The sequence below is a fragment of the Nerophis ophidion genome, linkage group LG07, assembly GCF_033978795.1.
Source record: "Nerophis ophidion isolate RoL-2023_Sa linkage group LG07, RoL_Noph_v1.0, whole genome shotgun sequence".
Classification (NCBI taxonomy): Eukaryota; Metazoa; Chordata; class Actinopteri; order Syngnathiformes; family Syngnathidae; genus Nerophis; species Nerophis ophidion.
Genome location: NC_084617.1, coordinates 58,101,374 through 58,245,552, shown reverse-complemented (window position 1 = coordinate 58,245,552; position 144,179 = coordinate 58,101,374). Strand labels below are relative to the sequence as shown.

Here is a 144,179-nt window from a genome sequence, read left to right as displayed (position 1 = left end):
CAAATAGGGCCCTGGGGGGCGGTAGATAACGGCCAGGCACAGAGGCAGAGGTGTGGCAGACTTCATATAAAGCACCTCAAACGATTTATATTTATTATTTAAGTTAGGACTAAAGTTAACGTTTTCGTTGTATATTAGTGCGACACCCCCTCCCCTTTTGAGGTGACGGGCAATATGCGCATTCGTATAGTTAGGAGGGGATGCCTCATTTATCGCAAAAAAGTCGTCTGGTTTAAGCCAGGTTTCGCTAAGACCGATGACGTTAAGGTTGTTGTCTCTAATGACCTCATTGACTAATAACGTTTTGGGAGACAAAGATCTGATGTTTAGAAAGCCCATATTATAGGTGGTGGGCTGTTTTAGCCCAGACCTGAGCAAATTAAGTTCGGGGGCCACATGCGGCCCGTTAAGCTTTTCAATCTGGCCCGCCGGACATTCCCAAATATTTTTTTTTAGATCTTTAAGATGGAAATGGGGCGGCATGGCGTAGTGGGTAGAGCGGCCGTGCCAGAAACCTGAGGGTTGCAGGTTCGCTTCCCACCTATTGACATCCAAATCGCTGCCGTTGTGTCCTTGGGCAGGACACTTCACCCTTGCCCCCGGTGCCGCTCACACTGGTGAATGAATGAATGAATGATTGGTGGTGGTCGGAGGGGCCGTAGGCGCAAACTGGCAGCCACGCTTCCGTCAGTCTACCCCAAGGCAGCTGTGGCTACAGATGTAGCTTACCACCACCAGGTGTGAATGAATGATGGGTTCCCACTTCTCTGTGAGCGCTTTGAGTATCTAACAATAGAAAAGCGCGATATAAATCTAATCCATTATTATTATTATTATTATGAAACTGTATCTGTCATTAAGATGTGAAGTGATGTTTTTTAATGACCGTAAGTTTTCAACTGTACAAAGTATTTCAATGGTTGGAATCTTTGCTTTTGAATGATATACCAGTTACTATAGTCATCTAATTAGTTACTATAGTCATCTAATTAGTTACTATGGTAATCTAATTAGTTACTATTGTAACGCAGGTGTCAAATACATTTGCGGAGACTATTAGGCTCTTGCCTTTCTACTTACTCTTTGCGCACTTCCTAGTCACGTGACCGCCACAGTACAATCAGCTGTAGGTATATACCGGTGGCCAAAGATTAACTAGAGCAAGAGCATACCAGTCACTTTCGGCTACCGGTATATACCTACAGCTGATTGGACTGTGGCGGTCACGTGACTAGGAAGTGCGCAATAGTAAATAGAAAGGCAAGAGCCTAACAGTCTCCGCAAATGTGTTTGACACCTGCGTTACACTATGGTCATCTAATTAGTTACTATGGTAATCTACGTCACAGCAGCTCAGACGAGCCACCAAGCAGTGTTGGTGGGAAGCGTTTCCACAGACATGGAAGGAGATTTTCACAACAAATTTCCAAAGCTTAGTGATATATCGCAGTGGTTCTCAACCTTTTTTCAGTGATGTACCTCCTGTGAACATTTTTTTTAATTCAAGTACCCCCTAATCAGAGCAAAGCATTTATGGTGAAAAAAAGAGATAAAGAAGTAAAATACAGCACTGTGTCATCAGTTTCTGATTTATTAAATTGTATAACAGTACAAAAATATTGCTCATTTTGAGTGGTCTTTTTTTAACTATTTGGAAAAAATGATATAAAAATAACTTGTTGAAAAATAAACAAGTGATTCAATTATGAATAAAGATTTCCACACATAGAAGTAATCATCAACTTAAAGTGCCCTCTTTGGGGATTGTAATAGAGATCCATCTGGATTCATGAACTTAATTCTAAACATTTCTTCACAAACAAAAGAAATCTTTAACATCAACATTTATGGAACATGTCCACCAAAAAATCAAGCTGTTAACACTGAATATTGCAATGTTCTATTTCTTTTCACAGTTGATGAACTTACATTCATATTTTGTTGAAGTATTATTCAATAAATATATTTATAAAGGATTTTTGAATTGTTGCTATTTTTAGAATATTTAAAAAAAATCTCACATACCCCTTGGCATACGTTCAAGTACCCCTAGGGGTACGCGTACCCCCATTTGAGAACCACTGATATATCAGATATATCAGATTGTAGGTGGGTTTATTTTGTACCCTTCGCGTTCATATTTCACTGTTTGTTGCATTTTTGTTGTGTTTCACTTGTTTGTAAAATATGTTTATTGAAAGGGGTTGTGACGTTCATATTTTGTCAATATTCTGTGTTTTATCGTTCATAGAAGAATGTAAAAATCCATTATGTTTTTAGAGGCGGTCTGTCACACCGTTTTTAGCATTCAATCAGAAATTATTGTGAGGTTTTGTATTAGTGTTCCTAAAAATAGATATACTGACCCCCAGACACATTTATTTCTCTAAATGTGGCCCTCAAGTCAAAATAATTGCCTAGGCCTGATTTAGCCATTACACGTGGCAAGTTGAGTCACAGGAGCCCTTTATATCTTTGAAAAGTCATGTTTTTGGGCAGCTTGTCAGAAACTCATTCTGATCATTTAATTTAATAGGAGACATCCAAAAAGAAATGAATGTGTTTTCGTTTCTCCTTACTTCAGGGTCATCATCTCACCCACTCTCCCCTCCATCACATATTTCTAGTTTCTCTGTTATGTGTACAGGAGGAGGAGACGACACAGACAGGAAGGGTGTTATTTAACTCTATTTTAAATATATATATATATATATATATATATATATATATATATATATATATATATATATATATATATATATATAAATATACATATATATATATATATATATATATATATATATATATATATATATATATATATATATACATATATATATATATATATACAGGTATATATAAAATATATATAAATAACAAATAATAATATTAATACACAAGATAATGGGGTGTGACTAAATCCAAGAGTGTATTGTGTTGGAAATAATGAGTGTTACCAGGAGTGTTGAGTAATGTGAGGAAGTCCAAGGGGGGACAAGGCAAGCTCGACGATCCATGAGCAGGCAGGAAGTTGGGGAGTATAGTGAGGCGTCGAAGGTCTGTGTCCAGGCACGAGAGCAAGATCCAAAAGGTGCAGCCAGAGAACCAGAGAGGAAAACAGGGGAGACGAGACACACAGCTTGTCACGCGGGAACAGAAGTTTGCTGCTGGAACGACACGACACAGGACAACGCATGGAGCATGATACGAGTAGGCTTACTGTACAAAACAGGTAGCTACGTTCTGGCCCGGAACGCAGGTCTGCACTGGCTAAAGAAGCCCAGGAATCTCATCAATGACAGGTGTGTTTATTGCTGATAAATTGCAGCCGGTGGCTGCAGCAGGAGATGAGCACGCATTGGCATATGCTCTGTGGAGGTCAATTAAGAAATGCCGTTGTTGAACTCTTTTTTATTTATATATATAACCCAAATATATATAAATAACATACAGTATAATAATATTAATACACAAGAGAATGGAGTGTGACTAAATCCCAAAATGTATGGTGTGCGACTATGTGTAGGAATTAATGAGTGTTACCGGGAGTGATGACCGAGAAGTGAGGAAGTCCAAGGGGGGACAAGACAAGCTCGAAGGTCCATGAGCAGGCAGGAAGTCGGGGGCTATAGTGAGGCGTCGAAAGTCCGTGTTCAGACGGGAGATCGAGATCCAAAAGGGGCAGCCAGAGAACCAGAGAGGAAAATGGGGAGACGATACACACTACTCGTCACGTGGAAACAGAGGTTTGCTGCTGGAATGACACGACACAGGACAACGCATAGAGCATGTACAAAACAGGTGGCTATGTTCTGGCCCGGAACAGAGGTCTGCACTGGCTTAAGGAGCCCAGGAAGCTCATCAATGACATGTGTGTAGATTGCTGATTAATTGCAGCCAGCGGCTGCAGTAGGAGATAAGCACGCATGGGTGTGTCCCGAGGTGTGATCTGTGGAGCTCATTGAGGAATGCGCTGCGGCGTGCGCTTGCGCCGTCACATTTTCACCCAAAAATATAGTGTTTCTTGCCACCTTATGTTGTATATTTGTACATGGGATTTTTAGTTAATGGTTTAATCTATTATTACACCTAGAAATGTCATTAATTTTACCCTGCCAACCTTTTACCTTGTTTGTCCTTCTCTACTTTTATCGACTAGGATTATTTTAGCTAATCTGTTTCCGTCGAATTATCTCCTTACCAAGCATGCACAGACATTGATACATGTTTATACATAATTGTCCTTTAAAACTGACTTTGAAACAACTTTGTGAAATAGTAGAATTTGTAAAATGATACAACGTTATAAATGATAAATGATAAATTGGTTGTACTTGTATAGCCCTTTTCTACCTTCAAGGTACTCAAAGCGCTTTGACACTAATTCCACATTTACCCATTCACACACACATTCACACACTGATGGAGGGAGCTGCCATGCAAGGCGCTAACCAGGACCCATCAGGAGCAAGGGTGAAGTGTCTTGCTCAGGACACAACGGACGTGACGATGTTGGTACTAAGTGGGGATTGAACCAGGGACCCTCGGGTTGCGCACAGCCACTCTCCCACTGCCCCACGGCGTCCCAAACGTTGAGGCTCCTTCCCCCCCAGCGAAGTGACCTTCCACGTCCCAAGAGCTAGCTTATGTAGCCGAGGATCGGACCGCCAAGTGCCCTGCCTTTGGCTTCCGCCCAACTCACCCACGTTGCCTCTTCGGGCTGTGCTCGCCATCGTGCCCCACCACCGGGCCTGGCTCCAGAGTTGGGCCTCGGTGACCCGCATCCGGGGAAGGGAAATCTGGGTCCTTTGTTTGTATTTTTCATAGAGGTCTTCAAGCTGCTCTTTGTCTGATCCCTCACCTAGGAACAGTTTGTCTTGGGAGACCCTACCCGAGGGCATAAAACCCCCCGGACAACATAGCTCCTAGGATCATTGGGACATTCAAACTCCTCTACCACGATAAGGTGGCAGATCAGAGAGGAGAAAGAAAATATCCTAATAAGACCCCTTTAAATCATTCCACCTGAAGAAAAGAATGCTTCAAAACATACAAATAATTGCATGAATTAGTATGACATTTAAGCCCACCATAAAACCATTTGAACACATCTGCAATTTTCAGTTCGACGTTCTTAGAATAAACTGAACCTAACAGTTTATGTTAGCCTATACTAGCTCACCTGCACTGGCTTACTGTGCACTTAAAGGGGAACATTATCACCAGACCTATGTAAGCGTCAATATATACCTTGATGGTGCAGAAAAAAGACCATATATTTTTTTTACCGATTTCCGAACTCTAAATGGGTGAAGTTTGGCGAATTAAACGCCTTTCTGTTTATCGCTCTTTTTGAGATGACGTCAGAACGTGACGTCTCCGAGGTAATACATCTGGCATTTTCATTTTCAACACATTACAAACACCGGGTCTCAGCTCTGCTCTTTTCCGTTTTTTCGACAATTTTTTTAGAAATTTGGAGACATCATGCCTCGTCGGTGTGTTGTCGGGGGGTGTAACAACACTAACAGGGAGGGATTAAAGTTGCACCACCGGCCCGAAAATGCCAAAGTGTCTGCCGCCAGACCCCCATTGAATGTGCCAAAGTGTCTCCACATTTTACCGGCGATGACAGACATGACACAGAGATGTATGGATAACCTGCGGATGCATTTTCAACGATAAAGTCAACTAAATCACAAAGGTGAGTTTTGTTGATGTTGACTTATGTGCTAATCAGACATATTTGGTTGCGGCGTGACTGCCAGCTAATCGATGCTAACATGCTACGCTTATCGACGCTAACATGCTATTTACCGGCGGTGCTAAAGCAGACATGGCACAGAGATGTATGGATAACCTGCAGATGCATTTGCAACTATAAAGTCAACGAATTCACAAAGGTGAGTTTTGTTGATGTTGACTGCCAACTAATTGATGCTAACATGCTATTTAAGCAGACATGGCAAAGAGATGTATGGATAACCTGCATATGCATTTGCAACTATATTACATTTCCTTCCACCCACATTAATGCGAAAAAAAATACTTACCAATCGAAGGATTTAAGTTGCTCCAGTGTCACGAGATGCGAAAGTCCTGATCGTTTGGTCCGCACATTTTACCAGCGATGCTAACGCAGCTATCCGGCCATGCTATGGCTATGAATAGCATCAATAGCTATTCGCTCAATAGCTCCAGTTTCTTCTTCAATACTATCATACTCCAACCATCCGTTTCAATACATGCGTAATCTGTTGAATCGCTTAAACCGCTGAATTTCGAGTCTGAATCCGAGCTAATGTCGCTATATCTTGCTGTGGTATTCGCCGTTGTTTGTTTACATTGGCAGCACTGTGTGACGTCACAGGGAAATGGATAGCAAGATATAGCAAGATGGCGGCGCCCGGACGGGCTGCGACACTGCGGAGCTCTTGCTAAAGATGGAACATTTGGCGGAAATGCCGAACAGTTCTGCAGACTTCATGGCTGGCTCGCATCGTGGTCACTCCGTGATCACGTACGACCGCCAGACACTTCTGGATATGGACATATCGGGCCGTTTTGGACTGATAGACGCGTGCGTGCTAAACGTGCTAACTAGCAAGGGAATAATTCGGCGGCTACATCCAGCGGCCTGTGAAGCAGGGGAGTCTAGTAGCAGCGGGGGCCGTCTACGGAGCAGACGCCAGCGGTGTGATCGGAAACGCGGATGCCGAGCGGGGCTTAAAACAAAGCAGAAGGCTAATCCCCACAGAACACCACTTCCCTCCATCCTGCAGCCGGATTTAAATAAAGGATGCGAGACTACTGGTCTGGGTAAGGAGTCAGTTAAATTAGAACCAGTTTTTTCTGCTTTGAGTGTTTCAGAGTTGGACATGTGTTTTACTGAGGTGCTTAACTATGATGCGTGCAGTTTATCAAAGCAACAAACAAACAATCGGAAAATCCCCGTTACTGAGGTGGCTAACCATGATGCGTGCAGTTTATCAAAGCAACAATCAAACAATCGGAAAATTCCCGTCGTATCAATTCCTAGATATGGTCGTAATTATACTGAATGCACTGGGCATAATAAACACAACATTATTAATATTGCTACTACGGATAATTTGAGCAAAAATTCCCTAAAACAGCCGACTACCTATAATATAGGTTTTTTAAACATAAGATCATTGTCTCCCAAAACGTTGTTAGTTAATGATATTATCAGAGACAACAACCTTAACGTCATCGGTCTCAGTGAAACCTGGCTTAAACCAAACGACTTTTTTGCGCTAAATGAGGCATGTCCTCCTAACTTTACACATGCGCATATTGCCCGTCCGCTTAAAAGGGGTGGGGGGGTCGCACTAATATACAACGAAAACTTTAACCTTAGTCCTAACATAAATAATAAATATAAATCGTTTGAGGTGCTTACTATGAAGTCTGTCACACCGCTCCCTCTACACCTGGCTGTTATCTACCGCCCCCCAGGGCCCTATTCGGACTTTATCAATGAATTCTCAGAGTTCGTTGCTGATCTAGTGACACACGCCGATAATATAATCATAATGCGGGACTTTAATATCCATATGAATACCCCATCGGACCCACCGTGCGTAGCGCTCCAGACTATAATTGATAGCTGTGGTCTCACACAAATAATAAATGAACCCACGCATCGCAACGGTAATACGATAGACCTAGTGCTGGTCAGGGGTATCACCGTTTCCAAAGTTACAATACTCCTGTATACTAAAGTATTGTCCGATCATTACCTTATAAAATTCGAGGTTCAGACGCATTTTCGTCAAACTAATAATAATAATAACTGCTATAGCAGCCGCATCATTAATACGGCCACAACGACAACTCTTGCTGACCTACTGCCCTCGGTAATGGCACCATTCCCAAAGTATGTGGGCTCTATTGATAACCTCACTAACAACTTTAACGATGCCCTGCGCGAAACCATTGATAACATAGCACCGCTGAAGTTAAAAAAGGCTCCAAAAAAGCGCACCCCATGGTTTACAGAAGGAACTAGAGCTCAGAAATTATTATGCAGAAAGCTGGAACGCAAATGGCGCACGACTAAACTTGAGGTGCACCATCAAGCATGGAGTGATGGTTTAATAACTTATAAACGCATGCTTACCTTAGCTAAAGCTAAATATTACTCAAATCTCATCCACCATAATAAAAACGATCCTAAATTTTTTTTAGTACGGTAGCATCGCTAACCCAACAAGGGACTCCTTCCAGTAGCTCCACCCACTCAGCTGATGACTTTATGCAACTCTTTAGTAAGAAAATTGAAGTCATTAGAAAGGAGATTAAAGACAATGCATCCCAGCTACAACGGGGTTCTATTACCACTGACACGATTGTATATACGGCGGATACTGCCCTCCAAAATAGTTTCTCTCGTTTTGAGGAAATAACATTAGAGGAATTGTTACAACGTGTAAATGGAATAAAACAAACAACATGTTTACTTGACCCTCTTCCTGGGAAACTGATCAAGGAGCTCTTTGTTTTATTAGGTCCATCAGTGCTAAATATTATAAACTTATCACTTTCCTCGGGCACTGTTCCCTTAGCATTCAAAAAAGCGGTGATTCATCCTCTTCTTAAAAGACCTAACCTCGATCCTGACCTCATGGTAAACTACCGACCGGTGTCTCACCTTCCCTTTATTTCAAAAATCCTCGAAAAAATTGTTGCGGAGCAGTTAAATGAACACTTAGCGTCTAACAATCTATGTGAAACCTTTCAATCCGGTTTCAGGGCAAATCACTCCACGGAGACAGCCCTCGCAAAAATGACTAATGATCTATTGCTAACGATGGATTCTGATGCGTCATCTTTGTTGCTGCTCCTCGATATTAGCGCTGCTTTCGATACTGTCGATCATAATATTTTATTAGAATGTATCAAAACACGAATTGGTATGTCAGACTTAGCCCTGTCTTGGTTTAACTCTTATCTTACTGATAGGATGCAGTGTATCTCCCATAACAATGTGACCTCGGACTACGTTAAGGTAACGTGTGGAGTTCCCCAGGGTTCGGTCCTTGGCCCTGCACTCTTCAGCATCTACATGCTGCCGCTAGGTGACATCATACGCAAATACGGTGTTAGCTTTCAGTGTTATGCTGATGACAACCAACTCTACATGCCCCTAAAGATGACCAACATGCCGGATTGTAGTCAGTTGGAGGCGTGTCTTAATGAAATTAAACAATGGATGTCCGCTAACTTTTTGCAACTCAACGCCAAAAAAACGGAAATGCTGATTATCGGTCCTGCTAGACACCGAACTCTATTTAATAATACAACTCTAACATTTGACAACCAAACAATTAAACAAGGCGACACGGTAAAGAATCTGGGTATTATCTTTGACCGAACTCTCTCCTTTGAGGCACACATTAAAAGCGTTACTAAAACGGCCTTCTTTCATCTCCGCAATATCGCTAAAATTCGCTCCATTCTGTCCACTAAAGACGCTGAGATCATTATCCATGCGTTTGTTACGTCTCGTCTCGTTTACTGTAACGTATTATTTTCGGGTCTCCCCATGTCTAGCATTAAAAGATTACAGTTGGTACAAAATGCGGCTGCTAGACTTTTGACAAGAACAAGAAAGTTTGATCACATTACGCCTGTACTGGCTCACCTGCACTGGCTTCCTGTGCACTTAAGATGTGACTTTTAGGTTTTACTACTTACGTATAAAATACTACACGGTCTAGCTCCATCCTATCTTGCCGATTGTATTGTACCATATGTCCCGGCAAGAAATCTGCGTTCAAAGGACTCCGGCTTATTAGTGTTTCCCAAAGCCCAAAAAAAGTCTGCGGGCTGTAGAGCTTTTTCTTTTCGGGCTCCAGTACTCTGGAATGCCCTCCCGGTAACAGTTCGAGATGCCACCTCAGTAGAAGCATTGAAATCTCACCTTAAAACTCATTTGTATACTCTAGCCTTTAAATAGACTCCCTTTTTAGACCAGTTGATCTGCCGTTTCTTTTCTTTTTCTTCTATGTCCCACTCTCCTTTGTGGAGGGAGTCCGGTCCGATCCGGTGGCCATGTACTGCTCGCCTGTGTATCGGCTGGGGACATCTCTGGGCTGCTGATCCGCCTCCGCTTGGGATGGTTTCCTGCTGGCTCCGCTGTGAACGGGACTCTCGCTGCTGTGTTGGATCCGCTTTGGACTGGACTCTCGCGACTGTGTTGGATCCATTATGGATTGAACTTTCACACTATTATGTTAGACCCTCTCGACATCCATTGCTTTCCTCCTCTCCAAGGTTCTCATAGTCATCATTGTCACCGACGTCCCACTGGGTCATTATTGTCACCGATGTCCCACTGGGTGTGAGTTTTCCTTGCCCTTATGTGGGCGTACCGAGGATGTCGTAGTGGTTTGTGCAGCCCTTTGAGACACTAGTGATTTAGGGCTATATAAGTAAACATTGATTGATTGATTGATTGATAGTAGCATCGCAAGTAGCAAAAATCAAGCACTTTAAAGCTTTTTTTAGGGATATTCGGGGACCGGTAAAATAAAAAAATAAAACTTTAAAAAATACAACAAGTCACTGGGAACTGATTTTTATTGTTTTTAACCCTTTTGAAATTGTGATAATGTTCCCCTTTAAGATGTGACTTTAAGGTTTTACTACTTACGTATAAAATACTACACGGTCTAGCTCCAGCCTATCTTGCCGATTGTATTGTACCATATGCCCCGGCAAGAAATCTGTGTTCAAAGGACTCCTCCGACTTATTAGTGATTCCTAAAGCCCCAAAAAAGTCTGCGGGCTATAGAGTGTTTTCCGTTCGGGCCCCAGTACTCTGGAATGCCCTCCCGGTAACAGTTCGAGATGCCATCTCAGTAGAAGCACTTAAGTCTCACCTTAAAACTCATTTGTATAATCTAGCCTTTAAATAGACCCCCTTTTTTAGACCAGTTGATCTGCCGTTTCTTTTCTTTTTCTCCTCTGTCCTACTCTCCCTTGTGGAGGGGGTCCGGTTCGATGACCATGGATGAAGTACTGGCGCACCCAGGATGGACCGCTAGTCCAGAGTTGGAACCCAGGATGGTCCGCTCACCTGTGTGTCGGCTGGACCGCTCGCCTGTGTGTCGGCTGGGGACATCTCTGCGCTGCTGATCCGCCTCCGCTTGGGGTGGTTTCCTGTTGGCTCCGCTGTGGACGGGACTCTCTCTGCTGTGTTGGATCCGCTTTGGACTGGACTTTCACAGTATCATGTTAGACCCGCTCGACATCCATTGCTTTCGGTCCCCTAGAGGGGGGGGTTGCCCACATATGCGGTCCTCTCCAAGGTTTCTCATAGTCATCATTGTCACCGACGTCCCACTGGGTGTGAGTTTTCCTTGCCCTTATTTGGCCCTACCGAGGATGTCGTACTTGTTTGTGTTGTGGTTTGTGCAGCCCTTTGAGACACTAGTGATTTAGGGCTATATAAATAATAATTGATTGATGTTGTCGAGAAGATTTAGTGGTTCCTTAATATTGCACATTTTGGCTCAGTACAAAATGTACTCTATCATGCCGTATTACAAAGCTAAATTGTTGCAGTGCTTTCAGAGAGCAGATAAGGTGCATTGAAACACGACGTCCCAACCAAGCAAACAATAATAGCAGCAAGTATGAGCTGCGCTGCGTGCACTAAAGGGCGCTCCAGCTTCCAGCGTCTAATGGCTCAGTCTTTGAATAACTGTGGATTTCATTGTTCTTAGTATTGAGCCGAGGTCACTGAATTCAGGTAAACCAACATTTTGCTTCCAGTTAATTTCCTTTTTCAGCTTTTTTCTCAGAACTAATCAACAAGGGCAGAGAATGAATGAGAAGTACATAAAAGCATCATGTTCTGTATCGTTACAGCATGAATTAATGATGTGTGACTGTTGATCATGACTTTGCCTTATCAAAATAATGTATTCACATTTATTATATATATATATATATATATATATATATATATATATATATATATATATATATATAATGTATATTATTGATATGTTAATATATGATGTATATCATATATAATATATGCATATATGTGTGTATATATATGTCTTGATTGGATTATCCAGAGAATAGTGCTCGATACCGTGGTAGAGCGCAATATGTAGGTGTGGGAAAAAATCACAAGACTACTTCATCTCTACAGATCTGTTTCATGAGGGGTTTCCTCAATCATCAGGAGATTTTGTGTGTATATATATATATATATATGTGTGTATATATATATATATATATATATATATATACACACAAACTTACATATATATGTATGTATGTGTATATATGTATGTATATATATGTATATATGTGTAAAGATGAGTGTGTACATATAAATAAAGAGTGTATACATATATATATATATATATATATATATATATATATATATATATATATGGGCTTCACGGTGGCAGAGGGGTTAGTGCGTCTGCCTCACAATACAAAGTTCCTGCAGTCCTGGGTTCAAATCCAGGCTCGGGATCTTTCTGTGTGGAGTTTGCATGTTCTCCCCGTGAATGCGTGGGTTCCCTCCGGGTAATCCGGCTTCCTACCACTTCCAAAGACATGCACCTGGGGATAGGTTGATTGGCAACACTAAATTGGCCCTAGTGTGTGAATGTGAGTGTGAATGTTGTCTGTCTATCTGTGTTGGCCCTGCGATGAGGTGGCGACTTGTCCAGGGTGTACCCTGCCTTCCGCCCGATTGTAGCTGATTTAGGCGCCAGCGCCCCCCACGACCCCGAAAGGGAATAAGCGGTAGAAAATGGATGGATTGATATATATATATAGATATATATATATATATATCTATATATATATATATATATATATATATATATATATATATGTATGTATATAAAAAAATATCTCCTTCTCACCCCGGTGGGGTGGTATATGTGTCATCTTTAAGCTAGGGTCCTCTACCGGAGGCCTGGGTGTTTGAGGGTTCTGCGCAGTATCTTGGCTGTTCCGAGGACTGCGCTCTTCTGGACTGAGGCTTCAGCTGTTGTTCCTGGGATCGGTTGGAGCCGCTCAACCAGTTTTGGGGTTACTGCTCCGAGCGCCCCTACTACCACGGGGACTACACTAGCCTTGACCTTCCACATGCGTTCCAGATGCTCTTTCAACCTTGGGTACTTCTCAAGTTTGTTGCGTTCCATCGTTCTGATGTTGGTGTCAGTTGGGATTGCCACATCTATAACCACCACCCTTTTCTGCTCTTTGTCCACCACCACTATGTCTGGTATTTATATATATATATATATATATATATAAATATGTATATATATATAAATATGTATATATATATATATATATATATATATATATATATATATATATATATATACAAACCCCGTTTCCATATGAGTTGGGAAATTGTGTTAGATGTAAATATAAACGGAATACAATGATTTGCAAATCATTTTCAACCCATATTCAAATGAATGCACTACAAAGACAAGATATTTGATGTTCAAACTCATAAGCTTTATTTTGTTTGTGCAAATAATAATTAACTTAGAATTTCACGGCTGCAACATGTGCCAAAGTAGTTGGGAAAGGGCATGTTCACCACAGTGTTACATCACCTTTTCTTTTAACAACACTCAAAAAGCGTTTGGGAACTGAGGAAACTAATTGTTGAAGCTTTGAAAGTGGAATTCTTTCCCATTCTTGTTTTATGTAGAGCATTATTCGTTCAACAGTCCGGGGTCTCCGCCGTCGTATTTTACGCTTCATAATGCACCACGCATTTTCGATGGGAGACAGGTCTGGACTGCAGGCGGGCCAGGAAAGTACCTGCACTCTTTTACTATGAAACCACTCTGTTGTAACACGTGGCTTGGCATTGTCTTGTTGAAATAAGCAAGGGCGTCCATGATAACGTTGCTTAAATGACAACAAATGTTGCTCCAAAACCTGTATGTACCTTTCAGCATTAATGGTGCCTTCAGAGATGTGTAAGTTACCCATGCCTTGGGCACTAATACACCCCCATACCATCACAGATGCTGGCTTTTGAACTTTGCGCCTACAACAATCCGGATGGTTATTTTCCTCTTTGTTCCGTTTATGTGCAGTGATTTCTCCAGATTCGCTGAACCTTTTGATGATTTTATGGACCGTAGATGGTAAAATCCCGAAATTCCTTGCAATAGCTCGTTGAGGAATGTTGTTCTAAAACTATTCGACAATTTGCTTACAAATCCTTGTTTGTGAATTACTTAGCATTTTATGGAAAATGTTTTTATACCCAATCATGGCACCCACCTGTTCCCAATTATCCTGCACACCTGTGGGATGTTCCAAAAGAGTGTTTGATGAGCATTTCTCAACTTTATCAGTATTTATTGCCACCTTTCCCAACTTCTTTGTCACGTGTTGCTGGCATCAAATTCTAAAGTTAATAATTATTTGCAAAAAAATTATATATATAAATTTGAACATCAAATATATTGCCTTTGTGGCATATTCAACTGAAAATGGGTTGAAAATGTTATGCAAATCATAGTATTCAGTTTATATTTATCTAACACAATTTCCCAACTCATACGGAAATGGGGTTTGTATATATATATATATATATATATATATATATATATATATATATATATATATATATATATATATATATTTGTGTGTGTATATATTTGTATATCTATCTATCTATCTATCTATCTATCTATCTATCTATCTATCTATCTATCTATCTATCTATCCATCTATCTATCTATCTATCTATCTATCTATCTATCTATCTATCTATCTATCTATCTATCTATCTATCTATCTATCTATCTATCTATCTATCCATCTATCTATCTATCTATCTATATACAGTATATGTATGTATATGTATATATATTGTACAGGCCAAAAGTTTAGACACACTTTCTCATCCACAACACAACACAACTGATGGTCCCAACCCCATTGATGAAGCAAGAAATTCCACTAATCAACCCTGATAGGGCACATCTATGAAGTGAAAACCATTTCAGGTGACTACCTTTTGAAGCTCATCGAGAGAATACCAAGAGTGTGCAAAACAGAAACCAGAGCGAAGGGTGGCTATTTTGAATAAATTATAATATAAAACATGTTTCTCAGTTATTTCATGTTTTTTGTTAAGCACATAACTCCACGTGTTCATTCATAGTTTTGATGCCTTTGGTGACAATCTACAATGTAAATAATAAAGAAAATGCATTGAATGAGAAGGCGTGTCCGAAGTTCTGGCCTGTACTGTTTATTGATATATATATACTATATATTTCTGGGTATTGTGGCCAAACAGCTCAATTTTTGTTTTATCTGACCACCAAACTTATCTTTGTCCATGTAATGTCAAAAGTGGCTAAATCTGGCTAGGATTAAGGTTTTAGAATGGCCTTCCCAAAGTCCTGACTAAAACGTTTGGACAATGCTGAAGAAAAAAGTCCATGTCAGAAAACCAACACACTTAGCTGAACTGCACCAATTTTGTCAAGAGGACTGGTCAATAATTCAACCAGAAGCTTGTGGATGGTTACCAAAAGTGCCTCGTATGAACGACACAGGAGGTCCTTCATACCGACAGCCATCAGACTATATAATGCATATGTTCCTTCTTGACTGCACTTAAAGGGGAACATTATCACCAGACCTATGTAAGCGTCAATATATACCTTGATGGTGCAGAAAAAAGACGATCTATTTTTTTAACCGATTTCCGAACTCTAAATGGGTGAATTTTGGCGAATTAAACGCCTTTCTGTTTATCGCTCTTTTGGCGATGACGTCAGACTGTGACGTCACCAAGGTAATACAGCCGCCATTTTCATTTTCAACACATTGCAAACACCAGGGCTCAGCTCTGTTATTTTCCGTTTTTTCGACTATTTTTTGGAACCTTGGAGACATCATGCCTCGTCGGTGTGTTGTCGGAGGGTGTAACAACACTAACAGGGAGGGATTCAAGTTGGACCACTGTCCCGAAGATGCAAAAATGGCAAGAAATCTGCCACCAGACCCCCATTGAATGTGCCGGAGTGTCTGCACATTTTACCGGCGATGACAGACATGGCACAGAGATGTATGGATAACCTGCAGATGCATTTGCAACGATAAAGTCAACGAAATCACAAAGGTGAGTTTTGTTGATGTTGTTGACTTATGTGCTAATCAGACATATTTGGTTGCGGCGTGACTGCCAGCTAATCGATGCTAACATGCTACGCTAATCGATGCTAACATGCTATTTACCGGCGATGCTAAAGCAGACATGGCACAGAGATGTATGGAAAACCTGCAAATGCATTTGCAACTATAAAGTCAACAAAATCACAAAGGTGAGTTTTGTTGATGTTGACTGCCAGCTAATCGATGCTAACATGCTACGCTAATCGATGCTAACAAGCTATTTACCGGCGGTGCTAAAGCAGGCATGGCACAGAGATGTATGGATAACCTGCACATGCATTTGCAACTATATTACGTTTCCTTCCACCCACATTTAATGCGAAAAAAACACTTACCAATCGACAGATTTAAATTGCTCCCGTGTCACAAGATGCGAAAGTCCTGATCGTTTGGTCCGCACATTTTAGTGGCAATGCTAACACAGCTATTCGGCCATGCTATGGCTATGAATAGCGTCAATAGCTTTTCGCTCAATAGCTTCAGTTTCTTTTTCAATACTTTCATACTCCAACCATTCGTTTCAAAACATGCGTAATCTGTTGTATCGATTAAGCCGCTGAAATCCGAGCTAATGTCGCTATATCTTGCTGTGCTATTCGCCATTGTTTGTTCACATTGGCAGCACTGTGTGACGTCACAGGAAAATGGATAGTGTCTTCGCAGAGAGCGAAAAAAAGGCACTTTAAAGCTTTTTTTAGGGCTATTCCGGGACCGGTAAAATTTTGAGAAAAACTTTTGAAATAGTGATAATGTTCCCCTTTAAATGTAGAATATATGTAGAATATATTTATATTATTCATACATTAGATATTTTATATATATAATATATGTCATATATTATTTATTATTATTATTGTCTATTGTGAGCGAACTGTGGTGCTGAATTCCCCCAGGGATCAATAAAGTACTTTCTATTCTATTTTATTCTATTCTATTCTACTCTATTCTATTATTGCAGTGAAACTTGCCAAGGGACATGTAATATATATATATATATATATAAATATACATATTTATATATAAAAATATATGTATGTGTGTGTCATGGTCAAAAGTTTACATAAACTTGTAAAGAACATTTACTTGGTAATATACGGTGTATATATATATATATATATATATATATATATATATATATATATATATATATATATATATATATATATGGACAGAATACAGAAGGTGCATTTTTGCTCCCTTTCCCGTTCCAATAGTCTTTCTGTTTGCCAGTAGGAAATGGAAAGACTATTGGAACGTTTTTCTTTGTTGTTGTTTGTTTTAATGATGAAAATGAAAGAAGGGAAACATCCGCTATGGCTCTCATCAGAATTAACTCCCCTGAAAGCATCATGTGTTGGTCCTAGATGAGGTAAATTTGCATTTACTGGTGCAGCTGATGAATGGCGGCTGCGCAGAATCAGAAAAAGCAGGGTTGAAGTATTTGCCTTCCTAGCGCTCATATATGAACACATCATTATGGATGTATGTTTGATCTATGAAAGAATTGGAATTGCTCTTGAAGAAAGGCAACAACCTCAGCAAACAAACAAATATCCACAAAGGGCTAATACATACTTCATGTAGCTGATAGCATTGAAGTAGCTTATAATATATATATATATATATATATATATATATATATATATATATATATATATATATATATATATATGTATATATATGGATATATATATAATTTATATATATATATATATATATTATAATATATATATATATATAAAATATATAATATTTATTATCATATATAATATACATATATTATATATATACATATATTATATATATGTATATATATATATATACCCATACATATATATATATATATATATACACATACATACTTATATGTGTATATATATATGTATATATATAATAATAAATATTATATATTTATATATACATATATATACACATACATACATATATATGTATATATATATATATATGTATATATGTATACACATACATATATATACACATACATACATATATGTATATATGTATATATATATATATATATATATATATATATATATATATATATATATATATATATATATATATATATATATATATATATATATATATATATATAAATTGTTCCACATAGTAGCTCAGTTACAAAAGATGGAAAGGACAATTCAGGTATAAAATAGACTATAAGCAATACAAAATATAACATATATACATAATATTTACATAATACATGTACAGTATGGGATTTACACTGATATATTATATTATATGTTTATATCATATATACAATACAGGACGATTGTCATGTACAATACTACAGTATATGTAACAGCTGCAGCATAAAATAGAGAGTAGATCCAGCAGAAAATAGACATTTTAAACAAAGAGAAGTAGCTAACATAGAAGCTGTCAGGTAATAGACATCATCTATTGCTACATGGCAAGTGATTATACACCTGGATGGAGTGCGGAATCAAGGAGTTCTTGAATCGAACACTGTGGGAACGAAGCTGAAGGAGCCTGTAGGAGTATGAACTCCGCTGTCCTTCAATTGTCTGGTGGAGTGGGTGGGCAGGATTGTCTAAGATGGCCAGCAGTTTGTCCAGTGTCCTCCTGTCCCTCACTGACACAAACGCCTCCAACTGCGTGCCAATAGTTAGGCCTGCTTTTCGGATCAGTTTGTCAATCCGGTTTAAGTCCCTATTGCTGGTGCTGCTGCCCCAACAAACCACTGCAAAGTACAGGGCACTGGCCACAAAAGACTGATAAAATATCTCCAACAGCTTGCTGCACGCATTAAAGGGGAACATTTTAACAGTTTCTGAAGAGTTAAAACGAATAAAAATCAGTTCCCAGTGGCTTTTTTTATTTTTTGAAGTTTTTCTCAAAATTTTACCCATCACGCAATATCCTGAAAAACGGCTTCAAAGTGCCCGATTTACACCATCGCTATATCCACCCGTCTATTGTCCTGTGACGTCACTGCGTGAAGCCACCAGAAACAAACATGGCGGATAGTAGAGAAAGGTATAGCATAGTAGCTCGGATTCAGACTTGGATTTCAGCGCCGCAAGCGATTCAACCGATTACGCATGTATTGAAACGAATGGTTGGATTGTGGAGGCAGGTACTGAAAACAAAATTAAAGAAGAAACAGAAGCTTTTGAGCCATATCACGACAGACAGCGGCACGGGAGGAAGCGCGGACGAATTTGGCGATCGCCTTCTAACCAACAATTCGTATGTGTTTGTTTGGCATTAAATGTGGGTGGAGGGAAAGGCTGGATGCAAATATAGCTACAAATGAGGCATAATGATGCGATATGTACATACAGCTAGTCTAAATAGCCTGTTAGCATCGATTAGCTCGCAGTCATGCCGTGACCAAATATGTCTGATAACACACTCCACATAAGTCAATAACATCAACAAAACTCACCTTTGTGATTTCTTTGACTTTATTATTGGAAATGCATCTGCTTTGGGTGTCGCAGGATATCCACACATTCTTGCCATCTCTGTGCCATCTCTGTCGTAGAATAGCTGTCGTCGGTACAGTGTGCAGAACAAACGAGGGACTTTCGCATCTTTTGACCACTGTTGCAACTTGAATCCGTCTCATCGTGTTGTTACACCCTCCGACAACACACCGACAAGCATGATGTCTCCAAAGTACCGGAAAACAGTCGAAAAAACGTAAAATAACAGAGCTGATTTGACTTGGTGTGTGTAATGTGTTTGAGAAAATGGTGGGTCGCTTCATGCTGTGACGTCAAGGGTGAGAGGTCATTGCTCCGACAGGCGTTTAAATCGCCAAATTCACCCTTTTAGAGTTCGGAAATCAGTTAAAAAAACATATGTTTTTTTTGTGCAACATCATAGTATATATTGACGCTTACATAGGTCTGGTGATAATGTTGCCCTTTAAAGGACCTAAGCTTCCTCAGGAAAACGAGTCCTTGTCAGGCTTACCACTGACAGTTTGTTTGTGTTTTAGTTTTTCCTCAGTGTGTATTTAGTATTTTCTGTTTTTAGTTCCTGTCAGCGCTCTTATTTTGTCTGTTTCCTGTTTTTTTCGATGTGCGCTGTTTCCCCTCAGGTGCGGCTGATTGACACCTGGCCAAACCTGGTGTCAATCAGCCCACTCCTATTTGTACCTGCTTTGTCTTCCAGTCAGTGCTGGATTATTGTATAGTCTTGTCGATGTCGCTCTTGTCGCTCCTGTCGTGTCGTGTCTTGTATTTGCAGCATAGTGGTAAGCAATATCCGTTAGATGTTTGTAGCTTACTGTTCTTTGTTCCCAGCTTCCAGTTTGTTTTGTTCTACACGTTATGATTTCTGTTTTTCTGCTCGCTACCCGCTAGCTTCCACGCTAGACCCTTTTTGTTTTTGCTAGCTTCCATGTTAAGCTCCTTTTATTTTCTAGCTCCCATGCTAGCTCCCATAGTTTTTTTATCCACCTCGTGCGCGGTTTTTGTTAGTACCCTTTTGGTTGTTCTGATTATAATATTTTAATTAAATCATGTTTTCCCATTCAATGCCTGCCACCTTCTCTGGATCTTGGGGTTCATCACAAACAAACTCTGACACTCCTCTTGCCCTTGTAAATAGCCTTTGCAGTTGTCCTTCTAGTCCAGTCTGCTGTTCAAGTGGACTCCCAGGTACTTTTACTGCCCCACTACTGCCACCTCCCGGACCTCAATCTTGATGGGCTCCACCGGGGTCATTCTCTTCGTGAAGTCGATGACCAGCTCTTTGGTCTTGTCCACATTAAGGAGCAGATGGTTTGCCTGAGACCACTCCACAAAGTCATCGTTCAGTGTCCTATACTCCAATTCCTGTCCCTCTCTGACACACCCGACCACAGCAGAGTCCACAGAGTATTTCTGCAGGTGGCAGGACCTGGAACTATACTGGAAGTCTGAGGTGTACAGGGTGAACAGGAGACAGAACGGTCCCCTGTGGAGCACCTACAACACTGACCACAATATCTGACAGGGAGCTCCCCAGTCACACAAACTGGGGAATGTCAGACAAGTAATCAGTGATCCAGGAGACAATGGATGAACTGACACCCATCCTGAGCAACTTGTTACTCATCAGAATCGGCTGAATGGTGTTAAAAGCACTGGAGAAATCAAAGAACATTTTCCTCACAGTGCCCTTCCCACCATCCAGGTGAAAGTGAGCACAATGCAACAGGTAGATAACAGTATCATCCACTCCTACATGGGGCTGATACGCAAACTAAGGGATGCTGGGAAGGAGCCACCAAGGGGCTCAGCTGATCCAGCACAAGTCTCTCGAGGACCTTCATGACATGGGACATCAGGGCAACAGGTCTGAAGTCATTCAGGCCCGATGGGATGGGCTTCTTGGGCACCGGCACTATATAGGATGTTTTCCATAGCGCTGGTATCCGTTCTAACTTCAGACTCAGGTTGAATATGAAGTGCAGGATCTCAGTTAGCTGACTTGGCTGGGTTGACTCTCTCCAGCTGTCGTCTCACATGTCCAGGTGTCAGACACACCGGGATGGCTTTCTCAGTGGGGGGATAACAAACAGCGGTGGCAGGCAACAGTGAAGGAGTTTGTAGATTGATGTTCAGGGGAGGTGTGAGGACAGGAGTAGTGGGGGGAGGGCCAGTAAGGGGTGCATTGCTAAATGTAGTGAAAAACAAATTCAGCCCATTGGCTCTATCTACAGTACATCCCCATCCAGCAGTTTGGCTTTGTGGTTTAGCCTGTGATGGTTTTTATGCCCTTCCACACATCACAAGTGTTATTCTGTTGGAGTTTGGCCTCTAGCTTCCTTCTGTATGCATATTTTCCCACTTGAAGCTGGACTTTAAGCTGCCACTGTATCCTCCTCAATTCATCCCGAACACCAGATCTGAAGGCTAGCTTATTTTTATTCAGCATCACCTTTAGCTGGTTGTTGATCCAGGGTTTGTTATTTGGGCAACAATGGACAGTTTTTGTAGGGCTGATGGAGTTCTCACAGAAATGTATGTAGTTTGTGAGGCAGTCTGTGATGCTGTCAATGTCTGTCTCGTGAGGCTTACAGAGCACGTCTCAGCCTGTGGTCTCAAAACAGTCCTGCAGGGCGAGGCATGCTTCCTGGTTCCGCCGCTGCACTAATGTTGTCGAGTCAGACTGCCTCCTCACAGCGGGAACATATTGAGGTGTTAAAAGCACCAGATTGTGATCAGACCGTACCAGGGTGGGCAGGGCAGTGGCACTGTATGCTTCTTTTGATTTAGCATGCAATAGGTACAGAGTGTTATTGTCCTGTGTTGCACAGTGCACATATTGATGGAAAGTGGGTAAAATTGAGTCCTAAGAAAAATTATTAAAGTCACCCGAAATTAGAATGAGTCATTGGGATGTTTGGTCTGTAGCTTAGTGTTAGAATAATTATGTATATATTATCATCATAACTTTATGCTAAAGGGCTGTTGATATAAATTATTGTCAAATTGTGCTGAAGTGGTATTTTTGTATCAATGCAAGCTGGCAATCCAAAAGATTGCCAGTTGTTTTTATCAGTGTTGTGTCTAGACTCGGCCTGCTGACGGCCAAGGCCGAACACTGCCGTGACGCAGACAGAGCAGAGACAAGGTGATATGACCTGGGTCACCTAATTTTTATTTATTCTATAACCATATATTGTGTCTAACTGGAGTTCTCGATATTACCCTTTTCCCTCAGCGACAGCTTCAGTGATGTAACAGGGCTTTCCAAATAAATAGAGGAGGTGCGTAGTTTGGATCTGTAACTAGACTACAGCCCAAAACATGTGTCTCCTCATGAGTCAAATTTGTCTCTACATGATTCCTTGCTTCTTGTCTGATTATAAGATGTCATCCGTGTTTGAACCTGACACTTAGCAACAGCGGCTTGAATGATGTCTCAAGCATCAGCCTCATCTGCAGAAGGAGGGACGTACACTCCGATGAAGATTACAGAAGTAAACTCCCTTGGAAAATAATGTGGTCGAATTCCAACAGCCAGAAATTCAAAGTCCGGCATGCAAACACACTCTTTAACAGTAATATGTCCAGGATTACACCACCTCTCATTCACAAAAATGGCAATCCCACCGCCTTTTTTGTTACCGCTCAGGAGTGTGTCTCTATCCGCCCGCGAGGTTGTGAAGCCGGGTAGAGACGCATTGTGGTCCGGAAAGTCGGCGTGCAGCCAAGTCTCCGTAAAGCACATGATACTGCACACGGCGTACTCTTTTTGAGTTCGTCCGAGCCGGAACAATTCGTCCATTTTATTCGCCAAAGACTGCACGTTCCCCATGAGGACAGAGGGAATTGCAGGCTTAAATTTCCTTCTCCGCTCCCTCATCTTCATGCCGACGCGGCCTCCCCTGCAGTTTTTCTGTGGTTCCAAGGGAAGGTCCAGCCGCGATCCCCATAGCGCTGGCAAGGAGAGCGCAAACAGCTCCATGCGTGTGTGAAAAAAAGGCTTGCTGCTCAACTGATCAAAGCCAAACACAAAACGGCCTGAAAAAAATTAGAAAAGTAACGAAAACACACAAAAGCGCCCAAGAATCATAATTAGTGGTTTATGGAAAAGATAAGTGATAATATATATATATATATATATATATATATATATATATATATATATATATATATATATATATATATATATATATATATATATATATATATATACACACATACACACACGTATATTGAATGTATATATGCATATATATATATATATATATCTATATATATATATATACTGTACATATAGATATACATGTATATTGAATGTATATATATATATATATATATATATATATATATATATATAAATATATATATGGTTAGTCTTGGCTCAGGGAGGAGGACGTCGTTGCTATGCAGAGTCCCGCCGGTGCCTTGATGGAGTGAGAGATGAAGAGAGCGAGGCCACAGGCTCACAGATGCTGCAGGGGCGAGTACCTGTAAAGGTGAGCCAGTTGCAATACCCTTATCGTCCATCCATCCATCCATCCATCCATCCATCCTGTTTACCTGTATCTCACCTTTTTTGTAAGGGGCGCTGAAAGCTGGCAGACCCGTCAGCGATCCTGTTCTGTCTCCCTGTAACGTTTGTCTGATCTTGAATGGGATTGTGCTGAAAATTTTAATTTTCCTGAAGGAACTCTCCTGACGGAATAAATAAAGTACTATCTAATCTAATCCATCCATCCATCCATCCATTTCCTACCGCTTATTCCCTTTGGGGATGCGGGGGGCGCTGGTGCCTATCTCAGCTACAATCAGGCAGAAGGCTTCATACACCCTGGACAAGTTGTCACCTCATCGCAGAGCCAACACATATAGACAGACAACATTCACACTCACATTCACACACTAGGGCCAATTTAGTGTTGCCAATCAACCTATCCCCAGGTGCATGTCTTTGGAAGTGGGAGGAAGCTGGAGTACCCGCAGGGAACCCACGCATTCATGGGGAGAACATGCAAACTCCACACAGAAAGATCCCGATCCCCGGGATTGAACCCTGACTACTCGACCTTCGTATTGTGAGGCAGACGCACTAACCCCTCTGCCACCGTGAAGCCCTAACCTTATCATATAAATGCTAAATGGGTTATACTTGTATAGCGCTTTTCTACCTTCAAGGTACTCAAAGCGCTTTGACACTACTTCCACATTCACCCATTCACACACACATTCACAGACTGATGGCAGGAGCTGCCATGCAAGGCCCTAACCACGATCCATCAGGAGCAAGGGTGAAGTGTCTTGCTCAAGGACACAACGGACGTGACTTGGTTGGTAGGAGGTGGGGATCGAACCAGGAACCCTCAGGTTGCTGGCATGGCCACTCTACCAACCGCGCCACGCCGTTGGTAGAGTATATAATACGCTGATAGGCAGAAGTTTTTATTTACACGATGAGTCGGATGTGTTTTGACCTCCACGGCGGAGGCTTCGCCGAACCTCTGAGGCTGACTCACCGAACCCCAAGGGTTCGATCAAACCCAGGTTTAGAACCACTGCCCTAGTGTTTGAATGTGAGTGTGAATGTTGTCTGTCTATCTGTATTGGCCCTGTGATGAGGTGGCAACTTGCCCAGGGTATACGCCGCCTTCCGCTCGAGTGCAGCTGAGATAGGTTCCAGCACCCCCGGCAACCCCAAAAAGGGACAAACGGTAGAAAATGGATGGATGGATGGATGGACTGGTGCCAACAATGAAACTTTAATGGCAAACTCATAGGAGGAGTATTGGCCTCGGTTTACAAAAAAACACCTGCTAGTCAAAAACGAATGGAACCATTTTAGAGTTGTACCCGCAACGCCCGCACAAGACTCAAGGCGAGTTAAAAGAATGCTGGGGTCCACATCTAAAAGCACAATAACTGCAGATTGACATGAGTCCACAGCTAAAAGCAGATAATTAAAAACTCTTAAAAGGGCAGATTCTGTGCTATGTTGGGATTTAAATCCAAACTAAAATGTCTTGCCAATATCATTTGAGTTATGATAAGAAAAAAGTTGGTCATAAACAACCTTATCTAGACCTTGGATAAAAACGGAAATTGTTTAAAATCTAATAAAATATTGGGGTCAAGGTTATTGTTATTGATTAGTGGCTGGACCCCAGTATGTTTCCAGGAGGTTGGGAAACATCCAGACCTCAGGGAGGAATTTATTGGATGGACAATATAAGACCTAATAGAGTTGTGAAGTGAAGTGAATTATATTTATATGGCGCTTTTCTCAAGTGACTCAAAGCACTTTACATTGTGAAACCCAATATCTAAGTTACATTTAAACCAGTGTGGGTGGCACTGGGAGCAGGTGGGTAAAGTGTCTTGCCCAAGGACACAATCGCAGAGACTAGGATGGTGGAAGCGGGGATCAAACCTGCAACCCTCAAGTTGCTGGCACGGCCGCTCTACCAACCGAGCTATACTGCCCCAGTATTAAAAACATGTTCAAACAGCCGATATGGCATAATGTCCAGTGGACATGCAGAAGGTTTTATCTGTTGAACTCAAAACCCTGGCTCTAAACCAATGGCGTAGCCAGACAGATTTCACTGGGGCACGTGCCCCAGTGTTGATCTGCAATGCCCCAGTAAAAATTTCACCAATAAAAAAAACCTCTTCAGAATTTTAAGTTTACATAACATAGACAACAGCGCACATACTACTTAGTATGGTAATTGATTGCTACTGTATTCACTTCACGTAACAATGAGCACATGGCTAATTAATATGGTAATTTATTCACGTGTGGATCGAGACTTAAGTTGAGAGAGAGAGAGAGAGAGAGAGAGAGGGAGAGAGAGAGAGAGAGAGAGGGGGGATGCGAATCACTGCTGAGGTAGGTAACGTTAGCCAACAACAATTTGTTAATCATATTATTTGGATTTTTATTTGACTCAAACTGTAACTCCTAGATGGATGTCAGAAAGTTATTCGCCCACAGCAGGGAAGACGCAGCGAGGAATGAGAGATGTAAGTGAAGTCCTAGCTAGTTAGGCAACATCATTGTCTTAAGTTCATGCTAAGTTAGCTAACCTTATTCCTTGTATCAAGACAACCATTCATTTGCTGTACGAGCTGTCGGGGGAATTTCCAATGAACATGAAACATAATGTTGGTTATTGTCTGCTGGTTCTGCATCAATGATGATTTGGAGTAAGCATGTGTGAGTTGAGTGCGTCTCAAATGGTTTATCTTCAGGAAGAATAACATTTTTCCATATCATCAAGTCGTGAGCCAAATTTTTAAATCATTCAAGTTTATTTCACAGAAAAATAGCACAGTAGACTTGTCTTGTTAATCGGTGTGACTTTGACTAAAATAATCTTGTTTTGTCACCAGAAAAATGGCTACAGCTAAAGCATCTGGTTTTGTTTCCAGAAAAAATAGTAACATTTTCGTATTGGTTTTCAAAAAGATGGCTGAAAATATCGGGTTTTGTTGCCCCATTTAGATTTTTTAAAAATATATTTCCATGTCTGTCCTGAGTCCTCCTCCAACTTGTTAGTCGGTTTGCCTTTTGCTAAAATACTCACTAATAGTCACTAGAAAAATGGCTAAAAATATCTGGTTTTGTTGCCACAATTAGATTTTTTTCTCCCTTAAGTTTTTTTTTTTCATGCACACATCTGACTGCGACTCACTGAAAATGACACACAATCCACTTTTATGTCACGACCCAGCAGTTGGGAACCACTGGTCAACTGTAAAACAGTTACTGTAATATTTCCATGTCTGTCCAGAGTGATTGACCACTTTGCAAAAATTAAAACGAGACGTTACAGTTTACTTCTCAGAAAATGATTCCCTGAACAGACACACAACAGTTGTTCATTTATTCTACTACTGTGGCTTTATTGTTTTGTGTATATTTTATAGTTTTGTGTATCTGAAATAGGATTAGCCCCATTGCCATAAATGGAAATTAAATAATATAAAATAACCCAGAGATGTAGGGGATCTTTATTTTTTGTTTTACTTTTGTAGATGTTAAATTTGCGGATAATTACTGCAATATATATTTCAAAAAGATTCATTGCTCTTCCTTTTTGCTTTTACCAGTAGCAGTTTAGAAGTCTGGAGTAAAAAAGTGCACACGTAGGTCAAATGCATTAGTTAATTTCAGGTGGTTAATCAAAGATCCATACAACATAATCTGATATGATTTCATAGTTTAAAGCACTATTTATGTATTTTTTTAAGATAAATAAGTGCTAGAAATGTTTTTGCTTGCGCGCTTTGCACACTCACATGAATGAATTATTTGTGCCCCAGGTGTGCCCCAGTACAGTATTAGGTCTAGTGACGCCGCTGCTCAAAACACTCAAAGGCAAGGCAGTAAGGCATGTTTCCACGGAGACTACAGCAGCAGGAAGGAACATTCTAATCATTGCTATTTTCTCTGTGAAAAATGTCAACAATTATTCAAGGAGAGTACAAGACGGCACCACACTTTTGGTGTTCAGTGGATTGACAAGCGAGTTCAGTGTTAAATAGTGCCTTTGGTTTGTAGCTATTGTTAGGTTCTTGAGAGATCATGACATATCAATATTAGGACTTAAAAAATAAACAAAAAATTGTAACACGACAATTTTTCAACCAGGTTTTGTGGATTTTATTTGAAAAGTGTTGGTTTACAGCTGGTGTATCAAATGTTAGTGTTATGTACGGGAGGAGTAGACGGCACAGACAACAAGGGCGTGGGATTTAGCTCTATGATTTATTGTATATATTGCCAATATATATAATAACAAACAATAATATGAATAAACTAAGGACATGGAGTGTGACCAAAATCCAAGTGTGTGTGTGTGTGTGTGTGTGTGTGTGTGAGAGACTATGTGTGGAGATTAGCTGTTGTGTGTTACCGGAAGTGTTGAGCGAGAGTCGGGGAAATATAACGAGGCGTCAACAGGTCCGTGTCCAAGCCGGGCGGAGGGTCGAGGATCGAGGGGGGGCAGTTCGGAATCCAGAGGGGAACAACAAGGAAGACGAGACACGCAGCTCGTCACATGGAACAGACTGCAGACTGCAGGAAGGACGACAAGGAAGCCACAAAACCAATTAAACACGACGGTGGAGAACACAGTGAGAGAAAGCAAGGTTGCATAGACCTTGGTGATCGCTTACGGTACTCCAACAGATGATTATGTTCTGGCCCAGAACGCAGGTCTGCATTGGCTTCAGAAGCCCAGGAAGCTCATCACTGACAGGTGCGCTGAGTGCTGAAAAATTGCAGCGGCTTGCTGCCGCCGGAGATGAGCAGCCGTGGGCGTGTCCCAAGGTGCGCATTGATGAGTGCGCATTGGCATGCGCTCGAGCCGTGACAGTTAGCTTGATATCAGTAACGTTATAATACACAGAAAGGGAATCATAGCAAGATAATGTGTAAAATATTTGCAGTTCTAAAAAATTGTATTAAAAGACATATTTTGACAAGTTACATGGCAAGCTGAGATAATAATTGGACTTTATTAAAGCACAGTCACTAAAGTAGTTGAGTGTGTCGTCATCAAACAATAAGCCACTGAACTTTATTCGCTAAAAACAGATCATCAACCTTTTTGGAAAAGAAATAATCTTATTAACAGGACAAGTGACAGATGTTTGAAGGCCATTGTATGAAGTCTATAAAAATGTATTTCCCACTTACTGTAATTGTATTAACTTTTTACTCTCTTTTGCAGCGTTGTTTAAATATTACAAATTATGTTAATAGGCTGAACTTTGAAATTGTTTGAAGGTGTTTCAGATGTTATTTCTGCTCATTTTATTAATTTTAATCACCATGTAATGGTATGCAGAACACTAGTGCCAGGAACCCATACAATAGTTTGTGCAACTAAATAAATATTACCAGGTTCTCGATAATATTTCAATCTAAGAGGGCGTAAAACAAATGCCTGGCCCCTAGAAGGGTATGACAGAAAATAATTAGAACCATTGTAGTAACAGAACTGAGTGAAAAGCCAGATACCAACTAAAGTGTGAATATGAACACATTTGGGTGTATTTTGAAGAGGGTTGCATACAGTATTTTCCGGATTATACGTGCGCACCGATATATAACCCACACACACTGAAATTTGGAAGACAAAAATCATTATCCATACATTAGCCGCACCGTGCTATAAGCCGCAAATATAAACATTGTGAAATTAGTTATTTACACAGAAAGATTTTGTAAATATTTATTTACATAGCGTAATTGTTTACAAATGTTGCTTGTAACATGGCAGTAAAATGGCTGATCGAACAAAACAGAAGTCATTGTCATGGACCCACCAGCGGCGACAACAAGTTCTCCAATCAGCGAAACAGACTCAGTAACTCCACGTTGCCGTTTTTGGTGAGTTTACTGAGGAATTTGTGAAACTGAAAAAATACAAAGAGAATGCCATTGTATGCTAATATTATCGACAAAGACACTTTGTAAGTGTTTTACCATTATTGCTAATGCTAATGACGCTAGCTCGATTACATTACGATAGCACGTACAAATACGCATGAAAACACTCTTGCAGACATCAGATATGGGATGTATGAATTGTTTTAGTTATATTGTAAAACTTACAAATGTTGCTTGGAGTGGTGAATGAAAAATCCATATGAGTAGAACCGCTGTTGACGGCTAGAAAAAAGGAAGCCCATTTGTACTTCAAAATTCAAAGCACTAAAAGGAAAGAAATATTGTATACGTTCACCCTGCAGCCCCTGCAATGAGCAAATTCATCTGAAAGATTGTGCCATAGTACAAACAATAACATAATATTTTAATGTCTCTGCTTGTTAAAAGTTAAGAAGTTAAAGTGCCAATGATTGTCACAGACACACCAGGTGTGGCGAAATTATTCTCTGCATTCGACCCATCACCCTTGATCACCCCTTGGGAGGTGAGGGGAGCAGTGGGCAGCAGCGGTGGCCGCGCCCGAGAATCATTTTGGTGATTCAACCACCAATTCCAACCCTTGATGCTGAGTGCCTAGCAGGTGTTTAATGACAACTATGTGTTGAACACAATACACTATGGTCGTTAGCGAAGAAACATCCATAAATTCGCCACACTTTTTTAAAAGCCGCAGTGTTCAAAGCGACGGAAAAAAGTAGCTGTTTATAGTACGGAATTTTAAAGTAGTTGGGATACGAAGATAAAAAAATATATATTACTCAATTACACAAAGTACGCTTGGTACAAAACCAGACACAGTATAAAATAAGTCTTTTAAAATAACTGAAGTCGGATGCATAATTTAAAAAGACCAATATTGGTTGTGGTCTTCTTAAGTAGTATTACACACGTTGTTATGATAATGATTACACACTTGACTGCACGTGAGCCACTCCTTCAGGTGACATTTAAAGGTAGCAAATTACAGTAAGTGGCAAAGTCTTTCATGACTTTGTAAGAGATAATGTTTTTTCCAAAAGTACTTTTCTCACTTCTTGACTGTGACATTCTCTAACTCGCAGTGGGGAGGCTTGTAATTCAAATTGTTGCTTCTGATCGAAAGTATAAGAATCAGCAAAAAGTTTATTTTTTATTTTTTTAAATCTCATGGCCATGGACAGAGAGGCTTGACATCCTGTGGCAAAAAAGACACAAATAGACGCTAACAGACGCTAATTGCAACTTTTTTTTTTAACCCTTTGTAAGACTAGTCATGGATTCTTTATCCGTCTGTCGGCTTCCCAGCGAGAGTGGAAATTGTACAGTAAGTGATTAATAAAGTTGTATACGTTTGAATCCTTGTTTTCGGCCTTAAAAATATAAGGTCCAACTTTAACGATATTGTCCAACTTTTAATTACCGATTCCGATATCAACCGATACCGATATATACAGTCGTGGAATTAACACATTATTATGCCTAATTTTGTTGTGATGCCCCGCTGGATGCATTAATCAATGTAACAAGGTTTTCCAAAATAAATCAACTCAAGTTATGGAGTTATGTTGCGGGTAGCGGGGGGTGTATATTGTACCGTACCGGAAAAGTTAGTGCCGCAAGGGGTTTCTGGGCATTTGTTCTGTTGTTTGTGTTGTGTTACGGTGCGGATGGTCTCCCGAAATATGTTTGTCTTTCTTGTTTGGTGTGGGTTCACAGTGTGGCGCATATTTGTAACAGTGTTAAAGTTGTTTATACGGCCACCCTTAGTGTGACCTGCATGGCTGTTGACCAAGTGTGCTTGCATTCACTTGTATGTGTAAAAAGCCGTAGATATTATGTGATTGGGCCGGCACGCAAAGGCAGTGCCCTTAAGACATGCCCCCAATTTTGTTGTCTGGGTGGAAATCGGGAGAAATTTGGGAGAATGGTTGCCCCGGGAGATTTTTGGGAGGGGCACTGAAATTCGTGAGTCTCCTGGGAAAATCGGGAGAATTGGCCCTGTACTTCTCCCTACGTCCGTGTACCATTCCGTACAGCGTGTTTTAAAAAGTCATAAATTTTACTTTTTAAAACCGATAACGATAATTTCCAATATTACATGTTAAAGCATTTATCGGCCGATAATATCGGATCATAATTTGTCACAAAGTCATCGTTGTTGGCTCTCACAAAGTGTGCATGATTAGCATTGTTGTTGATGGGAAAGGGATCAGTGGTTCCTCCTGCTACATCATGGCCACGTGGCTGGCTCGCTCAATATCTCTCAAAATGTCTTGAGAATCTCTGAGAGATTGATACTATTTTGATCATCTATTTACTTGCAAGCTTTGGAAGTTTTTTGGTGTGTTAAAGGCCTACTGAAATTAGATTTTCTTATTTAAATTGGGATAGCAGGTCCATTATGTGTGTCATACGTGATCATTTCGCGAATTTGCCATATTTTTGCCGAAAGGATTTAGTAGAGAACATTGACAATAAAGTTCGCAACTTTTGGTCGCTAATAAAAACGCCTTGCCTTTCCCTGAAGTAGCAGACGATGACGTCACCGGTGTGAGGGCTCCTCACATCCTCACATTGTTTATAATGTGAGCCTTCAGCAGCAAGAGCTATTCGGACCGAGAAAGCGACAATTTCCCCATTAATTTGAGCGAGAATGAAAGATTCGTGGATGAGGAAATTTAGAGTGAATGACTAAAACATAAATAAGTAAATAAATAAAATAAAGTTTAAAAAAAAGTGATTGCATTGGGAGCGATTAAGATGTTTTTAGACACATTTACTAGGATAGTTCTGGGAAATCCCTTATCTTTCTATTGTGTTGATAGTGTTTTAGTGAGTTAAATAGTACCTGATAGTCGGAGGGTGTGTTGACGCCAGTCTCTGTGGGAAGTCACGAAGCTGCAGCAGGACAGAAGCGCCGCTGATCTCCGGTAAGAGGCGACTTTTTACCACAATTTTCTCACCAAAACCTGCCGGTTGACAAGTGTTGGGGAACCATGTTCGCTTGACCGCTCTGATCCATAGTAAAGCTTCACCTCCGGGAATTTTAAACAAGGAAACACTGTGTGTTTGTGTGGCTAAAGGCTAAAGCTTCCCAACTCCATCTTTCTACTTTGACTTCTCCATTATTAATTGAACAAATTGCAAAAGATTCAGCAACACAGATGTCCAAAATACTCTGTAATTGCGGGATGAAAAGAGACGACTTTTAGCCACAAATGGTGCTGGGCTAATATGTCCCCTCCAACCAATAACGTCACAAACACATGTCATCATACGCGTCATCATTCCGCAACGTTTTCAACAGGAAACTCCGCGGGAAATTTAAAATTGTAATTTATTAAACTAAACCGGCCATATTGGCATGTGTTGCAATGTTAATATTTCATCATTGATATATAAACTATCAGACTGCGTGGTGGGTAGTAGTGGGTTTCAGTAGTCCTTTAAATGAGATCGTTATGCCCATTTGATTGCAGACTCTTACTGACATCTAGTGGCGATATGAAAAAACTACACCTCATTAGTTTGGCCACTTCCGGGTTGACGATGTCAGTTCATTTCATGAGACAATTGAGAAGTAGACAAGTTGTGTTAGCCCTTACAAGCCTTGGAAAAGATAAGTCTGTAAGTAAACTGTTTAACTTGTTTATGTAACTCAATATTAAGGAGGAAAGTGGTTCAATTTGATAGTAAGATGTTTATTGAAAAAAACGATTTTTGTGCACTGTTTCAATGGATGTTTTGAGGACCTAAAATGGAAGCCAGTCGTATACTTCCACCATCGAAATAGTTTCAACACTCAGCAGTATTTTTTTGATGATAGTCATGTATATTTGTGTAAAGCTAATATTTACATATTGTGTATTACATTTCAGTATGTTATTTGAATCACATAGCTTATAGATTTTTTCATTGTGTGTATTTCAGTTTTACAAAAAATGAAAGTCTAGGGAAAAAAAAATAAAAGTTCAGTGCAAGATTGGGGACATCTCTACGCTGCTGACCCGCCTCCGCTTAAGATGGTCTCCTGTGGACGGGACTCTCGCTGCTGTCTTGGATCCGCTTTGAACTGAACTCTCGCGGCTGTGTTGGAGCCACTATGGATTGAACTTTCACAGTATCATGTTGGACCCGCTCGACATCCATTGCTTTCGGTCCCCTAGAGGGGGGGGGGGGTTGCCCACATCTGAGGTCCTCTCCAAGGTTCCTCATAGTCAGCATTGTCACTGGCGTCCCACTGGATGTGAATTCTCCCTGCCCACTGGGTGTGAGTTTTCCTTGCCCTTTTGTGGGTTCTTCCGAGGATGTTGTAGTCGTAATGATTTGTGCAGTCCTTTGAGACATTTGTGATTTGGGGCTATATAAATAAACATTGATTGATTGATTGAAGAAGAAAGTAAAGATACTAAAAAGACAAAGCAAGATCAACAACAGTAAAGAGCCTAAATGGATTAATCTGCTTTGGATCTTTATTAGAACGTCCTGGATTGTTTGTTAGCTTTCTGCCAAGTTGTATAACCTCAACACGTATAGTGAGGGCAGAACAGAGATATACCGTATTTCCTTGAATTGCCGCTGGGTATATATTATCCACATGACTCGTTTTACCGCAGGGTCAAACTCGTTTTGCAAAATAATTAGTGCATGCTTAGAATTAGCGCATGCTTAGAATTACTGCCGGGTCAAACTTGTTTAGCAAAATAATTAGCGCATGCCTCGGTTTACTGCCGGATCAAACTCATTTCACAGAATAATTAGCATATATCTCGTTTTACCGCCGGGTCAAACTCGTCATGCATAAATGTGTAACACGGGTGGGAAATACGCCATATTTCCTCTCATGGCGTCCCCTCATATTACCTGCGCCGTTTCCACGTTTAATCTCGCAGGTTTAACACAGGCGTTCATGTGACCCGCTGCAGCCTATCGCGCTCTATATAATCCAGCGTTCCAAGATGGCTGCCAAGTGCGGTCGCTAAGCCTGGGGACATCTGATGCCGGTATGTTTTAAACTTGTCGTTTGCCTGCATGTCGTAAAAACAACCGTCCAACATTTTACAACTAATTGTAAACTTATTGGTGCCGACCATCAGGGCCGAGTTGCGATGAGAGAGTGTGGCGATATTAAGATATTAAGCCGAGTTGGTAAGTAAATTTGTTTGCTGATAGTAGCTACTAGCCGTACCCATTTATTTTCTATGGGCGGTTAGCTTCGGGTTTTAATCCTGTTTCTTCCAATGTTTCTGATCCGATTGAATTTATATTTGTGTCGAGTCTTTATTTTGGGTACTTACATACAGTGACTGAGTGTTGTGGCATTTTAAGGCCATCTGCATTTTTTATGCTACATAAAAACTTTTTTTTTTATTAAATGTGCTTTTCATGATGGTATCTTTACCCTCTTCCATTCACATCCCATCTCCCCGGATTGTAAATAACCTAATGTAAATAATCAAATGTATTTCTAATGTATATACTTGTTCTTATGCTATCTGAACTTACTATGTTCTCTGCTCTCTGTACATATCCTACCAAGTAAGACCTACACTGTTTCAATGTCCATTTCTATGTTGATGCAATTGTTGATGACTGAAGTACTGATATCAACCAAAGCTCCTCATCCCACCCCCTGGATTGTAAATAATGTAAATAATTCAATGATGATTAACTTGTGTGATGACTGTATTATGCTGATAGTATATATTTGTACCATGAATTGATTAACGTGGACCCCGACTTAAACAAGTTGAAAAACTTATTCGGGTGTTACCATTTAGTGGTCAATTGTACGGAATATGTACTGAGCTGTGCAATCTACTAATAAAAGTTTCAATCAATCAAATTACATCACACTCAAATTTATAAGCGCATGCCTGAATTTACCGCATGCCTTTGGTAAGCGCCGGAGTGAGAAGAGGATTTAAATTAATTACCGCCCCGGCGCTAATTTAAGGAAATACGGTATATAATAAAAGCTTCATTATAGAGGCAACTTGTTTTTCCATTTTACTGGTACTTGAAAGAATCCTCTGAAGCTCTTATTTCCGATGAGGAAAAAGTTTGACTCACGAGAGAGATTTGACTGCACAGGAAAACTTGGATGTAAACTACTAAGAAGACATAGGCTGGACTTTTCTTTAGTAAGCAACAGTCGAGCACACATGGTGCCCTTCTAGGTGAAAGGTCCAATCAGTGGAGCCTCGCTGACACCGGCCAAAAGTCAGCTGCTCAGTCAGAGTGAAGTGCTCGCTGCGTGGATGGACTCTGCGATGTAATTCAAGTTACCGCCGTTGATTGCGCTCACATTGATGCAGCCACCGGGGAGCACGTAAACATGCCTGCTGTTTGACAGAAAATCCACGTGCCGGCCTAAAGTAGACAAAAAAAAAATTTAATGTAATTGGTGACAGCAATGTTATTTTTGGGGGATGTAATGTTATCAGAAATATGCACAATGACGGAAAAAGCGTTGTGATTGTACATCGCATCGCATCGCAGTCATATGTGAAAAATGATGAACGTAATTATGTTGAAAATATTTTTAATAACGTTGCAAGGCTTTTATCTTCACTGTTGAAGGATCTGCGGACATCTCACCATTCAGGCCCAGGCAACAGTAGAGTCCACTTTGTTTGGTCACGTGGTCCCAGCCTGGAGAGCCCAGAAGTCGCAGTTTTTCTCTCAAGAGTAGCCTGATGAGCATGCTTCTTTTGACCATGTGATTGACTTCTCCCTGCCTTTGGGGTTGCAAAGATGCATCGTTATGGGCCACAACCATACTTGCCAACCTTGAGGTGTGTGTGTGTGGTGGGGGGGGGGGGGGGGGGGGGGGGGGAGGGGGGTGCAGAAACGGAGGCAGGCATAGAATATGATTTAATTAATCAAGAACAAACAAAAAGCACGCACGTGGGCGGAATAACAAACTAAGGGAGCTAGCACTGTAAGCTAGAAAACAAAAAGGAACTTTAGCATGGAGGCTAGTGGATACCAAACAGAAAAACTGGAAATAACTAATGCTAACAGAAACAGCTTACCGCTACGACGACCATGACAAAATGTAGCACGACAGGTAGTAGCTGTAACAAAACGACATGACAGGTAGCACGACAAGAGTGACATGTGGCAACGACAATATAAGTCCGAATGACAATACAATACAATGATCCAGCACTGACTGGAGGAACAAAGCAGGTAAAATAGGAGCTGGCCGATTGACTTCAGGTGTGACCAGATGCCAATCAGCCGCAGCTGAGTGAAAACAGGACACAGGGAGACAAACAGGAAGCTGAACCAAAATAAGAGCACTAGACAGGAACTAAGGACAGGATATACTAAACACACAGAGGAGAAACTAAAACACAAACAAACTGTCAGTGGCAACTCTGACGATATGTTGTGTTATGATAAATAAATGGGTTGTACTTGTATAGGGTTTTTCTACCTTCAAGGTACTCAAAGCGCTTTGACATTACTTCCACATTTACCCATTCACACACACATTCACACACTGATGGAGGGTGCTGCCATGCAAGGCGCCAACCAGCACCCATCAGGAGCAAGGGTGAAGTGTCTTGCTCAGGACACAACGGACGTGACGAGGTTGGTACTGGGTGGGATTTGAACCAGGGACCCTCGGGTTGCGCACGGCCACTCTCCCACTGCGCCACGCCGTCCCCGTGTTATGTTATGTTCTCCCGAAATGTGCCATTCTTGTTTGGTGTGGGTTCACAGTGTGGCGCATATTAGTAACACTGTTAAAGTTGTTTATACGGCCACCCTCAGTGTGACCTGTATGGTTGTTGACCAAGTATGCATTGCATTCGCATTTGTGTGTCTGCAAAGGCCGCATTGATTATGTGACTGAACCGACACACTGTTTGTATGGAGGTAAAGCAGACGTGACAACAGGTTGTGGACGACGTTAAAGGCACTGCCTTTAAGGCACGCCCCCAAATATTGTTTTACGGTCGAAATTCGGGAGAAATTCAAGTGATTTTTGGGAGGGGCAATGAAATTCGGGAGTCTTCTGGAAAAATCGGGAGGGTTGCCAAGTATAGCTACAACTTTAGGTGCACCTGCACACGCAAAAAAAATACTGGGTTAAAAAATAACCCAATTTTAACCCAACTGCCGGTTCAGAAAAGGACGAACCCCTTATTTGAGTTATTTTAACTCTACCTATTGGTTTAATTTTTTCACCCCAACTTTTGCGTTGAATCATTTAACCAAAAAGTTGAGTTTGATAACTTAATGTTGGGTCATTCCCTACCAAACTATTGGGTTGAATTATTTAACCCAAAAGTTGAGTTATGCTCACTACAATGTTGAGTTATTCCTGTCAGGTTCGTCCCTGACAGTTTAGTTAAGTTTTGTTTTAGTGTTGAATTTAATCAAAACCAAACAAAAGGGTACAAACAAAAGGCGCGCACGAGGCGGATAACAAACTTGGCTATGAACAACAACACTTACTGTGACACGAAGGAACTATGGCATGAACAGAGTGAACAGAAGTAGACACAGCTACAACGATAAGTAATAGTCCCGGCGTCAACGATAAGTAATAGCTGTTTCTACTTCTGTTCACTCTGTTCATGCCATAGTTCCTTCGTGTCACAGTTAGTGTTTTTGTTCATAGCCAAGTTTGTTATCCGCCTCGTGCGTGCCTTTTGTTTGTACCCTTTTGTTTGTACCCTTTTGTTTGGTTTTGATTTAATTTAACAGCTATTAATTATCGTTGTAGCTGTGTCTACTTCTGTTCACTCTGTTCATGCCAAAGTTCCTTCGTGTCACAGTAAGGTTTTTTTGTTCATAGCCAAGTTTGTTATCCGGCTCGTGCGCGCCTTTTGTTTGTACCCATTTGGTATGGTTTTGATTTAATTTAACACTAAAACAAAACCTAACCAAACTGTCAGGGACGAACCTGACAATTCCAAACCCAACTATTGGGTAGCGCTCCTTCACCTAGCCGGGGAGTAATCTTTGCCATTAAGCTGAATCTGGTATATTTTTTTGCCCTAAAAAGTGTTTATTCTGCAAGTAAAATACTAGCTGTTTGATTGTAAAGTGCATCTTTGTTGTTGTTTTCACTACCAATTATGGACGTGTTAAAATCGCCATGTAAAATCACTAATGCTAATCAGTAGCATCAAACTAGCACATTTCGAAAAGTAGCGCCTCGAGTGTTTTTCTATCAGGCATACTTGCTTTGTTGGCATGCAAAATTGTAACATTACATTGAGGAAGTCTGACTAAGTCCACTCTGAGTGCTAATTGAGTGCCTGTTTCCCAGCCAAGTGTTTTAGGCAGTCCCGTTCAACAAAGCTATCAAAATATGTCACTGTTTGATTTGATATTGATTTGATTTGAATCGATACAGACAGAATTGGGTTGGTGCCTATGAAAGTAAAACATTTAGTACCCATCTGTTGGTATAATGGAGTTTAATTTTACACCAACTGTCATTGGAACAAAGCTGAATAATATTATCTTTGGAAAAGCAGATTTTTGATGCCTCCCTCGCACTGGATCCATTAGAAATATAATGTCAGGTGGTTCATCCAAAAAATGGCCATAATAAATATCGGGGTCATCAGTAGCACAACGGGTAGCTGTAAAATATAATGCACTGTGGAAATAGCAACACAACGTGTAAATAAGGAGATAATTACCATACAGATAATGATATGAACTCACCATTCCACAAGATGAGCCGGGTTACTGAGTATGGTGGTGACCACACGCGCTCCACCTGTAGGCAGCCGGCTCCACAGAGACTGGGACAATTTGTCCGCTTGCGACTGAAGAGCAGACAGGACAGACTTGTGCTTCAACACACACAATAGGTGACCGACAGCCTCACCTGAACAGGAAAGAAATTGTAGATTTAAAAAATCATTGAAGATGAATAGAGAATATATATATTATTTTGATCCGTATGCAAATGGTCAATTGAATATATTTCAGATAATATGTTTTAGTTAGTAGTTTTCAGATTAATCACAATTTTGATTCATGACGATAAATCGCAAACAATTTACTGCAAATAATCACAATTAATCGTGGCACACTTCTTGCTTTCATTATTTAAATCAACCCCAATTATTCTGACACAAATAGTAAGAACAATAAAAATAGCAAGATCTGATAGCTCAGTTACAGCTCATGTTATGTGTTTTATGTTGCAAGATTGCAGCAAGTAAAATTCATAGTTTGTCACCTCGTTCTCATACAATGGCAATAAAAACTATTCTGATTCGGATTCTGATTCTGATAGAGGAACACTGTTTAAATGTTTTAATTGATTGCATGTCATTTACTTGTTTAAAAGTTGTTATCAGTTTCAGTTGAATCCCCGTTGGGGTTTATTATTAAGTGAAACGTGCCAGCGAGTCTCGTCACTCATCTTCAAAAACTACAAAAATGATTTGCAAAATTATACATACATACATATATATATATATATACATACAGAAAAATGGAGATACCCAGATCACTGACCAGATGGAAACCCGTGCATGATTAATCTGTGTTAATGCACAAATAATGCGTGGCAAAAAATGTGTGATTTCGCAACCTGATTTCAACTCTGGTTTATATATAATTATATACATGGTCCCAAATAAATAATAACTTCAGTTGTCACAAAATACATAAAAACTATCAAGAAACAAATCTGTTGACTTTGTTACACAAAGTAAATAACCGCAGTGAAAAACAGACTTAAAGTGCAGGATGTCATGTAAACATGATATTGAGTACAAAACTTATTTTTTATCCAGTAATGATGGGATTATTTAGTTGCAATTATTAACCTAATGGAATACAAGTGTAAACATGGGCATTCCTTGCAGTCTATCAATTAAAATGTGATTAATCGACTAGCCGACAATGATTCATCTTTGTTGAGGATTTTTTTTTTTAAATCAACGCTTATTACGTCAAATACTCGTTGCAGCCCTAATGATATAAGCTAGAGGTCCCCAAACTACGGCCCACAGGAAATCCCAAATAAATTAAAAAAAGAAAAATGTATGTATAGTATATTAAAAATAAATAAATAAATAAATTAACAACAACAAAAATATATATATATATATATATATAATATATATATAAGACATTTATTATTTTTTGTTAATTATTTTTATTTTGAAAAATCTGTCCTTTCTAATCCATTTTCTACCGCTTGGTACTCTGGGCGTTTCCATATATATATATATATATATATATACATACACACACACATACATATACATATATACATACATATACATATATATATATATATATATTGTGAACACGTCTGGAGCCGTTGGGTCGTTCTTGACCGGAGAGAGCACAGCTAGGCGGGTGCCGAGACAGGGTTTTTATTTTTCACTTTACAATCTATATTTTTAATGTTTTGCTTTTCAGCAATTAGTGGACTGCCGCTCCTTCCATCTGCGTCTCTGCCTCGCGTCTGTTCCCCAACACCTTCTCATGGTCCCCCGCGCCCCTGATAAGGAGACAGGTGATTAGACGACTCGTTCCAGCTGAGGAATCTCCTCACCTGTCATCGCTTCACAGCCGGCTCCTGTGCACGCCTCGCCCGCCAGGGAAGCGTCGACCACGCCCCTCCACATGCCTCAACCGCCAGTTTAAGGCCGGGCACCCGTCCGGCCGCGACCACTCCCCCCCTCACCCCACCCCCATAGAGGGGCGAGAAAGGTGGTCGGCCACGGCCATCTGCGTACCCGGCCGGTGGACCACCCGGAAGTTGTAGGGTTGCAACGCTAGGTACCACCGGATGATCCGTGCGTTGGCATCCTTCATGCGGTGGAGCCACTGGAGCGGCTTGTGGTCCGAGCAGAGGGGCGCCCCAACAGGTAATACCGGAGGGCCCTGACCGCCCATCGGACCGCGAGGCACTCTCTCTCCACCGTACTGTATCTCGCCTCCCGGTCCGAGAACTTCCGGCTGATGTATAGGATAAGGCGGTCGACACCCCCCACCTGCTGCGACAACACCGCCCCCAGCCCCGCTCCGACGCATCCGCCTGCAGGCAGAAAGGGATGGAGAAGTTAGGCATGCACAGTACCGGCTCCTCGTAGACTGCAGATTTTACCTGTTCGAACACCTGCTGGCACTGCTCCGTCCACTGGACCAGTTCTGGCGCACCCTTACTGGGGGAGGTCGGTCAGGGGGCTGGTCAAGTCCGCGAACCGGGGAATGAACCGTCGGTAGTACCCGGCCATGCCCAAAAACCGCCTCACCTTCTTTTTCGTCTTGGGGTGTGGGCATGCGGCGATCGCCGTCGTTTTGTCAACCTGCGGTCGCACTTGCCTCCCCCCCCAAGTGGTACCCCAGATACTGTACCTCCCTCCGACCAATCGCACACTTCCCGGAGTTGGCGGTGAGTCACGCCCGCCTCAAGGACTCAAACACCGCCCCCACCCGCTGCAGATGTTCCTCCCAGCTGTCACCCTGGATGATGACATCATCCAGGTATGCAGCTGCGTAGGCCGCGTGGGGTCGCAGCACCCGGTCCATGAGGCGCTGGAACGTCGCGGGCGCACCGAACAATCCAAACGGGAGTGTCACGAATTGGTATAAGCCTTCTGGAGTGGAGAAGGCCGTTTTTTCCCGGGACTCTGGCGATAAGGGAATCTGCCAGTAGCCCTTGGTTAAATCCAGTGTGGGAAAAAACCGCGCAGTGCCTAGCCGATCCAGGAGCTCGTCGACCCGAGGCATTGGGTACGCGTCGAAACGTGACACCTCATTCACTTTGCGGTAATCCACACAGAACCGTATAGACCCATCCTTCTTCCCCACTAGAACGATGGGACTACACCATGCACTGTGGGACTCTTCTATTACTCCCAACTCCAGCATGGTTTTTAATTCATCCCGGACCATTTTGCGCTTGTGCTCGGGAAGCCTATAGGGACGAGACCGCACCGTAATCCCTGGGCTGGTCTCAATGCGATGGCAGATGAGGTCCGTGCCCGGCCGTACAGAGAACACATCTGAAAAGCGACGCTGTAATTCAGCAACCTCCGCTCTTTGAGCCAATGTGAGCTGGTCATCACAAGGAAGGGGAGGGGGAGAGGCGGAGCGCGGGACCTCCGGCCCCAACTCCTCCTCCTCCTTCACTACTGTCACCATGGAGACAGCCTCGGCTTCCCTCCATGCCTTCAGCAGGTTCACGTGGTAAATTTGCATGTCCCCGCCCCGGTCCGAGCGCCGGACCTCGTAATCTACCTCGCTAGACTGCCGTGTGACCACAAAGGGCCCTTGCCACTTGGCCAGTAATTTAGAGCTGGAGGTTGGGAGTAGTACAAGTACTTTTTCTCCCGGTAAGAATTTTCTCAGCTGGGTCCCCCGATTATACGTGCGCTGTTGTCGTTGTTGGGTGCGGAGCAAATTTCCCCGTGATAAGTGCGCCACCTTGTGAAGTTTTGCTCGCATGCCCAACACATATTTAATCTCATTCTTACTGCGGCTGGATCCTTCCTCCCAGCTTTCTTTAATAAGGTCCAGCACGCCGCGCAGCCTCCTGCCGTAAAGTAACTCAAAGGGCATAAAACCGAGGGAGGTCTGGGGTGCCTCCCGCATCGCAAACATCAAGGGATCCAGCCATTTGTCCCAATTAGGTTTTTCCTCGTGTATGAATTTACGGATCATGGTTTTCAGTGTTTTATTCGATCTTTCCACCAGGCCATCCGTTTGCGGATGGTAAACGCTGGTCCGGATAGATTTAATTCGCAGTAATCCGTATAATTCCTTTATCGTGCGCGACATAAAGGACGTGCCCTGGTCAGTAAGGATTTCTTTCGGAATCCCTACCCGGGTGATGACCGAAAACAGTGCTTGTGCTACACTCTTTGCGGAGATGGAGCGCAGCGGCACCGCTTCGGGATATTGGGTTGCGTAATCCACTAGGACTAACACAAATCGATATCCCTGTGTGCTCGGGTAAAATGGTCCGATGAGGTCCATTCCGATTCTATCGAATGGGACCTCTATGAGCGGTAATGGCCGCAACGGGGCTTTTGGGATGGCCACCGGGTTCACCAGCTGGCAGTCCGGGCAGGCGGCACACAATCGGCGAATGTCCGCCCGGATGCCTGGCCAATAGAACCGGACCATGACCCGATTAAGTGTTTTTTCGTACTCCATGTGGCCCGCGAGGGGATTGCAATGCCCCGCCTGGAAAACCATTTCCCGGCGGGGTTTTGGCACCAACAATTGGGTGTATTCTTCGCCTGTTTGAGTGTCACGGGTCACTCGGTATAGCCTATCCCTTATAATGGAAAAGTGGGGAAATACCCGCGTTTTCCCCGGGCGCACCAGCTGACCGTCGATGTAATCCACCTGGTCCCAGGCCGCGCGCAGAGTTTCATCGCGGGACTGTTCGAGGGGAAAGTCCTCCGTGGGTCTCCACTGGGGGTCCGGGGGAGCCTCCCGCAAAGCCCCCGCCGGTTCCCGCTCGTGGATACTTCCTTGTCCTACAGGCCGTGAACGCCTCCCCATACATTGTTCCATTAGTTGGCTAAACCCCGGCCAATTTGTCCCTAAAATCAGGGGGTGCATAAGTTGCGCGCTTACGGCAACCTTTACGGTATGTTTTTGGCCCTCATTCCAGATTACCATAGGCACAATAGGGTATGTGTGCCCATCCCCATGTATACACCTACTCCTCCCTTGTATCGCGTGCCTCAACGCCCCGGGTTGAACCAGGTTCTGGTGGATCATGCACTGTTTGCAGCCCGAATCCACCATAGCCCGGTGTGTACTCCCTTGTACCCTGGATCGGGGGATCAACCCGTATCACCTGGTCCACCTCCATTGCGGAGCACTCCCCCCTCAGGTGACCGGGCTGTCCGTACCCCCAACACACCTGCCCTGGTGTCCGCAGTGCCGTCTGCGGGGGAAGCCCGCTATCAGCAGCGCTGGTACCCTGAAAGAGAGGAGCAGAGACACCGTATATTTCCCCTCACCCCCCCTAATGATGATGTTCGTGTGTGTGTGCGTCTTTTCTTTTTTGTTTGGTGGTCATGTCCGAGGCTGGAACCTGCTCGTAGAACGCTGTGGGCCTTGTCGGTCGGGAACGGGGCCCCAATGGCGTTTTTGCCACCGGCGGTGCGGATCGTCTGCGCGGGGCCGGTGTGGGTCTTTCTGTCGGTCATGGGGTCCCCTCCTCCCTCCGTGTGTCGCGATGGACCGCCAGGTGATCTTCCGCCAGGTTTACCGCTTCGGTCAGGTTTTGCGGCCGGTGGTACCTCACCCACGCCGCGGTCCGTGTCGGAATGGCCTCCAGGAACTGCTCCAGCAAGATGAGCTCGAACATCTGGCTGTCCCGTTGTCCTGGCTGGAGCCATCTTGCTGCCGCATCCCGGAGCTGTTGCCCAAGAGCGAACGGTCGGTCCTCTGGTCCTAGTTTCAAGGACCGGAAGCGGCGCCGATGGTCTTCTGCTGTGCTGCCGACCCGGTCCAGGATTGCCCTCCTTAAGTGTTGGAACTCTACCCGGGCCGCTGCTGGCAGGCTGAGCGCCGCTCGCTGCGCCTCCCCCGCTAGGAGTGGCAACAGCCTCACCCCCCAGTCTTCTTGAGGCCATCCGCACGCTGTTGCGGTGACCTCAAAGATGTCGACGTAGGCCTGTGGATCCTCGGCCTCCGCCATGCGCTGCATGGAGGCCTTCGCTCCGGCGCTTGGTGACCCCCACTCTGTCCATCAGCGACTGCAGCACTTGTGTCTGCTGCTGGCTCGCCGCAGATACTTCTGCCAGCACTCTCCCAAGTGCCTCCAGTGGGGTCGGTGCAGTCATTCTGTTCTTCCTTTTTTTTTTTTTTTTCCTGGATTCGTTTAGCTTGGCGCCAATGTGAACGCGTCTGGAGCCGTTGGGTCGTTCTTGACCGGAGAGAGCACAGCCAGGCGGGTGCCGAGTACAGGGTTTTTATTTTTCACTTTACAATCTATATTTTTAATGTTTTGCTTATCAGCAATTAGTGGACTGCCGCTCCTTCCATCCGCGTCTCTACCTCGCGTCTGTTCCCTAACACCTTCTCATGGTCCCCCGCGCCCCTGATAAGGAGACAGGTGATTAGACGACTCGTTCCAGCTGAGAAATCTCCTCACCTGTCATCGCTTCACAGCCGGCTCCAGTGCACGCCTCGCCCGCAGGGGAAGCGTCGACCACGCCCCTCCACATATATATATTTATACAGCCCTGCCTCCGGTCAAATTGTTTTAACACAATTTGGCCCCCGAGTCCAAAAGTTTGGGGACCCCTGTCCTACTGTATTTCTCACATAACTCATAATTTGACAAAAATGTAGATTAGATCTGCATGTGTTACAGTTTGGACAAATAAGGGTATTTGGCAAATTTTCTGAAAATTTTCAAGAAACTTGTTCAAATGTTCCAATATTGAATGTCATTACAATGTTGACTTATTTATACAAGCTGTAGAGGCAGACAGCCGACCCGTGCTCGCTGACTTTGAGGTCTCTTGAAGTTTCTTCATTCAGGGTTTTTCCTCGCCTCCTTCACCAGAGTGTTTTCTCATGCAGGGTTAAGTTATGGAGTTGTATTTGTGCCTGGATTTTGAGGAAGCAAATGTATATTTTGAACGCAGAAAAATATACTTTGCAAGCCCATGTATTATATTTTTAAAATGAATCATCCTCATGCATATAATAAATGTGTTTGAGTTAGTATAAATGTATTTTGTGCTCAATAAACATGTTGCCATTTCCCGTATTATTGTGCAATAATTCGTAAAGGTGGTTCTCTTTGCGCATTTAATGATTCAATTACGATTCTTGGGGTGATGATTCGATTCAGAATCGGTTCTCAAATCAACCCGATTTTAGTAGTATATCATTTGGTATACAAATTGTAATACAATATTTTTAAAACAGGTGACGGGTTAAAAAAGCTAATTTTGGCTGCTGACATATAAGTGCTGTCTTATAAGTTCAAACGCGACGAGTTGAGTTTATACCAAAAAGTTCTATTTTGGTTTCATCTGACCACATGACATTCTTCCAATCCTCTGCTGTATCATCCATGTATCCATTTTGGTATAAACTGAACTCGTCATGTTAGGAGGAAGAAGAATACTGAGTTGCATCCCAAGAACACCACACCTACTGTGAAGCATGGAGGTGGAAGCATCATGCTTTGGGGCTGTTTTTCTCCTAAGGGGACAGGACGATTGATCCGTGTTAAGGAAAGAATGAATAGGGCCATGTATCGCGAGATTTTGAGCCAAAACCTCCTTCCATCAGTGAGAGCTTTGAATGGTTGACCAAATATTTATTTTCCACCATAATTTACAAATAAATTCTTTAAAATTCCTACAATGTGAATTCCTGGATTTTTTTTTCACATTCCGTCTCTCACAGTTGAAGTGTACCTATGATGAAAATTACAGACCTCTGTCATCATTTTAAGTGGGAGAACTTGCACAATCGGTGGCTGACTAAATACTTTTTTGCCCCACTGTATGTTTCTGTGCTCAAAATCTCCTTTTGCTACATCAAAATAAAGGCATAAATATAACTCCATATTCAGTTGTTGTTTTTTATTGTACGGTGAGCTGTAAAGTGTTGTTTGGCCGTTACCTATTTCTGTATAATTACAATTTTTACTGGACAAAGGCTATGAGTACACACTGGTTTTAGACTGCACAGAAAATAGGGAAGTATTTCTGACCATAGAGCCCAAAGCAGTGTGAGAAGGACTGAGCGCACATCAGCTCCATGCCCTGTGCTGCAAAGTACCACACAGGCCACGCATCCTGTCCTAAATCTCCAAAGCAAAGAGCCTGTGTTGGCAGCAAGATGAAGGGGTGCAGCCCACGCCTCTGTTGAAAAAGTGCAAGAACAGACACTGGTAATGAACCACGTGGGAGTGAGAATCCATTAGTCTAAAAAATCTCATTCAGATGTAAATCTTCACGTCAGATACCAAGATTAACTGTGCGATGATGACCCATTGATTGTGAGAGAGGGCTGCTCCGGTGGGGTTGTGTCCACCAGCTGGCAAAATAACAACACTTCGCTCGGGAGCCTCTTGTAGATCCGCGAGAAGCTTCTCCAAACAAACACCTCGCCGCTCATCATCCCAGTAATAATAGTGATGGATGTGGTGAAGGCCTGCAGCTCGCAAGTTTGAAGCCAGTGACTCTGTAAGGAGCATCAGGAAATAACAACAGTGACGCTTTCTTTCTGTAGCGACATTTTTCATCAAAGAATATTATTATGCACATCTTTCTTGAAAATGGTGTGGCATTCTAAACTATGGTTTATTTGCTTTGGACAAACATTAAAAAAGTTACATTTCATTAAAGGGGAACCTGTGGTCTCGATCATGTTTGGTTTAGTTTTGTTCTGTTACTTTTGGACTCCATCAGTTCCTGTTTTTGTGCACCCTGGTTTGTTTTAGTTTCCATGACAACTCCTTAGTTTCACCTGCCTCATTTGTTTGGACTCACGCACCGATTGTTAATCATGAAATTATTATTTAAAGGCCGACTGAAATGAGATTTTCTTTTTTAAACGGGGATAGCAGGTCCATTTTATGTGTCATACTTGATCATTTCGCGATATTACCATATTTTTGTTGAAAGGATCTAGTAGAGAACATCGACGATAAAGTTCGCAACTTTCGGTTGCTTATAAAAAAGCCTTGCCTGTACCGGAAGTCGCAGACGATGGCGTCACAAGGGTGAGGGCTCCTCACGTCCTCACATTGTTTATAATGGGAGCCTCCAGCAGCAAGAGCTATTCGGACCGAGATAGCGACAATTTCCTCATTAATTTGATCGAGGATGAAAGATTTGTGGATGATGATATAGATAGCGAATGACTAGAAAAAAAAAAAAATAAAATAAAATGCGACGGCTCCAGGCGGCGGCAGTGTGAGCGTTTCAGATGTAATTAGACACATTTACCAGGATAATTCTGGAAGATCCCTTATCTGCTTATTGTTTGAATAGTGTTTTAGTGAGATTGTAAAGACATACCTCGAGGTCGGATGGTTGCGGTGAACATGCAGTGTCTCAGAGAGAAGCCGAGGAGCCAAGCTCACAGCTGCCTTTTAAACAGCTACTGCAGAAGGATGAATAATCCAATGATGTCTCCGGTAAGATATATATATCATAATTTTCCCATCCAAAAACATGCTGGTTGACGTAGAGAAACATGTTCGCTTGACCGCTTTGGTTAAAGCTTCACAACAAACAAAGAAACACCGGCTGTGTCTCAGTGCTAAGACAACTGCAATACACCGCTTTCCACCAACACCATTATTCTTTATAGTCTCCATTATTGATTGAACAAATTGCAAAAGATTCAGCAACACAGATGTCCAAATTACTGAGTAATTATGCGATGAAAAGAGACGACTTTTAGCCGTAACTGGTGCTGGGCTAATATTTCCTGACAGTCCGTGACGTCACGCGCACGCGTCATTTTCCACGACGTTTTCAACAAGAGACTCGCGGGAAATTTAAAATTGCAATTTAGTACACTAAACCGGCCGTATTGGCATGTGTTGCAATGTTAATATTTCATCATTGATGTATAAACTATCAGACTGTGTGGTCGGTAGTAGTGGGTTTCAGTAGGCCTTTAAGCCTGTAGTTGCCAGGTAGTCGGCCTGACGACATTACTGATACTGATTCTTTCCATGCCATTGTTTCATGCTTGTTCCATGGCTTGCCACAGTAAGTTTTTTTTATTCAAGCCACAGTCTAGTGAGTTTTTTAGTTTCATGTTTCATGTCACATTTAGCGAGTTTTTCATGACCTAAGTTTTTTGCCTTTGCTTTCACATGCGTTAGGCACGCTTGCTTTCGGGTTGTTTTTTGTTCCTTAGCCAAGTTATGCCTCCGCTGTGAGCGCTTTTTGTTTGTACTTTTTTAGTCAAAATTAAATTATGTATTTACCTGCAAGCCTTGTCTGGTCCAGTCCGATTGCATCCCGGGAAAACAATCCTCGTAGTAAATTGCGAATAAGTCCACGTTCTGACAGAACTGTACTTTTGTGGAATTTTGCGCATAATTCACAATCCTTATGTGAGAAATGAACACACATCATTTGCTTTTTTGTGTGTGTTCTCAATAGTGGAAAACGACTAGCAAGAGTCGGCTAACAATGCAAGTAATGGGGATACAATCTGTTTTGCCTACAAAGCCATTTAAAGCCATCCAAAATCTTCCAACAATGTTTTGTATACATACTGTAATAGGGTTGTACGGTATACCCGTATTAGTATAATACCGCGATACTAATTAATCATATTCGGTACTAAACCACCTCTAAAAATTACCGGTCCACCACCTACTTGGAAGCAGACATTGTGTAGACAGAAAAGGAAGAACGGACGCACTTTGGCCTAAAAACTAAGGATAAAGGGGAAGTTATACCACTGAAACGCCCTCCGGAAGAGGTGCTTTAAGACATGGCTACCTAGCTGGCGGCTAAAGTCCAGCCCCAGTCGGCAGTGTTTTAGCTACTTCTAAATTGGTAATCCTCGCCTCCATGGCGACAAATAAAGTACGTTTTAGTAGTATCATCCCTGCAGGACGAGGAATAGCTAAACATGCTTCACTACACACCGTAGCTCAAAATGTAAACAAACGCCATTGGTGGATCTACACCTAACATCCACTGTAATGATACCAAGTATAGAAACATATCTAGTCTATACTACTATGATTATGCCAATATATTTTGGCACCACAACAACTTCTTTTTTTTTTATGTATATTATGTTAATAAACTTAGGTAGTATGTCCCTGGACACATGAGGACTTTGAATATGACCAATGTAAGATCCTGTAACTACTTTGTATCGGATTGATACCCAAATTTGTGGTATTATCCAAAACTAATGTAAAGCGCCCAAACAACGGAAGAATAAGTGATTATTACATTTTAACAGAAGTGGAGATAGAACATGTTAAAAGAGAAAGTAAGCAGATATTAACAGTAAATGAACCAGTAGATTAATAATATATTTTCTACCGCTTGTCCTTAATAATGTTGACAAAATAATAGAATGATAAATGACACAATATGTTACTCCATATGTCAGCAGAGTAATTAGGAGTCTTTGTTTTTTTACTTACAAGTTGTCTTGTATGTTCACTATTTTATTTAAGGACAAACTTGCAATAAGAAACATTTGTTTAATATTTTGTAAGATTTTTTGGTAAAATAAAGCCAATAATGCAATTTTTTGTGTTCCCCTTTATTGAAAAAAGTACGGAAAAGTATCCAAATAACTTTGGTACCAGTACCAAAATACTCGTACCGGGACAACACTATACTGTAAGTATGTTTATGCATATGTGGTAACGGGCAAATTCCCGATAATATGTCCCGGTATTATTTACAGTATTTGCTCATTTTATGCAGTAACTTCTTGCCACTTGCATCAACAACTACTAACCACTAACCGTGGCAGACTTTGTGTCAGGCTTGCCACTGACAGTTTGTTTGTGTTTTAGGTTTCCCTCTGTGTGTTTAGTATTTCCTGTTCTTAGTTCCTGTCAGCACTCTTATTTTGTTGGTTTCCTGTCTTTCTCTCTGAGTGCTGTGTTCCCCCTCAGCTGCGGCTGATTGGCACCTGGCCACACCTGGCGTCAATCAGTCCGCTCCTATTTAGACCTGTCTTCCCATCCAGTCACTGCTGGATTATTCTTTCAGAGTTAGTTGGTGACGAACTCCAAGATGCAGAGAAGGAGGCAGGCATTGTGGGAATGAAAACATTATTTGATTTAAAACACTAAGACAAAAACAAAACAAACAAAATGCACGCACGTGGGCGGATAACAAACTAAGAGAGCTAGCATGGGAGCTAGAAAACAAAAAAGGAACTTTAGCATGGAAAACAGAAGTCGTACTTATACCTAGAAAACAAACTGGAAGCAGGGAAAAAAAGACAGTAAGCTAAAAATCGCTATCAAACATAGCTTACTGCAACGCTGCATTGACACGACAAGATACGACATGACAGGTAGCAATGACAAGTGCGACATGCAATAATCCAGCAGTGACTGGATGGGAAGACAGGTCTAAATAGGAGGGGACTGATTGACACCAGGTGTGGCCAGGTGCCAATCAGCCGCAGCTGAGGGGGAACACAGCACTCAGGGAGAAAGACAGGAAACAAACAAAATAAGAGTGCTGACAGGAACTAAGGACAGGAAATACCAAACACACAGAGGGAAACCTAAAACACAAACAAACTGTCAGTGGCAAGCCTGACTCTTTGTAATCGACATTTACTTCGGAACAAATGAGTATAATGCTTGAAATGACCAAAATATGTAAATATTACCAGCAGGTTTTTATCGCGCTTTATAGGCTAAAACATGTCATTTTCCATTACCTGCATTGCTAGCCGCCTCTGGCTGAAAGGCTTTTTTTTTTTCACTTTTTAAAATGCACAGAAATGACATACAGTATGTGTTCTTGTCTCTCATAAGGATTGTAAATAATAGGCACAATTCCACAAAAAGTGCAGTTCCAGTTTAGGTAACATCACATTTTTTACATTTGCACAATTCAACATGTCCGAAAAAGAGTAGGAAGAATCAGAGCTGATTCAAACATACACCTTCTCCAAAAGTGTAGAAAAAAGGCAATTAAGCAACAATTTGCAAAACCAAGAAAAAGTACAAAAAATAGCCAAATATACTGTACATAAACAAGTAAATTAAACAATACGAATAAATATATCCATTCATCCATCCATTTTACTACCGCTTGTCCCTTTCGGGGTTGCGGGGGGTGTATAATGAAAAATGTACAAGTTAATTAGGGGTACATCATATAAAATATAAGTAATTTGAAAACGGAAGATGTAATATTTTAATTACAATTTCCGTAGTAGTAATAGCTTTTTATAATGTGTTTAGTTTGTTGTTTAGAAGAAGGATTTTCTAACTGTGGTACATGTACCACTAGTAGTACGCGGGCTCCATTCAGTGGTATGCCAAATATTAATTGATTAAAGTACAGTGTTTTAATTTCCTATATTCAAACACATTGTCACCGTTCAAACCGTGTGTAATGTTACAGCGTCTAAAAATATTAAATATGCTTGGTAAACAAAACCTCAGCCTTGTTTTTTAATGAATACTTAGGTCTACTAAGCTACTGCATTTTAATGTTGGTTATTACGGTGGCACTTGGAGGGTCAAGTTTTTTCTGAGGTGATACTCAGTGAAAAAAGTTTGAGAACCATTGTCATCTAATGTCCATTTCATTTAGGTGTTCTTTCATTCAAGGTGGTCCTTTTGACGCTTTGCATTTTAGTAAATAAGTTTAAAATTATATTATATATTATAATTGGTGACTTAATCATATCCAAATAATATGTATTTATTGGCAATTGTTAACGGTTCAAGAAAATGTGATATAGTTAAAATCCCATTAGGGTAGCAGTATCATTTACATAAAAACGCAAAAATTATAATTATCAGACAATAAAAAAAAAAAAGAAACAACTATATATGTACATATATATACTGTATATATATATATATATATATATATATATATATATATATATATATATATATATATATATATATAAACTGCGATGTATATAAACTTGTCCAGGGTGTACGTTGCCTTCCACCCGATTGTAGCTGAGATAGGCACCAGCGCCCCCCCGTGACCCCAAAGGGAATAAGCGGCAGACAATGGATGGATATATATATATATATATATATATATATATATATATATATATATATATATATATATATATATGTACATATATATACTCTATATATATATATAAACTGCGATGAGGTAGCAACTTGTCCAGGGTGTACATTGCCTTCCACCCGATTGTAGCTGAGATAGGCACCAGCGCCCCCCGTGACCCCAAAGGGAATAAGCGGCAGACAATGGATGGATATATATATATATATATATATATATGTATATACATTTTTTTATTTTATTTTTTTATTTTTTTGTCTGATATTTATAATAATATATATATATATATATATATATATATATATATATATATATATATATATATATATATATATATATATATATATATATGTGAGAGTGAATGTTGTCTGTCTATCTGTGTTGGCCCTGTGATGAGGTGGCGACTTGTCCAGGGTGTACCCCGCCTTCCGCCCGATTGTAGCTGAGATAGGCGCCAGCGCCCCCCGCGACCCCGTAAGGGAGAAAGCGGTAGAAAATGGATGGATGGATGGATATATATATATATATATATATTACCCAGGGCTTAAACACAATTATTTACAAAAAATATATATATATATTTTTTTAACAGGGCTAAATTTGTACCATCACAAGGAGAGGGCAGGTAGACTTGTCCATCCCAAGCGTTGCCGACATCAAACCAGTGTCTAAAAAGTACCGCACCAAGACGAACAGCACCGGAAAAATCCGGAGTATGCACACTTAACACCTGCAGTAATAAGAATCAGGATACAATTTCACCGTACTAAATCATTGCATCAATGCTTCAGGTGATGGCGCTGCTTCATTCTGATACTTACCCTGTTATCCAAAACAGCCTTGGAGTTGCGGCCCAAAGCTGCTTCTGTAGCTCGCCTGCAGAACTCTGCTTGAGCAAACAGACATTGAGCCTCTGGACGCAAGGTGGGATCTCTCCCTAACTGCTGCCGGATTTTCCCAACGAGACGCAACTTAAATGTCTGTCCGTCTTCCCCCAAATACTCTATTGAAAGAAAGTAAAATGTTGTGTTCCAAAATGTTCAAAAGTCCTTTAAAACATTTGAAATGACATACAAGTGGAGAAAAAAAGAAGTTACACATGCTGCAGTTTTCTCCACTTCAGTAGGATGTACTATTGCTATGGAGTTATATGTTAGTCCATCCATCCATCCATTTTCTACCACTTATTCCATTTTGGGGTCGCGGGGGGCGCTGGTGCCTATCTCAGCGACTTGTCCAGGGTGTATCCTGCCTTCCGCCCGATTGTAGCTGAGTTATATGTTAGTTTTAATGTAATTCATAACTCAAACATAAATTAACAAAAAAATGTACGCAAATTCAAACAACGTACCGTATTTCCATGAATTGCCGCCGGGCATATAGTATGCGCCTGCCTTTAGTTACTGCCGGGTCAAACTCGCTTCGCAAAATAATTTGCGCATGCTTAGTATTACCGCCAGGTCAAACTCGTGATGTCACGAGTGACACTTCATTTTCAAAATGGAGGAGGCTGATTTCAATACCGGTAATTTGAAATCGCATAAAGGGAAAAAGATTAATAGCTATTCAGTAGGATTTAAGGTCCAAGCTTACATTACACTCAATTTTTTACTGCATGCCTTTGGTAAGTGCCGGAGTGAGAAGAGGTTTTAAAATAATTAGCGCTTGCTTACTTTTACCGCATGCCTTTGGTAAGCGCAGGAGTGAGAAGAGGTTTTGAATTAATTAGCGCGTGCTTACTTTTACCGCATGCCTTTGGTAGGTGCAGGATTGAGAAGAGGTTTTAAATTAATTAGCGCCACGGCGGCAATTCAAGGAAATACGGTAATTACACGCGGCCTCTGAACTTTGTAAAATCCTAATTTCTCCGAACAACATTTTAGCCAATCGTAAATGTTTTATTTAAAAGTAAAGTAACTGTGTAACCCAGGGGTGTCAAACTCATTTTAGATTGGGGGCCACATGGAGAAAAATCTACTCCCAAGTGGGCCGGACTGGTAAATGATAACTTAAAAATAAAGACAACTTCAGATTGTTTTCTTTGTTAAAAAATACAAGAAGCACGTTCTGAAAATGTACAAATCATAATGTTGGGGTTTTTACAGTTACATGTTGCGGTTAATAGTATTCTACCTTTATTTGTTGTTAATTATATGTTCTGAATAAATTATGTGATAATGTTCGTCAGCTGCAATGAGGTGGCGACTTGTCCAGGGTGTACCCCGCCTTCCACCCGAATGCAGCTGAGATAGGCTCCAGCGACCCCAAAAGGGACAAGCGGTAGAAAAAGGGATGGATGGATGTTCGTCAGTCAACTCATTGGTGTTCATTTTCAATCTATCAAGATTAAAAAGTAATAAAAAAAATCTAATTACAGGATGTTATTTATGTGGTTTGCTCATTTTCCTCGACTAAGGTCATGTGGTTTATATTTGTACATATGTAGCATCATCTACAAAGATACAAATAATTGCTATTCTGACATCTAGTGGACACATTTAGAACAGCAGTTTTCTTTCTTTCAAAAATGTCGGCTCATTTTTATACTTTTTTAATGATTTTTATTTTTGTAATTAAATCAACATAAAAAACACAAGATACACTTACAGTTAGGGCACCAACCCAAAAACCTCCCTCCCTCTTTCACACAAAAGGGGTTGTTTCTTTCTCTTATTAATATTCTGGTTCCTACAATATAGAACAATACAAAGTGCTAGGGATACAGTCCGAGAAGCACATATGATAGTTGGGGGCGTGGTTAAGAGGGGAGGAGTATATTTACAGCTGTTGTGTGCGCAGTTGTGCACTGCACTCTCTAAAAGCCGTAGATGTTATTGTCACATATGCATGATTGATTGATTGATTGAAACTTTTATTAGTAGATTGCACAGTTCAGTACATATTCCGTACAATTGACCACTAAATGGTAACACCCGAATAAGTTTTTCAACCTGTTTGAGTCGGGTCCACGTTAATCAATTCATGGTACAAATATATACTATCAGCATAATACGGTCATCACACAAGTTAATCATCAAAGTATATACACTGAATTATTTACATTATTTACAATCCGGGGGGTGGGATGAGGAGCTTTGGTTGATATCAGTACTTCTGTCATCAACAATTGCATCAAGAGAGAAATGGACATTGAAACAGTGTAGGTCTTACTTAGTAGGATATGTACAGCCAGCAGAGAACATAGTGAGTTCAGATAGCAAAAGAACAAGTATATATGTTAGAAATACATTCGGTTATTTACATTAGGTTATTTACAATCCGGGGAGATGGGATGTGAATGGAGGAGGGTATTAGTAAAGGGTTGAAGTTGCCCGGAGGTGTTGCCTGGAAGTGTTGAGGTGCATGTGCAGTAGATGGCAGTATTGTCCTGTTTACGGCAGACAAACTGCTTTACGGCAGACGGAAACGTGACTGCTGTTGTTGTGTGTTGTTACCCGCGCTGGGAGGACGTTAATGAAACCGCCTAACAATAAACCCACATAAGAAACCAATAACTCACCTTCGATCATTCTACAGTTATAACGTCGTTGGGCAAACACAATGTTTATATTGTGGGAAAGCGGATGTGAAAAAAGGCTGTCCTCACTCAGGTGTCCCGGGAGGTTTTCGGGAGAGGCGCTGAAATTCGGGAGTCTCCCGGGAAATCCGGGAGGGTCGGCAAGTATGCGCATGGGCGATACTAAGGGTCTTTTCTGGCCGCACACACCCACTCGAGAGGTCTGGTTTCCAATCGCATAATCCAGGTGTGTTAGTCCGATTGTTCAAAAACCGAACGTGACCGAAATAAGGTGTTTCCATGGGTTGTAGGATGCTTATTTAGTGCCGAACTATTTGGGAAAATCGTTCTAATTTAGTGCATGGATACGTACTAACATGCCAAGTGGACGACACAGCAGACATCAGACAATAAGTCACAGCAATAATAGTATTATTAAAGGCAGCATTTGGTGGTATTTGTTTTACAAACTATTCACACGTATGTGATTTGGTCTTGTGTGTAAACATACCAACATATGGATCATACTGTTGGTTAAGATATGTATTAAATACACTATGCCTAAATGTAGACTTTATGAATAAATAATTAATTTCAGTATTCACAGTGCTTCACTTCTTTATTATTATTTGTTTTATAATTGTATTTTTATTTTACAACCTTATTCCAAAATGGAATAAATACTTTTTTGTCCTAAAAATTCCAAACACAATACCCCATAGTGATAGTGTGAAAAGGTTTTTCTTTTGAAGGACCAATAGAAAAAACAAGTTGTTTTTTTATGCTTAGTTGTGTTTTTATTTTATCCATTAAACCATATCCTATCAAATTTTAATTAAAATATTTTTTTAAAGCTTTTTTTGTGTGTTTTGTTGTTGTTATCACAGTGCATTACTGTAAATGGAAAAACAGCACCAGCATTTTTTTCAACAAAATTCTGGCGAATGAGTTGCCAGTTGTTGTTGTTGTTGTTTTTTTACTCTAAAATCTACAGTTGTTATTTTCACAGTGCGTTACTGTAAATGGAAAAAATGACACCGCTTGATTTACAGTAAGATTCTGTCGGCCGAATTTCCAGGTTTTTTTGTTGTTTTTTTTAACTGTAAAATCTACAGCTGTTGTTTTAACAATACTCTACTATAGAGTGAAATACAGTACCTGTTAATCATATAGTAAAATTATGGCGACTGAGCTAACAATTTTTTTTTTTTTTACCGTGAAATCTAAAGTGTTTTGTTTTTTTTTACACTGAAATTCTGGTGACTGAGTTACCTTTTTTTTTACCTGAAAATCTACGGTAATTAAAAAAAATGGAAAATTACTTCACTTACGTATTTTTACAGTAAAATTCTGCCGACCTTGCTGCCTTTTTTTTGGTTCTTTTTTAACCGTAAAATCTACACTTGTTGTTTTCACAGTACACAAAAATGGTACTACTGTTATTTTTACAGTAAAATTCAGGTTGACTGAGCTGACAGTGCATTATTTCCATCCACCCATCCATCCATTTTCTACTGCGTATTTCCTTTGGGGTTGTGGGGGGCGCTGGTGCCTATCTCAGCTACAATCGGGCGGAAGGCGGCGTACAACCTGGACAAGTCGCTACCTCATCGCAAAGTGCATTAGTGTAATGGAAAAACAGTACTTCTGCTGTTATTTACTGTAACATTCTGTTGACTGAGTTTCCAATTTTTTTTTACCTGAAATTCTATGGTCATTAAAAGAATGGAAAAATAATTTCACTTATTTTTACAGTAAAATTATGCCTACTTTGCTGCCTTTTTATGTGTTAGTTTTTTTACCGTAAAATCTACACTCGTTTTTACAGTACACCATTGTATTTGTAAAAATGGTACTACTGTTATTTTTACAGTAAAATTCAGGTTGACTGAGCTGCCATTTTTTAAAACTTTTTTTTACAGTGGATTACTGGGAAAATGATTCCCCTTATTTTTACAGTAAAATTATGCCGAGTTTGCAGCCTTTTTATGTGTTAGTTTTTTACCGTAATATCTACACTTGTTGTTTTTACAACACACCATTGTAATTGTAAAAATGGTACTACTGTTATATTTACAGTAAAATTCAGGTTGACTGAGCTGCCAATTTTTAAAACTTTTTTTACAGTGCATTACTGGAAAAATAATTCCACTTATTTTTACAGTAAAATTCTGGCAACTTTGCTGCCTTCACTTTTTGTTATTTTTTTACCGGAAAATCTACACTTGTTGGCAGTACGGAGGAAGAGGGGTTAGTGCGTCTGCCTCACAATATGAAGGTCCTGAGTAGTCCTGGGTTCAATCCCGGGCTCGGGCTCTTTCTGTGTGAGTTCCCTCTGTGTACTCCGGCTTCCTCCCAGCTCCAAAGACATACACCTGGGGATAGGTTGATTGGCAACACTAAATTGGCCCTAGTGTGTGAATGTGAGTGTGAATGTTTTCTGTCTGTCTGTGTTGGCCCTGTGATGAGGTGGAGACTTGTCCAGGGTGTACACCGCCTTCCGCCCGATTGCAGCTGAGATAGGCACCAGCGCCCCCCGCGACTCCAAAGGGAATAAGCGGTAGAAAATGGATGGATGGATGGATGGATCTACACTTGTTTTTACAGTACTACCGTTATTTTTACAGTAAAATTCAGGGAGAGTGAAATGACATTTTTTTTTTTTTACTGTGCATTACTGTAATGGAAAAACAGTACTACTGTTGTTTTTTACGGTAACATTCTGCCAACTGAGTTTCCATTTTTTTTACCTGAAATTCTACGCTCATTAAAAAACTAGAAAAATTAATCCATTTATTTGTACAGTAAAATTCTGGCGACTTTGCTGCCTTTTTTTTTGTTAGTTTTTTGCCGTAAAATCTACACTTCTGGTTTTTACAGTACAACTGTTATTTTTACAGTAAAATTCAGGTTGAGTGAGTTGACAATTAATTTTTACAGTGCATTACTGTAATGGAAAAACAGTACTACGCGTGACACAGTGGAAGAGTCGCCGTGCGCAACCCGAGGGTCCCTGGTTCAATCCCCACCTATTACCAACCTCGTCACCTCGGTTGTGTCCTGAGCAAGACACTTCACCCTTGCTCCTGATGGGTGCTGGTTAGCGCCTTGCATGGCAGCTCCCTCCATTAGTGTGTGAATGTGTGTGTGAATGGGTGAATGTGGAAGTAGTGTCAAAGCGCTTTGAGTACCTTGAAGGTAGAAAAGCGCTATACAAGTACAACCCATTTATCATTTACTAAGTTTTTTTTTTTACGGTAACATTCTGCCAACTGAGTTTCCTTTTTTTTTTTTTCTGGAATTTTACCGGCATTAAAAAAATGGAAAAATGATTCCATTTATCTTTGCAGTAAAATTCTGGCAACTTTGCTGCCTTTTTTTGTTGTTGTTAGTTTTTTTTACCATAAAATCTTGTTGTTTTTACAGTACACCACTGTAAATTGAAAAAGTATACTACTGTTATTTTTTTATAGTAAAATTCAGGTTAACTGAGCTGGCAATTTTCTTTACAGTGCATTACTGTCATAAAAAAACAGTACGACTGTTGTTTTTTACGGTAACATTCTGCCGACTGAGTTTCCATTTTTTCACAGTTTTAACTTTATTTCTACGGTCTATTGTTATTTTTAATTCAAATAATTATATATTTTTTTTAGCCCCTAAAGCCCACAGGTCTTATTCCCTGTTTTTACAAAGTAAATAACAATGAATAAATATGTACAGATACTAATGAACTGAAACATATCAATTTCATCACAATAGTATCGATCTGATACCAATACTACTGTTATCAATATTTGAGTGGATCTTCCTACCTCTTGCTATACTCTATATTTAAGGCCTGTTAAGTTCCACAGCAAATGAAAGTATTTCCAACTATGCCCTACTTTAATGCTGCGACAAATTCAAGAAAAAAAAATAGTAGGGGCCTACGAAAAAAAGATAATGTTCATATACGCACAACACCTCTCTCGAGCTGACTGACTCATTATTTGCACAGGTGCAGCAGATAAAGTCAAGTAGAGCGTGTTTGCCGCTTTTCAAAAGGGTTGCTGAACGACCTCGGATGCGCAGACTCACCTCTCCCCGCCAGGTAAACTTTGCCAGCGTGTGTGTCCTCGTTGAAGGCACGCAGTAACGACTGACTTTCAGGGCTCACTTCGGCGTTGTTAGAGGCCCACATGTCACCCGCCGGGTCAGCCCGGTGCTCGACACACTTTTCATCAAGGCAACAGCCCGCTAGGCTCATCCTGAATCTAGTCCGCTGTCCACCCGTCCTTTTGTTTAGAGGAGGGGGACGGTTGCCAGGTGACACCAATGGAAACTGTCACCCTGGTAACACAGGCTGGATGCAGTGTGCTTCAGTGTTGGTCTTACATTCACGGCCTTTTTTACAAACCCCTTTTCCATATGAGTTGGGAAATTGTGTTAGATGTAAATATAAACGGAATACGATGATTTGCAAATCATTTCAACCCATATTCAGTTGAATATGCTACAAAGACAACATATTTGATGTTTAAACTGATAAACATTTTTTTGGTGTAAATAATCATTAACTTTAGAATTTGATGCCAGCAACACGTGACAAAGAAGTTGGGAAAGGTGGCAATAAATACTGATAAAGTTGAATGGTCATCAAACCCTTATTTGGAACATCCCACAGGTGTGCAGGCTAGTTGGGAACAGGTGGGTGCCATGATTGGTTATAAAAGCAGCTTCCATGAAATGCTAAGTAATTCACAAACAAGGATGGGGTGAGGGTCACCAATTTGTAAGCAAATTTTTGAACAGTTTTTGAACAACATTTCTCAACAAGCTATTGCAAGGAATTTAGGGATTTTACCATCTACGGTCCGTAAAATTATTACAAGGTTCAGAGAACCTGGAGAAATCACTGCACGTAAGCGATGATATTACGGACCTCTGATCCCTCAGGCGGTACTGCATCAAAAACCGACATCAGTGTGTAAAGGATATCACCACATGGGCTCAGGAACACATCAGAAAACCACTGTCAGTAACTGCAGTTGGTTGCTACATCTGTAATTGCAAGTTAATGCTCTGCTATGCAAAGCAAAACCCATTTATCAACAACACAAAGGAACGCCGCCAGCTTGGCTGGGCCCGAGCTCAGCTAAGATGGACTGATGCAAAATGGAAAAGTGTTCTGTGGTCTGACGAGTCCAACTTTCAAATTCTATTTGGAAACAGTGGACGTGGTGTCATCCGGAACAAAGAGGAAAATAACCATCCGGATTGTTATAGGCACAAAGTTCAAAAGCCAGCATCTGTGATGGTATGGGGGTGTATTAGTGCCCAAGGCATGGGTAACTTACACATCTGTGAAGGCACCATTAATGCTGAATGGTCCAAACAGTTTTTGGAGCAACATATGTTGTCATCCAAGCAACGTTATCATGGACACCCCTGCTTATTTCAGCAAAACAATGCCAAGCCACCTGTTACAACCGCATGGTTTCGTAGTAAAAGTGTTTGGGTACTTTCCTGGCCCGCCTGCAGTCCAGACCTGTCTCCCATCGAAAACGTGGGGAGCATTATGAAGCGTAAAATATGACAGTGGAGACCCCGGACTGTTGAACGACTGAAGCTCTACATAAAACAAGAATGGGAAAGAATTCCACTTTAAAAGCTTCAACAATTAGTTTCCTCAGTTCCCAAGCGTTTTCTGAGTGTTGTTAAAAGAAAAGGTGATGTAACGCAGTGGTGAACATGCCCTTTCCCAACTACTTTGGCACGTGTTGCAGCCATGAAATTCTATTATTTGCAAAAAAAATAAAGTTTGAGTTTGAACATCAAGTATCTTTTCTTTGTAGTGCTTTCAATTGAATATAGGTTGAAAAGGATTTGCAAATAATTGTATTCCATTGCGACTTGTCCAGGGTGTACCCCGCCTTCCGCCCGATTGTAGCTGAGATAGGCGCCAGCGCCCCCGCGACCCCAAAAAGGGAATAAGCGGTAGGAAATGGATGGATGGATGGATGGATGGAAACAGGGTTTATATAAAAACTATGGTGAATTGGTTAATGTGCGTGCATGCGTGCGTGCGTGCGTGCGTGTGTGTGTGTGTGTGTGTGTTTGTGTGTTTGTGTGTGTGTTCTTGTATTTTTCCCCCTCTTGAGACACCAACAAGGAAAAGTACCTTCCATATGAGGACCGGTGAACAAGTCAGGACATAAATCATGGTCCCAATACGGAAAACCATTGCATCTAATAGAGAATGTCTCACTTGCACTCAAATCTATTAAAATGAGAGTGGTCCCAAAAAGGAGGAATTTTTCAAATAGACTGTGTTTCGGTTGTAAAAGTGCTCCCCCTCTGGTCAACATATTTGATAACAAGTGTGTGTAAGAAATTGAAATGCGCCCCCTTTGGCCAAAATTATTTAAAAAATGTATATAGATATAAATATTTATATAGAGACATACTGTAATAACTTGAAGTAAATAATGAAGATTAAAAACCAATTACAAACAAAAAATTCAAATATTTTTTTTAAAAGCTGTCTTTCTCACAATGTGTCGACTTTTTTTCTTATTAAATTGGGAACAATTTTTCACATTCTTTCTGTTTCTGTAGCGTTGCAATATTTTCTTGTAAAAGTATTACTTTTTTATGTAAAATCATTACTTTTTAATGCAAAATGGTGACATTTGTCATATAAAATTCTGACTTTTATCACAATATCACCAAATTTTTTGTTGTTCTTGTTAAATAGTGAAATTTTTTGAGTAAAATGATGACTTTTGTCATATTTTTGCCATGTAAATTTCCGATTATCCTTATAATACTGCCAACATTTGAAAGTTTTCTGGTAAAACTTTGACTTTCGTCGAGTAAAATTACAACTTTTTTCATAAAATTGGACGGCGTGGCGCAGTGGGAGAGTGGCCGTGCGCAACCCGAGGGTCACTGGTTCAAATCCCACCTAGAACCAACCTCGTCACGTCCGTTGTGTCCTGAGCAAGACACTTCACCCTTGCTCCTGATGGGTGCTGGTTGGCACCTTGCATGGCAGCTCCCTCCATCAGTGTGTGAATGTGTGTGTGAATGGGTAAATGTGGAAGTAGTGTCAAAGCGCTTTGAGTACCTTGAAGGTAGAAAAGCGCTATACAAGTACAACCCATTTAAATGTTCAGCTTTTTCTTGTAAAATTGGAACTGTTATTGAGTAAAATTCCAACTTGTATCATAATATTGCACAAAGGTCCAGTTTTTCTCGTAAAATTTTGACTTGCGTTGAATAAAATTCTGGTTTTTATTATAATACTGCAAAAATTCCCAATTTTTCTTGTGAAATTGTGACCTTTTTTTGGTGAAATTTCAACTCATTTTTCGCAATAAGCTTTTTTATACTTGCATAGTATGTATATATTATTCATGTTGTAAATACACTTCTTTATATATCTAGAAAGGGTGATCTTAAAGAGGTAGGTATTATTCTGAGGTTTCAAGAAGGTAACACATACAAGAGTGTGTGTGTGTGTGTGTGTGTGTGTGTGTGTGTGTGTGTGTGTGTGTGTGTGTGTGTGTGTGTGTGTGTGTGTGTGTGTGTGTGTGTGTGTGTGTGTGTGTGTGTGTGTGCGTGTGCGTGTGCGTGTGTGCGTGTGTGCGCGCGTGTGTGTGCTAACAACTCAACTCCAGGTAATGATGGCGGGCCATCATGTTGTAATAAAAGACCAGGACATTTTCAGTGGGCTTTTACGAAATCATTTCCTTCTTCTGCAAGAGCTGGAGCACAACAATGACGACACAGGTGGTGGTGGGGAGGGGGGTGTTGGGTGCAAGCAGCGTTGGTGCCATCCACGAAGCTCGTAGTAATACATCTGTACACTAGATGGCGGTAAAAGCTGCAGGATATAAATGTCAAATTAGCTGAGATATGCACTAGTGCTGCCCCACCCCCACCACCACCACCACCATCTCAGAAAGAAATAAGCAGGAGAAAATGGATGGATGGACGAATAATTAAATATGATCGCAGAGAAATATTTGATTAGATCAGGCCTTAGCAATAATTATAAATGCTCCATCTTTCATTAAGGTTTTTATTGCACAGCTTCCTATTCTTGTTGAACATAATCACTGAGAAAATTAATGCCTGGATTTCCCCAAAGGGACTATTAGAATATTTATTAATCTGAGCGGAGCTGTGCCACTTAATTCAGACAATGTATTTAGTATTTTAATGATTATTTTTGCCCTTTTTTGTCCTCTACCTCAGTGGTCCACAACCTTTTTGTAGCTGCGGACCGGTCAACGCTTAATAATTTGTCCCGAGGCCCGGGACAAATCAATACATTTTTAATGTTTTTTTTTTTCATGAAAAAGGGAGGATTTTTGGTTTGGTGCACTAATTGTAAGTGTATCTTGTGTTTTTTATGTTGATTTAATAAAAAAATAAAAACAATTATAAAAAATTCTTCCGCAGCCCGGTACCAATCAAGCCGGTACCGGGCCCCGGCCCGGTGGTTGTTCACCACTGCTCTACCTTGTCCTCCTCCCACATTTTTCATTGTTATCGGTAAAAATAAACTCCTGTATTTTTTCCCCATTGAAAATGAATTTGGCAATTTTTCCAATTTCAACATTACCAAAATTTCTTAACTGATTCAAAACGTTCCAGAGTAGTGTTGTCTCGATACCAATACTTTGGTTCCAGTACCAACATTTTTTCAATACTTTTCTGTACTTTTCGATACTTTTCTAAATAAAGGGGACCACAAAAAATTGGTACATTAACATATGTTGTCATGTCTGTGTTCATATTTTGTTTTAGTCATGTTCTTTGTATAATCTCAACTCGTCGTGTTTGGAGGAAGAAGAATACAGAGTTGCATCCCAAGAACACCATACCTACTGTGAAGCATGGGGGTGGAAACATCATGTTTTGGGGCTGTTTTTCTGCTAAGGGGACAGGACGATTGATCCGTGTTAAGGAAAGAATGAATGGGGCCATGTATCGTGAGATTTTGAGCCAAAACCTCCTTCCATCAGTGAGAGCTTTGAATGGTTGACCAAATACTTATTTTCCACCATAATTTACAAATACATTCTTAATAAATCCTATAATGTGAATTCTTGGATTTTTTTTTTCACATTGTGTCTCTCACAGTTGAAGTGTACCTATGATGAAAACTACAGACCTCTGTCATCATTTTAAGTGGGAAAACTTGCACAATCGGTGGCTGACTAAATACTTGTTTGCTGTCAAACAACGCGCCTGTGATGAAAAATTATACCAAAGATAGTTTTGTTTGGGTATAAAAACTACAACTTGGTCAACAAAAAAGGACTGGCAGTGTGCAAAATTGCGGTTTGAAGATTACAGATGGAGACGCAACAACTTCCAACTTTGTTGGACATTTGAAGTTGCACAAAGAAGGGTAGGTCATACTTGCCAACCGTCCCGGATTTTCCGGGAGACTCCCGGAATTCAGTGCCTCTCCCGAAAACCTTCCGGGACCAATTTTTTCCCGAAAATCTCCTGAAATTCAGGCGGAGTTGGAGGCCACGCCCCCTCCAGCTCCATGCAGACCTGACTCAATGTTGTGACCCTCTTAAACAGCACAATACCGCCATCTACTGTACATAGAATAGAATGTAAATATATTCTACATTTAAGTGCAGTCAAGGAACATGCATTAGGGAGTCTGTTCTGAAGCCCACAGTAAAGAGACGTAACTTCATCACATCGCCTGGTTATTGACTCCAACCCAATATATTACACCGTCGACGAGCAAAATGAAGAAATACGCTTGCAAGTTCCAGAACGATTGAAAACAAGAATTTCAGTTTATCCAGGAGAGTTCGAAGGGGAAGGAGTATGTTGCCTGTAAATTTTGTAGAACAGGCTTTTCCATTGAACACGGCGGCCGAACGGATAAACTCAGCCATGAACGGTCAGTCAGCGAAGCACAAAGCGTCCGCAGCGCAGCATCGTTCACAACCCAGTATTATGGCCCACCTCGCAAAATGGAGACCCGACGGTGTAACTTTGCTGAGACAAAGATGGCTATGCTGATAGCTGGAAGCAACATCCCGTTCTCTTTTGCGGATGTCTACGACAAATCCGTGAAGGATGTTCCCGGATTCGGAGATCGCTCGCCAATACGCAAATGGCAGAACAAAGGTTACTCAAATAGTGAAAGGTAAGTGTTGTTTTTGTTTTTTTAGTAACCAGCAAGCACAGTACAGTTAGTAGAACAACTGTGTTTTTATTACTGTGTATTTGATAGGTGCCGTCGGAAATTCAACTATTTCTTTTATCTGTATATATAATAAAGTAAATATATATATATGAAATACTCGAGTTGGTGAATTATACGCTACCCCACTTAACCACGCCCCCCGCCCCAACCACGCCTCCGCTCCACCCCCGACCACGCCCCCCACTTCCCAAAATTGGAGGTTTCAAGGTTGGCAAGTATGGGGTAGGTTTTGAAAGTAAGCTAATGTTTATTGGCATAACATTACGTTAGTCAGTTTATCACATACAGTAACGTAACGTTAGACGGCGGTCAGCAGCATCGCGTATTTCAGCTTCCTACAAAAAGACAAACATACTCAAATAAAGGTCAGTTAAAATGTATACTATATTAAGTATATGTGTACATATTGCATAGGGCCCTGACATGTAAAAAGTACAACTCTGTTCATTGTTATGTTCATGTATTTGTTATGTTTTTCATGTGTACGCACACATCAACATACATACAGTATGGGAGGAGATCAATGAGATAAGGTAAGAAAAGGATAAAAACTGCTGTGGAACTAGCTACAAAGCAATATGACATGGAAATACAATGTTAACACTTTTGTGCAAATAAGTACAGTTGCATTTGTTTTTTCAAATGTGATTATTCTGTAAAGGAATGAGTTAAATATTTAAAAGGACTGGTTAATTGTGAAGACTGAGTGGCATACCGATGCCGGATTTGTTCCTCCGTGGATGCGTCGGCAAGAACACAGCAAAAGGTAAGAAATAACGATTTATTAAACTCAAAACAGGCTAGAACAAAAACACTGATGCTAATAGAAAATGTCAAACAAATGGCGCTAGCATGGAGACTAGGAATAACAAACGAAACACAAACACTAGGCACGAAGGCACAAAAAGAGAAAATAAAACGACTGGCATGAAAGCCAGGATTAAAATACAGCTTAGCGTGAGAGCTAGCAAGTAATAGAATCAATAGCAGTCGTCACTAGTTGCGTATAAGCAAATTAGGATCCCAGGCAGAACTAACAAAAGGGGCGAGCTTAAATAAGGGAGGTGATTAGTAAAACAGGTGTACGGGAACCGAAAGTAGCAGGTGGAAACCATATGAAACCATGGTGACAGACTAAACAGGAAATAAGGAGGTCAAACTACCGAAAGTCATATAAAAATAGAACAAAGCAACAATATGTGAAGATCTGAGCAGCGGATTGCAACAGTTAATAGTGTTATTATGAAGTGTAATGTCAGCACTATTTTTTTCCCTGCAATTTCGAATGCACTTGTGTTAATAAATAAACACAGCTTTTTAAAAGCATAAACAACCTGTGTAAATATATTAGTCTGTGGTTAAAAGGACTGGAAAGGACTTGAAACTCAAAATGCAGGACTTGGGACTTGCTTGAGACTTTCCAGTTTTGACTTTGAACTTGACTCGAGACTTACCTGTCTTGACTCGGGACTTGAGGGCAAAGATTTGAGACTTACTTATGACTTGCAAAACAATGACTTGGTCCTACCTCTGGCAATTTCTACCGAAATTGCATTTTCTAGTCAATGATTTCTATTATAACACAATAAATGTGAGAGGGGTTTATCATACTGTAACATACCAATAAAAACAGGTGGCATCAATTATATTTTATGTTCCCCTGACAGTTTTATTGTTTTGAAAATCCATAATGGTGATTTACAACATCCACACAAGCATTAAAAGTGAAATAGCTCACAAGAGTTCACAGGCGGAAAAGTGACACCAGAATTGAAAATCTCACCCAACAGCTTTTTATACTTGTGCAATTAAAATAACTGCCTGCGAAAATAGTTCATTTAATCATGTTTTGCTACATACTGTAAAGTGTGCATCATAAATACATAACTTATTACTGAAACCACGTTCAGTCGCACTAAATGTGCCTTTTGGTTTGCAAGAAAATGACCAATTAATAAGTTAAGTTTATTATTAATGCAGTAAGTCTCACTGTCGTCACATTGCGTCCCCTCAGCCCGTCTCAGTGCTGGACCCCTTTGGAGCGTCCTCATTGGCTGCTGGGAATCACATTGTCTGTATTGATTCACTTGTCTTCAGTAGTGTGACACTTTGCAGTCCTCATCCATCTTTTTCCTGCAATATAAAGCTGCAAAAAGACACACACACAGGCCATTATCAACTGTGTAAGTATTTCAGAAAATTTGAAAAGATTATTTCTGGTCCATGCTTTGCATAAGTTGGACTTGATCGTCCATTCTCCCAAAGTAATTCACCTCTGCAGGGGCGAGCGGTTTCCCATCGTTCGCACCGACTATTTCACGGTTTGTTATTGACCAACACATGAATGAATATGGGGTAATAGAGAAAGCATGTTGGGTGAAAACTCTGAGGGAAATTCAGGGTTTTCCATTTCCAAATGCAGGGACAGTTACCATGGTAACTTACTTCATTAACCTAACCGGGTTTTCTTGCACAAACCATGAGCTCCTCCCATCTGATAAACCTGAATCAAGACATGACAAGTCAGACATATGACCTTTCTGCTCTTTCGTAACCCAGTAATGTCCTAACAAAATTAATTCCCAAAGTCTTATGACAGGAGAGGATTTTAAGACCATGGTTAGTTCAATATACTGTCATTATATAAAACTGCCGAGAAGAATGTATAAACTAGGGACAGACTCAAAGCAAATGCAAAGCACACATACATGCATACACACATACATACATACATACATACGTATGTACATACATACATACATACATACATACATACATACGTGCGTACATACATACATACATAAATGCATACACACAGACATACATACATGCTAGAGATGTGCGGTTTGCGTTCTCATCCGCAGAGTCCGCGGATAAACCGCGGGTCGGGCGGGAGACATGACGAAAAAATAGATTTTAAATAGATTCGGGCGGGTGGCGGTTGAACCATTTGGAAACATATGATATACATGGTTCAGAGATTGGAAACATATGATATACATGGTTCAGAGATCGGTAACCTTTACTGTTCAAAGAGCCATTTTGGACCCGTGTCACAAAGCGAAGAAGACATTAGATGACGTAAACATTCTTAAGAATGTCACCCATTTAATAAGCATTAGGGCGTGCTATGAAGCCTTCGCCTTTGACGCCTTCTACAACATGTACAATTTACTTGCAAGTCCAGCAATATGTCGTGTGGGGATTCCACTGACACACGCACACGACTACAAGGCATACTGGGTGATACAGAGTACACTAATGGTTGTGATATAAACAATTTTAACACTCTTACTAATATGCGCCACGCTGTGAAGCCACACCAAACAAGAATGACAAACACATTTCGGGAGAACATCCTCACAGTAACACAACATAAACGAAACACAACAAATACCTAGAATCCTTTGCATCCAGGACACATCCTGACTATATTATACACCCCACCAGCAGCAAACCCCGCCACCCCCCGAAATCCCCGTGCGTCGGTAAGGTGGGCGGGGTTGGGGGCGCGAGGGTGTAAAGTATCCAGGAAGTGTCATGGATGCAAAGGATTCTAGGTATTTGTTGCTGCGCGTTAATGTTGTGTTACTGAGGATGTTCTCCCGAAATGTGTTTGTCATTCTTGTTTGGTGTGGCTTCACAGCCTGGCGCATATTAGTAAGAGTGTTAAAATGGTTTATATTACAACCATTAATGTACTCTGTATCACCCAGTATGCCTTTCAATCTTGTACGTATGTTTGCGGAAGCTGCATACAGCATGTTGCTGGACTGGTAAACGATTTGTACATGTTGTAGAAGGCGTCAAAGGCAATGGCTTCACAGCACGCCCTTATTCCTGTTATCTGAATGAGCACCATCGGATATTCGCGAGAACGTTAGTGGCTCCCATTGCCTTCTTTACTTAGTGACACGGGTCAAATTAGCTCTTTTAGTGGTAAAGGTCGCCGACTCAGGATTTATAACAACGGACAGGTGGCGGGCGGTTGTGGTTTTGATGAAATGTTGGTTCGGGTGGATGGGGGGTGGATAATGACTTTAGTGATGCGGTTGCGGATGAAATAATTGCATATCAGTCCTTCACATTTTTACCTGTGGGCTATTAAGAAAATGTGGTTAAACTTTAACTGAATAAAATACTCTTATGCATTGATTCGGGCAGTAATTGTCTCGCACTTCAATCAATCAATCATTCATATAGCCCCTAAATACAAATGTCTTAAAGGGCTACACAAGCCACAACACCATCCTCGGCTCAGATCCCACATCAAGGCAAGAAAAAACTCAACCCAACGGGATAGAGTGAGAAACCTTGGAGGGGACCGCATATGTGGGAACCCCCACCCTGGGCGATCGGTGCAACGGACGTCGAGTGGATCTAGTTAATAGTGTGATAGTCCAGACCATAGTGGGGCCAACAGGGGATCATCTTGAGTGGAGACGAGTCAGCAGCGCAGAGACGTCCCCAACTGATGCACAGATGAGTCGTCCACCCCGGGGGTCCTGACTTTGAACAACTATCAAATCATCTGTGATTCCACTTCAGTCCAATATTATTTTACTTTATAACGTTTCTTTCTTTTGAGTCTGTTCATACTCACTATAAACCTAACCTACTGACACTCTGTTCCAGTTAATCAAAGAATGAAGACCTTTTCTGTCCATTGTTTTGTGGAGAATTGTAGAATCAGGGCTCCATTGATCATGCCTTTTTATTGTGCTCTTAACTCAGAGTCAACATACTCAGGATTGAAGGAGCTAACTAAATCAGATCAGCTGTTCTCGAATCAAACACTCAGAGTTTCCAATTTTAACGGTAAATCAAGTCAGATTTCAGGTTCAGACGTAGTTTTTTGAACCTCTGTCTTGCAATACCCCCCAGATCAACGATTCTATCCATTTCATGCTGTGAGGAATGTACAAATCTGTACTTTAGAGAAATCCAAGAAAAAATTAATAGTCTGTGTAATTAGATTAGCAGTATGTCAGGTTACGTCCTCATGTTTACCTAGAGAATTAAGGACAAATTCCTGGACAACACCGGACACATTTTGAATAGAGAGACCAAATGGAGTTGAACGTGGACATTTCACAACAGATTAACTTGTTATAAACCAAACTCCGGTCCGAGAAAATAAAGTAATAACATTACTGCATGGAACAAGTAACTTCATTGTGTTACAGCGTGATCACCTCCATCAGAAGAGCCAATATCTTGATTCTGTTAGTGCTCCGAGTGCGTGACTTGCAATTCTCTGCAGAATCACCAGGGGTAGGTTTATTCTGTGAGTGAGCAACCACAACTTTTTGACACGGTAGCTAACTTCCTGTGTGGTAATGGTAGTAGTAATGAACAATGGCAACAACAATTTACTGTACATGTTGCTGAGTCCTGACTGGTGATTGGATGGCCAGGGTGATAAAGCACAAATGTGTGACAGCTGGATGTTGAGAAGATTATTAATATCTTTTATTTTGCTATGCTTGCAGCCGACTCAAACCGGTTTATTCCAATCAAAATATAATTTTATAATTTTTTTCAACATGTCCTATCCAGCCACACGGGCAAATCATATTGTTGATGTAGATGCTCATAACTGCTGTACATATTTACTTTGAGAGAAGTATGGAATACTTCTCTTGTTGTCCTATTTGTATTTGACTTTAGTAAATGGATTTATATAACTCAGGGGTCACCAACGCAGTGCCCGCGAGCACCAGGTAGCCCGTAAGGACCAGATGAGTAGCCCGCTGGCCTGTTCTAAAAATAGCTCAAATAGCAGAACTTACCAGTAAGCTGCCTCTATTTTTTAAATTTTATTTATTTACTAGAAAGCTAGTCTCGCTTTGCTCGACATTTTTAATTCGAAGAGAGACAAAACTCAAATAGAATTTGAAAATCCAAGAAAATATTTTAAAGACTTGGTCTTCACTTGTTTAAATACATTCATTTATTGTTTTACTTTGCTTCTTACAACTTTCAGAAAGACAATTTTAGAGAAAAAATACAACCTTAAAAATGATTTTAGGATTTTTAAACACATACACCTTTTTACCTTTTAAATTCCTTCCTCTTCTTTCCTGACAATTTAAAATTTAAAGCATACCAGGCTGCACCTAACTTTTGGTGCCTTGTTGACACAGAAAAGTACAGTGGTGCATGCGCAGCATCTATGAAGGTTGCAAGCCTGTTTGGTTCAACTTATCTTTGCGAATCAGCCTTTTCTGACATGAACTTCATCAAGAACAAACACAGAACACGCCTCACTGATGCACATCTGCAAGACTCACTCAAAGTTGCAGTGTCAAGTTACACACCAGAGTAAAACACACAAGTTAACAGCATGCAATGCCAGGCTTCCCACTAACTGACAAAGAAACAGATTACAGATTTGGTGTCCAGTTCAAAGTGTGACATGATTTATTTAACAATTTGAGTGTTGACTTTTGTATTTTACATGAGTTATTATTTGTACAAACATGGTGCAAAGTAATTCATGATTTGTTAAAATATGTTAGTGGCTAGCTAGTTAAAATGGGATATTGTGATTTCACAAGACTGTCTTAGAAGTGATCATTGGAAAATGTTCTATTTGAAAAATGTGCAGTTAGAGAAAATATAAAAAATAAAGTGTTGCATATTGATATTTATCTGTTTCTATATGTATTTAATGTGAGAAATCATTAAAATGATCAGTGTTTCCACAAAGATAAATATCATTAATTAGTAATAATAAGTATTAAAGGTTAATTGAGCAAATTGGCTATTTCGGTCAATGTATTTAAGTGTGTATCAAACTGGTAGCCCTTCGCATTAATCAGTACCCAAGAAGTAGCTCTTGGTTTCAAAAAGGTTGGTGACCCTTGATACAAATTTTTGCAGCAGGCGATAGGAAGAAGAAAATAGGTCGACAGACATTGCTGGGACAAGAGGGGGATAAGACAGAGAGAAAACAACAACAACAGAACATCAGCAAATAAGAAATGAACAAATATGATATGAGAAATGATAGCAAAGAAGCAGTTAGTGAAATAAATACTAATGAAACAGAAATGACAATGAACATTATCCATCCATCCATTCATCCATTTCCTACCGCTTGTCCCTTTTGGGGTCGCTGGAGCCTATCTCAGCTGCATTCGGGCGGAAGGCGGCGTACACCCTGGACAAGTCGCCACCTCATCGCAGGGCCAACACAGATAGACAGACAACATTCACACTCACATTCACACACTAGGGACCATTTAGTGTTGCCAATCAACTTATCCCCAGGTGCATGTCTTTGGAGGTGGGAGGAAGCCGGAGTACCTGGAGGGAACCCACGCATTATTGCAATACAAATTGGAGCAATACAAGTATGAATAGAAATAGCACTATTGATAAACAATAATAAAAATATTTATCACCATTATTAATAATACAATGGTTTCAAGCACAACAATACATATATGTAATGACTTGAATTACAAAAGAAAGCACATAAATGGGGGGGACGATAGAAAAGCGAACTGTATTAACCTTGTAGATTGTTATAGAAACAATAGGTTCAGCTTTGTCCGTGTGCCTTGATTTACCCAGTTTCCACTAAGGCAGTGGTTTTCAACCTTTTTTCAGTGATGTACCCCGTGTGAACATGTTTTTAATTCAAGTACTCCCTAATCAGAGCAAAGCATTTTTGGTTGAAAAAAAGAGATAAAGAAGTAAAATACAGCACTATGTCATCAGTTTCTGATTTATTAAATTGTATAAATATTGCTCATTTGTAGTGGTCTTTCTTGAACTATTTGGAAAAAAGATATAAAAATAACTAAAAACTTGTTGAAAAATACACAAGTGATTCAAATATAAATAAAGATTTCTACACATAGAAGTAATCATCAACTTAAAGTGCCCTCTTTGGGGATTGTAATAGAGATCCATCTGGATTCATGAACTTAATTCTAAACATTTCTTCACAAAAAATGTATTCTTTAACATCAATATTTATGGAACATGTCCACAAAAAAATCTAGAAGTCAACACTGAATATTGCATTGTTGCATTTCTTTTCACAGTTTATGAACTTACATTCATATTTTGTTGAAGTATTATTTCAATAAATATATTTATAAATGATTTTTGAATTGTTGCTATTTTTAAAATATTTTTAAAAAATGTCACATACCCCTTGGCATACCTTCAAGTACCCCCAGGGGTACGCGTACCCCCATTTGAGAACCACTGCACTAAGGAAACACCGTTAATATATGTTTGATGAAACGTGATGATAAGCATGAGTGTATGTATGCAAATGTAATCGCCCTGAGAAGGGAGATGTTTTAGTTTTACAGATACAAGGACACAACTTAGTTCTGCTCACGTCTGTAATGACAGCCACAAATCAAACACCAAACATGTATAAGTGCACAGTATTGCAACAAACTTAAAATGCACTCTAGTAGGGCTGCAACTAACGATTAATTTGATACTCGATTAATCTGTCGAATATTACTTCGATTAATCGATTAATAATCGGACACAAAAGACAAACTACATTTCTATCCTTTCCAATACTTTATTTTTAAAAAAAACAGCATACTGGCACCATGTCCTTTCGACTTGCCAAATAAAACAAGGCAAGTGTTACAAAAATTGTATTTATTTTTTTTTACAAAGTGCACCATTGTCCTGCACAATAGCTATATTTTTGCTTAGGGGAATTTCAAACCTGGCTACTACCTATTCCAACCATTCTGCAATGTTGGATGCTGAATGTCTTTTCTCTAGTGGCATGGTCCTAAGGCAGATTGACTTCATGTTCCATTAGTCTCCAATGTAACGGCATGTATTGCCAAGGTGGCTACACTTGTCCACACATCAGTAGTGGGAACAATTTTCTTCTGGGTGGCTTTTATGTCAGTCTACACAGCATGGAATGTCTGCTCCTACTTCCTCTCCATCAGTTTGGTAAAATGGTTCCTCGAGGGAAGAGTGTAACCGGGGTTGAGGACATGAATCATTTGTCTAAAACCTTCGTCCTCCACCATTGATAGCGGCCTCATGTCAGTTAGCAACATATTCAGGCAGCATCAGTCAATGCAGCCACTTGCTGTGTTGTGCACACCTTCCTTTGTACCAAGTCTCTAATGCTGGCTTGTTTCTTTCTGAAATGAGAGAAACCATATTATGAACGTACATAGTAGCATCATTTACATGTAACTCAATACATACCCAGTTGATTTAATTAATAATTTCTGACAAATACGCCACCACGTTAAAAAAACAGCTAAATTTAAAAAATGGACATTGGAGTTGCAGAATATAGCAATAACAACACAGAAATGTAACTCATCAGATCAGAACTGAATGAGATATAGTACACGTTTCTGTTCTGAATAATAAAGGATTCACTTTAGGCTACCTCCGAATAATAGTATGAAATATTCCAGCACCTTCATAACGTTTAGTTATACTAAAGTGTCACTCAAGTCTAAATAGATTTATATAGCTTTATTGGGCCCGGCTACATGGATCCATTATGAAACCAACCTGAGATATTCTGTCCGTTACGTTTATTTCGAAATTGTTAAACGTGCGTTTTCTTTCTCAAAACGGAGTCAAATGTGCTGGAGACACATTATCAGCCCCGCGTTGTAACAAAGATAAAACGTTAACGTTACTCACAAAAAAGCTGAACTTATGAATGAATGCCTGTTGCCAATTATAACAACACAGAAAATTAAGTGGCACTATCCAAAGAATTCCCAACACTCATAAAGTTAATACACAACAGTTGCTGCTGCGCTGCCTTAAAAAAAAATCTCCTCGTTAACAAAAGATTAAAAACACACAAAGACGGACACAACGGATCATTATACTCAGACTATAGACTTAAAAAAGTTACGTACCGTGAGTTCTTCCCTTCATCCATGGCTCCTCTTCAGGTGCTCCCGAAGCAAAGTTGTCCTTCCGTGCCACGTACACGAGGCGAGGTCCATGCTGCACATTTTGCAGGAAATGTCGTCTTTGAAGTCTTTAAAGTAAAGTGTTCCGACACTTTTGACGACTTAGGTCGTACACTTTTAGAACCTCGAGATGTTTCTCCGCTGAACTATCCGTACTGTTTCCCTCCGCCATTTTTCAAATGTTTCCAAACAAAGGATACGGCGTGGTCACGTGAGCTGCACATGACACATCATTGGCTGGCTTACTGCCACCTCATGAGACGTAGCCTCAGCGCTGCCCTGGCACTGTTTTGTACTGTTTTGTACTTATTTTGATTATTGTTTTTCAGCTGTTTGTGAATGTTGCAGTTTATAAATAGAGGTTTAGGGGGGAAAAAAAGAAAAACAAAAAAAAACCCTCAGCCCATGCGCATTGCATACATCCAACGAATCGATGACTAAATTAATCGCCAACTATTTTTAATAATCGATTTAATTGATTAATTGTTGCAGCCCTACACTCCAGTATTATCATAGGGATTTTACATTCAAATAATCGAGTAGGGTTTCCTGTTCTTTGCATTAATATACTTTACCTTAGCGTAACAGTATCTCAAGATGTCTCAAGTAAATACAAAGGTTCACCCAATACATTTAGCATATATTGTTTGAGTAGCAAGTCACTTATCATTCCTTAACATTAAACAAATTACACTGAATTAGTCCCAGAAACTGTAGTAAATACATATTTCAGCAGAAATATACACAGATTAATAATTAACTACGCACGGTACCTTTCTATATATTTAACACTGTTGATGCATTTACTGTCACAATACTACTGAATTTTTCGGAGTATAAGTCGCTCCGGAGTATAAGTCGCACCCGCCGAAAATGCATAAGAGAGAAGGAAATAAACATATATAAGTCGCACTGGAGTATAAGTCGCATTTTTTGAGGAAATTTATTTGATAAAACCCAAACCAAGAATAGACATTTGAAAGGCAATTTAAAATAAATAAAGAATAGTGAACATCAGGCTGAATAAGTGTACGTTATATGACGCATAAAACACCAACTGAGAAAGTGCCTGGTATGTTAACGTAACATATTATGGTAAGAGTCATTCAAATAACTATAACATATAGAACATGCTATACATTTACTAAACAATCTGTCACTCCTAATCGTTAAATCCCATGAAATCGTATACGTCAAGTCCAGGGGTCGGCAACCTTTACCACTCTAAGAGCCATCTCGACCCTTTTCACAAAATGAGGAAGACAATGGGAGCCACAGCTACTCTCGCCAATATCTGATGGTGGTCACCCAGATGACAAGAATAAGGGCATGCTATGAAGCCATTGCCTTGAACACTTTCTACAACATGTAAAAACTGCTTGCCAGTCCAGCAACATGTAGTGAGAAGTTTCCGCGGAGGCACGCACACGACTGCAAGGCATACTGGGTGACACAGAGTACACTGACGGTTGTGATATAAACAACTTTAACACTCCTACTAATATGCACCACATTGTGAACCCACACAAAAGAAGAATGAAAAACACATTTTGGGAGAAAATCCTCACAGTAACACAACATAAACGCAACACAACAAATACCCAGAATCCTTTGCATCCATGACAAAAACTGACTATGTTATACAGCCTGCGAGCACCAAACCCCGCCCACCTAAACCACACAGGGAAGGGGGGGGGGGGGGTCGGTGCATATTAGTAGGAGTGTTAAAGTTGTTTATATCACAACCGTCAGTGTACACTGTGTCACCCAGCATGCCTTGCAATCTCATACATGTGCCGATGGAAGCAGCGAAGTGCATGTGTCCGGTCGGCACGCAAATAGAATTCCGTGAATGGTGAGCGCGATGACGTTCAAAAGGACGCTAAGAGTGAAATCACGTCACGCCCTTATTGTTGTAATCCAAGTGAAAATTGGAGAATGATGACCCCCGGTGATGTTCGGGAGAGGCATTGAAGTCCGGAATCTCCCCGCAACAATTTGGGGGTCGGCGATTGTGCAGCTGAGCCGCATGCGGCTCCGGAGCCGCGGGTTGCTGACCCCTAGTCTAGTCTCCTACGTGAATGAGCTAAATAATATTATTTGATATTTTACGGTAATGTGTTATTAATTTCACACATAAGTCGCACCTGAGTATAGGTTGCACTCCCTGCCAAACTATGAAAAAAAACTGCGACTTATAGTTCGAAAAATACGGTAAAAATACTGAACTAATGCTGCTTTTTACTGAATTATGTATACCTTTAGTTTGGATTATTGGTGACACATGCCGAAAAGGTGCAATTTTTGGCGAGTGGAGCATCCCAATGCTGCACAGCAGGGTATGTTTAGACGGCGAAAAACTCTTCAAGTAAAAGAAATGTAGTGTCGCTTAGCGGCGGCTATGACCTGCTGTCCAACATAGCGCCCTGTAGTTACGTGGTTTTTCCTGTTTGATTTAATTTCCTCTCAGCGCTGTTGTTTTGGTTCAGTTTCCTGCTTGTCTCCCTGAGCGCTGTTTCCCCAAAACTGCGGCTGATTGGCACCTGGCCACACCTGGTGTCAATCAGCCGGCTGCTATTTAGACCTGCTTGACCGCCAGTCGGTGCTGGAGTATTGTCATTGTAGCTGTAAGCTACTATCTGTAAGCTGCTGTCTTTTTGTTCCCCGTTTCATGTTTGCTGGTTCCTGTTTCCAGTTTGCCTGTTCTTGGTTCGTGTTTTTTCTTTATTTAAGTTTTCCTGCACCAAGCCTGCCATCTCTGCATCTTGGGGTTTGTCGCCTACATATACTTCGGGACAGGGGCCTTTTGACCAATTATTTAGGACAGTGTTTTTCAACCCTTTTTTTAACCAAGGCACATTTTTTGCATTGAAAAAATGTGGGGACATACCACCAGCAGAAAACATGAAAAAATTTAACTCAGTGGGTGATGTTGACAGTAACAATTCGAGATGCTACCGCAGTAGAAGCATTTAAGTCTCATCTTAAAACTCATTTGTATACTCTAGCCTTTAAATAGACCCCCTTTTTAGACCAGTTGATCTGCCGATTCTTTTCTTTTTCTCCTATGTCCCCCCCCTCCCTTGTGGAGGGGGTCTGGTCCGGTGTCTATGGATAAAGTACTGGCTGTCCGGAGTCAGGACCCAGGATGGACCGCCTGTGTATCGGCTGGGGACATCTCTGCGCTGCTGATCCACCTCCGCTGGGGATGGTTTCCTGCTGACTCCACTTTGGACGGGACTCTCGCTACTATATTGGATCCACTTTGGACTGGATTCTCACAGTTATGTTAGATCCACTTTGGATTGGACTTTCACAATATCATGTTAGATCCGCTCGACATCCATTGCTTTCGGTCCCCGGTTGCCCACTTATGCGGTCCTCTCCAAGGTTTCTCATAGTCATCATTGTCGACGTCCCACTGGGGTGAGTTTTTCCTTGCCCTTATGTGGACTCTACCGAGGATGTCGTTGTGGTTTGTGCAGCCCTTTGAGACACTTGTAATTTAGGGCTATATAAATAAACATTGATTGATTGAGTAAAACGTTTTTTCTCAAAAGTGTTGAATAAGAATTCAAACCATAACCAACAGTGCGATGACTATAGCTCTTGTCTCAAAGTAGCGTCACATCCCGCCGTGACTTATTTGGAGTTTCTTTGGTGTCTTCCTGTATGTAGCGTTTTAGTTCTTGTCTTGCGCTTCTATTTTGATGGCTCGTCCTGTTTTGTTGGTATTTCCCTGTAGGAGTTTCATGTCTTCCTTGAGCGCTATTCCCTGCACCCGTTTTTTTTAGCAATCAAGGCTATTTAAGTCACACTTGCCAACCTTGAGACCTCCGAATTCGAGAGATGGGGGGCAGGGTTTGGTGGTAACAGGGGGGGGGGGGTGCATATTGTAGCGTCCTGGAAGAGTTAGTGCTGCAAGGGGTTCTGGGTATTTGTTCTGTTGTGTTGCGGTGCGGCTGTTCTCCCGAAATGTGTATGTCATTCTTGTTTGGGGTGGGTTCACAGTGTGGCGCATATTTGTAACAGTGTTAAAGTTGTTTATATGGCCACCCTCAGTGTGACCTGTATGGCTGTTGTTCAAGTTTGCATTCATTCACTTGTGTGTTTGTAAAAGCCGTATACATTATGTGTCGGCATGCTGTTTGTATGGAGGAAAAGCCGACGTGAAGACAGGTTGTAAAGGACGCTAAAGGCAGTGCCTTTAAGACACGCCCCAAATATTGGGAGAAATTCGGGAGAATTCTTGCCCCGGGAGATTTTCGGGAGGGCCACTGAAATTCGGGAGTCTCTCTGTAAAATCGGGAGGGTTGGCAAGTATGATTTAAGTTGTCGCTATCCTTCTTTGCGGGGACATTGTTGATTGTCATGTCATGTGCGAATGTACTTTGTGGACGCCATCTGCTCTACAGGCTGTAAGTCTTTGCTGTCGTCCAGCATGCAGTTTTAGTTTCGTTTTGCATAGCCTTCCCTAAGCTTCAATGCCTTTTCTTAGCGGCACACGCCTTTTGTTTATTTTTGGTTTAAGCATTGGATACCTTTTTACCTGCACGCTGTCATCTGCATATTGTGATCACTACAAACCCTGTTCCCAACGTCGACAAAGCAATTAAGTACTTGCTGCCACCTACTGATATGGAAGAGTACAACATGGTTACTTTGCCAAACTCTAGACAGCATCGACACTCAATAACAGCACATTTGCAGATTATTATTACTAGTTTGCAAAAAATATATTTAACCCAAACAGGTGAAATTACATCATCTCCCAAGGCACACCAGACTGTATCCCGCAGCACAGTGGTTGAAATACAATGATTTAGGAGACCGTCTGAAACCGAGTTGTCCATACTCTCTCTATACACTGCTCTGGTCTTTTCATTAGGAATATGATTTGCCCGAATAGGTGGACGGGAAAAAAGAAAACAATTTGATCCAGTGCCAAATTTTTGGCAGCTTACCCTGGTTTTATGTACTACTCAAATTTACGAGTTCATATGTAATTCAGGCGTATCGGCAACAGCGTATTTTAAGATAAAGGTTTAACTGGGTTTCCCATGCCTCTGTCTTTAACATTTTTTTATTGCGCTCTTGTATATAATTGGTCTGGTCTGTGTGTAATTTCTATGTAATTGGTTGGTATAATTGCGGTGCAATATTGGTAATATTAAGAAGTGCATTAAATGCCTATTAAAAGCCCATTAAATGTACAGCACACTTCTGGCTCACGCACACACACACACACACACACACACACACACACACACACACACACACACACACACACACACACACACACACACACACACACACACACACACACACACACACTCACGCGCAAACGTAGAACAGAGACACAGCACTTCCAACTCAATATGTGTTTTATATTTATCATTTCTACATGCTGGTTGCTGTAATTGAATGTTTTGACCTTTGCACTGATGTTGACATTTGAGATCAAGTGAATCGCACCGCACTAGCGTTCACGCCGTAATAACTCTGCCAAAAACTGTTATGGTCAATACAACCCTTTGACAGGACTTCAAAGCTAGACTCGTCGTTCATTAAAAAAAAAAAACTTTACTTTTCATACTTTTACCGCTCAATTGGTTTCCCAAAAACGGAACACGCATGTTTTGACTGTCAAGGTTCAGGGGAACTGCACTTTTTGGGAATTTTGCCTATCATTCGGAATCATTATGAGAGACATTACGATGAATGTTATGTTTTCTTGTTTTGCATTTTAAATATTAAATAAATGCTAACAAAAGTCTGCTTAAAAATGGAGCCCCTTAAAAAAACATCCAAACACTTCCTTTAAGGTTTTATATCCATGCTGTAAGTATATATGTAGTGTAGTAAAGGGCACATTTATGGTAACATTTTATATGTATTTATTTTGATTATTTTAAGCATAACTTAAAAAAACGCATCACATCGTTTGCTTTTTGTTTCCACTACATCCCTGATTATTACTCACTGCAGACTTCATGAGAGCCGGCAAACATAATAAAAAAAACACTTACTGTACAAGGTCTGCTGTCGTTAGGATCTAACTCCAAGGATGTTCATATATTCCGATTTAGATGGGGAATGACCATAATCCTCTCAAAGAAATGGAGAGGGTTGGCCATTTCTCACCATTTCCGGACCCTAAATGGATGTACCAACCTGTCGGAATACCTACTCAGACTTAATCTGTCCAGGTGAGATGCATGATTTATGATCTGGAATAAATTTACAGGGAGCAAGGAAGCGAGAAAGCAGCAGGCCACTCGATGATGTAAACATAGGGACACACGGTAGTGATCACGGCGCCGCTATAAATAGTTTGTCTGCATTAGCACTTATAATAACAATATCACTAATACTTGGTTAATATTAAAGTCACGAAATGTAAATGGTGTATGGTTGGCCCTTTTTGAATGGTTATTTAAAGGATTTTATGGGCAAAATAGATGACCCCCCATTGGTTCCGCTGTAAGCGTATGTGGAGGGGGTCGTGGCCTGCGGGCCTGCCACAGAACTGGGTGTGCCAAGACCGGCCTCGAAGACAGTGACGGGTGCGTAGATGGCCTAGGTGGGCTTTCCTATCTAATCACCTGTCGCTTTTATTAGCAGCAGCCAGATTGAGACACGTTTTTGGAGCTAGAGGGAGAGCGAGAGATACGCAGACGCAGAGAAAGCATTTGCTGGAAAGCAAAACACATACACGTTGTCATGGAAATTAAAGAGTGTTGTATAACTCTGATCCGGCCTCTCCTGGCAGTGTGTGGTGGTCTGCAGAACGCACTGGAGGGCAACCTACACAGCATACTTTTATTTACGTTCATTTACAAGTTAGGATTTTAAAAAATCCATCCGTCGTAATTTTTTTCATAATGATTTTGTACGATTACCCCCAAAAAAGGGCAGTTCCCCTTTGATGCATTAACTCATGCAATTTTTCATCAAAATATTATCGCATTCATCGTGTAAAAATGAAGATTAATCACCTAACATGCTCCTTTATCCTAATCTTGAAGGTGTTTTACAGTTAATTACTGTGATTGAACAACGCTACCACTTTTATTTTGACTGTAAAATTTTGGCCTCAGAGCTGTTAATTTTTGTAGTTGTTTTTTTAAACAAAATCGACTTCCTTTTTTTTTTTTACAGTGCATTGATGTAAATTAAAAACCAGTACAACTTATTTTTACAGTTGGCAACTAAGCTCCCAGTACTTTACTGTAAAATCTACTGACTTTTTTTTTTCTTTACAGTGTAACTGTTCAAAGCAAAAAAATTACATTCATTCAAGCTAAACATTTTTTAAAAATCCTTTGTAACATTCTTTCTTTAGTGAAGTGAATTATATTTATATAGTGCTTTTCTCTAGTGACTCAAAGCGCTTTACACAGAGAAACCCAATATCTAAGTTACATTTAAACCAGTGTGGGTGGCACTGAAAGCAGGTGGGTAAAGTGTCTTGCCCGAGGACACAACGGCAGCGACTAGGATGGCGGAAGCGGGGATCGAACCCGGAACCCTCAAGTTGCTGGCACGGCCGCTCTACCAACCGAGCTACACTGCCCCACTTTAAAATGTCATTTGTTTCAAAATATTGGAGTATTTTTTTTTAAGATAATTAAATTTTTACTGTGATTAATAACAATTAACTAAAATGCAAAGGTGGGATTAATCTGATTTAAAATATTTTATGATTTGACCGCACCATTGTTGTGCGATACTACACATTTTCTTTCCAAACCGATACCGAGTAAAATCCAAGCTCGTATTGACGACACAGATCCAATGCCGATACAAATGCGTGGGCTAAAATTTTAAAAGTTGCGTATTTAAAGTAATAACTTAGCTCAAAGCATAACGAATACAATACAGAGTTATTTATTTATTTTAAACTCAGAAGTATACTGAGGTAGTAACAATTTGTTTTCAATTTTTGCCATCAGTGTGTGAATGTGTGTTTGAATGGGTGAATGTGGAAATAATGTCAAAGCCAGGGGCGTCACTAGACCTAATACTGTACTGGGGCACACCTGGGGCACAAAATAATTCATGTGAGCGTGCAAAGCGCGCAAGCAAAAACATTTTTTAGCACTTATTTATCATAAAAAATACATAAATAGTGCTTTAAACTATGAAATCATATCAGATTATGTTGTATGGATCTTTGATTAACCACCTGAAATTAACTAATGCATTTGACCTACTTGTGCACTTTTTTACTCCAGACTTCTAAACTGCTACTGGTAAAAGCAAAAAGGAAGAGCAATGAATCTTTTTCAAATATATATTGCAGTAATTATCTGCAAATTTAACATCTACAAAAGTAAAACAAAAATAAAGATCCCCTACAACTCTGGGTTATTTTATATTATTTAATTTCCATTTATGGCAATGTGGCAAATCCTATTTCAGATACACAAAATTATAAAATATACACAAAATAATGAAGCCACAGTAGTAGAATAAATGAACAACTGTTGTGTGTCTGTTCAGGGAATCATTTTCTGAGAAGTAAACTGTAACGTCTCGTTTTCATTTTTGTAAAGTGGTCAATCACTCTGGACAGACATGGAAATATTACAGTAACTGTTATACAGTTGACCAGTGGTTCCCAACTGCTGGGTCGTGACATAAAAGTGGATTGTGTGTCATTTTCAGTGAGTCGCAGTCAGATGTGTGCATGGAAAAAAAAAACTTCAGGGAGAAAAAAATCTCATTGTGGCAACAAAACCAGATATTTTTAGCCATTTTTCTAGTGACTATTAGTGAGTATTTAAGCAAAAGGCAAACCGACTATTAGTGAGTATTTAAGCAAAAGGCAAACCGACTAACAAGTTGGAGGAGGACTCAGGACAGACATGGAAATATATATTTTTAAAATCTAAATGGGGCAACAAAACCCGATATTTTCAGCCATCTTTCTGAAAACAAATACAGAAATGTTACTATTTTTTCTGGAAACAAAACCAGATGCTTTAGCTGTAGCCATTTTTCTGGTGACAAAACAAGATTATTTTAGTCAAAGTCACACCGATTAACAAGACAAGTCTACTGTGCTATTTTTCTGTGAAATAAACTTGAATGATTTAAAAATATGGCTCACGAATTGATGATATGGAAAAAATGTTTTTCTTCCTGAAGATAAACCATTTGAGAAGCACTCAACTCACACATGCTTACTCCAAATCATCATTGATGCAGAACCAGCAGACAATAACCAACATTATGTTTCATGTTCATTGGAAATTCCCCCGACAGCTCGTACAACAAATGAATATGTTTGTCTTGATGCAAGGAATAAGGTTAGCTAACTTAGCATCAACTTAATTAATATGTTTGTCTTGATACAAGGAATAACGTTAGCTAACTTAGCGTCAACTTAAGACAATGATGATGCCTAGCTAGCTAGGATTTCACTTACATCTCTCATTCCTGCCGCTTCTTCTCTTCTGCGGGCGAATGACTTTCCTAAATCCATCTAGGAGTTACAGTTTGAGTCAAATCAAAATCAAAATATTGTAATTAACAAATTGTTGTTGGCTAACGTTACCTACCTCAGCAGTGATTCGCACCCCCCCCCTCTCTCTCTCTCTCTCTCTCTCTCTCTCGCTCAACTGAAGTCTCGATCCACACGTGAATAAATGACCATATTAAATAGCCATGTGCTCATTGCTACGAATACAGTAGCAATCAATTACCATACTAAGTAATATGTTCGCTGTTGTCCATGTTATGTGGACTTAAAACTCTGAAGCGTTTTTTTTTATTGGTGAAATTTTTTACTGGGGCACTGCAGATCAACAGTGGGGCACGTGCCCCCGTGAAATATGTCTGGCGACGCTCCTGGTCAAAGCGCTTTAAGTTCCTTAAAAATGTAGAAAAGCATTATACAAGTACAACCCATTTACTATTTACCATTTACCAATTTAGCTAAGATAATACAACAGAAAAAAACAGAGGACAAACATGAAACAAAATTGTGTTTCAAGCCATAAAGAAGGAAATAAGTAAAAAAATAAAATATAATTATAATTTAATTAATCAGAACTATTATTACAATAAGAAACTATTCATCATTCAAAACCTTTATGAAGAGGTAAAAATCTTCATCTGAAGTGTCCAAGCTTTAGTGTGGCCTGAAGAGGCCCAGTGATCTAAAATGAGATTGATGGCTCTATAAAAGGATCACATTCTTTGAACATATTTAAAAAAGCGTTTGAGCAGAATTTATTGCTGCGTTATGCTTAGTATATTTAACACACCCCACATGGCTGACGATTTCACATATTTTGGTCTTGACCCTTGTATGTATGGTATGGTAAGTGTCCTGGGCATGATGTTAAAGTGCATCCGGCAGTGAAGGCTCCTCTAAAGGGTCTTGAGGGTACTAGGAGGTAACCCCTTTGTTACCCCAAATGGCCCTTGGCAAAGGCCTAGTACCTGACAGACCCCTAGACAGGGATACGGTGAATACCTCAACGGCGGAGCAGGCGTAAGACGGTAAATGTAAGAACTACCACAACGGCTGCAATGGCGGATGAAGGCTGCAGCAAAAAAGGGTCCCTAGTCGTCTTGGACTCCATGCCACTGGACCCTGACCCGGATCTGTCAAGGATCGTGTGGTGACTGTCTGTGCACCAGTCTGCCCACGTTAAACAAAATCACGCACAGGCATCCTCCACAAAGGGATACACCCCTACCAGGAGGATCGTCGTACTCATTCGAGTGACCGCCCATGATGATGATGTATGGTATGATTGTTGCAAACATTTAAGATGCAACTTTCTAATCAAATATGAATAAAAATAAGTTGAGAATGATTGGGTGGATTCAAAGCTTCCTTCTCTGCAAATGTAAACCTGTTGGTAGGAAATCGTAAATTGGTATGGGGTGGGTAGATTTAAAATTGTATTGTATCGTACGGTATTTTGTACGTTATATGATGATGTACCGTATTTCCTTGAACTGCCACAGGGCATATGGTATGCGCCTGCCTTGAATTACTGCCGGGTTAAACTGTCTTCGCAAAATAATTAGCGCATGCTTAGTATTACCACCTGGTCAAACTCGTGACGCCACGAGTGACACTTCCCCTGTCATCATTTTCAAAATGGAGGAGGCTGATTTCAATACCTGTAATTTGAAATCGCATAAAGGGAAGAAGATTAATAGCTATTCAGTAGGATTTAAGGTCCAAGGTTACATCACACTCAAATGTTTACTGCATGCCTTTGGTAAGTGCCGGAGTGAGAAGAGTTTTTAAAATAATTAGCGCATGCTCACTACTACTGCATGCCTTTGGTAAGAGCCGGAGTGAGAAGAGGTTTTAAATTAATTAGCGCCCCGGCAGCAATTCAAGGAAATACGGTACATGAAACATTCCGTTACATGGACATGTTAACATGAAAATATTGAACATGTGAAGTGAATTATATTTATATAGCGCTTTTCTCTAGTGACTCAAAGCGCTTCACATAGTGAAACCCTATATCTAAGTTACATTTTTCAAACAAGTATGGGTGGCACTGGGAACCAGCGGTTAAAGTGGCTTGCCCAAGGACACAACGGCAGCGGCTCGGTTGGCAGAAGCGGGGATCGAACCTGGGACCCTCAAGTTGCTGGCACGGCCGCTCTACCAACCGAGCTATACCGTCCCAGGAATCAATAAAAACATCCAAAATTAACACACTGCCTCATTCACAAGTTTAGTTACTTTTTTACACCGTGTTCATTTAATTGATATACATCATCTGAAGTAACAAAATTATTGTTATTTTGAATTGAAAATCTATATTCGATCATAAATATCTGGTATCGGCGGTATCTATATTCTAGTATCAAACCGCACACGTGCTTGTACTGGTCCTGCTAAAAAGTTTAGGTAAAAAGTGCATTCAATATTTGGGGCTTTTAGTCATTAAATGTTGTCAACAACAACAAATGATGATAGATAGCAAACAGATAAGAGAAGCTGAAACTGTAATGACCCATGAGCAATTAGGACTTGTCATTAGCGGGGTGCTTACGTGACAGACTGTGTGGGCTGTCGGCAGTGTTGATAAGGGCTGCGGTGATCTTGTATGCCTGCATGAGTTTCTCTGTAAACAAGTTTTGAGAATGACTTCTCTGTGAAATGTAGCCTCGAACCAATGAATTAACTCAGCTGGTCATAGTTTGGATTTGACTGGTGTAACCTTTGTAACAAAAAATTGCTTGTTTATTTTCTGTGTACGATACAATAAAAATAGCTGAAAAAGCAAATTGATATGTTGAACTATGTGTGGGGCTCAAATACTTTTTGGTTGTTCAATGAATGAAATCCTTAATCATTCTCGGTTGAATCTGCTTCGGATTCTTCACATAGAAGCTCCTTAAATGGCATATTTTTATATGTCTCATACCCATACTTGCCAACCCTACCGATTTTCCTGGAGACTCCCGTATTTCAGTGCCCCTCACGAAAATCTCCCGGGGCAACCATTCTCCCGAATTTCTCCTGATTTCCACCCAGACAACAATATTGTGGGCGTGCCTTAAAGGCACTGCCTTTAGCGTCCTCTCTCACCTGAAAAGGAGACTAATATATACAATATGTGTCCGTTATCCATAGGTTTATATATAACCCATAAAGTAGGCAGGCATGGAGCTATTTCTCAGCGCGTGTTTATTCCAGTCGGCACGTTAATACACTGACACACAACATCCGGATTCCCATCATGCACTGCTTCAAAACTACGGCAAGTAGTAATGTCCAAAAACATAACAGTGACGAAGCAGAAGAACGAAGAACAGACATGGCGACAATGAGTAAGAAGAAGAAGTACGCTTGAAAGTTCCAAAATGATTGGAAAAATTTTTTTGCAGTTCATCCACGAAAGCTTGAAGGGAGAAGGGTATGCTGCCTGCAAATTTTGTAGATCAGACTTCTCCATTGAACACGGTGGCCGAACGGGTATACTCATTCATGAACGGATATATATATATATATATATATATATATATATATATATTAGGGGTGGGCAAATTAATGCATTAATTACGAGTTAACTCATCAATCTATTAACGCCGACAATTATTTTATCGCACATTTGCGTATGTTGTTTACATGCTTTTATTTTGTTAACGCCTTTTCTTAACAAGATAGCAGCGCCCCGATGCGCTTGGTAAAGATGGAACATTTGGCAAAAATACCGGACAATTCTGCAGATTTCATGGCTGGCTTACAGCGTGGTCACTCCGGGATCACTTACGACCGCCAGACAATTCTGAATGTGGATAGATCGGGCCGTTTTGGACTGAATGACGCGTGCTTGCTAGACCGGCTAGCTAGCATGGGAATACTTTGCCGGCTACATCCAGCGGCCTGTGAAGCAGCGGAGTATATGTGTTGTCTTTCTATTTATGAATCATGCAGACGAGGCGTGTTGGCTGAGTTCTTAACGTTTGCTTTCAGAACGTGTATATCACAACATACAAGATGCCGTCATGGAGACACAACCTATACCGGGCTACCGCGCATGCTCGTCACTCCTGTTGCATGCTGGGTAGGGTAGTTCTTTTTTCCCCTGGCTCATAACATCACAATATAGTACCATGTATATGCATTCAGTTTATCAAAGCACCAAGCAAACAGATATGGTCATAATTATTTTAAGTCCACTACGCAGAATAAACACAACATTATTAATATTGCTACAACGGATGATTTGATCAAAAATTCCCTAAAACAGTAATATGCGCCACGCTGTGAAGCCCCACCAAACAAGATTGACAAACACATTTCGGGAGAACATCCTCCCAGTAACACCACGTAAACGCAACACAACAAATACCCAGAATCCTTTGTATCCATGAAAATTCCTGACTATTTTATACACCCCGCTAGCAGCAAACCCCGCATTTTATACACCCCCACTAGCAGCAAAAATCCCAACCAGGAAAATGCGTGTAAAAGGAGAAAAATAACAGGTAACATTCTAATGTTAATATTTTGAAACAAAGTATCCTACTATACCTGCACGGAACTATCTGACAGATGTGGACCTATGGCGTATTCAGTACAATTAAAACTCAAACCTTAAAACTCAGAGTAACTTGTGGTTAAAACTTTTGGCCACCCTGTGGTTAGAGTGTCCGCCCTGAAATCGGTAGGTCGTGAGTTCAAATTCCGGCCGACTCATACCAAAGACTATAAAATGGGACCCATTACCTCCCTGCTTGAGACTCAGCATCAAAGGTTGGAATTGGGGGCTCCATCCATTTCATCTTCTTCTGCTTATCCGAGGTTGGGTCGCGGGGGCAGCAGCCTAAACAAGGAAGTCCAAACTTCCCTCTCTCACGCCACTTCGTCCAGCTCCTCCCGGGGGATCCCGAAGCGTTCCCAAGCCAGCCGGGAGACATAGTTTTCCCAACCTGTCTTGGGTCTTCCCAGTGGCCTCCTAGTACCAGTGGGACCTGCCCTAAACACCTCCCTAGGGAGGCGTTCGGGTAGCATCCTGACCAGATGCCCAAACCACCTCATCTGGCTCCTCTCGATGTGGAGGGGCAGCGGCTTTAGTTTGAGTTCCTCCCGGATGACAGAGCTTCTCACCCTATCTCTAAGGGAGAGACCCGCCACCCGGCGGAGGAAGCTCATTTCGGTCCCTTGTACCCGTGATCTTGTCCTTTCGGTCATAACCCAAAACTCATGACCATAGGTGGGGATGGGAGCCTAGATCGACCGGTAAATTGAGAGTTTTGCCTTCTGGCTCAGCTCCTTCATCACCACAACGGATCCATACAGCGTCCGCATTACTGAAGACGCCACACCGATCCGCCTGTCGACCTCACGATCCACTCTTACTACACTTGTGAACAAGACTCTGAGGTACTTGAACTCCTCCACTTGGGTCAAATTCTCCTCCCCAACTCAAAGACCTCCATGAAAAATAAAAAACGAAGGACCCGGAGTTCTCTTTCCTGGATGTGGGTCACCGGGTTCCCCCCCTGTGGAGACAGGTCCGGAGGTGGGGCACGATGGCGAGCGCCTGAACCACAGCCCGAAGAGGCAACATGGGTCCCCCCTTTAATGGTCTCACCACCCACAAGCAGGGGCCATAGATGTCGGGTCTAATGTGAGCTGGGCGGCAGCCGAAGGAATTGGGGGTTAAATCACCAAAAAGATTCCCGTGCGCAGCCACCGCTGCTGCTCACTGCTCCCCTCACCTCCCATGGGGTGAACAAGGGGATGGGTCAAATGCAGAGGGTAATTTCACCACACCTAAGTGTGTGTGTGACTATTAGTGGTACTTTAACTTGTTAACTAATGCTTAATGTAGGGTAGCTTTTGTATTTGAATACATACAGTACCAGTACCAACTGTAACAATTTTCTGTACTTCGGTGTGTGTTCATGACTTAATTTGTTCAATAGTGAAAAAAAAACATTTTACGTCACTTTTTTTGTAATTTTGCCTATCATTCATGATCCTTAAGTTTATCATGACGAGAATCGTTTCGCAGCTTGCTGCGAGGATTGTTTTCCCGGGATGCAATCGGACTAGACCAGACATTTGTAGAAGGTAAAAGCATATTTAAGTTTTTACTCAAAAAAGGACGAACAAAATGTGCTCACAGCGGAGGCACAACTTTGCTGAGGAAACAAAAACTAATACTTAGGCAGATTATGGACATGAAACCAAAAAACACGTACTGTGGCGTGAAACGATAGCATAAACTATGGACAAGAAATGAACATCAGTAGAGCATGAACAATGTCATCAAGGACTACGGCGTGTCACGTTTTGTTTAATTATGTTCTGTTGGTTTAAGACTCTTTTTAGTTCCTGTTTACGCTCCATTGTTTTGTCACCTCGACGACCGATTAGTTCACCTGTACTCATTTAAACTCACGCACCTGATTTGTTTAGGACTTACGAACCTGGGTTAATCATGTCACTATCATTTAAGCTTGTAGTTGCCAGGCAGTCGGCCTGGCGTCATTGTTGTTGCTCCATGCTCGGTTCACTCTGGTTATGTACCGCTCTGCTCATTTCCTTCCATGTAAGTTTTGTTTATACATGTCACATTTAGCGAGTCTTTTGTTTCATATCCATAGTTTTGCCTTTGTGGTAGTTTTGTTTTTTAGCCAAGTTTGTTCTCCGCCATGTTCGCGCCTCGAGTTTACACTTCTTATTGTAGATAAATCAGAATATGTCTTTACCTTCACTCCATAGCCCCCATTTTGACAGACTATGGCATGGGCAGAGCAAAAACAGAGTAATATCGCCAGGCCGACTACCTGGCAACTACACGCTTAAATACTCTCTTCCTGATTAAAGCCAGGTGCGTGTGTCCGAACACCAGCAGCAGGTGAAAATCCTATGCCACCAAAAAACAGGAACTAATGGAGTTCAAAACCGAAAATAACAGAAAAAACAAGATCCAGACCTTAGAACATGACAACGTTAGACAAGAACGCACAGGTCATTATTATGCATTCTAACTTGTAAATAAACACTAGCAAAAGTCAGCTAACATGGTAGGTGATGGTATTCCCTCTATTCTGTCTGTAAAGTGCTCTAAAAAAATATCAAGAACCTCCATCAATGTTTTATATACATGCCATAAGTATATATTTAATGTAATAACGGGCACATTCATAATAACATGGAATATTTATGTATTTTGCCTTCGTATTGATTTCATAGACGCATCATAACGTTTGCTTTGCTGCAACAACAACAACCCTACTGATCATGGCAGACTTCATAAGTGCCAAAAACGACTACTTTGGGTCAAATGATAATCCAGAACTAGAGATATCCGATAATGGCTTTTTTGCCGATATCCGATAATCCGATATTGTCCAACTCTTAAACACCGATACCGATATCAACCGATACCGATATATACAGTCATGGAATTAACACAATATTATGCCTAATTTTATTGTGATGCCCCGCTGGATGCATTAAAGAATGTAACAAGGTTTTCCAAAACAAATCAACTCAAGTGATGGAAAAAAGTGCCAACATCCATCCATCCATCCTTTTTTCTACCGCTTATTCCCTTTCTGGGTCGCGGGGTGCGCTGGCGCCTATCTCAGCTACAATCGGGCGGAAGGCGGGGTACACCCTGGACAAGTCGCCACCTCATCCCAGGGCCAAGTGCCAACATGGCACTGCCATATTTATTATTGAAGTCCCAAAGTGCATTATTTTTTTTAACATGCCTCAAAACAGCAACTTGGAATTTGGGACATGCTCTCCCTGAGAGAGCATGAGGAGGTTGAGGTGCGCGGGGTGGGGGGTGGTGTTGAGGTAGGAGGGATAGGGGTTAGCTGAGGTGTATATTGTAGTGTCCTGGAAGAGGTAGTGCTGCAAGGGTGTTCTGGGTATTTGTTCTTTTGTGTTTATGTTGTGTTACGGTGCGGAAGTTCTCCCGAAATGTGTTTGTCATTCTTGTTTGGTGTGGGTTCACAGTGCGGCGCATATTTGTAACAGTGTTAAAGTTGTTTATACGGCCACCCTCAGTGTGACCTGTATGCCTGTTGACTTGTGTGTGTGAAAAGCCGCAGATATTGTGTGAATGAGCTATCATGCAAAGGCAGTGCCTATTAGGTTTATTGGTGCTTTACACTTCTCCTCATGACCGTGTACAGAGCGGCGTTTTAAAAAGTCATAAATTTGACTTAATGAAACCGATACCGATAATTTTGAAACCGACACCGATAACTTCCAATGTTACATTTTAAAGCATTTATCGGCCGATAATATCAGCAGCCCGATATTATCGGACATCTCTATCCAAAACCGTACATTGTTGATCTTGAATGAATTACAAGTTTTAGAAGCTGAGTGCTGAACAGATCCAGCTTTAGTGAAACACTAGCGTCATGTAGCACAATTGCTAATTGCTACAAAAAAAACAAATACAAACTACGAACATAAAACAACAATAACTTAGTCTACAATGTCTACTCTTATTGGAATACCGATTTATGATTTGTTCATATAGTCTCGCTTTGATAAAAGATTAATCGTAATCCAGACAAACGAACAAAAAACCCCACAAACAAACAAGGAACAAAAACAACATTTTTTCATGTCTTTCTCAGAGAATTATTGACATTCACTAACTTCTTGGTCTCGGTTTATGGCCAGAACGTTTTACAATTGAGGTGAGAACCATGATTTATAATCTAGAATTAGCTTTAACCAGCTCAGAGGTAATGCAGCAGCAGCTCATCGGCTCAATTGGTCAATACTGTAACTAAATAATAATAAATAAAAATAAGAATAAGCTTTTTTGCTCCCATTGATCACAGCGCTACTAAATGTAGTTTGTTTGCATTAGCACTTATAATTAAAAAAAATTGTTAGTATTTGATTAATATTCAGGGCACTAGATAAAATGGAGTATTTTTGGCAGTTTTTAAATGCCTTTTTAGAGGACTTAATGAGTCCAATAGTGTTCTCCCCTTAGCTGCATTATTAGCCACCTACCACTTGCCGTATTACACGAAAAATATTGTCCCTCTTTAATAGTGAGCTGATTATGATAACATTGCTGTCCAGTTGTTTCAGCTTGATTTCTTACACTTCTGAGTTTCATTTGCAAGTATTATACAGTAGACTTGGCATGCAATTCCAGGACGACAGATGGCAGTAGTCTGTAGTCTACGATTTGTGGCCTAGTCAGCGAGCAGTATTTGCCATTAAACTGAATCAAGTCTTTTGTTGCACCCTGCAAAGTGTTTATACAGTAAGTAGTAAACTTATAACACATCAACTGTTTGATTGTACCATGCTTCTTAGTTACAATATTTGGAGGTGTTGAATTTGCCATGTAAAAGTGTGAATGCTAATCAGGAGCTAGCACATTTTTAAAAGTGAAGCCTTATTTTCTGTCTTTGTTTGCATGGAAATATGCAACATTACCAAGAGGCAGTTTAACTGAGGTCGCTTTGAGTGCTGCTTGAGTGCTTGTTTCCTTGCCAAGTGTCTGCAACCGGGCGTGGCATCACGCGCAACAATGGGATCGAAATATGGTACTATTTAATATTAGGTGAATTGATACCCAGTAGTACCAGCGGAACTCTGTCGGTATTGAATTCTGGACCTGTCCTCACATAGAAGTACCCTTATTATGCATTTATTATAAATAAGGTACAAATGGATGACACTTACTATTTTCTTGTAATTAATTGCTAAACAAACAATTCACTTACAACAGTTAATGCTGGCACTAGCTGGCTTGTTTATGCTTTTCCCAAATGTTCCAGGGCTACATTAATAAACTAATAAACTATCCATTACGTATTCATTACCACTAAACCACGGTACACTTGTAATAGCTGGCTTCATTGTTCCTAATGAGCTCCAAGTTTGCGGGTGACTATTAATGACTCCAAAGATATGCAGCTCATATTTCCGTGCAAGATGTGCGGTAAACAGTTAATTGGACAGACCGTGCTGTGCATAAATGATAAAGATGTATCTGCTGTGCTGGGTGTTGGGCAGGGTGCAATGAGGCCCCATGGCTGGCAAAGAGCTAGATAATGCTAATATGTGCTAAAGCGTGGTTGGGATTAGTAATGTGCAGATTGATACTGAGATATCAATGCCACCAATAGCAGATCTTTATGCTCTAATATCGTTCTTCAAATTACAAATAGCGATACTTTTGATACTTTAGTTGGCAGGTATCCGAACTTTTTCATTCTAATGAAAAGTCAAAGTATGCAGGCATTCATAAAAATGTTTAATTAAAAATATGTTAATAACAGTTAATTTGTCAGTTATTTAGATATTTGTTGACTCAGTATATAATTATTCATTATTAGTTAGATGATTTTAACTTTTTCCGATTACATACCTATTGTTTTGCTATTTTTTTCGTACATTTGTACTATTTTGTAAGAATAGAATAGAATATTAGTAATACAATTGTGAAACTGCAAAACCTAGTGGGTCAGAAATTTTGCCTGTAGGACAATATTATTGTTCAGTTACATATTTAACAGTATTTTTTTTGTAATTTTTCAAATAAATTAATGAGTTATTATTATTAAATTGCTTAACTAACTTTGTTCATAATTTAAAACTATATAATTTTTATTTTGAGCGCTTCTAATATTTTAGATCATTGATTAAATGATCGACATCTTAAAGATTGAATCTGTGGAATGCTTTAAACAGGCAAATGGATGGAACAAAAAGCCAAAAGGCTTGTTTCCATTTTGGTCCATTAAATATGCATCACATTTGATACATTCAATAATAAAATATATATAACCTGTAACATGTGTATAAAAAAATACATCATATAAAAATAAAAAGATAAATTATGTACATATACACAGTATACATGTCAGGTGATTTGAAAAACAATACATCCAAAAAATGGAATGGTATATACACTATGTACATCAGCTCAGATCAGATCAGAGGTGTCTAAACCTTTTCCACCAAAAGTCGGATATTGCAAAGCCAAGTATTTTTAAAAAAAAAAAAGCTTGAAACAGATGATATATATATATATATATATATATATATATATATATATATATATATATATATATATATATATATATATATATATATACATATATATATATATATATATATGTATATATATATATATGTATATATATATATATATGTATATATATATATATATGTATATATGTATATATATATGTATATATATATATACATACATATGTATATATGTATGTATATATATGTATATATATATATATATATATATATATATGTATATATATATACATATATATACATACATATATATGTATGTATATATATATATATATATATATGTATATATATATACACACATATATATACACATATATATATATATGTATGTATATATATATGTGTATATATATATATATATATATATATATACACATATATACACATAAATATATATATATATATATATATATATATATATATATATTCAAAGACAAAACTGTGTTATAGGTGATTATTAGTAAAAATAAAAAAATCCAGCTTTTTCGGATTACATTGCGATTGTTAGCTCTTTTTTTCTTAAATTTTTACTGAAGTTTTTTAGATAGATGTATCATTATTTGAAAATACACATCTTTTAGAATTTTAGCAGACACGTTAGATATGTTTGCAAAAAGTATCGGTATCGGATTGGTATTGCTGACACCAGCCTGAATTTTACTTGGTATCAGACCAGAAAGAAAATCAGTGGTGTTGCACATAACAAGTTATGATAACAGTTAGGATAAAACTAGTCTACTTTTAAACGCGAAATATCACGGATGTGTACATAAAACTGACTGAAATGCTGTCATAGTAAGGAAAAAAATAAAAAATATTGGGAAATTGTGTGCTCATTCGCACCCGAAAAACTCAACTTCCCTTTTCAGAATTAAAAAATGTCGAAACTAAAAATCTAATGTTACTCGGGACAACCAATACACCTCTCATCTGTTTGTGTTGTTGTGAGGAAGACTACCACTGCAAGATCAATGCACAGTCTTGAGAGACACTCTTTGTTTCTAAACAGCATCGAATTGTCTCCACTCTAAAAAATGTGGCAGCCGTCAAGCTCCCTTATGAACAGCACCACACTTCCATCCCTAACAATAAAAGTGCTCTGTGCAACATCCGGTCTGACTGTGCTAACAAAATCAAGTGGCTTGCATAAACACTTTGTACTTAAAGCCCTCATTGGTATTTTGATGTTACAAAATGATTATGCTTTGACAAATATGTATTGTACCAATAAATGTAAAAACTTTTGCATTTGATTAACACATTTTTCATCAAATTGCAAGTACATCCCCTAAGTGTAAAATTTAATTCCAAAAATGTAAACGTAATTTTGAAAAAAAAAAAAAAAAGTACGGGATTTAATGGGCCCTATATGTGATAGATTTGCAGTCGACATGCATCTAAACTATAATATAAAGTTTTAAGTACGTTACACGTTTTATTCGGCCCGCGGGATGAATTTGTTACGTATAAAAATGAGCCGAAATTTATGAATGAAGGAAACTGCTTTTCTAATTGTGTCCACTAGATGCCGCAATTGCAATTTTTTTGTATCTTCGTAGATGATGCTACATATGTAAAAAAAAATTATAATAAATAACCACATGATGTTAGTACACCAGTGGAGGAAAATGAGCAAACTACATAAATAACATAATTAGATTTTGATATAATTTTTTATCTTGATAGATTGAAGATAAACACTGATGAGTTGACTGATGAACACTATCACATAATTTATTCAGAAAGTATTAACAACGAAAAATAAAAATAGAATACTCTAAACAGCAACATGTAAGTGTAAAAAAAAAACAACAACAACAATATTATGACAAGGGAGTACCACGCCTACCATTCAAATGCAGCTGAGGTAGGCTACAGCACCCCCCAAGTCTCCGATAGGGACAAGCAGTAGGAAATGGATAGATGGATGGATGGATTATGATTTGTACATTTTCAGAATGTTGTTTGTTCTATTTTCAAACGAAAAAAAACAATCTTAAGTTGTCTTTATTTTTAAGTTATCATGCCGTGATTTTACCAGTCTGGGCCACTTGGGAGTACATTTTTCTCCATGTGGCCCCCGATCTAAAATGATTTTGACACCCCTGCTGTAAGAGAATGCACTGATGTGACAGTTTTACACATAACCGTGGCGAAATTGGTCAAGTGGCTGTGCCAGCAATCAGAGGGTTACTGGTTCAATCCCCACCTTCTACCATCCTAGTCACGTCCGTTGTGCCCCTTGAGCAAGACATTTCACCCTTGTTCCCGATGGGTGCTGGTTAGCGCCTTGCTTAGCAGCTCCCTCCATCAGTGTGTGAATGTGTGTGTGAATGGGTGAATGTGGAAGTAGTGTCAAAGCGCTTTGAGTACCTTGAAGGCAGAAAAGCACTATACAAGTATAACCCATTTATCATTTATTATTTAACCCTGCTAAAAAGGACAAAGGCTGAATGAGGACATCACTCAGTGACTCTAATAAAAATGTTGGTAGCGCTTTAGTATGGGGAACATATTCACCATTCATTAATTGCTTATTAAAGTAACAAAAACTTAAATTTTAGATATTTGGACAGTAGAGGAACATATAAGGGTTAGGGTCAGGGTTACTAATAAGCAATAATTCTGAGGTTATTGAGGGAAGACTAGTTAGTTAATGGCTTACTGGTTGTATAATAAGGCCGTGCAAAATAAGGCATTAATAAGTACTTAATAATGACCAATTAAGAGTCACTATGTTACGAATTTGCATGTTAATAAGCAACTAATTAATGGTGAATATGTTCCCCATACAAAAGTGTTACCAAAAATGTTCACTGTTTTGGCAGGTTTAGAACGAGCAAGTCATTTTCTGAGAAAGTCAAAGTATAAATAACTTACAATTTGGGTTCAGGTTGTGTCAAGTCACTGAACAGTGTGTTGCCGTTGGACTGGAGAGGAACGGGCGAGGCCTCTTCGCTCATGTGGCTTCCTTGAGTACTAACCAGGCTACTACCGGTCGGAGTTTTCTGGAAGGAGCCTGCCAGGCCGGGCTCGGTCGGCCACGAAAAGCAGGAGCATCGAGTCCTCACTTCTTTATAGAGCGCGTTGAGCCGCAGGGTGGACAGCCACGGGCAGCCCAGAAGGTTCTTGAAAGCCGCGCGGAACTCAGGACTGCGGCAGTAGATGATGGGATTGAGGCCGGAGTTGACGTAGCCCAGCCAGTTTAAGAGTCTGAATATCCTCTCCGATGGGATCCTCCGGTCGAAGGCGTTGATGATGTTGGCGACGAAGAACGGCAGCCAGCACACGGTGAAGGTCCCCATGATGATGCCCAGGGTTTTTAAGGCTTTGTGTTCTTTAACAGCCATCAACCGCGACGGTCTCCGCCTGACGCCCTTTTTCCCCATGCTCACCGATTGGAGGACATTGTTGTGGTGGGACTCAACCTGCATTTGCAGCGTTGGACACTCGTGCTTGAAGCGCATCCTGTTCTTATCGATGAGCTGCACCTGCCGCCGGGCTATGAGGAAGACCTTCGCATAGACAAAGATCATTACGAAGAGAGGAATGTAGAAAGACACCGTGGAAGAGACGATGGCGTAGGCTCGGTTGGTGACAAAGTCACAGCAGGCGGGGTCGTCGTAGCACATCCTGGCTTCGTATTCGTCGTCAGCGCGCCAGTAGCCGTTCATGATCGGCACGAAGGAGATCAGGGCGGAAACGAGCCACACTAAACAAACGATCGCTCTGGCGCGCCACTTACAAAGCAGAACCTGGTGTCTGAGCGGCCTCGTAATGGCTACGTAGCGGTCCACCGCTATCACGCACAGGGTCTCGATACTGGCCGTCACGCACAAGACGTCCACCGACGTCCAGAAATCGCAAGAGACTTCGTCCAGCTGCCAGTTGCCCGTCAACACAATGGTGGCTCCGAGGGGCACCACCAGGACCCCCATGATGAGGTCGGCGCACGCCAAAGACATGATGAAGATGTTGGTTGTGGTCTGCAGCTGGGACGTGGACGCAACGGCGATGATGACCAGCAGGTTTCCCGCCACTATGATGGCGATGACCGTGACCAAAACCAGGAGGATCCAGGACCCCTCAGCAGGGTGATACGGGGACGTGACGTTCCCCAAGGCAGACGCTAATGTGCTGAGGTTGCCATCCATTATTCACAAGTTTACCGCATCAACTCTTGCAAAAAACTAAAGTTCTTACATGTCTGGCCTCGGGAGGGTTCCCTTTTGCCGCGCTAAGACTTCCACCCAGGCTTCCCACGCTTCCAAAGACGAGGACCTCTTAATAGAGTCAACATGTTCTCCGTAAAAAAAAATACATTTGCCTCAAAGCTGAAACATCCTGAGTTGTTGGATCTGACGGAAAAGTCTCAACTTTAAAAGTTGTTTTGCTAAGGGGAAAGACAAAAAAAAAAAAGTCAGCCTTATCAGGTGCGTGTCTGCTGGGACTATCAAGAACTGCTGCACTTTGATAATGATGGGGGAGAGTGACGCTGTGGCAAGAAGTGCACGAGTGCATAGAGGGAAAGCCCACCTTTTTCTTTTTCTTCTCTCTCTCTCTGTCTCTCTCTTGCCCTCCCTCTCAGCTGTCTATGAGTGTGCAGGCCGAGGGGAGGAGTTCAAGTGTGTGAGCGCTAACCTAACATGCATTGGTGGCCTGACTTATTGAGGAGGACACATAAACAGTGACAACATCAACCGATCTGGGGACATTGGCTTTTAATTATCTTCAACGCCAAACGGGACACAATAGTCCTTAAAATTTTAGTTAATATATTGGTGTAATTTTTTTTCAATATTATTTCAATATTTATTTGTATTTTTTGCTTAAATTCATCAATAAACTTCAGTCCTGGTAACTCCCTCCAAACAGCACAGACACAATGGCTTTCTTGAACTGATTTATTTGAAGGCTTCCTTTCCCTTCAAATTCACCGTGAAAACTGAAATAAAATGAAGCACGTTACAAACGTAAAAATAACAACATGCACTGCATGTGGATCAAACATTTTACTGAAGTAAAATACAAACAGAAATGACAAACCAATACCTCATTGGCCTGAATGCTTCTTTTAGGACAGGGGTCGGGAACCTTTTCAGCTGAGAGAGCCATGAAAGCCAAAGACTTTAAAATGTATTTCCATGAGAGCTACATAATATTTTTTAACACCGAATACAACTAAATGCATGCATTTTTAATTGATAACAACATTTTTAGAGTACAATAAGTCTCCTATTATTTTTAATAACATTTTTATTCTGAAGCTAACCAATAATAAATAAAATACTTCTTACCAATAACGTGACTTCTTGAACAGGTGCGGTAGGAATTGGATGGATGGATTAAAATGCATGAGAATGTTTTATATTTTGAAGGTTATTTTTAACACTGTGATTACCAGCAAAATTATTCCTTACTTATCGTGTTAAGCAATGTCAGCTAAGATACTTATCGTGTTAAGCAATGTCAGCTAAGATTTATCTGAGAGCCAGATGCAGTCATCGAAAGAGCCACATCTGGCTCTAGAGCCATAGGTTCCCTACCCCTGTTTGAGGAGGACATTGTGATCTTCAAGCTCTTATAGCCCAAACGCTTAGAGTTCTATTAACACATTTTAATCTTTGTGACAGTCAGTCTCTCTCTTTCTCCCTTCACATTGCATCAAAAATGTTACCCGGAAGTAGCTTCCTTACATCAGACGACAGACCAAACGAGACACTTCAAAATAAAACTATGCCCACAAACTTAACAAAAAGGCATGCCATTACATTTTTAACCATAGTACCTTAAATATAGCCATATCTAGCATTAAAAGATTACAGTTGGTACAAAATGTGGCTGCTAGACTTTTGACAAGAACAAGAAAGTTTGATCATATTACGCCTGTACTGGCTCACCTGCACTGGCTTCCTGTGCACTTAAGATGTGACTTTAAGGTTTTACTACTTACGTATAAAATACTACACGGTCTAGCTCCAGCCTATCTTGCGGATTGTATTGTACCGTATGTCCCGGCAAGAAATCTGCGTTTAAAGGACTCCGGCTTATTAGTGATTCCCAAAGCCCAAAAAAAGTCTGCGGGCTATAGAGCGTTTTCATTTTGGGCTCCAGTACTCTGGAATGCCCTCCCGGTAACAGTTCGAGATGCCACCTCAGTAGAAGCATTTAAGTCTCACCTTAAAACTCATTTGTATACTCTAGCCTTTAAATATACTCCCTTTTTAGACCAGTTGATCTGCCGTTTCTTTTCTTTTCCTCCTGTGTCCCACTCTCCCTTGTGGAAGGGGTCCGGTCCGAGCCGGTGGCCATGGATGACGTACGGGCTGTCCAGAGTCGGGACCCAGGATGAACCGCTCGCCTGTGTGTCGGCTTGGGACATCTCTTTGCTGCTGATCCGCCTCCGCTTGGGATGGTTTCCTGCTGGCTGCGCTGTGAACGGGACTCTCGCTGCTGTGTTCGATCCGCTTTGGACTGGACTCTCGCGGCTGTGTTGGATCCATTAGGGATTGAACTTTCACAGTATCATGTTAGACCCGCTCGACATCCATTGCTTTCGTCCTCTCCAAAGTTCTCATAGTCATCATTGTCACCGACGTCCCACTGGGTGTGAGTTTTCCTTGCCCTTATGTGGGCCTACCTAGAATGTCGTAGTGGTTTGTGTTGTGGTTTGTACAGCCCTTTGAGACACTAGTGATTTAGGGCTATAAAAGTAAACATTGATTGATTGATTGATTGATTGATTGATTGATTGATTGATTCATTGGTTGGTTGATTGATTGATTGATTGATTGATTGATTGATTGATTGATTGATTGATTGATTGATTGATTGATTGATTGATTGATTGATTGATTGATTGATTGATTGGTTGATTGATTTTGAATTCCCTTTTATGAACTCAATGTAACGATGTGTCACTTCATTTCTGTTAGTTTTTTGTGTTTTTGTATTTACTTCCGGTTCAGTGCTCTTATTTTGTTGTATTTCCTGTTTTTATTCACGGAGCACTATTTTTCTCTTTTCGTTGATTGGCAGCGGTTCACACCTGCTGTCAATCACACTAGTGTCTATTTATGTTTCACTCGAGCACTCCTCAGTGCTCGATGATAATATTATGTTGAGAACGTTTATCTGCACGACTGCTTTATGTTTGCTTTTGTTATTTTCTTTTGTGTATTAAATTCATCTTACCTCCACGCAACTCTCCTGGATTCTTGCATACTCGGGGACACACAACTGCAGCCATGCGACATCCCAACAGTATCATCGAGCCAGAAGAAAGTGTCCTCGCGAGAATCCCTGTCGGCAATCCTCAGCCGACGTTCTGGACCGCACAATTCCTGGAGGACTTGAAGGCCAGGTTTGTGCGGTCCCAGCCAACAGATGCGGACCCTCTCCCCGCGGCAACGCCACCGGCTTCGGCTCTCCGACCGGCGCGTCCCCCGCCGCCATCTTTCCTCTCGGCTCGACGGCTGACTACGGCTCTCCGACCAGCACGTCCGCCACTTCCTGCATGCCTCGCGGCTCCCGCGGCAACGCTACCGGCTACGGCTCACCGACCGGCGCGTCCTCCGCCGCCATCCTTCCTCTCGGCAACGCTGCCGGCTACGTCTCACCGACCGGCGCGCCCACCTCCTCCTTCACGTCTCGCGGCTCCTGCGGCTCCGTCGCCTACTGCGGCTCTCCGACCGGCACGTCCGCCGCCGCCATCCTTCCCGTCGTCTGCTGAGCTGCTTCTCCCTGCTCCTACGCAGCTTCCAGCGGCTGCTCCCCGGCTGCTCTTTCTGCCAGCTCCCGCTCTCTTTTTTGGATCGCCGAGAGCTCCAGTGGAGCCCACAGTGAGGTCACTTTTGTCCTCCTGCTGGGACTCGGCGCGGGACGTGTCTTCGTCCCTCTTCCTGGCCTCCTCCCGCCCGTCCCTGGTTTTCGCACCGGGGGACGCCGACGAGCAGGCATGTCTTCCCGCAAGTGTGGACGGTTTCTGGCAGCCGCCTAGTGGAGGGGGGCCCACAATACACTGCGGTGCAGCCAGGCACACACCGCTGTCATCTTCGCAAGCGTCTCCTTCCACGGAGACATCTACGTGCCTGGCGGGTTTTCGCACAGCCCCAACGCCGGCTCCACGCCTAGCCCCTACGCCGGCTCCACGCCTAGCCCCTACGCCGGCTCCACGCCTAGCCCCTACGCCGGCTCCACGCCGAGCCCCAACGCCGGCTCCACGCCGAGCCCCAACGCCGCCTCCACGCCGAGCCCCAACGCCGGCTCCACGCCGAGCCCCAACGCCGGCTCCACGCCGAGCCCCAACGCCGGCTCCACGCCGAGCCCCAACGCCGCCAAGAGCAGCACCACGCCGGGCTTCGTCACCGCCGGCATCCGCTATTCCTCGGCCAGCATTTGCTGCTCCTCGCCCGGCGTCATCTGCCGCTTTCACGCCGCCGATGACGCCTGCCGCTTCAACACCGCCGATGACGTCTGCCGCTTTCACGCCGCCGATGACGTCTGCCGCTTTCACGCCGCCGATGACGTCTGCCGCTTTCACGCCGCCGATGACGTCTGCCGCTTTCACGCCGCCGATGACGTCTGCCGCTTTCACGCCGCCGATGACGTCTGCCGCTTTCACGCCGCCGATGACGTCTGCCGCTTTCACGCCGCCGATGACGTCCGCCGCTTTCACGCCGCCGATGACATCCGCCGCTTTCACGCCGCCGATGACATCTGCCACTTCCACGCCGTTGATGACGCCTGCGGTTTCCACGCCGCCGGTTACGTCTTCTGCTTCCCGGCCTGCTTCAGCGCGCCCGCTTCTACGTCGGCCGTGGATGTGGCCGTGCCCTGCGCACTCTCCTCTTTTTCGGCCAGTGATTTGGCCGTTCCCTGGCCGCCCGCCTCGCCAGTTCCAGCGGCGCTCTACGCGGCGCCGCCACCTGACTTTCCCTCGCTGGCTGCGGGGACACGAGGTTTGGCAACCCTCCACCAAATCCTCCCTCCACCCTCCCTTACATTTTGGACTTTTTTCCATTTTTTTTTTTCTTTCCCAGGGAACATCTGGTATCTGTTCCTTGAGGGGGAGGTCCTGTAACGATGTGTCACTTCATTTCTGTTAGTTTTTTGTGTTTTTGTATTTACTTCCGGTTCAGTGCTCTTATTTTGTTGTATTTCCTGTTTTTATTCACGGAGCACTATTTTTCTCTTTTCGTTGATTGGCAGCGGTTCACACCTGCTGTCAATCACACTAGTGTCTATTTATGTTTCACTCGAGCACTCCTCAGTGCTCGATGATAATATTATGTTGAGAACGTTTATCTGCACGACTGCTTTATGTTTGCTTTTGTTATTTTCTTTTGTGTATTAAATTCATCTTACCTCCACGCAACTCTCCTGGATTCTTGCATACTCGGGGACACACAACTGCAGCCATGCGACATCCCAACACTCAACCTATTATTCTGTTTTTAGAGAAATAAAACAAATTATAATAATTATTAGTAGCAACAGTTACAGTCCTTAATAAAAAAAAAAATGTATTTACAAGGGGGCAGCACGGTGGGACAGGGGTTAGTGTGTCTGTCTCAGAATACGAAAGTCCTAAATAGTCCTGGGTTCAGTCCCGGGCTCGGGATCTTTCTGTGTGGAGTTCGCATGTTCTCCCCGTGAAAGCGTGGGTTCCCTCCGGGTACTCCGGCTTCCTCCCACTTCCAAAGACATGCACCTGGGGATAGGTTGACTGGCAACACTAAATTGGCCCTAGTGTGTGAATGTGAGTGTGAATGTTGTCTGTCTATCTGTGTTGGCCCTGCGATGAGGTGGCGACTTGTCCAGGGTGTAACCCGCCTTCCGCCCGATTGTAGCTGAGATAGGCACCAGGGCCCCCCGTGACCCCGAAGGTAATAAGCGGTAGAAAATGGATGGATGGATGGTATACACAAGGACACATGACACATCAAAGAAGCTCGAGAGAGATGCAATGTTGTCTCTACAAAATAAAAATACACACTAATCCCCATAACTCATCCTGAAAAAACACCATCCAGCATGGACGCCAAAATGTTCCTCTGCTTTAACAGATCCAGTTAAACAGTTAAAAGACTTCTCTTCCGGTTGTCTGCTTAGAAAGTTGCTAATGTTGTGTGTTAAATGCGGCCGCCACACGACTGGTAACCTTTTAAGTGTATCTGTCATCTGACTGTGTCAACACTGTGACAGGCTTTCCGAAGCCAGCCTGTGTCCAACTGTTAACTTGAACACAGTAAATCTTGCCACCCCTAGACTAGCACGAATCAACAAAACGTTTATGGATGAGTGGTTACAATTTTTTGACCATGTGGTCAAATTAGACACCATGTATCATCTTTGAACAAACAAGAATGGGCAGTTTGTAAAGGACCCATAACGTCTTAACGGGGAACATTATCACCAGACCTATGTAAGCGTCAATGTACCTGATGGTGCAGAAAAAAAGCCCATATATTTTTTTAACAGATTTCTGAACTCTAAATGGGTGAATTTTGGCAAATTAAACGCCTTTCTGTTTATCGCTCATGTGGTGATGACGTCAGAACGTGACGTCTCCGAGGTAATACAGCCGCCATCTTCATTTTCAACACATTGCAAACACCGGGTCTCAGCTCTGTTATTTTCCGTTTTTTCGACCATTTTTTGGAACCTTGGAGACATCATGCCTCGTCGGTGTGTTGTCGGAGGGTGTAACAACACTAACAGGGAGGGATTCAAGTTGCACCACTGGCCCGAGGTTTGTGAAAGTGTCTGCCGCCAGACCCCCATTGAATGTACAGAAGTGTCTCCACATTTTACCGGCGATGACAGACATGGCACAGAGATGTATGGATAACCTGCAGATGCATTTGCAACGATAAAATCAACGAAATCACAAAGGTGAGTTTTTTTGATGTTGACTGCCAGCTAATCGATGCTAACATGCTATGCTAATCGATGCTAACATGCTATTTACCGGCAGTGCTAAAGCAGACATGGCACAGAGATGTATGGATAACCTGCAGATGCATTTGCAACTATATTACGTTTCCTTCCACCCACATTTAATGCGAAAAAAACACTTACCAACGACGGATTTAAGTTGCTCCAGTGTCAAGAGATGCGAAAGTTCTGATCGTTTGGTCCGCACATTTTACCGGCGATGCTAACGCAGCTATTCGGCCATGCTATGGCTATGAATAGTGTCAATAGCTATTCGCTCAACAGCTTCAGTTTCTTCTTCAATACTTTCATACTCCAACCATCCGTTTCAATACATGCGTAATCTGTTGAATCGCTTAAGCCGCTGAAATCCGAGTCTGAATCCGTGCTAATGTCGCTATATCTTGCTGCGGTATCTGCCATTGTTTGTTTACATTGGCAGCACTGTATGACGTCACAGGGAAATGGATAGTCGCATCGCAAAGCACTTTAAAGCTTTTTTTAGGGCTATTTCGGGACCGGTAAAATTTTGAAAAAAATGTCAAAAAATACAACAAGCCACCGATAACTGATTTTTATTGTTTTTAACACTTTTGAAATTGTGATAATGTTCCCCTTTAATGACCGGAATTTCACTAAAAAGCTCTCTTTTTGTATTATTTGCTCTTGAAAATGATCCCGCCAGTCATTTCTCAAATCAATAACTTTTTAAAGGGTACCAGCTTGTATGTATTTGGGATCTGCATAAGTCCTGAAAACTTGACACCAAACCGTGGAGGCCTTGTTGACATATTTATAGAACTACATTGCCTTCTTTTATACTTTCTCCAAACAGTATGTTTGGCATTTGCTCTTTGCCTAATGTTACACAAACATCCTTGCATGATTCAACCAATCTACATGTATGTAAAACCAGCTGTGAACCCAAAAAAAGAAAACTTGCGTTTTTTGTTTGCTTTAATCAGCAAAGGTCACTACACTATCTTACAGCCTCATCTAAGATTAGTAAAACCAAATGGCCTTATTTTTAACTTTAATAATTTGTGGCAATGTGCCTTCAATGTGAAGAAAATGCCCCGAGTGTGTGCAAAGATAAGCTCTGCTTGAACCACAAACCAAAGATGGAATTTCTACAAAAAAAAAAAATACTTTTAATGGCGGACTTGTGGACTATTATTTATGGCAATGGTGGAGACAATTAAACCGTTAGTAATAATAGTAGGTTAACAATGTTAGCTCGATGTGTTGTGTAGCTAGCTTAGCCTTCTAATGTGAGACAATAGCATCACCGTTCACTAGCAAAATAAAGAATGATCTTTTTAAAAACTACTTTTAATTTGACCAGTGCCTACTGTGTTTGACAAGGGACCAGATAGTTTTATAGTTCATTATTACGTTTACGAAGATCGTGAAAGTGCCTCTATTGTTTACAAGGGTTTGAACCAGCCGTGCATTAAAAGTATTTACATGATATAGAATAGAAAATAATTTTATTGTTAATACACACATACCTATGTACAGGATCTATCCATCCATCCATCCATCCATTTTCTAACGCTTATTCCTTTTGGGGTCGCGGTGGGCGCTGGTGCCTAGCTCAGCTACAATTGTCCAGGATCTAGCAGTAGATAAATAATGACTCCGTAAAAGTTTCGTACCAGGAATTTCCGAAATGGCTACTTTGTGTCCGCTGCGACGTCTCCTCCTTCAGCCGACAAAAAAGCCGCGGTGAGCCACATGTTGTGTTGAGGCTGGTGACGATCACCAGTGTCCAAATTTGGGAAAACACAACAGGGAAACAAGTACTGTAGTTACAAAACTGCTGGGGTGGGGACAAAAGTTGAGTCAGCATGAGGGGGCGTAGCAAGATATATATTTTTATATATATATATATATATATATATATATATATATATATATATATATATATATATATATATATATATATATATATATATATATATATATGTAACACTCTAGTATGGGGAAAATATTCACCATTAATTAGTTGTTTATTAACATGCAAATTAGTAACATGTTGGCTCTTTATTAGTCATTATTAAATACTTATTAAGGGTTAAGGGTTAGGGTTAGGGGTTATGATCTAAACCTAACCCTAACTAACAAAACTTCCGCCCCGAACTCAACTGAGATAGACTCCAGCACCCCCCGCGACCCGTAAAGGGACAAGCGGTAGAAAATGGATATATATATATTTTTTATATATATATATATATATATATATATATATATATATATAGAGATATATATATATATATATATATATATATATATATATATATACATACTGTATGTATTTCTTTTCTATTATATGTATTTTTATTACGTATACTTGGAACGCCCTCTTTCCATCACTAGACTTGATATACCATGCCCTCTTGGTGTGACATTATACAGAGAATTTCCCGCAGAGACAGGGTGGATAGAGGCATGTAAAAATATTATTTTAAGCACTTAATTGCATGTTTTTGTTGCCTTGGTCCATGAATACTTAAAAAAATATTGATAAGGTTATCATTTATGAGCAGAAAATAAATATTAAAGAATACAAATTTCTGGACTCCTGCTCTTCAAGCTCCTCTTCCTTAGACACCATGGCCTGTGTTCCCTCGTGCTCTTTCAGCATTTCCCCAAGCATCTTGAGGAAAAAAAATCAGTAGAAGAGGATGCGAAAGAGAATGTTAGCAATTTACCTTCTCTTTGTCTTGTTTTTAAACGCCAATTCTGCTCATCTTTATCCGTTTTTCTGCAGTTAAGACTCATGTTTCTCCCCTCAGAGGTGCTCCTGATTCTCAGAATAGCATTTGGCTTGAGTCTTTTGGCGGGGAATTTTACCTCTAGACATAACTGTTAGGTCCAGAACACTTGAATAAGTCCCAATGTTTTCGGCATCACAGGGGCCCTTTGATGACCAAAGCAACATGAACAGACCTTGTTCCTGCACAGTTCCAATGGGTTTAGGAACTATGCTCAACATATTCTCTTTCTTGTTTTAAAAACAACTAAACCTTGAGATCATTACATCTCGATACATCCCCTTTGCAGAACAGGTGGTTGTACTGTATTGTGTCAGAAGAAGTCTGGTAGAAATTTTGGTACGTACCCATTCAATAAAAGTTAACTCAACATTGCGTGAGTTGACTAAAATTCATAATTGGAGTCGATATATTTACCAGAGCTACACGCCATGTATTGTTATTTACGCAACTAACTTTGCAAGAGGTTTGTTAAAAGATTGCTTCTGCTTTAATGGGAAATTGCACATATTTTGGAATTTTGCCTATCGTTCACAATCACTATGAAAGACATGACGACGGATGGATTTTTTTTAATGCATTCTAAATAATAAATAAACATGAATAGAAGTCTGCTTACAGAGGAGTCAATGGGTGTGCCACTATTGCGCCCATAAAATCCAATGAATACCCATTCAAAAAGCGCCAACAATACTCTATTTACATTTCGTGACTTGAATACTAACTAAGTATTAGTGATACTGTTATAATAAGCGCTAACACAGACAAACTATTTACAACGGCTAGGGTTGTCCGATAACATCGGACTTCCGATATTTTTGGCCGATAAATGCTTTAAAACGTAATATCGAAAATTATCGGTATTGGTTTCATAATTATCGAGATCGGTTTCGAAGAGTTAAATTTATGACTTTTTAAAACGCCACTGTGAACACGGACGTAGGGAGAAGTACAGAGCGGCAATAAACCTGAAAGGCACTTCCTTTGTGTGCCGGCCCAATCACGTTATGTGTTTGGCTTTTCACATCCACAAGTTAATGCAAGGCATACTTGTTCAACAGCCATACAGGTCCACTGTTACAAATATGCGCAACACTGTGAACCCATACCAAACAAGAATGACAAACACATTTCGGGAGAACATCCGCACCGTAACACAACATAAACACAACAGAACAAATACCCAGAACCCCTTTCAGCACTAACTTTTCCGGGATGCTATCCCCTAGCCCCCACCTCAACCCTGCCCCCCAACCCCACCCACCTCAACCTCCTCATAGTCTCTCTCAGGGAGAGCATGTCCCAAATTCCAAGCTGCTGTTTTGACGCATGTTAAAATAAATAATGCACTTTGTGGCTTCAATAATAAATATGGCAGTGCCATGTTGGCATTTTTTTCCATACTTGACGGGATTTATTTTGGAAAACCTTGTTACATAGTTTGATGCATTCAGCGAGGCATCACAACAAAATTAGGCATAATAATGTGTTAAATCCACGACTGTATATATCGGTGTTGGTTGATATCGGTATTGGTAATTAAGAGTTGGACAATATTGGAATATTGGATATAAGTAAAAGAAAAAATCCATTATCAGACATCTCTAATAAGGGCGCCTTGATCACTTCCTCGTGTCCCTATGTTTACATCATCAAGCGGTCAGCTGCTTTCTCGCTTCCTTGTTCTGTGTAAGTTTATTGTAGATCATTAATCATGCCTCTCACCTGGATAGAATAAGTCTGAGTGGGTATTCCGACAAGTTGGTACACTTTAACAGCCAGAACGACACAAAAAGACGCTTGGTGTGCAGTGAGTAGTAATCAGTGATGAAAACAAAAAAAAAAGCAAATGACATGATAAGTTTTTTAAATTAATGCGCCGCGTATGCTTAAAATGAGCAAAATACGTCAATATTAAATATTATAAATGTGCTCATTACTATGTTACATACATACAAAGTCTTACATTATGTATATAACACCTTAATGGGAGTGTTTGGGTGTTTTTTTAAGAGCTTTATAACCGGAACAGAGCAGCTCTCATATGCTTCATTGTAAGCAGACTTTTTGATCGCATTAATTTAATATTTAGAATGCAAAAAAAAAAAAAAAACATCCAACGTCATGGTTTTCATAATGATTTTGGACGATAGGCAAAATTCCAAAAAAATAAAGGTGCAGTTCCCCTTTAAGACTAGTCATCGGTTCATGTTCTTTCAGGATTGTTTGATATCTGAACTAAAATATGCAGTCAAGAACCGGTTACACGAGGATGTTGGTGGCAGTAAGACAATACAAGTGGACTAAAGCTTACTATTGATGGCTGGGATCTCTAGAAGTAAATAGAGAAAACATCTATTTATTTTATATAATGTTTTGCTCTCATGAAACTCTGAAGTTTGGGAAATATTTGCTTTGTTGGACAGTTTTTGGTCATGTGAAGAGAACGCAAGGCTGCATTGACTGCAGAAAACAAAATTAGTGTACTACCTCAGAGAAAATAGGTGAAAAAAAAATAACGGATGTCTACCAGTCTAGAGAAGAACAGTCATGAGACTGACTTGAGACAATCATCTCACTCGGCAGCTCCTTCCTTGGTCAGCGACAGTTTGTATTGACTGTTTGGAATGGTTTCACATTTGAACATTGTCAACTTCAGACATGTTGTGTGGGAAAGTCATAGATTTGCTCCTGGCCAGGAGTACCTGACCAGTCGATTGTGATCCACTGAGATACCGCGTACTGATCTCAAGTCAATTGCGAGGAGTGTAGGAAAATATGAAAAACGTTTTAAAAAGCTTAGTCGAGGCAAGGCACTGATGAGCAACTTGTACCGACGAATACAGTCGTACCTTAAAATTACAAGTACCTTAACTTGCGAATGTTTTGCGCTCCCTCTGATATTTGTCATGTTTTAAGTAGTGAGGATAATTTAAGGCTCCATGCAGCTAGGTGGCGTAACAAATGTGAACCCCACTAGATCCATTCAAAAACTACTTGCTGGCAATTGCTTGTATTCCGTCACGTGACTTCTTTGTCGCGCGAACTATCTGAGTACAAAAGATTTAAACTTCTTAGACTTAGACTTCCTATTATTGTCATTCAAATTTGAACTTTACAGTACAGATGAGAACGAAATTTCGTTGCATTAGCTCATGGTAGTGCAGGATAAAAAAGCAATAAGGTGCAAATATAAATAAATACATTACTGTACAGATATTGCCCTTCTGCAAATGTATCCAGGTTTATGGATGTATGTTATATTGGCATTATATTCCAGCGAGTTATTCCAGTTTTGGGGGGAATTGAGGGGATTATTATGATGCATTCAAGAGTCTTGCGGCCTGAGGGAAGAAGCTGTTACGGAACCTGGAGGTTCTGCTACGGAGGCTGGGGAACCTCTTTCTAGAGTCCATCAATGAAAACAGTCCTTGGTGGGGGTGGGAGGAGTCTCTGCAGATTTTGTGAGCCCTGGTTAGGCAGTGGCTTTTTGCGATCACCTGGATAGGAGGAAGAGGAGTCCTGATGATATTTTCCACCGTCCTCACCACTCTCTGCAGAGACTTCCAGTCTGAGGCACTGCAGGTTCCAGTCCAGACCAGGGGCGTCACTAGACCTAATACTGTACTGGGGCACACCTGGGGCACACATAATTCATGTGAGCGTGCAAAGCGCGCAAGCAAAAACATTTTTTAGCACTTATTTATCATAAAAAAAACATAAATAGTGCTTTAAACTATGAAATCATATCAGATTATGTTGTATGGATCTTTGATTAACCACCTGAAATTAACTAATGCATTTGACCTACTTGTGCGCTTTTTTACTCCAGACTTCTAAACTGCTACTGGTAAAAGCAAAAAGGAAGAGCAATGAATCTCTTTGAAATATATAATGCAGTAATCATCTGCAAATGTAACTACAAAAGTAAAACAAAAAATAAAGATCCCCTACATCTCTGGGTTCTTTTATATTATTTAATTTCCATTTATGGCAATGTGGCGAATCCTATTTCAGACACACAAAATTATAAAATATACACAAAACAATGAAGCCACAGTAGTAGAATAAATGAACAACTGTTGTGTGTCTGTTCAGGGAATCATTTTCTGAGAAGTAAACTGTAACGTCTCCTTTTCATTTTTGCAAAGTGGTCAATCACTCTGGACGGACATGGAAATATTACAGTAACTGTTATTCAGTTGACCAGTGGTTCCCAACTGCTGGGTCGTGACATAAAAGTGGATTGTGTGTCATTTTCAGTGAGTCGCAGTCAGACGTGTGCATGAAAAAAAAAACTTTAGGGAGAAAAAAATCAAATTGTGGCAACAAAACCAGATTATTTTAGCTTGTTTTCTAGTGACTATTAGTGAGTATTTAAGCAAAAGGCAAACCGACTAACAAGTTGGAGGAGGACTCAGGACAGACATGGAAATATATTTTAAAAAAATATAAATGGGGCAACAAAACCCGATATTTTCAGCCATCTTTCTGAAAACAAATACAGAAATGTTACTATTTTTTCTGGAAACAAAACCAGATGCTTTAGCTGTAGCCATTTTTCTGGTGACAAAACAAGATTATTTTAGTCAAAGTCACACCGATTAACATGACAAGTTTACTGTGCTATTTTTCTGTGAAATAAACTTGAATGATTTAAAAATTTGGCTCACGACTTGATGATATGGAAAAATGTTTTTCTTCCTGAAGATATACCATTTGAGAAGCACTCAACTCACACATGCTTACTCCAAATCATCATTGATACAGAACCAGCAGACAATAACCAACATTATGTTTCATGTTCATTGGAAATTCCCCCGACAGCTCGTACAGCAAATGAATATGTTTGTCTTGATACAAGGAATAAGGTTAGCTAACTTAGCATCAACTTAAGACAATTATGTTGCCTAACTAGCTAGGACTTCACTTACATCTCTCATTCCTTGCTGCTTACCTACGTTACCTACCTCACGCAGTGATTCGCAGCCCCTCTCTCTCTCTCTCTCTCTCTCTCTCTCTCTCTCTCTCTCTCTCTCTCTCTCAACCGAAGTCTCGATCCACACGTGAATAAATTACCATATTAATTAGCCAAGTGCTCATTGTTAGTGGAGTGAATACAGTAGCAATCAATTACTATACTAAGTAGTATGTGCGCTGTTGTCTATGTTATGTAGACTTAAAACTCTGAAGCGTTTTTTTTTTATTGGTGAAATTTTTACTGGGGGACCCCCGATCAACAGTGGGGCACATGCCCCAGTGAAATATGTCTGGCGACGCCCCTGGTCCAGACAGAGATGCAGTTGGTCAGTAGGCTCTCTATAGTGCCTCTGTAGAATGTGGTGAGAATGGAAGGAGGGAGCTGTGCTCTTTACTTCCGAAAAGAGGCTTGACTCTTCCTGCAAAAAGCAGATTTGAGCAAAAAAATCTAACTATACAATGGAACAGATCCCTATTATTTATCAAAAAAATATTTGTCAAGTGATATCAAGGATTATATCTCGGTCGCGATCCCAGACAGGTCAAACTATTGTGCTTTAGATGCCGTTCTACATGACAAAACAGATGACACCTTGGAATAGCATGGAAGTCTACAACTGCTTTGTGTGTGACTGGGTCAAGTAAATTGGTATCAAGACCTGTCCTGGATAATTACACATCGTTTTTGCTCAGCTTTGCAGTATAGGTGTGCTACTTAAACCTAATTGATGTAGTTTAATAGCCCTAGTGTTATTTTAGAGTAGTGTTTTGGGGGCTCGAAAGACTGAATGCACTTACAGACTCCGAGTCAAAAAGGTGGGGTTCTATGGGTGTTTTTTTTTTTATCGTTTATCGTTTTCACCATAAATGGTAGGTTATTGTGACAGTCCATATCACCCATCCCTACTGGCCAGGTGTGGCCAGTGGACCTTGAATTTGTCACATGTAGTCTAAATGCCTTAAATTACCATTACAGTAATAACTTGGAACTAATAATATTGCTTTTCAACCTTTCCATTTATTCAGTACCGTATTTTTCGGACTATAAGGCACGCATAAAATCCTTTCATTTTCTCAAAAATCCACAGTGCGTGTTATAAATCGGTGCCCTTAATATACGGAATAATTTTGATTGTGCTTATCAACCTCAAAGCTGTTTTATTTGGTACATGATGTAATAATAAGCATAACAAGTAGATGGCAGTCACACATAAGATATGGGTTGTACTTGTATAGCGCTTTTCTACCTTCAAGGTACTCAAAGCGCTTTGACACTACTTCCACATTTACCCATTAACACACACATTCACACACTGATGGAGGGAGCTGCCATGCAAGGCGCCAACCAGCACCCATCAGGAGCAGGGGTGAAGTGTCTTGCTCAAGGACACAACGGACGTGATGAGGTTAGTACTAGGTGGGATTTGAACCAGGGCCCCTCGGGTTGCGCACGGCCACTCTCCCACTACGCCACGCCGTCCCATATACGTGTAGGCTGCAAAATGACGCCGGTAAACAACACCAAAAGTTTAAATATTCCATTGAGAATATATAACATTACACACGGCACTCAAAAAGCTGTGAAGTCGCACCGCTTGATGGATTGTTGACGCGTTACCGCTACAGTAGCCAGACGTACTCTTCAACATACGAGTATTAGTATGGTGTGTGAAATGGCACATATTAGCAGACATTTTATCGGGGGTTTTGTTTCGCAATATTATGCAAAACCAATTTTTCTCACCTTTTGGTACCTGTTGATGTGTATTTCGGAACTGCATAAGTCATGAAAATTTGTAGTCCGTGTTCACCACATTGTCGATAAGCGTCTTATTTTTCTCTATCTTCATGTTTTGGGGCATTCATCCTTCGCTGTTTCCATTTCTAATATAAAGTAGTGTAAAGTTCTAATTTATATCTGTCAGTCGACTCGCTATGGAAGCGCTAAAACGTATCGGTGTAGTGTCTGAATCTAATCTAATCTGAATGTAAGACCATGTTCCCAATAACGCCCAACCCTACTCTTGTCCCCCACTACTCTAATTGTGGGAGATAAAGAGAAGACTAGTCTGAATTTTACTCGGTATCGAATCAGAAAGAAAATATGTGGTATCGCTCATCACTAATAGAAGTACTAGAACATTATTTGACCATATTCTGTTTCAAAGCAAGGTCCTCAATGATTGGATGGTTGAATGAGTTTCGATGAGGCTTGATAATGTCAGGCTTGTCCCTGACAGTTTGGTTTTGTTTTAGTTTTTCCTCTGTGTTTGTCTTTGTTTCCTGTCAGCGCTTTTATTTTGGTCATTTCCTGCTTTTCTCCCTGCGCGCTGTTTCCCCTCAGCTGCGGCTGATTGGCACTGGCCACACCTGGCGTCAATCAGCTCGCTCCTATTTAAACCTGCTTTGTCCTCCAGTCAGGGCTGGATTATTGTCACCACTACCTGTCAATGTCATTAATACGTATCGTTGTAGCTGTGTCTACTTCTGTTCACTCTGCTCATGCCATAGTTCCTTCGTGTCACAGTAGGTGTTTTTCTTTCTAGTCTACAGTTAGCCTTTGTGCTAGTTTTTGTTCATAGCCAAGTTTGTTCTCCGCCTTGTGCGCGCTTTTTGTTTGTACCCTTTTGTTTGTTCTTGTTTTAGTGTTAAATTAAATCATGTTTACCTGCACAATGCCTGCCGCCTTCTCTGCATCTTGGGATTCGTCACCAACTCAATGTGACAAATAACCCCCAACTCCAAATCATCCTCTATTTTCAATTTGTATGTTATGATAAACTCATTGTACTCATATTTGAAAAAAATTTGCACAACTCCAAGCACTGTTGTGACAAACTCTCTGACCGAAGAAAACAAATCAATAAAAGACTACCAAAGCCTTTGCACTCTTACCTGTGTCAGACTTAGTGAAAATACTAGCAACTCTACTCTATGTTGCAAATGCATTCCTCCTGAAAAGGGAACCAAAATTGACAATGTTGCGCCCGGGAATTGGTCGGTTCCTGCAAGGCAGGCTGCAAGTCATCTCAGCTGTCCACTTCAGAATGCACAATTACACACTATTATTTATCCTTACTTTAACTGGGAATGTTTCAGGCCTCTCCATGCCCAATCTCCAACCTCAAAAACAGAATGTCCTAATCATCTTTATTATAATCTAAGATTTTACTAACCGCATTTATTTTTAGTTGTCTTCTCCTTGCTCGTTTAAAATGCACCACATGTATTCTATCGTCCTGTGACAAAGATAACCATGTTGTCAAATGTATCTACTTGTTTTGTTTCACACTTTAATGTTGTTAACATCTTGTTTTATCGGTATCAAACAGGGAGGACTGGGCTGGCGTACACTTGGCTCCTTACTGAAAAGGATTTATGGTCATAAAATTATCAATATGACACACGTCCTTGTTTCTGCAGTTGTTTACAAATTCCTTGTGTGAGTTTGTTTGGGGATCTCTAGAGAGTGGAGGAGGAAGACATCACTCGACGACAGGGTTTCCCAAACTGTTATTGGTCCCACCACACTACATGTATATACAGTATATATATATATATATATATATATATATATATATATATATATATATATATATATACATATATATATATATATATATATATATATATATATATATATATATATATATATATATATATATATATATACAACACTTGTTGAAAAATAAACAAGTTATTTAATTATAAATAAAGATTTCTACACATAGAAGTAATCATCAACTTAAAGTGCCCTCTTTGGGGATTGTAATAGAGATCCATCTGGATTCATGAACTTAATTCTAAACATTTCTTCACAAAAAAAAGAAATCTTTAAAATCAATATTTATTGAACATGTCCACAAAAATCTAGCTGTCAACACTGAATATTGCAATGTTGCATTTATTTTCTCAGTTTATGAACTTACATTCATATTTTGTTGAAGTATTATTCATATTTATAAATTATTTTTGAATTGTTGCTATTTTTAGAATATTTTTTAAAAATCTCACGTACCCCTTGGCATACCTTCAAGTACCCCCAGGGGTACGCGTACCCCCATTTGAGAACCACTGTTCTAAGCTCTCGGAAAGGGTAAAAGCACCTATTCCGAACACACTAGTGTGGGATGCAGCCAGTTCGACCTTGCATCTTTGAGGTTGTAGTCTTAAACTTGTTGTTTTTTTTTTCCATTAGTAATTGTGAAACCTTTTTGGCTGGAAATGACAAAAAGTGGTCAAATACTATAAAAAGTTGCATTATCATTTTGATGTTTTTGTTTGTTTGTTTGTTTGTTTGTTTTTACTGGGAAATGCTAATCTTTTCCATTCGAAAAGATGTTTGAAACTTTTGGTTTTCTTTCAACATAACTGGAGTTAGCCACCTCCTCTCACATTTTTTGACACCTCGCTCTTTGAGGAACACTGACCAGAAGCATTCTAAAATCAAATATGCATGCATCGATAAGGATATCAATAACCTAATAACACTTTTGGGGAAATTGTAAAAACAAAACAAAAATTAATAAATATCTCCAAACATGACCTATTGTTCCGATTTCTTGTGTCAGGCACTCAGGCACTCAGCTCTTAATGATCTTTCAGCACTCTATGACTCACATTTTGAGCAAAATACTTATTTTCATTTAAGTATAAACATTCCGCTGTTTCTTCCTGCGTTTATGTACACACAGTCTTAAATCACCAATAAACGTCCCACCATACGCTCCCAGAGGAACAATGTCAGGCTATTTCTGTGCTGGTTTTGTAGATATTTCATTCTGAAAACCCACAGGCTTTTGAATCCTGTTCTTACACAAATGGGAATAAAATGTTTGCAATTCTGCTTATCTTTACTTTGTTTTAATAACAAATTGCTTTGACTGTTGAGGGCATTGAAACAGGAAATCACAACGATGAACTGGAAATCATAATCACATTTTATGACCTGTTAATGTATTTGCTCAACATTTTTAACAGTTTTTGTGTTGTTGATATAATGGCATTTTACTATTTAGTGGCGACTTGTCCAGGCCCGCCTTCCGACCGAATGCAGCTGAGATTGGCTCCAGCACCCCCAGCCGATAGAAATTGGATGGACGGAAGATAATATATACATATTTAACTTAATCTTATTATTATTTTACATATATTACAAACCTGTTTTTGGGAGAACAAAAATGAGGGGGGCGTGGCCTACGGACCTGCAGCAAGGTGGGATGTGCCAGTACCGGCTTCGAGATTAGCGACAGGTGCGTATATGACACAGCTGAGAGTGTTTGTCTGATCACCTGTCGCTCTGTTAAAGGCAGCAATCGGGAAGGAGAAAGAGAGTCGTTGACGGTGGTTGAGGGTGGAGAGCTGGCAGTCGGAGCACGAGCGAGAGTGATAACAGAGATGGAGGAACAACCATTTGTGTGGTCACTCGCGAGATTGACAGACACGAAAGACATTTGCTGAAAAGCATAAAAGAACATTTATTGCAAAATAAGTCATTGTTCGTAAATATTACCAAAGCTGTCATGTCCGTCATTGGTGGTCCATGGAACCCTAAGGAGCAAGACCTCCACAAAAAACAATTATGATAATCATGTTTTTGATATCAATGAAATACGAACTGGTATATTACAATAGAAAACTATCCTATAGCAGCTTGACAATGTCATGTTCTGCATGACAGGGGGAACTTAAAGGCCTACTGAAAGGAGATTTTCTTATTGAAACGGGGATAGCAGGTGCATTCTATGTGTCATACTTCATCATTTCGCGATATTGCCATATATTTGCTGAAAGGATTTAATAGAGAACATCGACGATAAAGTTCGCAACTTTTGGTTGCCAATAAAAAAGCCTTGCCTTTACTGGAAGTAGCAGACGATGTGCGCGTGACGTCACGGGTTGTGGAGCTCCTCACATCCTCACATTGTTTACAATCATAGCCAGCAGCAGCTAGAGCTATTCGGACCGAGAAAGCAACAATTTTCCCATTAATTTGAGCGAGGATGAAAGATTAGTGGATGAGGAAATTTAGAGTGAAGGACTAGAAAGAAAAAAAAAAGTAAAAAAAAAAGGGTGAGAGCAATTCAGATGTTGTTAGACACATCTACTAGGATAATTATGGAAAATCCTTTATCTACCTATTGTGTTACTAGTCTTTTAGTGAGATTATAAAGTACCTGAAAGTCGAAAGGGTGTGGCCACGGGTGTGTTGACGCCAGAGGCTCTGAGGGAAGTCACGCAGCAGCAGCAAAACGGAAGCTCCACTGATGTCTCCGGTAAGAGCTGACTTATTACCACAATTTTCTCATCGAAACCTGCCGGTTGACATTTGGTCGGGATCTATGTTCGCTTGACCGCTCTGATCCATAGTAAAGTTTCATCTTCAGGAATTTTAAACAAGGAAACACCGGCTGTGTTTGTGTGGCTAAAGGCTAAAAGCTTCCCACCTACATCTTTGACTTCTCCATTATTAATTGAACAAATCGCAAAAGATTCAGCAACACAGATGTCCAGAATACTGTTTGATTATGCGATTAAAGCAGACTACTTATAGCTTGGATCGGGCTGGAAAATATTGTCCGCTACAACCCGAGACGTTTTCAACACGACACTTCGCGGGAAATTTAAAAATTGCAATTTAGTAAATTAAAAAGGCCGTATTGGCATGTATTGCGATGTTAATATTTCATCATTGATATATAAACTATCAGACTGCGTGGTCGGTAGTAGTGGGTTTCAGTAGGCCTTTAAGTTGTGTTTCCCCATGGTTCCACCATTATTTTCACTTTGAGACCCTTGTCTTGTTATGTCTGGTTTCTGTTTGCAAATGTATGATTCATCTTCACTCTGGTTTGAAGAAGCGAGACGAGCACCTGTTTTCTATTGCTAATTAGAGTTGTGTTTTAGTGCGAATGTTCCGATCAGGAATTTATGCTGAGATCGGCTAAAACCTAAACCAATACCGTACATTTATTTATGTATTTATGGTATCAATCCAACATTGTTTTAAAAGTAATTTGATTGATTTTATTGATACTAGAAAAATAAGAACATTGGATTTAAGAACAGCGGACTTTTTATACTTTGATACTTTTAATGATTTGGACGTTAACCATCTGTGGCGTCTACGCCATCAGTCCTCAAAACAAGAATGGCGGGTAGCTACGGTGGTCGAGAAAGGTCACATTAAATGCAAACATGACAAGACAATATCATACATTTCAACACAACAACTTTCAGTGACAGCAAGATTGCAAAAGCGGTATCCAAAAAAATACAAATGCCACATCACAATAATTTAAAGCCGCAACGATTGCCACTGGAGTGGAGCAAGTTACAGCGATGGACCCATTTCCTGAGCATAGTATATTAGTATTTTTGAAAAAGTAAAAACAAATTCTTTATGATTGAAAAGCGGTCACATTTCACTTACTTTTCCAACTTTGTTCATCACACCGTTTTTAAAGGGGAACATTATCACAATTTCAGAAGGGTTAAAACCCATAAAGATCAGTTCCCAGTGGCTTATTTTATTTTTCGAAGTGTTCCCAAAAATTTACCCGTCCCGCAATATCCCGAAAAACGGCTTCAAAGTGCCTGATTTTATCCGTCGCTATATCCACCCGTCCATTATCCTGTGACGTCACGGCGTGACCACACAGAAACAAACACGGTAGATAGCACAGAAAGGTATTGCGATATTAGCTCGGATTCAGACTCGGATTTCAGCGCCGTAAGCGATTCAACAGATTATGCATGTAATGAAACGGGTGGTTGGAGTATGGAGGCAGGTAGCGAAAGCGAAATTGAAGCAGAAACTGAAGCTATTGAGCCATATCACGACAGACAGCGGCACGGGAGGAAGAGAGGACAAATTCAGCGATCGCCTTCTAACCAACGATTGGTATGTATTTGTTTGGCATTAAATGTGGGTGGAGGGAAAGGCTGGATGCAAAAATAGTGTCAGGCTTTCCCCGACAGTTTGTCTATGTTTTAGTTTTTTCCTCTGCATTTGACTGTTTCCTCTGTGTTTAGTATCTCCTGTCCTTAGTTCCTCTCTAGTGCTCTTATTTTGTCAGCTTCCTGTCTTGTTCCCCGAGTGCTGTGTTTCCCGTCAGCTACGGCTGATTGGCACCTGGCCACACCTGTTGCCAATCAGCCCGTTCCTATTTGTACCTGCTTTGTCTTGTGTCAGTTGCTGGATCATTGTATTGTCTTGTCGATGTCACGTCTAGTCGTCCTTGTGATGTGTTATCGCTCCTGTCGTGTCGTACCTTGTCTTTGCAGCAGAGCGGTGAGCTATATTCAGTTGATGTTTGTAGCTTACTGTTTTTTGTTCCCTGCTTCCGTTTTATTTTTCATTATACAAGTACGACTTCTGTCTGCCCGTTCGCTACCCGCTAGCTTCCACGCTAAGCTCCTGTCGTTATTTTCTAGCTCCCAGGCTGGCTCCTTTTGTTTGATTATCCGCCTCGTGCGCGCTTTGTGTTTGTAACCTTTTGGTTTTGTTTTTGTCTTAGCATTTAATTCCACGCCTGCCTCCATCTCTGCATCTTGGGGTTCGTCACCAAAAAACCCTGACAAATAGCTACAAATGAGGCATAATGATGCAATATGTACATACAGATAGCCTAAATAGCATGTTAGCATCGATTAGCTTGCAGTCATGCCGTGACCAAATATGTCTGATTAGCACACTCCACATAAGTCAATAACATCAACAAAACTCACCTTTGTGCATTCATGCACAACCTTATAAGTTTGGTGGACAAAATGAGACAAAAAAAGAAGTGGCATAAATCATATCCAGGGGGTTTACCTCGCTCGTCTGCGGGAAGAGACTGCCGTCGTCCCTGAATAGCTCGCACTCCGGCAGATTCAGTGGTGGTCTATTTTCCAATATTGGAGATTTCGTTGACTTTATCGTTGGAAATGCATCTGCTTTGAGTGTCGCAGGATATCCACACATTCTTGCCATCTCTGCCGTAGCATAGCTGTCGTCGGTAAAGTGTGTGGAACAAACAAGGAACTTTCGCATTTTTTGAGCACTGGTGCAACTTGAATCTGTCTGTTCGTGTTGTTACACCCTCCGACAACACACCGACGAGGCATGATGTCTCCAAGATACGGGAAAACAGTCGAAAAAATGGAAAATAACAGAGCTGATTTGACTTGGTGCGTGTAATAAGATTGAGAAAATGGCGGATTGCTTCATGTTGTGACGTCACAGGTGAAAGGTCATCGCTCGACAGACAATCAATTGAAACGCGTTTAAAGGGGAACATTATCACCAAACCTATGCAAGCGTCAATATATACCTTGATGTTGCAGAAAAAAGACCATGTATTTTTTTAACCGATTTCCGAACTCTAAATGGGTGAATTTTGGCGAATTAAACGCCTTTCTGTTTATCGGTCTCGTAGCGATGACGTCAGAACGTGACGTCACCGAGGTAATACACATTACAAACACCAGGACTCAGCTCTGTTATTTTCCGTTTTTTCGACTATTTTTTGGAACTTTGGAGACATCATGCCTCGTCGGTGTGTTGTCGGAGGGTGTAACAACACTAACAGGGAGGGATTCAAGTTGCGCCACTGGCCCGAAGATGTAAAAGTGTCTGCCGCCAGACCCCCATTGAATGTGCCAGAGTGTCTCCACATTTTACCGGCGATGCTAAGGCAGACATGGCACAGAGATGTATGGATAACCTGCAGATGCATTTGCAACGATTAGGTCAACTAAATCACAAAGGTGACTTTTGTTGATGTTGTTGACTTATGTGCTAATCAGACATATTTGGTCGCAGCATGACTGCCAGCTAATTGATGCTAACATGCTACGCTAATCGATGCTAACATGCTATTTACGCTAGCTGTATGTACATTTGAAACTAAATACCCACATTTAATGCGAAACAAACACTTACCAATCAACATATTTAAGTTGCTCCAGTGTCACAAGATGCGAAAGTCCTGATCGTCTGGTCCGCACATTTTACCGGCAATGCTAATAAGGCAGCCATGCTATGGGCCACTTCATTAGGTACACCCATGCTATGGCGGAATAGCGTCAATAGCTATTCGCTTAATAGCTTCAGTTTCTTCTTCAATTTCGTTTTCGCTATCTGCCTCCATACTCCGACCATCTGTTTCAATACATGCGTAATCTGTTGAATCGCTTAAACCGCTGAAATCCGAGTCTGAATCCGAGCTAATGTCGCTATATCTTGCTGTGGTAACCGCCATGTTGTTTGTATTGGCAGCCCTGTATGACGTCACAGGGAAATGGACAGTCGCATCGCAAATAGCGAAAATCAAGAACTTTAAAGCTTTTTTTAGGGATATTCCGGGAGGTGTAACATTTTGAAAAAAACTTTGAAAAATAAAACAAGCCACTGGGAACTGATTTTTATTGTTTTTAACCCTTTTGAAATTGTTATAATGTTCCCCTTTAAATCGCCAAATTCACCCTTTTAGAGTTCGGAAATCAGTTAAAAAACATATGGTCTTTTTTCTGCAACATCAAGGTATATATTGACGCTTACATAGGTCTGGTGATAATGTTCCCCTTTAACTTTCCGTCTCAGGAAGTCGGTGAGTGGGCGATACTTTGCCCAAATTTGTAAATCATTCATTTTGAGTCACTTGGACTATTGCTCGACGGTATAGTCATCCACGGCCAAATTAAATCTTGTTCAATTACAGATTGCTCAAAACAGAGCTGCTGGAGTTGTTCTGGGCTGTTCCACTAGTACTAGTATTGATAAGATGCATTGTAGCCTCTCACTGCTCATTTTTGAGCAAAGGTTTTCTTCAGGTTTGGCAACATTTTTATGTTGCGTTGCTTACTCAAAAATTCTCTCATTTTTGTTTGACTAAACTGACTATTGTATTGACGCACAAGATATGCTGTTAATGTTCATGTTGTCATACCTAGTTCAAAAATAAAGTCAATGAAGAAAACAATAGTTTGTAATGTAATAATTTGCCACTCGATAAAAGTCTTAAATTTAAATCAGCCTTTAAGTTTGAGTGCAAAGATATTTACTGGAATGGAAATAACCATAATTGAGGGAATAACCTTAAACTAAACGTCACGTGTTATTTTGTACCAGTGTTGATTTGTCCTGTTGATTTATCCAATTTAATCCTTTGTTTTAAACATATTTTATCCTAATATTGTTATTGATTAACTATCATGTGAACTCATGTAATATAATCATGTGGTTACTTATTTTTATGTTTTTAGCAATGTTTTTAAACTGTTTAGTAATATGTCATGCTTTGTGTGGACCAAGGTAAGAACTAGCTGAACGCCATGGCACTAGATTAGGTAATAGGGATCCTTTTCAGATAAACAAATAAACTTTCATTTCTGGTCCATCTTTGTTTGGTTGTGTTTTGGCTTATAGTTTTTGTGATATGGCTTTATGTTGTTAGGTTGTGGTGTATGCATTTATTGTGAATTTTCTCTGCTGTCGTAGCTGTTTATGAACATGAGAGTAGTAGCAGGTCAAACCACTGCTCATTTAACACTTAATTTTTTGTATGACTTTTTTCATTTTTTGTATTATTTCTACGTTAAAAACAACAGTAAAAGTAGCAGGTAAATCTACACTTAATTCAACCTGAAGAGATGTTGGTTGCACTTCATTTTTGTTATTAATAGTGTATTATTTTTATGTTGAAAAACAAAAGCAGAAGTAGCATGTAAAATCGACTATTAAAGTGTTGGTTGTTGTAGTTGTATTGAAAATTGCTTGATTGTTGAATATGTGAGCAGAAAGTGTTTCCTCTTGCTAATTCAACCTAATGTTGGTTGCACTTTATTCAAGTAAGATATAAATTTATTGGTCATTAATTGTTGATTCGTTAATTGTTTGCATCCATAATTAATGTATATCTAATTCCCTTACAAGAAATAACAGGACTATAGGAATCTTCACCTTCATTGTCCAGTATGCACAATTTTTCACAGTCACACTGATTGATTGTTTTTTGCTGAAAAGTTCCTGAATCGATTTCAACTCACTGAATCATTTCAGGTCCTATCCTTGTAAAAAAAAAAAAATAATACTGTCCCTGAATTGTATTGGCAATCACAAATTCTGAATCGTATCATTGTTAAAACTAATCGTTACACCCCTACTTTTTCTAACCTTTAATCCTCAAAGTATTTTGTAATACTGTTGCACAAATAGTATCAATAATATTGACGGTGGTGTTTTCATTGACTAACCACTAAAATGTTATCTGGCTTGCCTTCAGCACAACGTGTGACGCTCGTACTTTCATTTGTCATCCTTGGGGCCACGCACTGCTGGGGCATGGCGCCAACATCTCAGACAAACCCAGAGGAAGAGAAAGATCTGAATCGATAACTGCAGCCCGCACTCGCAGCGTGTTGTTGAGTCGAGGTGACATTAATTGCCATCATTACTCATTATTAGCACTTGTGATGTCACTGGTGCAGGTGAGGTGCAACAGTGAGTGAAATCATCACTTTGCAGGAGCTGCTCAAGTGATGACTGGGAGCATGACAGGTCTGGATTCATAGCAGCGGACTTGTCAGTACAAAAGATAAATGTGGGACCGACCAGCAGGCGGGTAATTGAGCGTAAGAAGGTAAATATAGGCACAAGAATTGTACACAGGAGAAAAACAGTAGACAGGAAGTTAGTTGTGAGTTTATTAGAAGCATGCACATGCACTTCCATACTCTCAGCATATAAACGGGGAGATGCAAATGCTACAGATTTCTTCAATTAAATATATTGCTGTTACGGTTAGACCATTTTTTTTTTCACGCCAATACCTATAACTTCCTGCTTCGCAAGGCTGATACCAATAGCTGATAGAATTGGCTGTCGTTTTGCAGTCCCAGACCAAAGAAAACTCAAACAAAATCTGGTAAGGATAATCTGTAGCTTTTAGGGATGTTTAAGGCATCGGTCCAGGATCTGTCCCGCCGGTGTCCAAAATCCGGCCCGCGGAAAATCCCAAGTTTAAAATGTATATATATATATATATATATTAGAGGTGTGGGAAAAAATCGACCCAAATACGAATCGAATCAAATACGTTGTGCGATTCAGAATCGATTCTCCCTTTTTGTATTTAATTTTTATTTTATTTTATTTTTTTATTTTATTTCTTATCAATCCAACAAACCACTACACAGCAATACCATAACAATGCAATCCAATTCCAAAACCAAACCTGACCCAGCAACACTCAGAACTGCAACAAACAGAGAAATTGAGAAGACACAAACCCCGACACAGAACAAACCAAAAGTAGTGAAACAAAAATGAATATTATCAACAACAGTATCAATATTAGTTATAATTTCAGCATAGCAGTAATTAAAAATCCCTCATTGACTTTATCATTAGACATGTATAAAAATAAAAAAAAAGAACAATAGTTTCACAGTGGCTTACACTTGCATCGCATCTCATAAGCTTGACAACACACTGTGTTCAATGTTTTCACAAAGATAACAAAAGGCATATTTTTCGTTCGTTTAATAGTTAAAACAAATGTACGTTATTGCAATCAGTTGATAAAACATTGTTTTTTATAATTATAAAAGTGCAAAGGACGTCGAGTGGGTCTGACATAATATTGTGAAAATCCAGTCCATAGTGGCTCTAACATAGTGGTGAGAGTCCAGTCCATAGTGGGGCCAGCAGGAGACCATCCCGAGCGGAGATGGGTCAGCAGCGCAGAGATGTCCCCAACCGATGCACAGGCGAGCAGTCCACCCCGGGTCCCGACTCTGGACAGCCAGCACTTCATCCATGGCCACCGGACCTGTGACCCCCCTCTCCCTCCCCAGAGAACAGTTGATCTGCTGTTTCTTTTCTTTTCACCTCTGTCCCCATCTCCCTTGTGTATATATATATATATATATATATATATATATATATATATATATATATATATATATATATATATATATATATATATATCCATCCATCATCATCCATCATCTTCCGCTTATCCGAGGTCGGGTCGCGGGGGCAACAGCCTAAGCAGGGAAACCCAGACTTCCCTCTCCCCAGCCACTTCGTCTAGCTCTTCCCAGGGGATCCCGAGGCGTTCCCAGGCCAGCCGGGAGACATAGTCTTCCCAACGTGTCCTGGGTCTTCCCCGTGGCCTCCTACCGTTCGGGTGGCATTCTGACCAGATGCCCGAACCACCTCATCTGGCTCCTCTCGATGTGAAGGAGCAGCGGCTTTACTTTGAGTTCCTCCCGGATGGCAGAGCTTCTCACCCTATCTCTAAGGGAGAGCCCCGCCACACGGCGGAGGAAACTCATTTCGGCCGCTTGTACCCGTGATCTTTTCCTTTCGGTCATGACTCAAAGCTCATGACCATAGGTGAGGATGGGAACGTAGATCGACCGGTAAATTGAGAGCTTTGCCTTCCGGCTCAGCTCCTTCTTCACCACAACGGATCGGTACAACGTCCGCATTACTGAAGACGCCGCACCGATCCGCCTGTCGATCTCACGATCCACTCTTCCCTCACTCGTGAACAAGACTCCGAGGTACTTGAACTCCTCCACTTGGGGCAGGGTCTCCTCCCCAACCCGGAGATGGCACTCCACCCTTTTCCGGGCGAGAACCATGGACTCGGACTTGGAGGTGCTGATTCTCATTCCGGTCGCTTCACACTAGGCTGCGAACCGATCCAGCGAGAGCTGAAGATCCCGGTCAGATATATATATATATATATATAATGTATATATATGCTCCCCTCACCCTGAGAGGTGAGGGGAGCCGTGAGCAATAGTTAAAGTCTTGTTCTTAGTGTTACCAAACATTTTTTGGGGTCATTATTGTTTCTTTTTTACAAATCATTTAAAATTGCTTGTTCGGTGGCCTTGTGGATAGAGTGTCTGCCCTGAGATTGGTAGGTTTTGAGTTCAAACCCCGGCCGAGTCATACCAAAGACTATAAAAATGGGACCCATTACCTCCCTGCTTGGCACTCAGCATCTAGGGTTGGAATTGGGAGTTAAATCACCAAATGATTCCCGAGCGTGGCAACCGCTGCTGCTCACTGCTCTTCTCACCTCCCAGGGGGTGAACATGGGGATGGGTCAAATGCAGAAGATAATTCTAGGTGTGGTGACTATCATTGGGACTCAAACTAACATAACTTTGCCTTATTGGAGCTTTTTTCTTGTTTGTTTGTTTTTCGGGTTTTAAAGCTATTTTTACTGGTGTGACTTCATAATTACTAATATTGGTTCAAAATCTTTCATGCAACCCTAATAGTTTTAAAATAATGTTCTCAACCAAGGTTTTGCAAACTTTATTATTAAAAGACACATTATGTGGTGTCTTCCACGAAAGAAAACTAGTATAGAGCCGCAAAACGTAACACGGCTTATAACCTTTCAAGACTTTTCATTATTTTGTGATTTTTTTACTTTACAGGAAAAGCAGTCAGTCCATGAAAAACTAAATTATTTTTTATTTTCTCTTTTTGACAAATATTCATGTTTAGCTTACTCTCAAGAGGTTGCACACTTGAGAAGCTAAACTGAACACACAGGGTTCTAGTCTCTTTTACTTGCCTTCCTTGCACCTCAGAACTCAGAGTTCACGGCCTCACAGACAGTCATAAATGATATAACTCTTTAAAAATGCAAACTTTTCTCAGTCCGGGGTTAAAAAAAATCGGAGGAAACCAAAACAAAAAGGCAGAGGAGCCACTTGTGGCTCCAGGGCCGCTGGTTGCAGACCTCCGTTCCAACCGCATCCACTTGCTGTCAAAGTCAGCGTACATAAAGATAAAGATAGTTAAAAATGATTTTTCAAAAGCCCGATCACCAAAACCCACTAAAAAACAGATTTGGTACTGTAGCTTTTTCAAATAATGGCGTGACAACGTTTGTACACAGTGAGTGTTTGCACACAATGGCAGGTGTGACCAGTTTTTATAGATTGCAGGATTAAGTGTAATCAAGATGATGTCAAATTCCATTTTATATTTTTATTATGCCTTCCATTGTTTGCTGTCTGTTGCACTTCACAATCTTGCAATCAGTAAGATTGCTGTTGCATTTCAAACATTTTCATATTCATGACTGCTCAATAGTCATTAAATGGTCTTTTTTTTTTTCACTACAAAAATTGGAAAATCTCACAAGCTCACCTAATACATATTTCTAATTTCTAGTTAAAATATCTAAACAAACTTAATGAAAGTCACAATTCTCTGAATAGTAATTTTTCAGTGACACATAAGAACTTGTTTTTTAGGCAATCTATCTTCTGAAGGAAAAAAGGTTTGTTATAAGACATAAAACTTCATAATAGTAAGAATAGCTAATTGTGAGTTTTAATTGCTCATTTCTAGTGCACTTTTACTGTTTTAAAGCTTAAATATAATTACTTATTTCCAGAAACTTTACCAAGAAAATGTTGACTTATTTCATTGGCAGATGTGTTTCCTTACAACAAGCAAAAACAACTCGTATTAATTTTTCTTTTACACTTTTTAAGAGGAAAATAGACTCCAGTGAACAGCTCACAATTGACCACAACTTCAAGATATTTTGTTTTCTTTTTTATTGAAGTGAAGTGTAAAGTGAAGTGAATTATATTTATATAGCACTTTTCTCTAGTGACACAAAGCGCTTTTACATAGTGAAACCCAATATCTAAGTTAAATTTAAACCAGCGTGAGAGGCACTGGGAGCAGGTGTCTTGCCCAAGGACACAACGGCAGTGACTAGGATGTCATACTTGATCATTTCACGATATTGCCATATTTTTGCTGAGAGGATTTAGTAGAGAACATCGACGCTAAAGGTCACAACTTTTGGTTGCTAATAAAAAAGCCTTGCCTGTACCGGAAGTAGCAGACGGTGTGCGCGTGACGTCACCGGTTGTGGAGCTCCTCACATCCGCACATTGTTTAAAATCATGGCCACCAGCAGCGAGAGCGATTCGGACCGAGAAAGCGACGAGTTCCCCGTTATTTTGAGCGAGAATGAAAGATTTGTGAATGAGGAAAGTGAGAGTGAAGAACTAGAAAAAAATAAAAAAATTAAAAATAAAATAAAAAATTAGACGGCAGAGCGATACAGATGTTATCAGACAAATTTACTAGGATAATTCTGGAAAATTCCTTTTCTGCTTATTGTGTTACTAGTGTTTTATTGTGATTATATGGTCGTACCTGTACAACCTGAAAGTCGGAGGGGTGTGGCCACGGGTCTGGTGACCGTCAGTGTCTCCGAGGGAAGCCACGTTTCTCGACGAGGCGAAGGCAGCCGGTGGGGGGCCAGGCTGAGATTATTTTTTTTTCCCTCCTCCACGGTGGAAGCATCCGACGGTCAGGGGCGGCCGGTGTGAGGAGCCAAGAGAGTCCGCAGCTGCCTCTTTGACAGGTGCAGGAGGAACGACGCAAGCTCTCCGCTCATGTCTACAGTAAGAGCCAACTTATTACCACCATTTTCTCACCGACACCTACCGGTTGACATGTGGTAGGGAACCATGTTCGCTTCACCGCTCTGTTCCATAGTAAAGCTTCACTGTCATCTTTCGGGGAATGTTGCTAAAGGTGGCCGCAATAAACCGCTTCCCACCTACATCTTTCTTCTTTGACGTCTCCATTATTAATTGAACAAATTGCAAAAAATTTAGCAACAAAGATGTCCATAATACTGTGGAATTATGCGATGAAAAGAGACGACTTATTCGTAAACGGTGCTGGACCAACATGTCCTCTATAATGCGTGACGTCACGCGCATGCGTCACCATACCGCGACGTTTTAGCATGATACTTCCGCGCAAAATTTTAAATTGCAATTTAGTAAATTAAACCGGCCGTATTGGCATGTGTTGCAATGTTAATATTTCATCATTGATATATGAACTATCAGACTGTGTGGTCGGTAGTAGTGGGTTTCAGTAGGCCTTTAAAAACATATTTTAGACGCCTTTTGTGAAATCTGAGCCAGTTTACAGTAATATAAAAGCAATCAAATAGCCTTTTTTTAATAGTGGAGTCATGTAATATTTCACAAAAGCTGTCGAATAATCTCCTTACTTTATGCAGTATTATTTTTATTGCAGTTTTTAGTCCAATATAATTTTTCTTTTTTTGTAGAACCCATGTGAACAAATTAAGAGCTATGGTGCTAATTTTGAGATTATCATTGAAGTCACCAGACAATTGTAGTGTAGCTAAGAAATCTGAACAATAAAATTTGATGAACAAAATATGAACTCTCTGATATTGAAAATATAACTTTAAAAATAAGGTATTTTTCATTATTTAAAAAGACAATAGAGATAGAGGAGTCACTTTATATTCAGGGTTGTGTCGTATTCAGTTATTCTAATTTTACTCAAACATGTTGAAGTGGTTTATTTCTTTTCATTTATTTGTTAAAATGCAGACACACAAAAACAATAATTTACAATGTAAAACAAAAACCCATGCAGTAAAAGTTAAGGTCTTGTAAATAATATGACATAAATTAAATACAAAATGGTGGATAAAAGTCACAACAGTGCTTGTTGATTAAGTTCATGTATGAATATCAGAGTAATATATAAAAAATACATTGGGAAATCTATTGGGAAATATTTGGATGGATGCCATAAAAACACATACACAGATATACATCTATTTGCCAAAAGTATTTGGTCACCTGCCTTGACTCACATATGAACTAGAATATGATTGAGTCCACCTTTTGCAGCTATTACAGCTTCAACTCTTCTGGGAAGGCTGTCCACAATGTTGCTTAGTGTGTTTATAGGAATTTTCCACCATTCTTCCAAAAGCGCATTGGTGAGGTCACACACTGATGTTGGTCAAGAAGGCCTGGCGCTCAGTCTCCGTTCTAATTCATCCCAAAGGTGTTTTATCGGATTCAGGTCAGGACTCTGTGCAGGCCAGTCAAGTTCATCCAGACCAGACTCTGTCCTTCATGTCTTTGCGGACCTTGCTTTGTGTACTGATGCACAGTCATGTTGGAAGAGGAAGGGGCCCGCTCCAAACTGTTCCCACAAGGTTGGGGGCATGGAATTGTCCAAAATGTTTTGGTATCCTGGAGCACTCAAAGTCATTTCACTGGAACTAAGGGGCCATGCCCAACTCCTGAAAAACAACCCCACGCCAAATTTCCTTCTCCACCAAATTTTACACTCTGCACAATGCGGTCCAAAATGTAGCGTTCTCCTGGCAACCTCCAAACCCAGACTCTTTCATCAGATTGCCAGATGGAAAAGCGTGATTCGTCACACTGCTATAGAGTCCAGTGGCGACGTGCTTTACACCACTGCATCCGACGCCATGAAGCTCTCTGCGTACTGTACGTGGGCTAATTGGCAGGTCACATGAAGTTTGGAGCTCTGTAGCAACTGACTGTGCCGAAAGTCAGCGATCTCTCTGCACTATGCCCTTCAGCATCCGCTGACCCCTCTCTGTCAGTTTACGTGGCCAACCACTTCGTGGCTGAGTTGCTGTTGTTCCTAAACTCTTCCATTTTCTTATAATAAAGACAACAGTTGACTTTGGAATATTTAGGAGCGTGGACATTTCCCGACTGGATTGTTGCACAGGTGGCATCCTATGACAGTTCCACGCTGGAAATCACTGAGCTCCTGAGAGCGGCCCATTCTTTCACAAATGTTTGTAGAAACAGTCTCCATGCCCAAGTGCTTGATTTTGTACACCAAGTGATTAGGACACCTGATTCTGATCATTTGGATGGGTGGCCAAATACTTGTGGCAATATAGTGTATATTCACATTGAAATTTACATAATACAATAAATGTTTTCCTTTTTAAAAAAAGAAAAAAAAAGAGCAGATGACGACATTCTATCAGAAAAATGTATTTTCCCCAAGTATTCTTTTGAATTAATAAGATTTTGTATGTAAAGTTATGATTGTCAAATAGCAGAAGTACACTATTGCAATACATTTTATGTGGATATATTTAAACATAATATATTGTCAACATACAAAATAACAAACTTTACTCAAAATACATATAAAAATGATTTTCCTGTTATTGGCTTGAATAGAAGACGTGCTTCTACTGCCTTCCAGCGTGTGACGTGTTGTGTTCAATAAGACTCAGGTTCCCAATATCATATTTTCATGCCCTAAAAAGCTACCATATTTATAGGGACCACAGTTGTGTCAAATACCAAGCCAATAAGATCTGGTCTTATTACTGAAGCAAAAGGCTCCGAGTTGCATTTTGTATCTGCATGAAATCGACCCTTTAATCAATAAGATACAAATAGACTGTATGAACATACTGTGCTTTTTTTGTAATGTAAGCTGCGCAGCCATTATTTGTCCTCACAGTTCCACTTTTTTATCAGCCTCTTGCATCTTTAGCGGTCAGCTTGTGGCAATTAAATGCATCCACCTTCTTGTCATGTGTATGCAATCATCAAGTGTTTTTCATGGCGAGTTTTTGAATGAGTGCCAATCATCCACAGTGAGGGCCTCATTGCAGACAAACAAGTCTTCTATTGCATTGCTGGAGTCAAAGCCCTTTTTCATGTTTTTCATGATGGGGCCAATTATTTGGATCCAGTGCAGGCACCGCCACAATTACTGCATGAATACTCTCCGGATAAAACGCACAAAAACAACATCGATAAAGTGTGCCCACTCCACCCACTATTACGCCAACAACATCACATGTACTTTACTCTAACCTAAACTTGACCTTAAAGGGCCTCTCTAATGCTGACAACATTGGAACTTAGACTTAGACAAACTTTACTGATCCACAAAGGAAATTGTTCCACACAGTAGCTCAGTTTCAAATGATGGAAATGATAATGCAGGTATTAAGTAGACTAAAATGTACCATAGTAGCAATATGAAATATAACATATATGTAATATTTACATATTATATATACAGAATATAATATGTACTGATATATTATAGTATTATATACAATTATATTTTTATATAATATATACAATATATAGCAAATCCCAATTACCCTGTACAACATTACAGTATATGTAATAGCTGCAGCAAAAATAAAAAAGGTGTGTCTGTCATATATATATATATATATATATATATATATATATATATATATATATATATATATATATATATATATATATATATATTAGGGCTGCGAATCTTTGGGTGTCCCACGATTCGATTCATTATCGATTCTTGGGGTCGCGATTCGATTATATATCGATTTTTTTCGATTCAACGCGATTCTCGATCCAAAAATGATATTTTTACGATTCAAAATGATTCTGTATTTATTCAATACATGGGATTTCAGCAAGATCAACCACAGTCTGCTGACATGCTAGCAGAGTAGTAGATTTTTTTAATAAAGCTTTTATAATTGTATCGGACAATGTTTTATCAACTGATTGCATTGATGTAAATTTGTTTTAACTATTAAACGAACCAAAAATATGACTTATTTTATCTTTGTGAAAATATTGGACACAGTGTTTTGTCAAGCTTATGAGATGTGATGCAAGTGTAAGCCACTGTGACACTATTGTTCTTTTATTTTATTTTTATAAACGTCTATTGATAATGTCAATGATTGATTTTTAATCACTGCTATGCTGAAATTATAACTAATTTTGATACTCCATCCATCCATTTTCTACCGCTTATTCCCTTTCGGGGTCGCGGGGGGCGCTGGCGCCTATCTCAGCTACAATCGGGCGGAAGGCGGGGTACACCCTGGACAAGTCGCCACCTCATCGCAGGGCCAACACAGATAGACAGACAACATTCACACTCACATTCACACACTAGGGCCAATTTAGTGTTGCCAATCAACCTATCCCCAGGTGCATGTCTTTGGAAGTGGGAGGAAGCCGGGGTACCCGGAGGGAACCCACGCATTCACGGGGAGAACATGCAAACTCCACACAGAAAGATCCCGAGCCTGGATTTGAACCCAGGACTGCAGGACCTTCGTATTGTGAGGCAGACGCACTAACCCCTCTGCCACCGTGAAGCCCTATTTTTGATACTGTTGTTGATAATATTCATTTTTGTTTCACTACTTTTGGTTTGTTCTGTGTCGTGTTTTTGTCTCATTTCAATTGCTCTGTTTATTGCAGTTCTGAGTGTTGCTGGGTCAGGTTTGGTTTTGGAATGGATTGCATTGTCATGGTATTGCTGTGTATTGTTTTGTTGGATTGATAAAAAAAAATAAAAATACAAAAAATCAATCTAAAAAAAATGAGAATCGATTCTGAATCGCACAACGTGAGAATCTCAATTCGTATTCGAATCGATTTTTTTTCCCACACCCCTAATATATATATATATATATATATATATATATATATATATATATATATATATATATATATATATATATATATATATATATATTATACAGTAAATTTCCCCCAAAATTGACACAATAGTGATTTTGGGCTCATTTTCTTGTGAATGTCAGCACATTTTTGAACGGCCATTTTTAGTTCCAAAATGTGGGCCTGCGTCAGCCTGCTGACGTCAACTCAAGAAGACTGGAAGCAATTTACAATTTTGGTTGCATCTTTAATCCGACTCATTTCATTTTTGCACAGAATTGGAAGAAATTAGGAAAATACACTTGTGGAGGGGGGTGGCCTGCAGACCTGCAGCGAATCCGGGTGTGCCAGGACCGGCTTCGAGATCAGCGACAGGTGCCTAGACAGCCCACCTGGGCCTGCTTATCTAATCACCTGTCGCTATGTTAAAAGGCAGCAGCCGGGAAGAGAGAGGGGTGGAGCTGGAGCGAGAGAGAGAGAGAAAGACAGAGACAAACAGACACTTTCTGAAAAGCAACACAGACTGCATCAAAGCCAAAATTAAAAACCTGAAAACTGAAAACCTGAACGTGAACTGTGCTTGGTGGTCAGAGAGAACCCGGAGGAAAGGAACCTCCACAGCCCTTGAGGGGGAAAAGACAAAATCTGCGGATAAATGTTCTGTAAATTACCTGTGTCATGACCTATCCCACAGGTCATGTCTTGCCAGTAGGGATGGACTTCTTCACCCCAGAAGCCGATACGATAACCATCTCGATACACCATCACCAATACGATACAGTAACGATACAATGAAGCCTCTTGCCGATACAATGCATTGCGAGTCACTCCTTTTCTCGATACAATGCGATTCAAAGTTATTTCATAACGATACAACAAAAAACCTTACAAAGGGGTTCAGTTCGATTAGTTGTTTTATTATGCAGTAACATTCGATTCAGAAATGTTTAAGTCTACATCCAGTCTCTTGCCTAAGAAGCTTAACTCTGCCTTACTCTGTTTGAACTTAAAGGTAACATTTCACATTGCTTTTTTTGTGTGGAGCAAACCAATGAGCCCATTTAAACATGACAATTCACTATTTGAAAATTAAATTACATTTTATTATTAGGCAATCCTCTCTGCTTATTATGTTAAACCATTTTGTTTTGACAAAACATAACTGTCATGTCGGGGTCACATCTTTATGCGGGACTTCTCCCAGGAATGCAGAACGGAGAATTCCGGACGGGAGCGTGAAGGTAGGCATGATTTATTGTCCATAAATCGCGTAAAATACGAGACAAGCAAAAAAGGATGCGTGCCGATCGCACGCAGAAGCTAAGGCAAAAAAAAAAAAAAAGCCAGGAAACAGAGAAGCTAAACCTTAGCATGGACTTGAGACAAGCAGTACTCACGAAACATTGGCATGAAACAAAACACTTCCGTATCAGGGTGCATGAAGGAAATAATGAAGCCAGGCCGACTGACCGGCATAGGCAGGCTTAAATAATGCCTCTGACGAGAAACAGGTGAGCGTCCCAAATATCAGAGGCAGATAAAAAAAAAAAAAGCGGCCATGGCAACCAAACCAAACTCAGAGGTGTCACAAACAGGAACCAAAGGAGTCCAAAACTAACAGAAAATACAAAAACAAGATCCGGACCAGGGATCATGACAATAAATTTACAATTAAAAGCTCGGTTGGTAGAGTGGCCATGCCAGCAACTTGAGGGTTGCAGGTTCGATTCCCGCTTCCGCCATCCTAGTTACTGCTGTTGTGTCCTTGGGCAAGACACTTTACCCACCTGCTCCCAGTGTCACCCACACTGCTTTAAATGTAACTTAGATATTGGGTTTCACTATGTAAAGCGCTTTGAGTCACTAGAGAAAAGCGCTATATAAATATAATTCACTAATTGTAGAGGTCACTCTCCACTTCAGTATGAGCAATATGCATGCTCAGTGCAAACAATCATGAATGTTATGCAAAGAAAAATAGTGTCTATTATACTGATATTGACATAAATGTATTTTAGTTGACCAAGTACTGAGTGTGGGAGAGCTATCGCCCAATCAAGGAGAACTCGGTTCAAATCCCAGTCAGGCCAATCAGTAAAACGGAAAGATCCAGTGGGAGGACTTAAAAGTACAGGTTTTTAAATATACTGTATATGTCATTGAGGAAAGAAAACTCATCTGAGGAATACCAAAGATAGCTGAAAGGTTAAATAGCTAACTCCCAGTCAAAGGGGACTGGGTTCAAATCCCAGTCAGATCAATCGGTAACTAGGAAAGCTTCAGCTGTTGAAGTTAATATTTTAAATCAGTGGTTCTCAAATGGGGGTATGCGTACCCCTGGGGGTACTTGAAGGTATGCCAAGGGGTACGTGAGATTTTTTTTTTTAATATTCTAAAAATAGCAACAATTCAAAAATCCTTTATAAATATATTTATTGAATAATACTTCAACAAATTATGAATGTAAGTTCATAAACTGTGAAAAGAAATGCAACAGTGCAATATTCAGTGTTGACAGCTAGATTTTTTTGTGGACATGTTCCATAAATATTGATGTTAAAGATTTATTTTTTTGTGCAGAAATGTTTAGAATTAAGTTCATGAATCCAGATGGATCTCTATTACAATCCCCAAAGAGGGCACTTTAAGTTAATGATTACTTCTATGTGTAGAACTTTTTATTTATAATTGAATCACTTGTTTATTTTTCAACAAGTTTTTTGTTATTTTTATATATTTTTTTCCAAATAGTTCAAGAAAGACCACTACAAATGAGCAATATTTTGCACTGTTATACAATTTAATAAATCAGAAACTGATGACTAAGGCTGTATTTCACTTTATCTCTTTTTTTTCAACCAAAAATGCTTTGCACTGATAAGGGCTACTTGAATTAAAAAAAATATTCACAGGGGGTACGTCACTGAAAAAAGGTTGAGAACCACTGGTCGAACACGTTTTGCTTTATTCATTATTGACGTGTTTCATGTTACTTTATGTTGTATATTTTGAAAATATGAGATTTCCAGGTAATTTTATCATCAATCATAAAGCTGGAAATTTGGTTTAATTTTCTCTTTCAGTTTCTATTACGTCTATTTGTACAAACGTATTTGTGTTTCACTTTCTCTTCTGCTCTTACCAAATAGCATTATTTTGGTTTTGAGAGCTGAATGAATTGCTTTGAACATAAAGTATGTCTGTGCTATACATTTGGATTTACCGTTCATGTCATAAATGTCAGTCTTTCCAGATGTGACCCGATGCAAATCTACAAACGTTTACATAAGTCCTTTGTCTTTCCACTAAACTAACTGAATTATATCAAAACACGACTAGCAAACCCTGGAAAACAAACCGTTTTATGTATAATTGGATTTGTTTGTGGTCTATTATCACATTTGTGTTGCCTGTTACGTAACTGAAATATCAATTCGACAAGTGTCATCATAATTACAAGGCGCATATCCTCCCTTGTTTCACTGGAGCTGCACGGCGGATTGATTTCACTTCAATTTTAAAACCTTATATTATAAAAATAAATATGTTTGCAGGGTATTTGTAGTGTAGTGGTAGCCTACAAATGGCTGACAATGACAAAAACACACCACTGTTATTTTTACAGTAAAATCCTGGCGACTGTGCTGCCAGTTGTATCTGCTAGCTGCCTTCACATGATCAAAACAAGATTATTCGGTTTGCTACAAAAAGAAAAAATAATAGTAGGACATGTTGAAGAATTAATCGATTTTAAACTATTATACAAACATCTGGTCTGGTTGAAATATTGTCATGACTTGGACTATGGTTTGGTTTGTTTTCCCGTGGTGCAAAGCGATTGGATCGGACAGGATGTGAATGTAACGGCATCATAAGGTATTACAAAAACAAAGGGTATAAACAAAAGGCGCTCTCAGAGGAGGTACAAACACTTGGCTATGAAAACTAAAACTTGCACTAAGGCCAAATTATGGACAACAAAAACGAAAACACTTACTGTGACTGAGAAAGAGCATGGATCATCGGCATAGATAACATGGGTGTGTAGGAGGTGATAGAGGGGGATGTCGCCAGGCTAACTGCCTGGCAACTGCAGGCTTAAATGGTGATGTGGTGATTGACAACAGATGCACGGGCCCAAGTGAATCAGGTGCGTGAGTCGTGAAAACAGGTGAACTGATTGGTAGTCATGGAAACAAAAACAAACCAGGGTGCGCAAAAAGAGGAACTAATGGAGTCAAAAACAAAACAGAACATGACTAAACAGTACATGATCTCAAAGACATGACAAATATAGAGATGAGGGTCTTTAATTTGACCTGCTGCTGAACTCTGTCTCAAAGTGTAAACATGTGCCCAATGTTTCCTTACCATTATTGCTATGTTGTCTATTACCATTGTAGGTATTTTGTCCATTACCATTGTTGGTTCTTCCTACATTGTTGAAATAAGTTATTGTTACAGTGTAACAATTATTGTTACCTTTGGTAATGCCACCATTATACAACATTTGTTTTATAATCCTTAAACAAAGTAACAGTGAAACTCAATGTATTAATCACGGAATTGAGAACTGGGGGTGGGATTAAATACGTTACCTTCTTCCCACTCCCTTTCAGGCAAAACTGGACCATCATGCTTACATATTGTACATTACCTTTTGCATTATATTCATTTATGTTTTTACGTGTTGTCTACCTTGTACTTTTTTTATGTCATTGCCTGAAATAAATGAATAAATGAAAAGGAAAAAAGTAAAAAAAAGGAAATGAAATAATGTAGTAAGTAGATAAAGGAGAAAAACTAAACATTAAATAACAAATGTGTTGTGTAAAGTATTACAAAATATTTTTTCCACAGAATAAAAAAAAAATCTGTAGAAGTAAACTGAGTTAAAACTCTCTCTCTAATGGTGCTTGTGGTGATCTCAATAGGCAGTAAAGATAAAGGGGTGGGGAAATGGGGGCATCTGCCTTCCTTTGTCCTAAATTCCAGCTCTGCACGCAAGTCCCTAGACAGCCTCAACCCCAGACTAAGATCAACAAGACACACCGCCTGTG

The 144,179-nt window shown here is 40.4% G+C and overlaps 2 protein-coding genes across 2 annotated transcripts; both read right to left on the bottom strand.

The window, feature by feature from the left end:
* Nucleotides 1–34,334: 34,334 nt before the first annotated feature.
* Nucleotides 34,335–61,627, bottom strand: got1l1 (glutamic-oxaloacetic transaminase 1 like 1). The gene is made up of 8 exons (XM_061907268.1): nucleotides 61,459–61,627; nucleotides 54,683–54,864; nucleotides 54,468–54,591; nucleotides 48,089–48,306; nucleotides 47,834–47,984; nucleotides 39,829–39,994; nucleotides 36,733–36,872; nucleotides 34,335–36,504 (listed from the first exon to the last, which is right to left on the bottom strand). Exons 1-8 carry the CDS (start codon nucleotides 61,625–61,627, stop codon nucleotides 36,368–36,370), a joined length of 1,287 nt encoding a protein of 428 aa, XP_061763252.1. The 3' UTR covers nucleotides 34,335–36,367.
* A 7,625-nt stretch (nucleotides 61,628–69,252) lies between these two features.
* adrb3a (adrenoceptor beta 3a) lies at nucleotides 69,253–102,675 on the bottom strand. The gene is made up of 2 exons (XM_061906689.1): nucleotides 100,988–102,675; nucleotides 69,253–69,755 (listed from the first exon to the last, which is right to left on the bottom strand). The coding sequence occupies exons 1-2, from the start codon at nucleotides 102,259–102,261 to the stop codon at nucleotides 69,728–69,730; spliced, it is 1,302 nt and encodes a 433-aa protein (XP_061762673.1). The 5' UTR covers nucleotides 102,262–102,675; the 3' UTR covers nucleotides 69,253–69,727.
* Between the last annotated feature and the right edge of the window lie 41,504 nt (nucleotides 102,676–144,179).

Bases quoted from the DNA above. Each gene is read 5' to 3' on its own strand.
- got1l1 (XM_061907268.1), bottom strand. From the start codon at position 61,627: ATGAGCCTAGCGGGCTGTTGCCTTGATGAAAAGTGTGTCGAGCACCGG. The intron at 47,985-48,088 runs GTATCTGACGTG...CTTTTTCAACAG, and splicing joins TCATCGCACAGTTAATCTTG to AGGCGTGGGCTGCACCCCTT. The intron at 36,873-39,828 runs GTGAGTTCATAT...GCAACCCCAAAG, and splicing joins CCGGCTCATCTTGTGGAATG to GCAGGGAGAAGTCAATCACA.
- adrb3a (XM_061906689.1), bottom strand. From the start codon at position 102,261: ATGGATGGCAACCTCAGCACATTAGCGTCTGCCTTGGGGAACGTCACG. The intron at 69,756-100,987 runs GTAAGTTATTTA...GTCTTTTTGCAG, and splicing joins ACACAACCTGAACCCAAATT to CTTTATATTGCAGGAAAAAG.